At 39.0% G+C, this 123,338-nt stretch overlaps 2 protein-coding genes, 3 long non-coding RNA genes and 1 other non-coding gene across 11 annotated transcripts; 3 read left to right on the top strand and 3 right to left on the bottom strand.

The window, feature by feature from the left end:
* Nucleotides 1-1,671: 1,671 nt before the first annotated feature.
* On the bottom strand, nt 1,672-60,056 carry LOC126964020 (uncharacterized). 4 transcript variants are annotated; one of them, XR_007729297.1, is made up of 5 exons: nt 59,244-60,056; nt 53,944-55,825; nt 46,404-46,467; nt 24,715-24,798; nt 1,672-2,293 (listed from the first exon to the last, which is right to left on the bottom strand). It is a non-coding gene; the product is annotated as an uncharacterized LOC126964020 (long non-coding RNA). The 4 variants fall into 4 exon arrangements; XR_007729298.1 differs by lacking the exon at nt 1,672-2,293 and adding an exon at nt 13,805-13,917; XR_007729300.1 differs by lacking the exon at nt 24,715-24,798.
* Nucleotides 35,047-54,040, top strand: LOC126964022 (uncharacterized). The gene is made up of 3 exons (XR_007729305.1): nt 35,047-35,130; nt 36,331-36,466; nt 53,690-54,040. It is a non-coding gene; the product is annotated as an uncharacterized LOC126964022 (long non-coding RNA).
* On the top strand, nt 56,004-62,758 carry LOC126964021 (uncharacterized). Of its 3 annotated transcripts, none has more exons than XR_007729303.1 (5): nt 56,004-56,059; nt 58,204-58,265; nt 59,469-59,538; nt 61,704-61,842; nt 62,664-62,758. It is a non-coding gene; the product is annotated as an uncharacterized LOC126964021 (long non-coding RNA). The 3 variants fall into 3 exon arrangements; XR_007729302.1 differs by lacking the exon at nt 56,004-56,059 and adding an exon at nt 56,121-56,234 and having other exon boundaries at nt 58,132-58,265; XR_007729301.1 differs by lacking the exons at nt 56,004-56,059; nt 58,204-58,265 and having other exon boundaries at nt 59,441-59,538.
* Nucleotides 62,759-69,171: 6,413 nt separating this feature from the next.
* Nucleotides 69,172-105,341, bottom strand: LOC126964028 (POTE ankyrin domain family member G-like). Its single transcript, XM_050806891.1, has 11 exons — nt 104,380-105,341; nt 99,849-99,963; nt 99,516-99,689; nt 96,548-96,654; nt 95,072-95,209; nt 92,513-92,583; nt 86,630-86,700; nt 85,203-85,247; nt 83,990-84,156; nt 76,556-76,679; nt 69,172-74,877 (listed from the first exon to the last, which is right to left on the bottom strand). The coding sequence occupies exons 1-11, from the start codon at nt 104,898-104,900 to the stop codon at nt 74,656-74,658; spliced, it is 1,755 nt and encodes a 584-aa protein (XP_050662848.1). The 5' UTR covers nt 104,901-105,341; the 3' UTR covers nt 69,172-74,655.
* Nucleotides 93,703-93,809, bottom strand: LOC126929989 (U6 spliceosomal RNA). The gene has a single exon (XR_007717413.1). It is a non-coding gene; the product is annotated as a U6 spliceosomal RNA (small nuclear RNA).
* Nucleotides 105,342-107,903: 2,562 nt separating the features above from the next.
* LOC126964148 (cyclin-dependent kinase 2-associated protein 2-like) lies at nt 107,904-110,547 on the top strand. Its single transcript, XM_050806954.1, has one exon. The coding sequence runs from the start codon at nt 108,922-108,924 to the stop codon at nt 109,249-109,251; it is 330 nt and encodes a 109-aa protein (XP_050662911.1). The 5' UTR covers nt 107,904-108,921; the 3' UTR covers nt 109,252-110,547.
* The last annotated feature ends 12,791 nt before the right edge of the window (nt 110,548-123,338 follow it).

Genomic DNA, 123,338 nt, shown 5'->3' with positions numbered 1-123,338 from the left:
ACACAAGAATAAGCAAGTTAGTTTTACCACATGTAAGGATAACAGTAGGAAAATGGAGAACCTTAGTAATATACTGAATTTAAAATAGGTGTCAGAGTGCCTAGGACATGGAAGGATAGCAGTCAAAAGCAACATAACATAGTGATTAAGAAAACACTGCAGCCAGACTGTTTTTTTGTCTCAGCTCTGCCACTTTCTAATTCCTTGATGTTGGGCAAGTTACTTAGTCTCTCATCCATAAAAGAACGGTAAGATTAGTACCTAATTCAGAGTCAATACTCATATAGACTAGATCCACGCCTTGTATATATTGGTAATTAATTAAAACATGTTAGCATTGCTGTTATGATATAATCAACTGATTAACAATTTTATAGTTAATAGATTTACTTGATAATACCAGCATGGTAGTTATTTCACGGGCTTGCATTGAGTGGTTTAAAGAGATATCGGGCCTTGAGAATCACTCTAACTGCTGCGTGACAACACAATCATTGGCACCCATGAAAATACTTTATTGCATTCCATATAAGTTATCCTGTTTTATTTTCTCCTACATACTAAATTAATAAATGAATGCATAGTAGAAATAAAGCAGTATAATATATAAACACAAACACACATACACATACTGTGTATTGAAACTATTGCACAAATCCACACACTGAAAAATTTAAGTAGATATTGCAGTTCCAACCCCTTTCAATATAGATTTCTGCATTTTCTTTTCTCTATTTGTCATGTAAATTGGTGTATTATAACACACATCGGAAAGCATAACCTAAACTGATTTATGAGGCAAGATAAAACAGGTAGTAGCAATAGAATCTGTATTCTCGTTCTTCATTAGTTTTATTCTTTCAATTATTAAGGAATTGTTAACTGAGTCCTTCAGAGCGCACTGTGCCAAGTGATGAACAAGTGTTCAGAGGTGTTCAAAAGAGCATTATTGTTACAATTATTATTGCTTAGTAAAAACTGGCATTTTTTCTGCAAATAAATCTTTGAAACCAGTATTTTTTAATTAGTAGAAATTAAGTTAAACATAGATAAAAATAGAAATCTATGTAAAATTATAGCTTCTCTGAAAGAAACCATTAATAATGAGAGATTTACTTCCGGAATTCTTGAGTAAATTTAGGTTGACTGGCTTTTTTTTTTTTTTGAGACGGAGTCTCGCTGTGTCACCCAGGCTGGAGTGTAGTGACCGGATCTCGGCTCACTGCAAGCTCTGCCTCCTGGGTTTACGCCATTCTCCTGCCTCAGTCTCCCGAATAGCTGGGACTACAGGCGCCCGCCACCTCGCCCAGCTAGTTCTTTTGTATTTTTTAGTAGAGACGGGGTTTCACCGTGTTAGCCAGGAAGGTCTCGATCTCCTGACCTCGTGATCCGCCCGCCTCGGCCTCTCAAAGTGCTGGGATTACAGGCTTGAGTCACCGCGCCTGGCCTAGGTTGACTGGCTTTCTAACATGGTTGTGGCTTCACTAAAATAAATCTGCACATGGTATCTATAATATGTTAAAATTACTTTTTATTATGAAGAAAGCAGTGCTCATACTTCCAAACCAAATTATGAGAAAAAATAAATAGATAAGCTATCTTTCCAAATAATGTATGCTATAACACATACTAAAGTAGAACACTGTTTCTAAAGCAATACTTATTTGGGATATATACTGTGGACAAACTCCTTACTGAACAAATCTAAAATGTGTGAGTGAAGACATACACTGAAGAAAAAGTGAAAACAGCAATTGTCATAAAACTAGACAGAGTACTTAAACAATTAAAGTTTACATCAGAGGAGAACAAAAGTTAAAATGGGGAGAACAAAATGTTCATTTATGGACTCATAAATCTACTGTAAAATAAGGGTGAAAAGTGGAAACACTGAAATTCAAATGTGTAAGTCTTCTTCCTCTCAATTTTTCTTTCTACATTTAGCAGAAAAACACAGCAGAAGAGTGAAATAGAGGACTCTCTGTAGAACAGAAGGCGTTGACCAATCTGTTGAAATGGGTGGAGGTCGCTGGAAATACCATACCATCTACAGACAGTAAAATAACTGTGTCTATAGACACAATTACTTAAATTGCCTTTGGTTTCTAAGTTTATTTTCTTTAGAGACATATGCAAATTTATAAACACATTGTTTTGAAGGATATAAACGTATCAGGACTAGCAATTGAGGAGTTCTTTGCTGGGTACAATTAATATTCAAAGTTCTCTGTGTCCAGGCAGCCTCAGCGTCACATGAGAGTTTGTTGGAAAAGTGGAATCACAGTTCTTCACCCTAGATGTACAAATAATGCATTTTAACAAGATTCCTGGGCGATTTGTACACAAATCACCATTTAAAAAGGGCTGATCTAGTACATATAGGTTGTTTGACAGATGAAGATGTTCTAAATGCTTTTTATAGTTGCATTTGCAGTGACAGAAGGAAAAAGCTACCGAATGCAGAATAAGTGCAAATAAAACCTATCTTAGCATTTTATCCTCAAAATTCCTGCCATTTTACCTGGAAAAAGTAAGATTCTTATTACAAAGTGAATCACAAAAATTATGTTGTTTCTCTGGAACTTGAAACTCAATATGAAATCATTTGAGGTTCCATTCAAAATTCTAAAACATATGAAACGTAGGATATGTTGCATTATCTAAGAAGTTTCATTAAAATTTGCATAGGCCTAAGTAAAGAAGAGGTTATGGTTTTATGATACATCTAATATAAAATTTTTCTATAAAAGATATTTTAGTAGCTCCTGAAAAAGCAATCTGATCAAGATAGGACACTGAATTAATTACATCTTTATAGTGAATACTAAGAAATCTCCTGTTCTTTCTTCTCTACATTAAGGTATTGTGTATTTGCCATTGACGAAGAAATAGTGAAGTAGCTCAGAGCTCATGTATGTACCATATTTTGTATCTTTATATAGCGAGTATCTAAGAATTCATGTGCATGTAATTTAGAAAGAAATCATATAAAAATAGGGGACAGTCTTGAAAGTGTCAGAATTTTACTCTTACTAAAATATTTTGCATCAAATTATCTGTTAGGAAGGCACCATTTTTTTCCCAAAAAAAATACATCTTGAAATAAAAGTCTAGAAATTTAAAAAATCATATAAAACCAAGAGATCAATATCAAAATATTTGATGTTTATGGAATATATTCCTTTTTGTGAGGGGGCAAATTGTATTAACATTGCATTTTGAAATAAATTAACAGAATAAACATACATAAAGAAAATAAAGCATTAAAGGAAATATGGAGAAAAGCAAAAATGGCTATTTGGGAAACAGATTACTACTATTATTTTATTTATACTTCTCTACTTTTGATAGTCTTTTCAATAAATAAAATACATATAGTACTTGTTAATGAGAAAAATACTTTTAAAATAATAATAGCTGCATTGGTTCTTGATGAAAGCTTATCATCTTAAAGCTATATTAACATTGGAAACCTCAATATATCTGATAAAAATATAAGTATATGCTAATTTTGTGATGTATTATTTCTTTCCTTCTCCTATTAAAAATAATTAACATTGATAAATACAATTAAAGAACATATTCTATAAAATGATTCAAACATCCATAAGGGACACATTTTACATGAGTTGTTTAATCTTTTGATGAAAATAGATGTATTATTTAAGGTGAAACATTGAGATAATGTTCCAGTAAGTATGTTTATACAAGATTATTTTATCTTTTTTGTGTAGTTTTTTTTCTAATTGTATTAGAATTCAAATTTTAGTGGAAATTTGAATACATTGCTATTTAACTGATAATTGATATTATATGAAATATCAATCACATTATAAAATACTTTTATTTATAGGAGCATATTTGATTAAACAAAAGATATCTATTTGTTCTTTATAGTTTTAAAAAAACAATGAAATAATTGGATTTGGGAATATTAATAAGATAATTCAACTTATACTAAATTATATCAAAATGCTCTCTCCCATTTTTAAGTGGTTTAAAACCTCTCAAACTTACAATTTGGGGACTATTTCTTTCTATTATTGATATAGTGATGTTATCTTCTACCATGCCTATGAAGAAATGCGAGCTTATTTACCTAAAAATTAATATAATTCTTCACAAAATGTCTGTGCTATTACACCACTTGTACTTTTATTTTTCTCAAATCTCACCATTGACAATGTTAAGCATTAATTACAACTGAATTTAGCTATCATAAATGGCAATCGCATCCATTGGAAATCACGATTTTCTTCTGATACATTTTTATTTATGAATTTTATTTCCTGAATGTAACTGATTATATTATTTAAACACACAGTATTAATTTAATATCCTAACAATTACTCTACATTATTTTTAAATGCATAAAATGTAGTTTTATAATACTCATCACTAAAGTGTATTTTAAGATAAAAATGGGAAATGGATCACAATAAAGAGCTTTAAATAATTTTATTTAAGCAATATTATGTTTGTGGTTGCTATGTTAAAATGTCATTTTAAAATGGCCACAGAGCAGCGTTAAAATAATATGTCAGAATGTTGATTTTAAGTAGTCTTATAAGTTTGCAAAGTGAAGGATTTTATGTAGAACTAACCTAACCAGGAAGCAAAAGTTTAACTGAAATTTATACATAGGTATAATCAGATATAGTCATTTCTAAGTGACATATAAATTTTGACATCTACAATATGTATTCTACACATTTTATTGACATATACAATATGTAATCTACAAAGGAACAATTAGCAATATGTATACTGATCAACTGCAACAAAAAGCCACAAAGCACTAACCTAGAGGATATTTCTTTTTCCACCTAAATAGGAATTATTAATTAATGAAAGATTTCATGTATTGTTTCATAAGTTATATTCTTTTATTTAAATAATTTAAAATTATACTTACAACAGAGCATTTATGCTTATTGTAGTAATAATTTACACAAATGATTATACACAATAATATCTTCAACCATTATTCAAAAATGGTAATTGTGACATTGTTAATTTTTTCCACAATTTTGCTTTCATTCATTGCAGGCAAGAATTTTCTTAGTCAATGACTAGTGATAAATGGTAAAAATCAACTTTATTACAAGCAAATGTTTATTTTATCACATAGATATTTAAATTAGTAAATCGCACAAGTTCTTTAATGAAAAGTGTTAACTTTATTGAGAAAAATTTAATTGCAGAATGCTTACTACTGTGAATAAGTTTTGCATATGTGTCTATCTACCTGTCTTTTATTGCATCATTAGTTTTAATTGCTTTAATCATATCAAGTTAAATCCATTTGCATATTATCATTGTATAGAGATATATATTTTAGCAAGCAAGTACTTTGAATCACAGACATCTGTAATATACAGTCTGCGGGTGATTCTGAAATAGATTTACATATTTATATAGGGAGCCATATTGGGATCACTGGGATAGTTTCCTGAAATAGAAGAACTAATTTCTGTGAGGATATTAAGAAGACAGCTGTCGTGTAATGCTCCCCAAGTAGTTTAAGGTACATAAACAATATTCTGTAATGAACACTCAGATTAGCATATCAGATGAAAGAGTGGAAATTCATCCTGAATAACTTTTAAAGGAAAGACATTTTGAAAAAATTAAACAAAGTTTTTTCCTCCTTGTTCCATACTATTATGTTGTTTCAATCTAAAGCTTGAAGGTAATCTGCCAGTACAAGTACCTTCTTAAATGTTGTTGAATCCAATTAAAGTTTTCCAGTGAATTTAGAATAAATGTGAGACCACATTATGATAGTAGATGAATAAGAGAATAAGTAAGAAAAGAATGGCACTAATCTTTTAGTAAAAGTGACCCTCCAGGCAAAAAATAAATAAGTGAAAAAAATCTAAAGGTTTAGGTAGCTGACTATGAGTTTGCTTCATTTACCCTTCTTTTTAAATACAATAAAATTCCAGATATAATTAGTAAAGTGTGTATAATAGCATATATATGTTTTGATGCAAGCCGTAAGAAGAACTTTGGGATCATTGGCCATTGAGAAGTGTGATGGAAATTCACTATCACTGATAAAGGATATCCAGGAGCAAACATCAGATGCTAAGGCAATTAGGCAGCAAGACTAGAAGCAGAACAACAGCCGACAGCTAGGCAGTGTGTACACCATACATACAATTTCAGCAAAGGGAGGAAGAGAAGGCTGAAATTCAGTTCTCCCTCCTTTTATCAATCATTATACCCAAACCACAACTGTTTCAATGTAAAAGAGTGATGATTCATTAATTTATTTTCTCAAAAGGCATACATGAATGTATGCAAAGGAGCCTGCAGAGGCAAAGCACAGAAGAAGCATTTTTATTCCAGTTTCACAATAAGCTAAATCACTGCCTAGAAGTTCTTCCTAGAAGCAGAAATGCCTGTGAGTACTGTAAATCCTCCAACTTAAAATATGGCAGAATTATTCTAACAGAAATTAAACATGTACTAAGAGAAACCAAGGAGAATCTGTGTCATTGTGCATGGTCCCATGCTTTGCATGGGTTGACCTCTCTAACTCTAACTACAGCGGTTCCATCAAAACCAAACATATCACACTAGAACTTTGAATTCCAAAAAGACATAGAAAAACTCACTTCAAAAATATTGCTCCACAATTGAAATACTATAATGTGAGGCAAACAAGAGAGAGCCAAATAAAAGTTAAATACTTAGTTCTTCTTTATAAGTAATCACTCAGAATATACCTAAATAATCAAGTGCATTTACGTACTTCTTTTTTACTACAATAAAAATGGAATCTAATGATAACAATTGTTTTATTGTTTTTAAATTACTGATTTGGCATCGTATAAATCTACCTTATTAGTACTTTAAAGTTCACTATCAAGAAAAATAAGTTCACTATCTTGTAATGAAATTCTGTGTATAAAAATGACAGCTGATCATCATTAAAATTACAGCCACCAAGGCCCAAAAAGTTGTAAGGAACATGTTTCGCTGCTGGAAGTTTCCATTCCCAGGACTCTCCAAGCAGAGCAGATGCCAGATGCTCCCATGGCAACAAAACTGAATGCCCTTTGTGGTCACAAATTTTTGATGTGATATTCAGTGAAGGAAAGTTACTTTTTCTTTCTTTTTCTACAATAAATAGAACCAGAAACAGTCATAGAAATAGGAGCTGACTTAACTATTTGCATTATTGAAATATTAAATTCCTAAAATTGCAGACAGTTTAAAGAAGATTAGAGCGTATTTGAAAGCAAACTTTCACATTATAATACAATTTAATTTGGTATATATATAGTGGCAGGATTTTTTTTTTTTTTTAAACCAGAGTATTGCTCTGTTACCCAGGCTGGAGTACAGTGGCACGATCTCAGCTCACTGCAACCTCTGCCTCCTGAGTTCAAGCTATTTTCCTGCCTCGGCTTCCTGAGTAGCTGGGACTACAGGCATGTGCCAGCACGCCCGGCTAATTTTTGTATTTTTAGTAGAGACGGGGTTTCACTGTATTAGCCAGGCTGGTCTTGAACTCCTGACCTCATGACCCACCCGCCTCGGCCTCCCAAAGTGCTGAGATTACAGGTGCCACCACACCCAGACAGGCAAATTGTTTTTTAAATTTACTTAGATATAGGTAACAAGAATTTAGAAGAAGAAACCTGAGGGAGCATATAGGTCAAATACAAGACCTAGATGAGAACACTGTCTGTGAAACGGATCAAGTCAATCCAAGAAGTGATAAGATTAGCCATTAATGTTGCTTTCATTGACAAAAATAATTATCCAATATTCATTGGTATTTGCCAGGGACTGGGGTGAGGGGAATTTGATGAGATGCTATTTAAAGGGTGTAACATTCTAGTTATGCAAGATAAATAAATCCTAGAAATCTACTGTACAACATGGAGCCTATAGATAATAATACTATATTGTGCTCTTAAAAATTTAAGAGGGTTGATCTCATTTTAAGTGTTGTTATCACAATAAAAAATGTAATTATAGTTTTTGGATATATATACATTTTATCTCACTTCATTTTAAAGGTATTTGCACACCAAGCATAATGTCCTTCCTTCAAGAATATAAAACATTAAATGTCAATTTAATTTATATAACATTCATATGTATAAAAGTATATTATGAATATATAAAACTATTTTAAAGGCCAGCTAAACTTCAGAACATATCATTGGTCAGATGCAATATTCTTAATATATTATATATCACATTCTTCGACTAGCTCATTCTGGTTTTGCTAAAGAGCATAACTTTATTTATATCTGTGCCTATAGAAAACTTAGCTTTTCTTTATAAGTAAAGAAAAACTGTCTTTTAAATTATTTCCATGCTAGTGACTGTGCCTACAGATTTTCATTAATATACATCCATCTAGATGAGAGAGTAGTTTATAAGGAAGTAATCAGTTTGTGCATAATTTAAAGACTTACTTAAGTTGAACCAGTGAAAATATATAATCTAATAATCTTTTTCAAATACAAAATGATCCTTAAAATAAGAACAAGAAAAATTGTGCACAACATTTTAGACTAGACTGGGAAAGAAATGACAGTCGTAGAACACCGTTTTCCAAAGGCATTCCCTGAAATGCATACAACCAGTTGTTAACAGAAGAGCAGAATAAAATGCCTCAATGTCAATAGTTATGTTTGATTCCCACATAAAAATCACAAGGATCATAGTGCATATTAGAATTTTAATACTTCTGATGAGCCCTACCATAAAAAGGCTGTTTGACTTTGCGAAATTCAGATATTTTAATGGGCTTGCTTAATTACTAATATCCTTAAGAACTGCGTTCTGTGGAGTAAAGTATAAACCTGAAACATGTTCATTTGTAAAAACACCTTTATCGAGATATAATTCATATGCCATACAACCATCCATTATTTAATCAATAATTTTTAGTATATTCAGAGTTGTACAACCATTGCCATGGTTTTAGAACATTTTCATCACCCTAAAAGACAACCTGTATCCATGAACATTTTCCATTCTCCTTTTCCCCAGCTCTACACAACCACTCTCTACTTTTATTCTCTAAGGATTTGCCTATTTAAGACAATATATATGGAATAATGTTTGCCTATTCAAGAACATACAAATGGAATCATCCAACATGTGGTTATTTATGTGTAGCTTCTTTCATTTAGCATAAAGTTTTCAAAGTTTATCCATGATTCTAGCACGTATCAATTATTCATTTCTTCTTCAGGTAGAATACTTTTCCATTTTATGGGAGTACTATATTTTATTTATGCATTCATCAGTTGATAGCATTTAGGCTGCTTTGACTTTTTGTTATGAATAATACTGCGATGAACATTCATGTATATGCTTTACATTTTATCATTTCCCTTAGCTGCATACCTAAGGGAATTGGTATGCAATTCCAGTGGAGTGCTATATTATATGGCAACTTTATGGTCATCTTTTTGAAGTACTGCCAGACTATTTTCTGAATGGCTGCATCATTTTATATTTCTAACAATATATGAGGGTTTTGATTTCTCTACATCCTAATGCATATTATCTATCCTTTAAATTATTTCCATGCTAGTGACTGTGCAGTGGATTTTTATGGTTCTTTTGATTTGAAGTTCCATAATGATATGATTTGATAATGATATTACTTCCATTATTTGAAGTATAATGATATTGAGAGTTTTTTATATGTTTATCAGCCAATTGTATAAACTTTTTTGAAGAAATCTCTTTACATCCTGCTCCACTTTTTAATTGGGTAATTATTAACTTTCCAATATTTGTATTGTGGTAAAATGTACATAACATAAAATTTACTCTCTTAACTATTTTTAAATGTCCAGTCCACTGTCATTAAATATATTCATACTATTAGGTAACCATTACTGATCACCTTCCATCTCCAAACTTTTTATCTTAGAAAATTGAAACTCTATATTCCTAAAGGTTATACCATTCTGCCTTAAATGTACATTAGCTTACCTTCAATAACACACAAAAAATCCGCTCCTTCAACAACTCCATTCCTGACCCTCCTGGTTGTGGATAACATAAAAGGACTTCTTTATACATTGTATTCCCCAAAACATAAACTAGTAATTCTCTTAAATGCCTTCTCTTTTAAATTATATAGAAACAAATTCTAGAGCAACAAACCAGAGTTAAAAATTACAATAGCTTTTAAGGCCAAACTTGTTGGCTCACACCTGTAACCCCAGAACTTTGGGAGGCAAAAGTAGGAGAACCACTTGCTCCCAGGAGCTCAAGACCAACCTGGGTAACACAATGAGACTCCGTGTCTATAAAATGAAAATAAAACAACACTAACTTTTAGACTAATAACTGTTTTCTTAAAATGTATTAGTTTCTTAAATAATGTAGAGAATAAAAATGTACAGTTACAAGCCCTTGTTATAATATTACTAACATTTATAATTGTCCATATATTTACTTTTACTGAGATTTACATTTCTTCATGTGGATTTGAGTTACTGTCTAGTTTCTTCTCATTTTACCTGCAGAATTTCCCAGAGCATATTTTTCAGGTCAGCTATAGTGGAACAAACTCCTTTAATTAACTGAAAATGTCGTAATTTCTCACTTTTGTAAGACTTTTTTTTTTTTTTTTTAGACGGAGTCTCACTCTGTCGCCCAGGCTGGAGTGCTCACTGCAAGCTCCGCCTCCCAGGTTCACACCATTCTCCTACCTCAGCCCCCCGAGTAGCTGGGACTACATGCCCAGCTAATTTTTTGTATTTTTGGTAGAGACGGGTTAGCCAGGATGGTCTCGATCTCCTGACCTCGTGATCTGCCCACCTCAGCCTCCCAAAGTGCTGGGATTACAGGAGTGAGCCATCGTGCCCGGTCAAGACTTTTTTTTGGATATCAAATTTGGTTGACTGTTTTTTTTTTCCTTGTATTTTGAAGATGTTGGCCCACTGCCTTCTATCCTCCAAAGTTTTTGATGAGAAATCTACTGATAATCTTATTGAAGATCTCTTGTATGTGACAAGTTGTTTCTCTCTTACTGCCTTCAAGATTCTCTCATTGTCTTTGTCTTTCAAATGTATTACAATGTGTCAAGCTGTGGGTCTCTTTGAGTTCATCTTATTTGAAGTTTGTGAAGCATCTTGGATGTTTATATTTATCTTTCATAAAATTTGGAAAATTTCAGTCATTATTTCTTCAGATAGTCTATCTGCCTCTTTCTCTCTTCTCATTCTGGGACTACCTGCATGTGTACTTATTCCTCTTGATGATGTCCCACATGTCCCTTAGGCTTTGTTTACTTCTTCAGTATTCTCTTTTCTTGTTGTTCTTCTATCTCAATAATTTTTATTGTAAAATCTTTCATTTTGCTGATTCTGTCCTATGCCTGCTTGGATCTGTCTTTGGATCCCTCTTTTCAATTAAGAAAAAAAATTTAATTATTGTAACATTCAGCTCCAGAATTTTTTTCAATTATTTTCAGCTTTTTCAAATCTCTTTATTGATAGTTTCATTTTGTCCATGCATCATTTTGTCTTTTTCTACATCTTTCTTTAGTTCTATGAATATCTCTTAACAGTTATTTTAAAGTTTTTATATGGTAAATTAGCCTGCAGGACATTTTCAGAAACAGTTTATGTTGATTGATTGTTTTTCTTTCAATGGTCATAATTTTCTGTCTTGTATTTTTTTAATTATTTTATTTTGGATTTTTATCTATGTATTTATTTAGACACTGGGTTATGAGACTGGCTAATTTTTGTGTTTTTGGTAAAGACGAGGTTTTGCCATGTTTGCCCAGGCTGGTTTCGAACTCCCGGGCTCAAGTGATCTTCCCACCTCAGCCTCCCAAAGTGCTAGAATTACAGGCATGAGCCAGCACGCCTGGCTCTCTCTTGTAAGTCTTGTAATTTTTTTGTTGAGAACTGACATTTGAATCTAATAATGTGGTAACTCTTAAATCTATCTTTCTCTTTCCCCAGAGATTGTTGCTTTCTCTTATTATCTTCATTGTTTTTATTTCTTGATTGTTGTAGGATCTGTCAAATATCAGCCTGTGGTATAAATTTATGCTTCTCAGTTTTTTCTGGGTTCATACCTTTCCTTGAGCATATGTAGTCACATTCTAATTTCCTTCGTATATTCCATTCCTTTTGAATGTCCTAGTCTTTAACATCTGTCTCTGCACCCCCCACAAAAGAGAGAGAGAGAGAGAGAGAGAGAGAGAGAAAAAATGAAGGAAACAAAAATGATGCTGGTTCTTTAAATCCTCAAGAAGTCACTTCAGCCTGGAGGGGGAGAAACTGTAACAGTGATAAAAGGGGCAATAACAACGGCTGCCTACCTTCCTGTACCTCTGTGAGATACATACAGCAGCAGTCAAAGATCAGCGCACAGGACCTCAAGATTTGGAGGAGGGAGACAGAATCTTTTTGGTCATCCTGGCTCCTGTAAGTTGTGTGCAGGTTTCTCCAGGAACAAGTGCACAGCTGCCTGTCACAGGGCTGGGGAACTAATACTGTGCGAAGAGCTTAAATTGACCAAAATTGCATTCTTTTGAAGTTGCAAGTCTTTAATAAATTCCAGAACTCCAAAATAGTTACATCAGACAGAATGATTTTGTCCACGCTATTGTGTAGGTGGGAAGACCGATTCCTCATGCTTCCTACTCTGCTATTTTCCCAGATTCCCCCTGAGGCATTTTATAACATAAAATTTCAGAACACATGAAGATGATGACTATTGCAAAGGTATAGAGGTTATCTTTGGTAGCAGAAACCTATGAGGATACTGTATTAATTCACAAATGTAATATTATTCAATTGAGTCATATAAAATATTCAATGGAAAACTTTAATCTATGTAATATTTGAAGACCAATTTAGTTACTAAACCATTAAGGTATGAAATAGTATCATAACATCTAGAAAAACTGAGAAAATAAGAAAATTACAATTAATAAGAGTTTGGTAAAAAAGAGTTATAGTCTAAATATATGATAGCAACTTATATATCCAAGAATAACTAAATATCAAAAAGAATATTAAATTAATGATAGAAAAAATAGAAATACTCTTTACAATGAAATTCTAAAACCTAAGTGTCATAACACTATAGAACTGTAATGTGAAAAGTGAGCTTTGACTAACCAAAAGCTACACAATAACACCGGTGTGGGGAAAAGGATTTAAACCATCTCCAAATTTTGCTGTTGTCAAACAATGGAATGCAAAATTTAAAGATGATTTTAAAGTTGGTAATGCAATTATAAATTTTATATACAAGATAAAAAATAATACTTTTAAAAGAGAAAAAACAGGAAAATATATATTTAACCAGATATGAAAATATATTTAAGACAAAAATAATTTATACTTAAAAATATACGATGTATTTATCTAAACATAGCAGTATAAAATCTTATGATACTATATATATTATTTAAAATAGTAAAATAAAAATCACTCGTGTGAAAAATGGAAAGATATAAGAATCAAATAGTAAAAAAACTATTAAAACTCATATCTATTAGGATAATCGTAACAGCCTATGGTGAAGTGAATTCAGATCCAATATTAAGTAAAATATAAAAGCAAACAAAACAACAAATATCAGCCTAGAAACTTTATAAAATATTTGATTATATTAAATTGCTTAATGGAGATTTACTTTCAATCACACCAACTGTAGAAATGAGAAAATTAAATATTTAGAAAATGATTTACAACAATTTTCTATTCATCAAAAGATGAAGGGATAAAGTATGGTATATTCATAAAATGGAATACCATTCAGCCACACAAAGAAATGAAGGGTTGATACACGCTACAACTTGGATCAGTCTTTGAGACATTATGCTAAACAAAAAACGCTACTTACAAAAGTTCAAAAATTGTATGAGTCCATTGATAGGAAAGTCCAGAATAGGGTAACCTATGTAGAAATAAAACATATTAGTGAGTGCTTAAGCCTGGGAATAAGAGATTGGATGGGGTAATAACAGAGAGGTGGAGGGTTTATTCTGAGATAATGAAAATATTCTAATAATAACTATCATGATAACTGTACATATCTGTGAGTATATAAAAGACAATTTAATTGTAGTTATTTCCAGAAAATTCAGTTTTATTTATCTTTTCATACATAATTCTTCTTTTAAATACCTTTAAAATTGACAAATAATAGTTGTGTGTATTTGCTGCGTACAAATGTTTGGAATATATTTACATTGGGGAATGGTTACTCTGAAGTTACATATGGGGGTTTTGTGTGTGTGTGTGTGTGTGTGTGTTTGTGTGTATGTGTAGTGAGAGAACTTAAAATCTACTCTCAGAAATGTTTGAGAATACAATATATTGTTATTAACTATAGCATCATCTGGTACAATAGCTCTTTTAAATTTATTACTCCCACCTAACTGAAATTCTGTATATTTTGACTAACCTCTCCTCAAACTTTTCACCGCATATCCCCAAACTCAAGCTCCTGGAAATCATCATTCTACCCTCTGCTTCTATGAGTTCAACATTTTCACACTATGCATATAAGTGAGACTATGTGATATTTGTCTTTCTATGCCTGGCTTATTTCACTTAACATGATGTCCTCCCATCCACTGATGGACACAGTTTGCATTCATATCTTGGCTATTGTGAATAATGCTGCAATAAACATTGGAATGCTGCTATTGCTTCTACATACTGCCCCATTTCCTTTGTATATGTACCCAGTGGTGAGATATTTGGGTCATATGGTAGTTCTATTTTTAATTTTTTTAGGAACTTCCCTGGCTGTACTAATTTGCAATTCTACTAACAGTGTGCAAAGGTTCCCTTTTATCCATATGCTCACTGACGCTTTTTATCTTTTGTCTTTTTAATAACAGCTATTCTAACCAGTGTGAGATAAAATCTCATTTTGGTTTCAATTTCTATTTATCTGATGATTAGCGATATTGAGCATTTTTTCATATAATAGTTCATTGTGTGTATATATATGTGTGTAATATATGTACATATATTAATATATGTAATATTTGAAGACTATTTAATATATGTAAATATCTCAATGTTTAGTTATTGAATCATGTTAACTTCTTCAAATAAACCTCTGTGTGAAAGAAAAGTCTGACCTTTCGATCTTATCAAGACACTAAACAAATGTCCCGCCCCCAACCTGGGCTTTCTTGCCAAAGCACACTTTCCTGATGATGAACCTCCTAATTTTATCATCTTTTGCATTCTGCACAAGCTGACAATTTTCAAAATTATGAAGTTCAGTTTCCCTTTTTTTTTTTTTTTTTGTTATCTCAATGTATCTCCTTTCTTTAGTGTTAACTATAAGCAGCAAAAAGAAGCAAAGCCACTCCTTCAAAATCTTGTGTGGAAATGTCCTCAGTTGTATATCCAACTTTATCCTTTCCCTTCTATAAAGATAATGGCTATAAGGTCATATGAATTGCTGAAGTATTTAAGAAAATATTAGATCATGTTGCTTTCAGAGGACTGGGGAAATCTCCCTGGAAGGAGGCTACATTTAGTTTCTTAACAGAGTTTCCAAAAGACAAATTTCACTCTTTATATTCACCATGTGGAACGTTATCCCTATGAAAGAAATTATCCAATGAGAAAAGGCAGTACAAAATCTATCCCATGTTAGCTGAAACAATCAGTGACTCTACCTCAGCTGTGGAAGGCGTTCTGGTGAGGCTGAATACACTGGGGAGAATACATTCTACTCGATAGTATTTTCCACATGAGGATGTTTTCCAGTCTTTAATGTAGTTTTTTTTTTAATTTTCCTAAATACCGTTAGCACACCTACACTTTTCCATATCAGATTGACTTTGCTATGTGTATTACTAAATTATGTTTCATTTAAATAAGATATTGTATAGTTTATCTGTGTAATCTCAAATGTATGACATAATGCATTGTAAAATATGCTCTCAGTAAATCATTTTTAATAAATGTCAGCAAATGAAATTTTGTGTCATATTTTAATTGAAGTTTCAAAAGCTCATTTGGAGATTTTATTGAAGAAAAAGGCAATTAGGAGTCCACTGAAGACTGTCTGAGCAGAACATTTATATAGTCAGACATAAAATGTAGTAAGATTAACTTGAAAGAGGTTTTTATATTGCAATGGAGCATGAGACAATTCATTATGTTAAAAGACTGTTTCAATAATCCAAGTGGTAGATGTGATGGAGCTAATCATAGGGGGCTGATAGTCATTACAGAAAAGAAGTAAGACATCACTGGGAAATGCTCCATGGAAACAACAACAAAAAATGAATGTTAAAAATTCCATGATCATATGTTGAGAAAAAATAAGGGCTTATTTATTTTTTTAATCTAGAACTATTATGTCTTTTATTTCTTAAAACAAATGGTTAGTAATCATAGCATACAAACTAAATATATGATTTAAAAATGGTTAACAATTTACCTCTGTATTAACAGAAAAGTTGTTTAAATCATTTTTTTAAATTTTTGTGCATAGGCAAACATAAAATCTTCATTGTAGTATTCACTGAATTTCTTAAAACTAACAAAATAGTTAACAAGAAATATTCTTAATCAATACACAAATGATTTAGTTCTATGGAGTTTTAAAGAAATAGCCATCATTGTATTCTTGATATAAAAGTATAAACCTAATGATAATTTCTGTGGCACATGGCTATTTAAGCAGTATTTAAATGTTGTTTATATTCTGCTACTCTTTTATTAGGATAACATTTAACTTGTTTTTTTTGTTTTTTTTTTAGTTGTTGTTGTTTTTTTGAGATGGAGTCTCACTCTGTCACCCGGGCTGGAGTGCAGTGGCGTGATCTGGGCTCACAGTAACCTCCGCCTCCCAAGCTCAAGCGATTCTCGTTCCTCAGCATCCTGAGGAGCTGGGATTACAGGTGCCCGCTACCATGCCCGGTTAATTTTTGAATTTTTAGTAGAGAGGGGATTTCACCATGTTGGCCAACCTGGTTAATCGATAAGTGTGGGCCGGATGCCGTGGCTCACGCCTGTAATCCCAGCAGGTGGATCAGGACGAGGCAGGTGGATCAAGAGGTCAGGAGATTGAGACCATCCTGGCTAACACGGTGAAACCCCGTATCTACTAAAAAGACAAAAAATTAGCCGGGTGCGGTGGCGGGCACCTGTAGTCCCAGCTACTCAGGAGGCTGAGGCAGGAGAATGGCGTGAACCCAAGAGGCGGAGCTTGCAGTGAGCCGAGATCGCGCCACCGCACTCCAGCCTGGGCGACAGAGAGAGACTCCGTCTCAAAGTAAAATAAAAATAAAAATAAAAAAACTCTCAGTGTGATTATCCAAAGAAAATGTTATTGGAAAGACAATTCTTTTCTGTATGTGGTACATTCAATGTTTTCAAAAGGTGTTCATGACTGTTACCTTGAAGTTGGCTATGAATTATCTATAAACTCATTGAAATTATATGTATAAGTTTGAGTATGTATTAATATGTTAATATTTACGCAGGTAATTTTTTAACATTCTTTTACTTTTAAACACCTACAATAGGAGAGTTAAGAATCACCATATTTTAATAATGTATATTCAAAAATAAATATTAGAATTTTAAAAGTTTTTATCATGTACCTTGTCTATTCTAGTCTATGTTATATTAACAAACACAAATTTCACAGAGTATAAATGAGCTCAGTAGTTGCAAATGGAAAGGCATTTGATTCAAATGAAGCATATAATTTAAAAATTAACATCAATACACTGGCAAACTATTCATAAAAATATATACATAATAAAAATGTTTTACTGTTTATTATATAAGTAATCTGAAAGAAGGTAGAAATTAAGTGGGCATAAAAGGCTAGAATTTATGTTGGCATTAAACAGTGAGTGATTGTATGTACTTTTACTGGAAATGACTCATCTCTATTCTTAAGTACAATGTCCTATATACAAGGGACTTGACTTAAATAAAACATAAGTTAAAAATTAACACCAATAGAAAAGCAAACTATTAATAAAAATCTGTATGCATAAGTTTTTTTTAGTGTTTAGTAAAGAAGTGATCTGAGAGAAGGCAGGAATTAAGTGGGCATAAAAGCTTAGAATTATGTTTGCACTAACAATTGAAAAATTGCACATACTTTTGCTGGGAATGACTGATCTTAACTATCAAGAGCTTATTTTTAAATTTCTAAGAATTTTATAAGTTGGTTGTTAAACACGGGCATTATTAAAAATTAATGTATGTATAAAGAAATAAAATGTGTCTAAAGCCAATGTAATAAATACAAGCTATTGCTTTCTCATTATTTTATTAAATTTAACTCTTATCTATGTTCTTGATTTTTTTCTTCAGTTTACTGTATCGATATGGTAGAGAGGCTAACAATTACATATTACTGTTAATCTCTTCCCAATTCAATGTTCAGATACATCGCATAGACAGTGTTATGGGTTGACTATTCCCCCCAAATTTATACATTAAGTTCTAACACCAGTACCTCACAATGTGACCGTATTAGTGATAGGGTCTTTAAAGAATAATTCAAGTTATAATGAGGTTATGAGGGTGAACTCTAATCCAGTATGACTGGTGGTGTCCTTATAAAAATGAAACATCTGGACACAGAGACATGTATAGAGAAAAGATGATGTGAAGACAACTAAAGGAGAAAATGACCATCTACAAGCCCAAAGAGATAGACCAAGAACAGATCTTTCCCTCAGGGTCCTCGGAAGGAATAAACAATGGTTACACCTTGATTTTAGACTTTTAAGACTCAAGAAATGTAAGACAATAAATTTCTGTTTTTCAAGCCACCCAGTTTGTGGTACTTTGTTATGGTAGCTTATATTAGTTCATTCTTGCACTACTATAATGTCATATCTGAGACTGAGCAACTTACAAGGAAAAGAGATTTAATTGGCCCACAGTTCTGCAGGCTGTAAAAGAAACACAGTAGCTTCTGCTTCTGGGGAAGCCTCAAGAAGCTTCCAATCATGGGAGAAGGCAGGAGCAGGAGCAAGAGAGAATAAGGGGTGAGGTGCTGCACACTTTCAAACAACCAGATCTCACAAGAACTTACTCACTATGACAAGAACAGCACTAAGAGAACGGTGCTAAAGCATTCATGAGAAATCCACTCCTGTAATCCAGCCACTTTCCAGCGGGCCTCAACTCCAACACTGGGGTTGACAATTCAATATGACATATTGAAATCATATTCTAGGAAACTAACAGAAGAAACTTGTAATTTGCAGTGTTAGGTTTTACATCGCAGGAATTGGCAAAGGCTGCATATCGTGTCTTTTGTTCCTATATAGTATGTTGGTAAACATTTACCAGCACGCCACTGTGGGTATATGTATATGTGTGTTTCTGTGTATGTCATTTACGAGAACTATGAAACATTTTACTATTGTGGATGACTCCCCTCCACGAAGGCCTGTCATATAAAGCAGCTTTTAATTTTCAAATAATTTGTCTCTGGTTTAATAAACCTTCATGATGCATTTTCATTAAAAATTTTAGTAATACATAATAATTGTACATACTTATCGGGTATATGAGATATTTTGATACAAGCATATGATGTACAGTAATCAAATTTGGGTAACAAGTGGGATATTTGTCACCTCGAATATTTATCATTTGTGTTGGGAACATTCCAACTCTTCTAGCTATTGTGAAATATACAATCAATTGTTAACTGTAATTGCCCTATTTTACAGAATACTAGTTCTTATTCCTTACATAAAATTGCATTTCCATATTCATAAACTAAACCTGTTAATTCCCACTCCCCTCTACGCTTCCTAGCCTCTGGTTACAATGGTTGTATTCACTACCTCCATGACATCAATTATTTTTTCAGCTCCTGAGGAGGAAAAGTTAGGGAAGTGTTCATATACTGTTGGTGGAAATGCAGATGAGTACAACCAACAACAAAAGTTTCTCAAAAAAATAAAAATATAATTGTTATATGATCCAGCAATCCTACTGATGAGTATATATCCAAAAGAAAGGAAATCAGTATATCGAAGAGATATTTGCACACCCCCGTGTTTATTGCAGCATTACTCACAATAACCAAGATATGGAATCAGCCTAAGTGTCCATCAACTGATAAACAGATAATATATATTTTTCAAAACTAGAAAACTACTCTTCCACGAGTAGGTGATTACAGAGGCAGATAAAAATATTGGTCTTGAACTTGTCCAGATTACATAAACGTATGAGATAATAAAAGTGGGGCTATGAACTGATCATTTAGGTTGAATGAGGCAAAAGTATGCAAGTAGCATGTCAATCAGAGAGACGTGGCAACCTCTGACAATCTTAATGTCGAGCATGTCTACGTGTAGAAAGTTATGAGTCATCCTCTGCCTAAAGAGCATTCCTATATAATTGAGAAAAAGTTTCCAACACTGTGTTATTACGGTGCTGGTGAAGAGGGTGCAGGGTGATTCTTGTTATCTACATAATAAAGCTTACTTGGATCATTCTCCTCAACAGCATGGTCAGCCTATGATGACATACGCCTGTTATATGTTGCATGGAAAAACCTTGCTGTGCACCTCAGTGACATCAGAGATATCACAAAATAAAAGTATTTACTAATGAATTTAGTCCTCATTAAATCAGCCTATATTTATCATTTACCTTTATCCCAGCCTACTATCTCAATTTATTAGCCTCACTTTCTCTCTAATTATCCACAGCAAAAAATACATTGTAATGAAATAATGCAATTACTTCTGAAATGAGATTGTAAGATCTGCAAGAGATGAAAGCCTTCTTAGAACTCATGGTAAGTTTCTCAAATCTCACACAAAGCTATTGCCAAGTGAGAATCTGGTAGTATTTGACTAGGAAAGTGTGAAAGAAGTAAACAATGGAAATGCATATGCTTTTATCTCTTCACTAGAGAATGAATTAAATACCAACGGAAATTCGTGAAGTGCTAACTTTTAAATAAATAATACACTTTAAATTTAATGCAAAAGACAAATATGAGATAGATGCTTTTATGTCATTCCTTCTTTAAAAAATCAACACTTGCATGTATTTCTTTTCAGGAAAGATGAAATATAATTTTACTGAAAATAAATGAAATAAAATGTATCGAGGTTTATCTTTCAGGGTAAGAAGACACACTCCCATAAAAATAAAAACTTTCTCTTTTTGATGGATTAAAGTGGTGTTTACCAATTATAAATCTCATAAGGCATTTCACATTAAGTTTGTGCAAAACTAAATTCTTTATTTCTATATGAAGAAAAGTGGTATCATTTCCCAAACGTATCCCTTTCTCTGAATAGTAACTCAATTATGCCAATTGTACAGATTAAAATTTAACTGTATTAGTTGGTCTTTTTTTTTTTACATCCCTCCATGATCAATCTACTAGCAATTTCTCTTGGCTGTGTATTTGAAATAGATACAACTAAGTTCTGAAATGTTTATTCTGTCATTCTATTTCAAGTCGCCATTACTCATCACTCAGAAAATAGTAACAACTTCCAAACTGGTTTCACTGCTTCTACTTTTGCCTGTTTAAATTAGTCTTTACTCATCAGCCAAAGCGATACTTTTAAAACTGAAGTAAGACTTTTCTACTCCTACCCTCCCAATGATTTACATTTCACTCAACAAAACATCAGAAGTCTTCATTATGCAGTATATGGCTCTACAGGATATAGTTACCAGTCACACTTGTTATCATCTCTGACCTCCTCACCTTCCATTTTCATTCATTCACACCCCTTTTCCAACTCTGCCTTCTTTGCACTTCTTGGATTTTTCAAACATACCCATTGTGCATTTTAGGTCTTGCTATTTCTTGTCCTGGAATGTTCTCCCCGTCTCTATATGGGAGTCATTGTTCAATGTCTCATTTTATTTAGCTCTTTGTTCAACTGTCTTTTTGTTTTGTTTTGAGACGGAGTCTCCCTCTGTCACCCAGGCTGGAGTGCAGTGGTGTGATCTCGGCTCACTGCAACCTCCGCCTCCCGGGTTCACGCCATTCTCCTGCCTCAGCCTCCCAAGTAGCTGGGACTACAGGCGCCCGCCACCACGTCCTGTTAATTTTTTGTCTTTTTAGTAGAGACGGTGTTTCACCGTGTTAGCCAGGACGGTCTCGATCTCCTGACCTCGTGATCCGCCCGCCTCGGCCTCCCAAAGTGCTGGGTTACAGGCGTGAGCCACCGAGCCCGGCCAACTGTCTTCTTATCAAAGATGACTTCATTGATTGTTATGACTCAAATAACCGCTCCCCATAAAGTGCCTCTTTCATGATAACACTTCATTTTATTCTTCATGGTTAGCATTATCAACAAGGTATTTATTAACTTGTTTGTTGTCCCTTTTCCAAATATAAGTACCTTTTTTGCTCAACACCATTTAAATCACACCTAGTATTTAGTACACACTCAGTAAACATTTGCCTTCGAAAAAGAATATATTAAAGGCAATGAGTGAGATGGCATGGGCAGGGAGCTTAACCTTACCAGGTGCTAGCAGTCAAAATTTAAGTGTGGGCTATTCAACTTATTGTCCCTAATATGCATACCAACAGTGAGGAATGCTTAGGATTGCTCATAAATCTAGAAATCTGCGAGGCTCTTCAATACATGCCTAACTGTATAAAACGTATTACTGTGGATCTTATTATGAATACAGTCACTGTATGCTTAAGTCAGAACTATGAGATAATCTTGCAGTAGAAATGACAAAATAGTGCTAGCAAAACAACAAAGATGCCATTTATTATTTGCCATAAAACCTATATCGATTTTAGCTTGTTACATATGTTATCTTGTCATGCAATACCCTCTTTAAAATTACCGTAAAATCATACATTTTAAAAATGAGCAAATTGATTTAGAGGAATCCAGAAATATGTTCAAAGTTATGTTCTAATGTGATTAAAAGCCCCGATGTAAACCCTAGACCACTTGACTCTAAAACCTTTACAATGCCATATTTGCCAGCATGACATAAATTTTTTCTCCTCTTTTTAAAAACTACTCTGAACCTTAATTTCAAAGGATTTATGTTCTTTTGGTACATATATCTGGAAGACCAAAAAGCAGTGCAGGTGCTCAATGGTCTTTATTTATATAGAAGAAAGTTTACCTAAGATAAGACTTTAAGGTATTAAGTAAGCACAGGGAAACATTTGCCACTGAAAATAAGCTCGGAGACATTCTTGAAAATATGCTAATATTTATAGTTTGTAAAATCATCCATTTTAGTATACAATGATGGTTTCAGATGTCACAATCAGGAGACAAAAATTTTTGATTATCTAAAACATTTTGCCAGGGCCAAGATCAGGGAAATACCATAAGGTGCAAATAATTTAAAATGCAGTTCCAAATGAATTGCCCGCAACAAATAAAGTGCAGAAGGTTTAGACCATGCTACGTCAGGTTGAGACACATTTTCTTTAGCATCAAAAATACTCCACTGGTTAGAAAATAGGAATGCCTATTACATCCGAGAGAAGTACACATAAACCTTTCCTGTTTAATAACTACCTAGAGAGTGGAACATATCTCATATATGTACATTAACTGCTGGGAACACTTCAGGTGAAAAATTGTATCTTTGTTATAAATTAAAAGCAAGTGAGAGAGAAAGATGTAGAGAGAGAGAGAGAAAGAAAGAAGTAAAAATAACATAAGGTTCTGTGAAAATAACCCACTATAAATGAGTAGGGGAGATTTTCCTTAAGGGAATAAAAAAATCATAGAGAAAATGTGTTAAAATGTTTTTTGTAGATAAATAATAGATAGATAGATATTTAATTATACAGTAAACTCTATGACAAAATCTCTACTATGTTCTAGGGATCAAAAGATAAAACTTAGTTTATGTCCTTCATGATTTTACAAGCGAGTGAAGGAAAGAGGACAAATCAACCTGTAATTGTATTAAGATGTGTTGTATTAATTAACAACTGCTGCATGGTACATTATAAAAATACAGAGAATGGGAAATTTCATGGCAGACTTTTGGTGTCAGCGCATTTTTAAAATGCATAGTTCCCTGGAGACAAAATATTTAATGACAAGGGGAAACAACTGATATGTAGTTGAAAGTGCCTATGTGTTTAAAGAGAATCGGATAAAGTATAATTTGAGGAAACTAAAATTACAGAAGCAGAATAATATTCCTCAAGTATTAGCATTACAGAAACAATTCTGAGAATATGCCAAAATTCAGGGAAGCTGGGAAAAGCATGGTGACAATTAAAATAAAACCCACCAAATGAAGACAGTAGAGAGTACAGATTAAACCTGCTAAAGCTTAGTGAAGACACAGGAAATTTGGGGGAAATATAATTTAAAAAACTATATTCTGAGAAAAGTCAATAGTATAAAAATATTAAAAATAAATCAACATAGCATTTATATCAAGAAAATAAAAAAAGTAAAACAAAATAAACTAAAAATGGATAATATATTCAGGTTATGGATATATTAACTAAAAATAAGTTAACATTAATAAAAAGGGTAAAGAATTATCTAAAAATAGAGTTCCTAGAAATTCATAATGTTAAAGCAAATACATTTGAAAAGCATTCATCTAATAAATGGGCAAAAACTTGGACAGACAGTTGACAAATGAATGCATTCAAATATTTAATAAATATATAAAATTCAACAAAGTCATTTATTAGAGAAAATAATTAGAGCTCAAAAATAAAATAATAGAGATATGATCAACTTACTTTTGATTAAGATGCAAAAGCAATTCAATGGAGAATGGACAGACTGTTCAAGAAATGATGCTGGAATAACAAGATATCTTAATTCTAAAAAATAAATAGAAAAAAAAGATCTTTGGCATATACGTTACAACTTTTACAAAAACTGACTCAAATTAGACCATAGACCTATATGTAAAACCAACAAACTAACTATAAGATTTCTAGAAAGAAAAAAAAACACACAAGAAAACTTGCATGATCTTGGGTTTAGCAATAAATTTACATGATTCATAATTTTTTGAATGACAAATTAGACTTTATCAAAATTAAAAATTTTGTCTGTGGAAGATGTTTAAAACAACAAAATGTGAGCCAAGTCCTCGGTGAATAATTGTAACACACATATCTGACAAAGGACTTATATCTAGGAGATATATAAAGAACCCTTAAAAATTAATAATTAAAAAAATTTTTTTAACAATGATTCATCAAAAAGACGAAACAAGATACTTCATCAAATAATATATATGATGGCAAATAATCACAGAGATAGATGTTCAACATCATTGTTTATCAGCAAAACACAATTTAAAAAAGCAACAAGGTAACCTACAAAATGGTCAGAGAAATGCAAATAGAAGCCACAATGATAGTCTACCACATTCACAATGAAATGGCTAAAATGAAACAAACAAGCAAATAAATAAATAAGTGAATGACAGTGACAAACAGTATTAAATATTTGAAGATGTGGACCATCTAAGATGTTATTCATCGACTGTGGAAGAGTAAATTGGTACAATCACTCATGAAAGCTTGCGAAAGTGTTCCTTAAATTAAATGTACACATATACTATAACCAAGAAATTCTACTCATATATGAACAATCTCACATATGTGTGTGTTTGTGTATGCATTTTTGTCTACCTATCTGTCCTTTGATTTTTCTCTGATACGCATGTGCAGTAATTTCCAAAATAGCATTATTTATAATTTTTCCAAAACTGCAAACACCATGTATTAGTCAGGGCTCTCTAGGGGGACAGAATTAATGGAATAAATATTTACATGAAGGGGAGGTGTCAGGGACCCAGTGAAGGAGGCAGTCTGTCCATTCTCAGATCTCAAACTCAGTGCTGGGAGAACCACTACTCTCTTCAAAGCTGTCAGACAGGGACATTTAAGTCTGCACAAGTTTCTGCTGACTTTTATTCAGCTATGCCCTGCCCGTAGAGGTGGAGTCTACAGAGGCAGGCAGGCCTCCTTGAGCTGAAGTGGGCTCCACCGAGTTTGAGCTTCCAGGGGGCTTTGTTTACCTACTCAAGCCTCAGCAATGGCGGGCACCCCTCCCCCAACCTCGCCGCCACCTTGCAGTTCAATCGCAGACTGCTGCAGTGAGCGAGGCTCCGTGGGCGTGGGACCCTCCAAGCCAGTCGCAGGATATACTCTCCTGGTGTGCCCTTTGCTAAGGCCGTTGGAAAAGCGCAGTATTAGGGTGGGAGTGTCCCGATTTTCCAGGTGGTATCTGTCACGGCTTCCCTTTGCTAGGAAAGGGAATTCCCTGACCGCTTGCACTTCCCGGGTGAGGCAATGCCTCGCCATGCTCCGTGGGCTGCACCCACTTGTCTGGCAAGGCCACGTAAGATGAACCCCTTACCTCAGTTGGAAATGCGGAAATCCCGTCTTCTGTGTCCTTCACACTGGGAGCTGCAGACTGGAGCTGTTCCTATTCAGCCATCTAATCATCCCCTTTTTATATCTAATTTTATTGCACATTTAATAGACCAGAGTATAGTATAAAGATAATTTTTATATCCACGGTGAAACCAAAAGATGTATGACTTGCTGTATTGTAGTATTCAGTTTTTGCACATTCACTTTATTGTGGTGGTCTGTACTGAAATCAGCAATATCTGAGGTACACCTTCACTTTCATGCAGACAAGTTTTGCTCTATTGCTGGCACTGTTGCTTCTAAGAGATGTTGATTAGAAGCCAGGGAAGTTACCTGCTCTTCAAGGTTGGTCACTGTAGCTGTGGCTCTGCAGTGCCATTTAGTAGCTGGTAGCTAAAGACATGCTGCATGCAGTTACCAGGGCAGGAGGCTGGTGCCTGCCTAACAAAGTGAGAAGTTGCTTGAGTTAATGAAGACCTTAGGCATATTCCTAGTGAACTGAAGTACAAGGACACCAGAATACAAAGGGTTGTCTGGAAAGAGGTGACATAAAGTCCAGCACATATTTACAATTTATTTTCTTGACAGAAGCCTAGGGAGAAAAGCCAGCAGTTCTGAGTGCCTGAGATTTGCTTGTTCATTCACTTTGCTCTATTCAGAGTCACTCTGTGATAGGAGTGGAGGGAGGATGGCATAAGAAACTTAGTGATTAGTACTGTTTCTGTCTCTATTGCACAGACAGACCATCAGCTGTCTTGGTCCCTCAGTGAGGACTTCTTCTTATGAGTACCAAGACCCATCCTCTGCAATGCAGCCATCCAGGTAACTCTGTTTGGCCTGCTGGGATCTAGATGGCAAGAAACATATACTATGTGGTGGATATAGCTACCATTGCTGTTTTCTTTTTATCACATGTTTATTTTTCTTCTGTTTTTCTTTTTTATGGTCTCTTGAAGTTATTTCACACTGGTGTAAACTTTTTCACATTAAAATGACTATTAATCTTGTCACTGTCTTCCTTGTTTATTTGCAAAATTTGTCCATTATGTCCATCTGCTATTTAAGCACATCCTCACCTCCTATTTTTTCTTCTTATCTGTTGCTTTCATCTCGGTGACTGTATTTTTGGCTTTCACTTAGCTTCTGATTTTTATATTCCAAATAAATACATTTAATTTGTCAATAAAATGGAATACCCTTTTTAAAATGCTTATATTTATTGTCTATATCCTAAATGCACTAGTTATTCTCAAGGTGCTTTATAAAAATGCTCTCCATGGTGGTGTGAGGATGAGGAAAAAAATGTTTTTTTATAATCATACTAGGAAAGACCACAGATAGGTCGGCAACATAGGCTAGTCAGTAGCTTATTGGATGACTTATAATGGAAGAACCTGCCCAGCGTGGGCCTTGTAAATAAATGTGAGTGCCATTAACCATCTCCATCTGATATTCTAATAAGCAGTACTGGTCTCTTTGTAGAAAAAAAAAATTCTAGTAATTTTGAAGGAAAGACTAGCTATGCCATAAGAGAAATATGAACAAGTTAGTCCCTAACCTGCCACAGACACTAAGATTTTCTCCTACGATTCTAGATCATAATATAATTGAAGTGTATACATGTATTAAATTGACTTAGGCAAGTTTCTTTTCTTTTTCTCTCACTCCCCAACACACACATGCCTAATGATAAGAATATAGTTTTTCATCTTCATCAGGGAATAATTCCAGAAACACTGCAGGTACCAAAATCCATGGATGCTCAAAGTTTTTATATAAAATGATTTTACATAAAATCATCTCTAGATTACTCATCATACTTAATACAATACCTATACATCACCTTATTCATGTGGAGTCAACCTTGCCTTGTACACAGCACAAGACAAATTCAAGTTTTGTTTTTTGGAATTTTGTGGAATTATTATTTTTAAAATATTTTTATATGAGGTTGGTTGGTTGGAAAACCAACTGATGCAGAACCCAAGGATATGGAAGGCCTAATGTACTTGGAATTGGGAGTGGGCTTGTAGACAAAACCTCTCAAAGTGAATGTCAAATTGGTTGTAGCATTTTGTCAGTGTGTGTGCATGAAGGGAAGGGGGAAGAAGTAACTGGGAATATTTTTTTCAATGGAAAATATTACAATAATCAATTTAATTGGCACAATTGTTCAGCAAATAGACCTGGACCTACATTTAAATATATATCATTTATCAGTGTTTTTGTAAACTTTATCAACATGTTATGAGGTAATTTTGAGAATTAGATTGTTGTTTATCAAAATACTGGATAAAAAATAGAAACTGTGAAAAATAGAAGAAATTAGATATTTGGTTGTCACACATAAGGAATTACAGTGTAATTCCATGACTCTGCCCCAGGAAACAAATTGTCCTTATTGCCAGTACTCTATATAATAAATTACTCTCTAAGTACTTAATACATGAAGTTACATTATTCTTTAAATTTTCTAGTCTACAAAATGACAATGAGGGAAGTGAATGTCCTGTTTGGGAAAATATGAAGCAAAATATGATTATAGCTATTGCATAGGCATATCTGATACAAGTGAATTGATGAACATTAAACCTATTACAAAATAACTTCCCCAAGAATCTAACAGCACCTAAATGTTTGTATCTACCTTATTAGGGACATAATAAATATAGAGGCAATATTAAAGATAAGGATAAGAGGAAGAGTATTTGAACAGATGAAAAATGTAGGCTATGTATAGAAATTATATTAAAACTTTGAAAAATATGTAGAAATGGCATTTGTAAGTATTTGATTAATCAAGATATCATAAGTGTAGAGTTTACAAAATAAAATAATAGCACTCATACTACCATTTTACTTTAGCTCTCATGGAGAGCTAAAATATTCATGAGTATCGAGCAGAACAGTAATTGACTGCATGACTGAACTAATAAAAGACTGACATAATCTTTTTGACTTTTTGCTTAAAACATTGCTGATCCTTTGTTTTTTCAGAGGCAAGAAAACTTTTCTTTTGAGATATTAACAGCTTTTAGTAATTTAGTATACTCCTATGAACAAAATTTGGAGCATATTTTTTTCTCTCTAATTTCTCCAGAATTTGGAAGCTGTTTGTGAGTATTCTTAATTTATGGCAATATAGTTATTTGCATGAGTGCAATAAGAATCTGTTTTCATCTGTAACAGGACACAATTGGAGAAACTAGTAATTTTACCAAGGTTTTGACAGGAATGGTGTGCTTTCCCTATGGTGCCAATAAAGCACTTGGAAAAACTGACCTCATATTGTGTGTCCACAGTCCCTATATAAGGTTTCTGACCAGTGGTAAGTAATGAATGCCACGTTCTGACAGGCTCAGAAGCCCCAGGTTTATTTTGGAACCTCAACAGTAGAGGAAATTCACCCAACACATAGCTATTTGATGGCACAAATCCACGGCTGGGCTCAGCTTTAAAAAAGTCTTATCTGAGATTCCTAGTATGGAGCAAAGTTCCATCAAAGCAATTTGAAAGCTTATGTAAAAATAATTATTCTTGATTCATTGTATATAAATCATTAGGCTTATGTAAAAATAATTATTCTTGATTCATTGTATATAAATCATTAGGCCAAGTATAATAAAGCAAATCAGTCAAAAACGGGAAACTGAAGAGAAAAAAAAGTCTCAAAAACTACAGTATATCTGTTGTTAGATTATAGGCTTGCCCAGTGTTTTTCCATTTTCATTATTTTCTACAGTTTGGACAAAATTCTAATTTTTCTTGGTTACAAGTCTGCAAAATGATGTTGTCCATTTTTTTTCCTTTTTTTTTTTTTTCCATTTTTTTCTAATTTGGAGTCACCAAAACTAAGGTGTGCTTTCATAAAACCCTGCGAACTGAAGCTAAACAACTTAAATTTCAGAAGAAAACAACAGCAACCTATTTATATACATAAGCCACTTTCACACTGCCTACTAATGTATGAACGTCAGAGTAATGTGGTCTATATGCATTTTCCAGGATTGTTCTTTTGTTTGTTGTTGCTTTTCTCCCTTCCTCTCTCAATTTTCTCTTCACAGGACATGAGAATTCACAACCTGCTAAAAATGAGCTTTCTTAATAACTCAGGAATTACCCATCTGGGAATAAACTATGCTAGCCATGAAAGATCAGACAAAATCTGAGACCAGAGACTCATTTTCTTTTAAAATGCTTTCTCCAAAAGATTTTTTAAAAAGAAAAGTGGAGAAATGTGAAAGAAAAATAAATCTCGTGGCCCCCGAAGCACAAAACTAAGGGGAAAAGTCAAGCTGATAACTGTTTAGGGCCAACCTGCGTCCCATTCTACTCAAAATCACTCCTCTGCCCACGGAGATAAATGCGTATCTGATTACCTCTTCTGGAGAAACTAACCAGAAACTCAAAAGAATGTAACCATTTGTCTCCCATCTACCTATGACCTGGAAGACCCCTCTCCCTTCAAGTCTTCCCACCTCTGCTTTGAGTTGCCCCGCCTTCGCAGACCCAACCAGTGTTCATCTTACATATGTTGATGGATATCTCATGTCTCTAAAATGTACAAAATCAAACTGTGCTCTGACAACCCTGCGCACATGTCTTCAGAAACTTCTCAGGCTGTTTCACAGGCATGCATCCTCAGCCTTGGAAAAAGAAACTTTCTAGGCCGGGCGCGGTGGCTCACGCCTGTAATCCCAGCACTTTGGGAGGCCGAGTCGGGGGAGTCACAAGGTCAGGAGATAGAGAGCATCCTGGCTAATACGGTGAAACCCCGTCTCTACTAAAAATACAAAAAAATTAGCCGGGCGTGGTGGCGGGCACCTGTAGTCCCAGCTACTCAGGAAGCCGAGGCAGAAGAATGGCCTGAACCCGGGAGGCAGAGCTTGCAGTGAACCGAGATCGCGCCACTGCACTCCAGCCTGGACGACAGAGTGAGACTCCTCTCAATAATAATAATAATAATAATAATATTAATAAACAACTTTCTGAATAAGACCTGTCTCAGATATCTGGGGTTCACAAGTGTATTCAGCTCCTTATTCCATTCCTCTCAAAAGAGATGCAATACTACTATCTTAACAATCCTCAAAGAGCTTACCATTCTCAAATACCAATAGATGAAATTTCGCTTTACTACAAAGCCCTCCAATCATCAGCAGCTCTCCAACATGCTTAAGTTCACTTCTTGCTATACAACTTTGCCCTATTTCTTCTCTCAATAGAAAGCAAGTCCTCATTTATCTAATCTGGGCAATTGCTCCCTCAGTATCCCTTCATATTTCTCATATCTTCACAGCCTTTATTGTACTGTTTTTCTATTGAGTTTATTAAAATGCTCATATCTGTACCCCATACAAAAATTCTCCGTTTCTAGTGCAACACTCACTAAAACACTTCTTTCTCCCTTGGGTTTTGATTTTTAGAAGACTTTTTATACTTCACATGTCTCCATTTTCTTATCTGCAATTTTTAGGTTTATTGTTTGTTTGTTTGTTTGCTTGCTTTTGAGACAGAGTCTCATTCTGTCGCCCAGGCTAGAGTGCAGTGGCGGGATCTCTGTTCGCTGCAAGCTCCGCCTCCCCGGTTCAGGCCATTCTTCTGCCTCAGCTTCCTGAGTAGCTGGGACTACAGGCGCCCGCCACCATGCTTGGCTAATTTTTTGTATTTTTAGTAGAGACAGAGTTTCACTGTGCTTGCCGGGGTGGTCTCGATCTCCTGACCTTGTTATCCGCCCGCCTTGGCCTCCCAAAGTGCTGGGATTACAGGCCTGAGCCACCACACCTGGCCTGCAATTAATTTTTAACAGTCTGTAATTTAATTTTGCCCTAGCACAATTCAATAAATGTCAACTGTTTATTTTGGCAAACCATAGGAACATTCCCTGCAGACTTTCTATTCTAAAGTGTTTCACCTCACTATTCAAGACTAGTGTTCCTCATCTTCTCCCAAGACTATAGAGTAAAATTTTTAATCATATTTCTGCTTGATGGGTGCTGACGAGTTGATGGGTGCAGCACAGCAACATGGCACAAGTATACATATGTAACAAACCTGCACGTTATGCACATGTACCCTAGAACTTAAAGTATAATAATAAAAAATAATTTAAAAAAAAAGAAAAAAGAATATTTGGAAAGGAAAAAAAAAAAAGAAACTCTCCTTTCTACAACATGTGCCTAGATGAAATTCTAATCGGCTACATCCAACCCCTTCCTGATAATTCTACTTAGGCTAACACAATCACCTCAAATCTAGAAAGTCTGATAGGGATATTCTTGCATCCCCCATGACATTTTGTTTGTTAATACTTTAGTCAGTGTCAACTTATGTATGAGCCCACCTTACAGAATTGTCTAAGTCAGAATTATATGAAAATTTTTCCTGTCCTTCCATAGATCATTGCCAAGTCTTGCCACTTCTACATTTTAGTATTTAGTCTGCCTTGCTCTTTGCCTTTTATTTCTACTATCACTCAAAATAATACCATTCTCACTAGTCTACCATTACTCTAGGCCAGGCCCTCTCAAACTTCTTCCCATTTGAATGTTAACATGATTAAAAAGTTTCTTTTTTTCTTTCCTGCCTTTTTAATTTATCCCCATTTCATACAAACTAAAGTCTGTAAACTCGAATGCAATATGTGAGGTTTTTTTATTGCATCCCATATTCTTCTCTATTCTCAGTTATATCCATAGATTGCCTTACACTTTTTCACAAACATCACAGAACTTCTGGATTTTCTTGGATGTACCACGTGATTTCAAAACTTCTTACTGTTTCATATTCTCTTCTTTGCCTATAATAATTTTATTCTCATTAACACCCCCCCTCAATCTTGACCTCTGCTTTCTTTGAAAATTTGTCATCTTTGAAGCCCAGATAAGGTGCTAACTTCTTAGAAAAATGTTTTCTACTTAATTCATGTCACAATAGAGAGTTCATTTTTCTCTACCGCTATAGTTAGTAAATGCTTCTATCTTTTATATGCTATGCCACATAACAAACTACCATTAATAATTTTGATTTTATCACAGTTACAATCTTATTTAAGATCAAGATTATTTGGTTTTATATCTGCCCTGTATGACTAAGCTGGTGTCTAGAATAGAGTCAGGATAAATTTATACTTAACAATTGAATTGATAAATACCTTTTTTTCTCTTCTATAAACTACAATTTTAAATATTTACAACAAGTAGGGGAAAAAAGTATAAATACATATATGAAAATGGTTTTAATGCCTTAGTCCAGGCCACTTTATTTGGTTTAATGAGAAAGTGTTATAAGTAGGTATTGGAATTATATAGTTAAATATATACACATATGTGTGTGTGTGTGTAAATGTAATGTTCATATAATATAATTTAAATAAGTATGATTTATAATTTGAGATCTAAAAACTGTTACAACTCTAATATACCAATTTTTCTGATAATGGCAATATATTTAAAATATTTTCTTTTGCAAATTTCTTATCATGCACTATAATTATCAGTGATTGGTTTGAAACTACCTAATACATAATTACAGCTTTGATTTTATGGTTGAAGAAAAATGTATGCATTTACAATATGTATGTTTTATAGAAAATTGGAATTAAAAGTTAATCATTCTGAATACATTCCCGGCCTTAACTACAGCATTTTTAATTAACCCTCAACTGATATCGCATATTTTTCTCAGAATAACAAGCATTTATTTGATATATTTAAGGCAATTTTTAATCATTATTTTACTGTCAATTATAACACAAACTTAGGTTCTATTCAGAATTTTTCTCTTTTGTAAAAAGTTTACTTGGGAAATATTAACAGACTAAACATAACAGCGACAACAGAAAAATCAACCTGAACAATTCCCGTCTCCATTTCTTTAGGCATAGGTTCTATTTTATTTGTTATTACAATTTTCAAGGCAATTAATTATCTAAATTTATTTTAGTTTTATGATATTAGTTAAAAAGACATATCTTTATATAAGATTTGCAGCCTTTCCTTGAACATCACACTGAGATATTTTTATTAAAGTAAATAGATGAGAAAAACATTATGAATTCATGCTTGTCGTATATAATCTGGAAAAAGTAAATTCTTCAGGGACTCTCACTTTTGACTATAAAAGAAGGCATGCTTGCTACCAAATTTTTTCCTCTTATTAGACAGAAAAAATAAACAGAAAGATTTTATAGCACAATCATTGGAACAAATTGAGGATAGTATGAATATAAATATATTATGTCTAGATTAATTTTGAGCTTGCTAATTTTTTTCCTCAGCTTTCACTTGCCCTTTCACTTCATAAACAATTCTTTTTCAAAGATCAAGGGCAGCTCCCTTTTTCTTGTATGGTCTCAGCCTCATTAACAGATTTTACAGGAGAGTTCCAGATTTCTGAATCAGAATAACAGTTACTTATAAACTGCTTCTTATGTCTGGGCAATTGTTTCTATTATCCCATGTTTCTCTTCCTGTTTTCAGGAAGGTTGAACCAGAACTGGTTAATATATTACTTTACATAGCAAAAGGACTTTGCCTACGTGATGAAATTGAGGATCTTGGGATGGTGAGTATCCTGGATAATCTGAGTGGAGTGAGGAGAGGAAGGGGTCTCTAGCCCAAGAATGCAAGCAGCCTCCAGAAGGTGGAAAAGGCAAGGGAACACATTCCCCGGGCAGAGATTACAGAAAGAATCAACGATGCACGCACCTTGATTGTAGCCCAACAAGACTGATGTTGTACTTCTGACCTCAACAACAGGGAGGTAATAAATATGTGGATTAATTTTTCCCTGAGACAGAGTCTCACTCGGTTGTCCAGGCTGGAGCACAGCAGCACAATCACAGCTCGCTACAGCTTCAACCGCCTGCATTCAAGTGATACCCTGACATCAGCTGCCTGCTGCAGCTGGCTTATTTTTAATATTTTCTAGAGTCAGGGTCTCACTATGTTTCCCAAGGCTGGTCTAAAACTTATAGACTCCAGTGATTCTCCTGCCTTAACCCCCTAAAGTGCTGGGATTACAAGCGTGAGCCATTATGTCCAGCCTGTTTTCTTAAGCCACTAGGTATGTGGTAATTTGTTACAGCAGCAATAAGAAATGAATACATAAAGTTTATTCACAGTCAAGTTTCAGGATTATACTAGGTCACTGTTCTTCCAGCAAACCTGACTATGAGCTTTATTTTCTATACAGAAAATGATTGCCAGAGATGATGCCCCCAAACTTGGGATTTCATAAGCTATAGTTATCTTCTATTTTCTATTAGGAATATAAAAACATGCTGTATTAGGGTACTTTAGAGGGACAGGACTAATAGGAAAGATGTATATGCAAAAAAGAGTTTATTAAGGAGTATGACTCACACAGTCACAAGGTGAAGTCCCACAATAGGCCATCTGCAAGCTGAAGAGGAAGGAAGCCAGTCTGAGTCCCAAAACCTCAGAAGTAGGGAAGCCAATAGTGCAGCCTTCAGTCTGTGGCCGCAGGGAAACCACTGGCGCAAGTCCCAGAGTCCGAAAGCTGAAGAATATGGAGTCCAATATTCAAGGGCAGGAAGCATCCAGGAGGTGAGAAAGATGAAGGCTGGAAGACTCAGCAAGCCTGGTTCTTCCAGCTTCTTCTGCCCGCTTTATGCCAGATAGAGGGTGGTTCTGCCTCCCCTAGTCCACTGACTCAAATGTTAGCCTCCTTTAGTGACATCCTCACAGATACATCCAGGAACAATAATTTGCATTTTTCAATCCTATCAAGTAGACACTCATTAATAACCACCACACATATCAAACAACTGCAAGTTTCTATGGTATAAGCAAGTTAAAAAGATTGAATAAAAAATCTCAGGCTTTTGATTCCTTGCTATGCTTTAAGTTTGTTGAATTAAATATTAGAATTGAAAATGCCAAACTTTCTGGTAATATCTTACCTGTTAAAAGCTAATCAAGTCCATCTCTCCTTAAATAGGAAAAACATTGTCCTAAAATGGATTACTTCAGATCCTGCAAGAAGCAATTGCTAAGGAAGAATTTCAAAAATCTGCCAAAATGTATTAGAAGAAATACCTATGAGGGCAAATGAAGAGGTTGGAAGAAAAGTTTGGGTGAGTCTTCAGAGCATGATACAATTCTAACCCAGTGAAGGAGAGGAAAAAAGAAGATTGGATGAAAGCATTAGACCTCTCTAAGTTTGTCAAGGATACTAGGGACTTCTTGAGCAAAAGACTTGTGGCTCCTAGGAAGCCCACTGAACTTATCTTGACTTTCACACAAAGACAATTATGGATTTCCATATGCAGTAGTCAGGCTTTTGTTTTATTATATTCACTCTATTTGGATGTTTGCAAGCCATCTTCATGTGGCATGGCTAGAAAACAAACCAGATCTCTTGAGGCAGGTTTTCAAATGTGTCAATTGGAACTGCATAAATGATTAATGCTGCCATATACAGCATTTAATTTAACCCATCCTTCCGTGGAACAAACATTAGAGAAAGTGGCAAAGTTTAATAAAATTGTATTGGACTTGAAGTAGGAAATTCTGAACTTTCTATTTTGAATAATATTGTCCCCCAGAATCGCAAAGTGTGAATGCCTTTTGTTTCAGAGGTCTAGCCCTAAATGGTTTAGTCAATTACATCATGCATTCTAAAACAAGTCCTGGTGCATTTGTGATGGTACTACATATAATTGTGTTTTTAATTTAACTATCATATATGTCTACTTTTCTCTTAAGAGTCTATATTTTACAGAGGCCCTCCATACATATAAGGGCTTTTATGATAGTCTATCCACTAAATTTCAAACATAAGTTAAGGAACAGTTTTGCTTTTATTTTTTATTATTGTTATTATATTTTAAGGCTAGTCAAGTGAAGCAGTGGGAGTGCAGAAGGAAATGCTTTAATTTTTATATGTTGGTGTTACAGGCTGTATGTGACAGGCTATATATTTGTAGGCTGAATGTTAGAAACAAAGTGAAATATTTATTTCATATTTCATTAGATGTAGGAATGATGATTACTTCAAGGGATTGTCACTAGACTGAAAGCACCACATCACCAATCACTTGGAAACAATATTTTGCCTATGTGTTCTGTTACGTTGACAAAAACTTTTATTGTGGCAATATACCTCACAATTGAAATATGTGAAAAATATACAGAAAAAAAGACAATATTTGTTATCAAGGGATATTTAGGCCTGAGCTGCAGGATGCAAATATTTAAAACATACACTTTTTAAAAATTGGATTTAAAAAGTAAATTGAAGCAGAGCATTTAGAAAAAGACATAATATCTACTATAAAAGTCCTGGGTTAGAAAAGTTAAAATACTAAATGAGAAAATAATGCTTCTTGGGTAGTTTAAAATCGAATATGAGGCAAAAAATTACTCATAATTTTTTGTAAGATTAAGAACATGTATACAGTTTCTTTGATATAAAATGAAATAAATGTCTGGAAATAACTTTAATAGAATAGGGAAACAAGGGTAAAGGAGAGGTGTATGCAGAATAAAGTGAACATATTATTCTAACAATGAAAGGGACAGAATTGAATGATTGCCCTTGGAGACAAGGGATTTTGGTGTCTAAGTTAATGACAAATCTTTTGTTTGCAAGTTAAAAAATGTACCTTAAACCTGGTGAAGGAATAAAGGGTGCTGGAGGGGATGATTCTTTGTACTAAACTGGTTTTATGACTAATGAATTAATCATAAGTTCAAATGATTTTATGGAGGCCCTTTCTTTTTTATTTGATATTTCTGGACTGTTTTTCTCTTTGTATTTGCTCCATTTTTAACTGTTTGAACAATTTTTCCCTGCAAAGTTTAGGAAACACTGTAACCACATGCTCCAGCATGATGTGATCCCTGAAAGCATTTGCAGCTGGGGGAGGAGGCAAAGGGGCTTCTCTTTCAACAAATGCATATTAATCTCGATGAAAACTCAAAAGTTTAAACATGGTCCTCCTTGAGTCATGTGACTACCCCAGGACCAGTCATTGCACCAGACATAGGAGATAGTCTCAAAAGCCAGGCTGGAGTCAAGGTTCTCTGGTGGAGTTTCCACTTTAGAAATGGGTTTTGTCAGGCTTTGTGTTTTCGTGTTACAGACATGATAGCCATATATCTATCTATTCCACTTCCAGTGGAGATGAAAACCTAACGCATATGCCCACTCAATGGATTTTACATGAATCTTCATAGCAGCTTTACTTGCAACAGCCAAAACCTGAAAACAGTCCAAATGTCCATAGACAGGTGAATTTGTGACTGATAAACTTACTATGGTATATGTATATAATGAAATAATACTCCCTAGTAAGAACAGAACAATTGATAGATGTAGCAACATGAATAAATCTCCAAAATAGTGATGCTGAGTGATGAAAAAGTATACCCACCCTATGATTTCATGTATTTGGAAATAAAAACTCACAGGGACTGCAGGTGGATCAGTGGTTGCCTGTGGATGGGATGGGGATAGGCAGGCAAAAGTGAGTAGAAAAATACAAGAAAGTGAGTAGAAAAACACAAATAAAGGTAATGGATATGCTTTTTATTTGAATATGTTGTTGGTTTTATAGAGCTACAAATACCAAGAATAATCAAAAGGTACAATTGAAGTATGTGCAGTTTATTGCATGTAAATAAACCTTTTAAAAATTAACTGATACAAATTGACTTACATGACCAGAAATCTGTTGAAAACTCTCGTGTTTTCTCCCCTATTTTTATTCTTGCATGCCCTTACAGACTGTGTGCACACATTTCTCATCTTACTGTTCTTTTATGTCTACATTTCTCCAAGTCAATATACCTATTACCATAATTTCTTGGTTTCTCTTTAGTTCATTAGTAACTATGAGTAATGTATTGAAATGTTAAAGATATGTTCATGCATTCAGAATCCTCTGCTCTCTGATCCACATAATAGTGAATTAAGCTGTCAACAATTACACAGAATATTGCTCCTTTGTTTGTTTGTTTTTTGATGAAGTCTCGCTTGGTTACCCAGGCTAGAATGCAATGGCACATTCTGGGCTCACTGCAATCTCCACCTCCCGGGTTCAAGCAATTTTCCTGCCTCAGCCTCCTGAGCAGCTGGGATTACAGGCATCTGCCATCATCCTCAACTAATTTTTGTGTTTTTATTAGAGACAGTGTTTCACCACGTTGGCTAGGCCAGTCTTGAACCCATGACCTCATGTGATCTGCCCACCTGGGCCTCCCAAAGAGCTGGGATTACAGGCATAAGCCACCATGCCCAGCCAGAATATTGCTACTTTTGCAAATAGCTACAATTAACCCTGATCTGGACACCTTGAGTTGATCATAGCTTTGTAAAAGAGGATAGCATTGTAAAACTATAAAAGTAGACTAATAATAAATAACATAGAATGCTTTCAGTATAAGAAATAACACTATCCTAAGCAAAAATAAATAAATAAATAAATAAAGCTGGAGGAATTATATTATCTGACTTCATATTATCCTACAGAATTATAGTAACCAAAAGAATATGGTACTGGCATAAAAACAGACCCATAGATCAATGGAACAGAATAGAGAACCCAGTAACAAATCTACATAGCTACAGTGAACTCATTTTTGACAAAGGTGCCAAGAACATACACTGGTGGTAAATGGTGTTGAAAAAACTGGATATCCATATGAGGAGGAATGAAAACAGACTAGTATCTCTCATAATATATGAAAGTAAAATCAAAGTTGATTAAAACTCCAACAATAAAACTAGTACAAAAAAAGTTTGAGGAAAATCTCCAGGACATTGGTCTGGGCAAAAATATCTTGAGCAATACCCCACAAGCACAGGCAATCAAAACAAAAATGGACAAATGGATCACACTAAGTTAAAAAGCTTCTGCACAGAAAATGATACAATCAACAAAATTAAGAGACAATCCACAGAATGGGAGAAAATATTTGCAAACTACTCTTCTGACAAGGGATTAACAATCAGAATATATGAAAAGCTCCAACAACTTTTTAAGAAACAATCTAATAACCTGATTTTAAAAAAGGTGCAAAAGATTTGAACAGATATTTCTCAAAAGAAGACCTACAAATGGCAAACAAGTATAAGAAACGGAGCTCTGTATCACTGATCATCAGAGAAATGCAAATCAAAACTACAATGAGATATCATCTCACCACAGTTTAAATGACTTGCACGCAAAAGACAGGAAATAACAAATGCTAGCAAGGATGCAGAGAAAAGGGAGCCCTTGTCCACTGCTGCTGGGAATGTAAGTTTGTAAAACCACTGAGGTGAACAGTTTGGAGGTTTCTCAATAAACTAAAAGTTGAGCTACCATATGATCTAGCAATCCCACTGTTGGGTGAATACCAAAACTAAAGGTAATCAGTATGTCAAATACATATCTGCACTCCCATATTTGTTGCAGCACTGATTACAAAGCTAAAATTTGGAAGAAACCTTAGCGCCCATCAACAGAGGAATGGATAAAGAAAATGTAGTACATATATACAATGGAGGACTATTCAGTCATAACAAAGAATAAGTTCCAGTCATTCTCAGTACCATTGATGGAACATTATAGATCATTATGTTAAGTGAAATAAGCCAGGCACAGAAAGACAAATGTCACATGTTCTCACTTATTTGTGGAATCTAAAATCAGAACAGACTCATGAACATAGAGAGTATAAGGATGGTTATCAGAGGCTTGGAAGGGTAGTTGGGGCTGTTGGTAGGAAGGGGGGGATGGTCAATGGGTATAAAAATAGAGAGTTAATAAGACCTATTAAGATAGCACAATAGGTTGACTCTATTCAATAAAAATTTAATTGTACATTTTGAAATAACTAAGACTGTAATTGAATATTTTATAACTTGAAGGATAAATGCTTGAGGGGAGGGATACCCCATTCCCCATGATGTGCTTATTTCACATTGCAGGCCATATCCAAACATCTCATGGACCCCACAGATACATACACATACTATGTACCCACAATATTTTTAAACAATCAACTACAATTTTTTAAATGGCACCTACCTTTTGTTACCTTCAACCGTTGTAAAATATATTCTATTATTTATTATTAGCCCTGTCTAAAAACAAATTTTAAAAACACTATTTAAAACCAAATAAATGGACTAGGAGAAACTTGCATGAAAATGACAGAAATTGCTGCTACTTCTTCTAATTATTGAGATGGTATTTCTATATTTGTGAAATTACCTGTGATAGAAAATTGAATTGTTTCCAACATTATTTTTCATAGTTAATCATGTTATATTGCTACTTTTTAAAAAGTAGCCTGTAAAATATTACCAACCTATTTTAAAGTCTACTTGCCAAGCTATTACACTATTCTTAAAAAAAAGTAATTTCTTTAATTACCTAATTTCCTCAAGAAATGTCCTAATTTTCTCAAGCAATTATCTGATTTTCTCAAGCAATTGATATTATCAAGTTGCGCTGTTAACTGCTGAGAATCATAGTCTGCATATGAGATAAATCATCTGTCAGTCCTTTAAAGAAGACTTTATGAGCCATAGAGATAGTAGTCCAATCTGTATCACTGACTTTAAATAGTGGATAATTGACACTCCATGTTGCCTGTAAGCCTATTTCACAGCAGCTGAGTGATCTTATATGTGCCTCTTGGAGCGCCATTTTCCTTATAATCCTTAGAGGAATTCAGATTGAGTTCTGTGTCAGTGGAAATTGTCAGAATTATATCATTGTGCTTTGAATCTAGTTTCACTTTTCCAAAAGCCTACACAGATTTCAGATGTTTAGAAAATAGCTCTTGTTTTCCTTCCGGGTAATCTTTTTCATGTCATCACTCTTGTCAGCATCTGCATTGGGCACATTTCCTAGGACCTCCCTTCTTCCACCAAAACAAAATCGATATAGCGCAGCAAGCCAGGGAAAGTCTACTTTGATTGACTTATGGCCGTAGTCACCCAGCAGTTCCTTCAGATGTGGCTTCCCAGGTCAGCCACTGAGCCCAGGCGCTGTCCTCCTGCCTGCAGAAGTGGCTCTGTGAGCCCTTTGAGGAGAAAATGGGGGACTTTGTGCTTCAGCCCGAGAGAACAGGGTGGAGATAGAGGAGCCCCTGAGGGACCTCAGGTTAACTGAAAACATGAGAGGACACAAGCGTGGGACCAAGTCTCTCACTAAACCATAAAGAACTCTCACCAAGCCGACTGGACACTCAGTCTGCGCGCCTGCCTTTGCCTTGACCATGTGCAGAAATTCCTGGGGCAGGACTGGGTCACCCCAGTGTTCTTATTTCTAGTCATTCCGAGGTTACTCCGCAGCAAAACAACAGAGGCTTGCGGACACAGTGGAGCATCCTGCAGTAGGGATCCGAAGCCGTGGAATCTCCAAACGGCCATTTGACCGCCTTCCAGAAGCTCCAGCTCATGCTGGACGTCGCCCAGAAAGCCCAGACCGTCTTTGGCAAGACCTGCCAGAGACCAGGAACTCGGTCAGGGCGCGCGGCCTGAGATCACATCAGCTCTGGGGAGCCTTCCTGGCCTTCTGCTTCTTCCTCGGCCGCCTTAAGGGGTTCGCCTCGCCCTGTGTCTCCCTGCTGGTGGCGCGGTGGCGCTCCTGGATGTCACCTCCAGGTGTTTTGAGACTGCGGCAGGCACCCGGGGACCGGCACCTGTGGATTGGACTCCCCACGCTGGGCTCAGGGACCTCCAGCGCCCCGCGCTGTGGACCGAAGGCGACCTCAACCTGGAGCTGCTGCCAGCGCGCAGGCCCCAGGGAGGCCCAGGATGCTGCCTCCAGGCCCCAAGAAGGGCAGTTTCAGAAAGTCTTTGGTCTGATGGAAGGAGGCGGGGCCGAGAACGGCTGGCGCTGCTGCCTGGTAAGCCAGGACCAAGAGGCCCAAGGCCTCCATCAGGAACCAGGTGCTTCTGCAAATCTGGGACTTCAAGGAGGAGTAAGGGCATCAAGCTGGCGGACACCAGGAACACCCAGAGGTCCCCGGTCTTGTCTGTCCTTCCCCGCTCAGGAGCGAGTATGGCCGCAGGGACGCCATCCGCCCACAAACCGATGGCGTTTGCTGCCATGGTGCACGGAGATGCGGTCCCCGAAGCCACTTTCGGCCAGGACACCGGGATCACCTCAGCCACAGCATCCCGCGCTGACGCTCAGTATTGACTTTCCCCGCACGTTGCTGGATTTTTTCCTTTTTAAAAGAATTTTGCAGTGGGAGAACAAAAAAGAGCATCCTCAGAGCTTTTGCGAAAATTCTCCTGGACCTGTGGTTCTATGGTGTTCACCTCTGCGTTTCACTGACCACTAATTGGCCAGAGCTCCTAAGGCCTATAAGGGTCTCCCTGCCCCACCCGGTGCTTTAGACACCTCTGATGGACCCCCGTGGCTCAGGAGGATAAAAGTCCTCAGGGGCCTGCTGCCGGGAGGACGTGCAGACATGAGGCTCCCCGCTCCCTCCTTCCTGCCTCCATTCCAGACTGGAAAGAGAGACCTGGCCCTCCACCTCACAGGCCCTCATGACCTTGGGACCCACACTTTAGAGGCCACGCGCGTTTCCACTGCCAAAGCAATGACACAGGAGATGGAAATTCTTTTGCCTTCACTATCTGCCTAAGTAATTTCTCTATTAGAGCCCAGAGTCATGGGGCCCACACAGCCAGGTGACACATGAAAGTGTGGCAACGATGTGGTGGTGTGTCCATGTGGCAGCGTGGTGGTGTGTCTGTGTGGCAGTGTGTCCGCATTTCTGTGTGGTGGTGTGTCCGTGTGGCAGAGTGTCTGTGTGGTGCTGTGTCCATGTCGTGGTGTGTTCATATATCTGCGTGGTGATGTCTCCGTGTGACAGTGTGTTTATGTATCCGTGTGACAATGTGTCTGTGTGTCCTTGTGTCCATGTGGCAGTGTCTGTGTGGTGGTGTCTGACAGTGTGGAGGTGTGTCCATGTCACAGTGTGGCGGTGTGTCTGTGTGTGTGGCAGTGTCCATGTGGCAGTGTGTCTGTTCGTGTGAGAGTGATGGTGTGTCCCTGTGACAGTGTGGTAATGTCTCTGTGTGTCTGTGTGTCCCTGTGGTAGTGTGGTCGTGTGTCCTTATGGTGATGTCTCCGTGTGTCTGTGTCCGTGTGACAGTGTGGTGCTGTGCCCGTGTGGTGACTTCTCCGTGCACATGGTCTGTCCGTCCATGTGACAGTGTGGCAGTGTGTCCGTGTCGTAATGTCTCCGTGTGACTGTACATGTGACAGTGTGGTGGTGTGTCTGTGTGTCCGTATGGTGATATCTCCATGTGTCTGTGTGTGTGTTTGTCCATGTGGCCATGTGGCAGTGTGCCCATGTGGTTGTGTCTTCGTGTGGCAGTGTGCCAAGGTAACAGTGTAGCGGTGTTCCTTCCTCAGCATGCAGAGCTGGCACCTTGCCCTCTCAGCCCAGGACGCCCCAGAAGGCCCCAGCTTGGCGGGCAGGAGGTGGTTCCTGTGGAGGGAGGTGCAGGGAGCCCCTACAACTGAGTTTGTGGGGTCCCCTGCATTGGGTGGGAGTGAGGAGAAAAGCACCCGGGCAGCCAGGACAAGCCTGGGCCTGCCCTAAGGAGGTGACCTGCTCTGGGCCTGCATTTCCTGGGCCGAGTACTCCAGCTCAGTCATCTTGTCCTGAGTCCTTTGTGGAACTTGGAGATTGCTGAGATTTGAAGAAGGGAAGGTCATCTTTGTTGCGGAAAGCCTGATGTGTTTCTCTATTGCTGTCACTTTTCAGCCTCACTGCTGGTGAAACATCAAACATGGGACACCTTCTGCCAAGAAAACTCCTGGAAGTAAATGTGGGGACTGGCAGTATCCAACCAGAGGAGTCACACGCGGATTTCTGTTTGTTTGGAGATCTGAGTTTTTCCCTGTGGGTGGCGGAAGCGGAGCAGCTCTGCGGCGGGAAGGAAGGTGGGTTCTGTGCTACAGGAAGGTCCTGGCCTGGGGCGGAGGCGCCAGAGGGGATGGGCGGTCAGGGGCTGTGCAGGCCACCGGGCAGTGTGCATTCCCCCGGCTGGTCGCCCAGGAGGAGGACAGGTCCCGGCCTGGCGGGATCAGAGGCAGGGAGGCTGCGGTCCGCGAACCAGGCGTGATGGCTGGCAGAGCCTAGGCCATGGTGGAGGGGGACTCCCGGCCACCTGCTGTGCATCCTCATGACCAGGACACACGCCGGCCTCTGGAGGCCAGGCAGACCAAGCGAGGGGCGCCAGGCAAGGCTTGGGGTTCCCGCAGCGGGAGGTGGGTCCCTGGACCCTGGTGTCCTGCTGCTGTCCCGAACATGGGCCGCCTTCCCTCAGGCGCGCCCCTCCAGTGTCGCCTATCTGCGACCTCAGCACAGCTCCTGGCTGGTGGGAGGATGGGGCGGAGGCCTCAGGGCCCAGCTGGGTCTGCAGTTTCTGCCACTGGTGGAGGCACTGGGGCGAGCTCAAGCTGTGCCCAGGCAGGAAACTCTCCGACCTTGCCAGCTTCGCGCCAGCTTTGGTGACTCTCTCCAGCTCAACTTCAACACCTTTCAACAGTTCTGTGTTCTCTATTATCACAAGAATTCTTTCTGTATTTGCTATCCTTTATCAAATAAGAATTTAAAGATGCATGTGGAGTGATATCACAGTTGAAACATTAAAAATATATAATTTCAAGTGTTGTTTAATTTTAATTTTCTAAGAAGTAAAATTATGACTCTAGTGCAAATATAAGATAAACACGTTTCAACAGTGTTATTCAACTCAGTAAGCAATGAGGGTTCCAGTAATAGGTTCAAATCATTGCAAGGAACATTAAAGTAGCTTTACAGCCAATGTTAAGGTCAGATCGTTGGTTAGTTACAATACTGGTTAGTATCCAACATAGTCAGAAGCTGTCATCTTTGTGAGTTATCTCTTCCATGGCACAGAAATTATGCGTTTCTCTACTGTACAAAACATTTCTCTTTTCTACTACTTCTGCACATAAAAATATTGCTAGTCACAAAAGACCAGGATTGCACTGAAAAAAAAAAAATCTGAGTACTATCTCTCACCTGTATTCATACTTCTTTTCTTCCTTTATGAAATATCTTTCAACTGCATTTTCTATCTGAAGGTCTGTGGAGAGAGAGAGTAAAATGAATAGAAGCATAGTAAGTTAATATTTTGATAACATTTACAGCTTTATTCATGTCTAATGAACATAAAACACACTACCAATATTTAAAGTGTAATGAGATGAATTTGATATATACATGTGCCCATTAAACAATCACCATGAAGAGTTCAGTGAGCATATCCAATACTCTCAAAGCTTCTCAGTTCCCCCTTGGTAATGCACGCTCATACCTCTCAGGTGTGAAGTACTGAGCTACACACACACACACACACACACACACACACACACAAATACACACACACACACATGCAGATACACACTGGGATATCTAATTGTTTCAGAAGCATTTGTTGAAAATGTTATGTCCATGAATGCTCTAAGAACTTTATTAAAAATTAGCTGAAAGCTGATATACATGTGTATATCTATATTTGCACTACATCATCTTAAGTACTGTAACTTGATAAGTCTTGAAACCAGGTGCTGTTAATTCTCCAGCAGCACCTGGTTTCAAAGTAATTGTTTCAAAGTAATTTGCCTTTATAGGTCCTCTACCCATTGACATACATTTCAGAATTTTAGTTTCCCAATTTCTAAAATAAGGAATACAGTTGTAATTTGATTGGAATTGTTATAGATCAATGTGGGAGGAGTAGACATTTTAACCGTATTGAGATTTATGACTCATACATTCCATTGACTGAGGTCTCTTATTTATTTTAACAATATTTTGTAGTTTCGTAGTTTTCAAATGTTTCTCTGTTTTGAAGGTTTATCCCTAAGTACTACACGCTTTGATATTTGCAATAATATCAAAATTATGGTAATATTAATGTAAATGTTTTATTTTTTCCTCTGGTAATTGTCAGGTAGCTTTAAATCATAATTTAATTGTATGATACAACGGGGTTTTGAGAAACATATACATATTGTATACATACATTTTTTTTCAGTTTGGCAGATTGACTCCACTATCATATCATAATTTAAAATTGCACTAATTACCACCAGCCTGCTCTCAAGGACAATACATGAAAATATGTATCATGTTTCAGTTATTAAGCATCATGAAACTCTCACATTGCACTTACTTTTGGAAACCTGGAATAAAACAATAATGTAAATATCAGCTCACAGGCGACATATGGGTGCATGTGACAATTTTCTAAATATCGACCTTTCGCTATTTAATTCTATGTTTATGTTGTCAATTTTTTCCCTCCTCTTGAAACTCTCTTACACTGCTTATTAAATTTTGGTTCAATTCTCTCCCTACTTTTTCCCTAATCTACTTTCTAATATTTTACTGATGTTGTGCTCCTTTTCATTTGGACACTTTAAAAAAGCTGTGTAATTTCTCCTTTGTATTAAAATGCAAATCCATATCCAAAATAAATAAGCGCAGGGACCAAACAGATGTTTGCGCAGCGTGTCCATGAGCAATATTATCCACAATAATCAAAGGGAGGGAGCAGCCCATGTGAATATTGATGGATGAGTAGTTAAAAAAATGTGGTATATACGGCAACATCATAATATTCAGCCTTAAAATATATTCTGAACATGCTATGAAATAGATGAAACTTGAAGATATGCCAAGTGAAATAAGCCAGTTCGAGAAATTCAAACATTCTATATCATGCCATGTCTGTGAGTTACTTAGTGAAATTTGTAGAGACAGAAAGTAGAATGGTGATTGCTATGGGGAGGGGGAGGGAGAGGAATGGGAAGTTGGTGTTCAATGAGTACTGAGTTTTAGTTGGAGAAGAAGACAAGTTTTGGAGGTCTATGGTGGTGACTGTTGCACAACAGCGCAAATATACTTAATGCCACAAAATCGTGCACTTAAAGTGATTAAAAAGGTAAATCTTATGTTCTGTATATCTTTCCAGAATTATAAACCTGCAATCACAGTATAGAAATAGAACATGTTATATAGCTTTAGGTGATGATATTTTACACATTTGCACATAATTAGAATTTCAAAGCCTTAATTTCAGATAAAGTAGTCTAGGACATAACAATATTGATGTAAGAAAGCCATAGGCAATGTTTATTTTAAATCAGATTTACTGGAAAAATTTTATTGAATGGTCACTTTTCTTTGCCAATATTACCGTATTCTTATTTCTAGTAATAGAAGTGTGAAAATGCATCAAGGAAACTTAAATTGCATTCTCATACTAACTGCATACAATAATTCTGAAAACAGCGGAAGTTATATTTATCCCCCATAAATAAAACATGAGTAGCAAAACAAAACAAAAATTAATAGGAGACAATTCAAATAATGGCGACCTGTTATTCCTATCTAGTTAAGTACTATTCTTTTCTAAGAGGAATTTGATATCTCAAATATATTATCTGAGATGTCTATATTATATTTTGAGATGCTATACAAACCAAGTCAATGACATGGAATTTTACAAATCAAGAAGCTTATTCTGGGGCCATTTCTTTTGAAGTTTTCTCTGAACTACTAAAGAAGCATTAATGATCCATAAATTATATTATCTACATTTACAGCATTTAAAATGTTTTCAGCATGAAATATTAGCTACAGAGTAAGCTAAATAAATTAAACATGGAATGAAGATTTGTCCTTAAATATAATTTACAAGAAGACTTTGATATTTGTTTTTCACAAGTAAAGCATTCTTATAAAGTGTCATAACCTTTTAGGGGAACCTCTGGGAAAAATGGAGGAACTCTGAAGCTACACTCTCCCTAACCTCTCTTTACAGGGAGCTCCTGCAGCTCCTACAGAAATGAGTGGCTGAGATTCTTGATTGCATGGCAGAACTTCTCATCCCAACTCTTTCCCTTTTTAGTGTCTCTGTATCAGTATAAAAGTTCCGTAAACTGTAGTTCCTTATTTTAATCCCAAAGTACAGTAACAATATATTTCATCCTAGGGTTGGCAGTTTCTGTGAACTGTTTTTGCTTAATTCTCAAAACTCTATCTACAGGATTCCAAAGAGCCTAAAAAGTAAAATATTTTAAAAAGGGGAAAGAGACAAAGGGAAAGAAAATAAAATCAATAGCCCATTCTGTCACTGTTATTAAACACCAGAATACCTTTTTGTTAATCTAATTAAAATTAGTGACATCATTTAGCATTTATGTCTTGAACAAAAGTTTGGAATCCTGAAAAAGAAATTTAATTTGCTAATAAATATATTTGAGTTGAATTGAAATCCTTATATATTACTTCAAATAAGAACACAAGATGAATTATGATATAGAAAATTCTATCTCTCATTGTCCAAAATCTAATAGTTAAATTGAACTTATTGAATAATATTATTTGCCAGGCATGTGGCTTACATCTGGAATCCCAATACTTTGGGAGGCAAAGGCAGGTGGATTGTTTGAGCTGAGGAGTTGCAGACCAGGTTCAGCAGTATGGTGAAACCCAATCTTGAAAAAAAAAAAAAAAAAAGCCAGGTGTGGTGGCTTTCCTGTAGTCCCAGATACTCAGGAGGATGAGGTGGGAGGATCATGTAAGCCTGGGGAAGCTGGGGCTGCAGTGCACCATGATTGTGCCACTGCACTCCAGCTTGGGCAACAGATTGAGACCCTGTCTCAAAGAAAGAAAGAGAAAGAGAACAAAAGAACAAGAGAAAGAAAGCAAGAAAGCAGGAAGGAAGGAGGGAGGGAAGGAAGGAATGAAGGAAGGGAGGGAGGGAGGGAGGGAGGAAGGAAGGAAGGAAGGAAGGAAGGAAGGAAGGAAGGAAGGAAGGAGAAAGAAAAGAAAGAAGGAACGAAAAATAATGTTCTTGGTGCCAATAATCTTTGTGAAATTATACATGGAATTTTGCTTTAATGAAATAGATTTAACTAAGTTGGGACATGATTTAAGTGTACTGACCCTAGCAATCAGAGACCTCCGAATCCCCACAATGACTTGACAGTTACATTTGACAAGAATTGATTCTCCTATCATACATACAGCATAGTCAGAATTTCAGAACTCCAACTTTCCCTATGCTATTTGTGCACATTGCTTAACATCTCTAAGACTCGATATTTTTACTCTTAAAATACTACTAATAATAGTACCTAGTTTTTATGATATAACGTGTATCAAAAGCATTATACTTTCAGGCAGATAGCAATTTCTCAGTAAATATTTGCTAATGTTTTAGTACAAACAGGAAAATTAAATTATGATATTTATGACACTGTTGATTCTCTTTCTAGAAATATTTAATTGTTTCTAAAACTTGTTTTCAAGTAGAGCAGTATTTTGTGTTCAAATTGAAAATACTATATGTTCATACTTTTTTTTAAAAAGTACTGCTTGAATATTTTCATTAAAACAATTCCTAAATGAGCTTGAGCAAGGAGGACAGGAGAGATCAGTAAAATAAGGCTTTGTGGCATAGGAGACATTTGGTGGAGAGCTTTCAGCTCAAATATGATTTGAAAAAAAAAAAAAAGAGAATTTTTATAACAAATGTAAAGGCAGGATTTACCCTGATGAGCTTGTGAAGAAAATACAGAGTCTAACGTAATCCAAAAGAGACTAATCAGTCAAAGTAGTTTTGAAGGAAATATCTTGAAGAGAGAGAACATAAAATGAAGATCAGTATGTAATTATTTTAATAATCTACCCATGAGATAGAAAGCACTGGGTTTTTTGAATTGATCACAAAGGGAAAATAGTTTCAAGAACCATTCTTTGTTCAGCCTAAAGCAGATTTTACATTTTGAAACAATGACATTTTGTGCTAAGTAGATAATATCCACATTCGTGTGTATATGAACAATTCTGTTCTCAATAAAAACACTTTATTCACACAAGTGATGATTATCTGCATTTGATTTAGTGCAGAAAGGCCAAAGGGGGACTCATAAAATTTTAGAGTTGCAAGCAGCTTAACTGGAAAATCATGAGCATATTCAACTCATCATGACTGAAATAAGAAAACAAAGCAAAAAGTAAATAAGAAAAAAATTGACTACATTAACATTTGCTTCTCTCCTAAGAATCAAAACCCTTAATTTGCTGTGGCAAAAAAGCATCTGGGTCCACCAAGCCATGCAAAAGTCTACTGTTTCTGGGAGATAAGAAGAAACGAAACACATCAGCTTTCAGAGAAGGTTAAGAAACCTCTCACACCCTACTCCACCCCACCTGAGACCAGGCAAAGGATCACTGCTTCTGGGGGATGGATGGAGGAAAAATACTTCCCCATCAGGAAAGGAACAAGGATTGTTTCGGGGTCCAGGATTTTGCACTAATGCAGAGTCGTGCTACTGTGGTAAAGGGTTGGAAAATCTCCATCCAGCGACCACAGACAAAGGTGCATTGTTCCTATGGAAGGAGAAAGAAAAGAGTTTGCCCTTATTGTGGGTTTGAAAACTTTCAATGATATAAATCAAAGGTTTTCTTCCACTGAGGTGGGAGGAGGCAAGGTATTATTTCTTCCTTAAAAACCAACACAGATAAGTGATAGTTTGACTCCCACTGGAACAAGAGTCGCAAAGTGCTAAAAATATCCCTTCTCTGAGAGTCCAATGATGAAACTGGCTCCAAAATAACATGAATCATCCCTCTGCCCCCAACCTGAACTTTCTGCTTAGTCACACACACAAGAAATGATGTTCTACAGTTAGAGAGGAACAAGAAAGTGGAGAGAGACCCTCTCTGTGACATAGGTGGTAAGGACTACCGGAAGGTAACTGTGGAACAGGAGCATTGGCATATGCACTGCAGAGCCTAAGGCCCCACACAAGGCACATGGTATGGCAAACCAGCCTTTGTTCCTGCCCACACTAATAGCATGACACAAACCAAAATGAAACAGAAACATAAAACAATCTTGACATAAGTAATTATCTCATGAGCTACTGTTTTTGTACATCTGATGACTTGCATCTTTTAGAAATTGGGAGACACATAAAAGCAAGTTAGAAATTTGAGTTATGAGTTATAATATTTTCAAAAGATAAAAAGTCAACAGAATCAAATTCAGAGATAATTCAGATGTTGGAACTAAATGCAAGTAATTTAAAATAATAATGATCAAAATGTTAAAGGATCTAGTTTAAAAAAAAGACATGCATGGAAAAATGAGGAATTTCAGCAGAGATGGGAACAGTAAAAGGCAAAAGCTAGAAATAAGTGAAAGCTTGAGAACAGAGATGAAGAATTACATCTGCAAGCTGATTAGCAGACTGGTCATCAGAGTTAAGAAAGAAGCAGTAAATTTTATATTAGGCCAACACAAATTATTTGAATGGCAGCACAAAGGGAGGAAAGAGAAAAACAAAATAAACCAATGAACCAAGCAAATAAAATACTCCGGTGAGTCCAAGAATTCTTTGGTAATATGAAATTAACTAAAATACAATTAATTGGAATTCCAGAAGGAGATTAAAAACAGAGTGAGAGAGAAGAAAAATTTGAAAAAGGTGACTGAGGACCACAAGTAACCTCAAAAAGCTCCAAGAAAGATTAATAAAAAATTTAAAGAATGCTAGAATAATCACACTAGTCTAACTGATGAAAACCAACGATTAGCAGAAATCTTGAATTCAGTCACAGAAAAATAGGAACATTGTGTACAGAGATAAACAGAAACAAACATTATAGTGAACTGCTTGTCAGCAACTCTACAAGTCACAAACCAATGATACAAAATTTTTAAATAACTGAAAAAAAGTCAGTCACCAATCTTATATCCATTAATTATATAACTAAAATAACAATGAAATGAAGGTATTTTCAGATTAACACTGGAAGAGTCCCTTGATAACAGGTCTGCACTAAAATAAATGTCAAAACGATTTCTTGAGGCAAAAGGAATATGGAAGCAGATGAATGTTGAAACTACACAAAGAAATAAAGAGTGCCAGGGAAGATATAAAGATATGTAGCCCAATTATTTTACATTGCTCTAAAGATCATGGATTGTCTAAATTTTTTTTTTTAAAAAGAGTAACTTCACATCATGGAATTCATAATATGTGAGACTATAATGCATGACATAAATAGTGTAAAGGAGGGAGGAAACAGAAATATACAATTTAAGGTTTTTATACCATAGTTGATATAATACAAACTATAGGTTACTGTAATAAGCTAGAATAGGTATTGAAATCTCTAGAGAAACAATGAACATTTTTAAAAGATTATATGTGCATTAATGTTTTCATAGAACTTCTAGCTTTTATTTATTTGATTTTATTTATTTATTTATTTTTGAGATGCAGTCTCGACCTGGAGTGCAATGGCATGATCTCAGCTCACTACAACCTCTGCCTCCCAGGTTCCAATGATTCGCCTGCCTCAGACTCCTGAGTAGCTGGGATTACAGGTGCATAGTGTGTACATATTTTTTTCCATTCTGTAGGCTGTCTGTTCAATCCCTTGATAGTTTCTCATGCTGTGCAGAAGAAGCTATTTAGTTTAATTAAATCACACTTGTCAGTTTTCATTTTTCTGGCAATTGCTTTTGAGTACTTACCCACAAATTCATTGCGAAGTGCAATGTCCAGAAGCATATTTCCTAGATTTTCTTCCAGGATTTTTGTAGTCAGAGGATGTAATCTTATGCCAATGGGTCTTATCAATCAAATGACTCCACAGTGAGAATCATTACTCTGAAAAATCAATTTTGTTATAATGATGGAAATTTAAATATTTGAAAGTAAAAATAGATGCCACCTTTTTGCTAGAATTCTACAAGGCAAATTGCTATAAGAGAGGCAGAGGAAATATATATATATATCCAAAATATAATTTGCAGTGAAATAAATGGAAGCACATTATAAATAAACTTACTTGATTTTATAAACTAACCTGTAAAGGGATTTCTACTCATTTTTCTATTGCCTGCATTGCCCTTTCTTCTAGATCCAATTTATAATTTTGTACATCACCAATTTGTCTTCACCTGTGTGATCTTTCCATAAGGATCTTAAGATTTAATATTTCTTCTTCCAACATATTTTATCCTCCTCAAATTTTTTATATTCCTATTGTACTTTTTTCATAGATAGTAACTCCCATTGAATAACTTGATTTTATTTAGTCAAATAGACATATTTTGAAGATACAGCTCCCAGCTGTGTTGTAAGATCATCAAACTACATTAATAAAATAATACAGCTTGATAATGAAGGAGGCTGAGAATAATCTCATACAAAACCAGTAACAAATTTTGAAATACATTTACTTGCAATAAAATGTTATCTATAACATACATTCTTTAAATGTTAACCCTTAAGTTACTCAGAAATTCAAGAACAAAGTAAAAGCCACCATGAGTAACAATCATATATTCTTTACTATCGTCTTTGCCACAGAACTTCTGCACTTGATCTTTCTTTTATTTTTCTGATAATTTGTGTTTGTTCCTCCCTAAATGGCTCCAAGTTAACTCTTATTAGAAAGTTTCAAACCCCCTTCTCTCATCATCATGCCCCAAAATTTGTCAAAAAAAAAAAAGTCTCAGAGGTATTATATTGAGTTATTTAGGCCAAAGTCAACAAATGGATCTTAGAATAAGACTTTGAAAATAATGTACTACTCTATGCTAGGCATGGTGGCTCATGCCTGTAATCCCAGCACTTTAGGAGGCTGTGGCAGAAAGATGACGTGAGGCCGGGAATTTGAGACCAGCCAGAGCAACATAGTGATACCATACTCTCAACAACAACAACAACAACAACAACAACAAAAAAAACCCTGCATTTAAAAAACTAGCCAGGCATGGTGCCTTATGCTTGCAGCTCCAACTACTTGGGAGACCAAGGCAAAAGGATGGATTGGACTCAGAGTTCATGGCAGTGGTGAATTATGACAAAATTACTGCACTTCTGCCTGGATGAGAGACAAAGACCATATCTCAAAAAAACACAAAACAATCATATAAATAAGGATTCTAATGCCATAAGCCTTTCCCTAGGCTGTAAATGTTTTATGCTAATTTGAATTGCATTTTAAAACATAAAGTCCTCCTCAAGATGGCTTGTGGAGGCAACCAAGAAGCCCACAGTGCCATACAAGCCCTGAGACATGGACTGGAGCCCTAAAGCAAGCACACACCCTGCCACTGAGCCTGCTGCTCATTTCCTCTGTCTGGCTCCATTTGCAGCACAGTTGTTGCACTGAGGCTTGTGCATACCTGGCAAGGTGAAGCTGGATCAAAGAGCAATGAGCCAAATCTGCAAGGGTGTGCCAGGAGCCGGTGGACCAGCACACCAACCTCACTCGCTGCCATTCAGGGTACATCATTTCTTCTATCCTAGAGGTAGGGCCTCAGTGCCATTGGCTTTTCCTTAGGCCTCTGCTCCAGCAGCCATCAGGTGGCAGGCACTCAGGCTGTGGGAACCTGACCATCCCTGCTTCCTTCAGTGGGTGAGGTTGGTGACTGGTCCAACTGCTACATGCACACCCTTGCCAAGGTGGCAGGTTGCTCTTTGAACCAGCTTGGCTTTGCCTGTCATGAACAGGCCCCAGCTACCCATGTACTGCTCTGAGTGAGCTTGTCCTGCCTGAGGCCAAATTCTAAGTCTGGAAAGGGCCAGAGAAAGCCTAGACCCCTGGATTGCAATCCTGGCTGCTTTCTTCACTTGAACGTAAAGTTCTCCTTCAGACGGCCTGTGGTCTGCCTCTTGGCAATGAAGAAGCCCGCAGTGCCATCTGAGCCCTGGGGAATTGACTGGAGCCCTAAAGGCAGCGCACACCCTGCTCCTGAGCCTGCTGCTCCTTTCCTCTATATGGCTCCATTTGTAACACAATTGTTGCACTGAGGTATGTGCATGCCAGGCAAGGCCAAGCTGGCTCAAAGAGCAACCAGCCAACTCTGCAAGGGTGTGCCAGGAGCAGGTGGATCAGCCACCAACCTCACTCGCTGCTGGTCAAGGTACGTAATTTCTTCTACCCTAGTGGCAAGGCCTCAGTGTCATCTGCTTTTCCTCGGGCCTCTGCTCCATCAGCCATCAGGTGGCAGACACTCAGTCTGTTGGAATCTGGCCATCCCTGCTTCCTTCAGTAGGTGAGGTTGCTGGCTGGTCCACCGGTTCCAGGTGCACCATTGCAGTGGTGGCTGGTTGTTCTTTGAGCCAGCTTGGCCTTGCCTGGCATGCACAGGCCCCAGCTACTGAAATGCTGCTCTGAGTGAGCTTGTCCTGCCTTGGGCCAAATTCTAAGTCTGGTCAAGGCCACTGAAGGCCAAGTCCCCTGGGTGGTAATCCTGGCTGCTTTCTGTTTTGGAACATGAAGCTCTTCTCAGGAAGGCCTGTGGTCTGCCTCTTTTAAAACCAGAAGCCGCAGTGCCATACGAGCCCTGAGGCATGGACTGGAGCCCCAAAGGCAGTGCACACCCTACTCCTGAGCCTGCTGCTCCATTCTTCTGTGTGGCTCCATTTGTAACACAGTTGTTGCACTGAGGCTTGTGCATGAGGGGCAAGGCCAAGCTGACTCTAAGAGCAACCAGCCACTTCTCCAAGGGTGTGCCAGGAGCTGGTGAACCAGCCACCAACCCCACTGACTGCCGGTCATGGTACATCAGTTCCTCTACCCTGGAGGTAGGGCCCCAATGTCTTCCGATTTTCCTCAGGCCTCAGCTCCATCAGCCATCAGGTGGCAGACAGTCCGGCTGTTGGAACCTGGCCATCCCTACTTCCTTGAGTGGGTGAGGTAGATGGCTACTGCAACTGATCCAGGTGCACCCTTGGAGAGGTGACAGGTTGCTCTTTGAGCCAGCTTGGTTTTCCCTGGAATGCACAGACCCCAGGCGCCAACATGCTGCTCTGAGTGAGCTGGTCCTGCCTTGGGCCAAATTCTAAGTCTGGTCAAGGCCACTGAAGGCTGAGTCCCCTGGGTGGAAATCCTGGCTGCTTTCTGCACTTGACCATAAAGTCCTCCTCAAGACGGCCTGTGGTCTGCCTCTTGGCAACAAAGAAGCCCGCAGTGCCATCTGAGCCCTGAGGAATTGACTGGAGCCCTAAAGGCAGCGCACACCCTGCTCCTGAGCCTCCTGCTCCTTTTCTCTATATGGCTCCATTTGTAAGACAATTGTTTCACTGAGGCTTGTGCATGCCAGGCAAGGCCAAGCTGGCTCAAAGAGCAACCAGCCAACTCTGCAAGGGTGTGCCAGGAACCAGCCACCAACCTCACTCACTGTTGTACTTCATTTCTTCTAAGGGCAAGGCCTCAGTGTCATCTGCTTTTCCTCAGGCCTCTGCTCCATCAGCCATCAGGTGGCAGCCACTCAGTCTGTTGGAATCTGGCCATCCCTGCTTCCTTGAGTGGGTGAGGTTGGTGGCTGCTCCACCTGCTCCAGGGGCACCCTTGCAGAGGTGGCTGGTTGCTCTTTGAGCCAGCTTGGCCTTGCCTGGCATGCACAGATGCAGGTACCAAAGCTGCTCTAAGTGAGCTTGTCCTGCCTGAGGCCAAATTCTAAGTCTAACCAGGGCCACAGGAGGCCTAGGCCCTTGGGTGATAATCCTGGCTGCTTTCTGCACTTGAACATAAAGTCCTCCTCAAGATGCCTGTGGTCTCCCTATTTGCAACCAAGAAGCCCGCAGTGCCATCTGAGCCCTGAGGAATTGACTGGAGCCCTAAAGGCAGCGCACACCCTGCTCCTGAGCCTGCTGCTCTCCTCTCCACTATATGGCTCCATTTGTAAGACAATTGTTGCACTGAGGCTTGTGCATGCCAGGCAAGGCCAAGCTGGCTCAAAGAGCAACCAGCCACCTCTGCAAGGGTGTGCCAGGAGCCAGTGGACCAGCCACCAACCTCACTCACTGCCGCTCATGGTACATCAGTTCTACCCTAGAGGTAGGGCCCCAGTGCCATCTGCTTTTCCTCAGGCCTCTGCTCCATCAGCCATCAGGTGGCAGCCACTCAGGCTGTTTGAAACTGGCCATCCCTGCTTCCTTGAGTGGGTGAGGTTGGTGGCTGCTCCATCTGCTCCAAGTGAGCTTGTCCTGCCTGAGGCCTGGTTGCTCTAGAACCAGGTACCAAAGTGAGCCACCAGGGCCTTGCAGAGGCCTAGGCCCCTGGGTGGAAATCCTGGCTGCTTTCTGCACTTGAATATAAAGTCCTCCTCAAGATGGCCTGTGGTCTGCCTCTTGGAAATGAAGGAGCCCGCAGTGCCAACTCAGCACTGAGGAATTGACTGGAGCCCTAAAGGCAGCCCACACGCTGCTCCTGAGCCTGCTGCTTTTTTTTCAATATGGCTCCATTTGTAAGACAATTGTTGCACTGAGGCTTGTTCATGACAGGCAAGGCCAAGCTGGCTCAAATAGCAACCAGCCACCTCTGCAAAAGTGTGCCAGGAGCAGATGGACCAGCCACCAACCTCACTTGCTGCCAGACATGGTAAATCCTTTCTTGTATCCTAAAGGTAGGGCCACAGTGTCAACTGCTTTTCCTCATCACTCTGCTACATCAGCCATCAGGCAGCAGCCACTCAGGCTGTTGGAATCTGGCCATCCCTGTTTTCTTGAGAGAGTGAAGTTGGTTGCTGAACCGCCTGCTCAAGGCGCACCCTTGCAGAGGTGACTGGTTGCTCTTTGCGCCAGCCTGGACTTGCCTGGCATGCACAGGCCCAGAAACATGACACTGCTCCTCTGAGTGCTTGTCCTGCCTGGGGCCAAATTCTAAGTCTGACCAGGGCCACAGAAGGCCTAAGCCCCTGGGTGGAAATCCTGGCTGCTTTCTGCACTTGAACATAAAGTCCTTCTCAAGATGGCCTGTGGTCTCCGTATTTGCAACAAGAAGCTCGCAGTGCCATCTGAGCCCTGAGGAATTGACTGGAGCCCTAAAGGCAGTGCACACCCTGCTCCTGAGCCTGCTACTCCTTTCCTCTATATGACTCCATTTGCAAGACAATTGTTGCACTGGGGTTTGTGCATGCCAGGCAAGGCCAAGCTGGCTCAAAGAGCAACCAGCCACCTCTACAAGGGTATGCCAGGAGCCGGTGGAGCAGCCACCAACTTCACTCACTGCCACTCATGGTACATCAGTTCTACCCTAGAGGTAGGGCCCCAGTGCCATCTGCTTTTCCTCAGGCCTCTGCTCCTTCAGCCATCAGGTGGCAGTCACTCAGGTCTGTTGGAATCTGGCCATCCCTGCTTCCTTGAGTGGGTGAGGTTGGTGGCTGCTCCACCTGCTCCAGGGGCACCCTTGCAGAGGTGGCTGGTTGCTCTTTGAGCCAGCTTGGCCTTGCCTGGCATGCACAGACCACAGGTACCAAAGTGCTGCTCTGAGTGAGCTTGTCCTGCCTGAGGCCAAATTCTAAGTCTGGCCAGGGCCACAGAAGGCCTAGGCCCCTGGGTGGAAATCCTTTCTGCTTTGTGCACTTGGATACAAAGTCCTCCACAAGATGGCCTGTGGTCTGCCTCTTGGCAATGAAGAAGCCCACAGTGCCATCTGAGCACTGAGGAATTGACTGGAGCCCTAAAGTCAGCGCATACCCTGCTCCTGAGCCTGTGCTCCTCTTCTCTATATGGCTCCATTTGTAAGACAATTGTAGCACTGAGGCTTGTGCATGCCAGGCAAGGCCAAGCTGGCTCAAAGAGCAACCAGCCACCTCTGCAAGAGTGTGCCAGGAGCAGGTAGACCAGCCACCAACCTCACTCACTGCCGCTCCTGTACCTCATTTCTTCTACCCTAGAGGTAAGGCCTCAGTGCCATCTGTTTTTCCTCAAGCCTCTGCTAAATCAGTCATCAGGTGGCAGTCACTCAGGCTGTTGGGATCCGGCCATCCCTACTTCCTTGAGTGGGTGAGGTTGGTGGCTGGTGCAACTACTCCAGGCGCACCCTTGCAGAGGTGGCTGGTTGCTCTTTGAGCCAGCATGGCCTTGCATTGCATGCACATGCCCCAGCTGCTCCAAGTGATCTTGTCCTGCCTGGGGCCAAATTTTAAATCTGCCCAGGGCCACAGAAGGCAGAGTCCTCAAGCCTCTGCTCCATCAGCACCTGCTCCGGGCGCACCCTTGCAGAGGTGGGTGGATGCTCTTTGAGCCAGCTTGGCCTTGCCTGGCATGCACAGACCGTAGGTACCAACGTGCTGCTCTGAGTCAGCTTGTCCTGCCTGTGGCCATATTCACAGTCTGGTCAGGGCCACAGAATTCCTAGTCCCCTGGATTGCTATCCTGGCTGCTTTCTGCACTTGAACATAAAGTCCTCCTCAAAATGGCCTGTGGACTGCCTCTTGGCAACAAAGAAGCCCACAGTGCCATCTGAGCCCTGAGGAATTGACTGGAGTCTTAAAGGCAGCACACACCCTGCTCTACAGCTTGCTGCTCATTTCCTCTAAATGGCTCCATTTGTAAGACAGTTGTTGCACTGAGGCTTGTGCATGCCTGGCAAGGACAAGCTGGCTCAAAAGCAACCAGCCAACTCTACAAGGGTGTGCCAGGAGCTCAGGCCTCTGCTCCATCAGCCATCAGGTGGCAGCCACTCAGTCTGTTGAAATCTGGCCTTCCCTGCTTTCTTGAGTGGGTGCGGTTGGTGTCTGCTCCACTGCTCCAGGCGCTCCCTTGCAGAGGTGGCTGGTTGCTCTTTGAGCCAGCTTGGACTTCCCTGGCAGGCACAGGCACAAGAATCCAACACTCATGTGAGCTTGTCCTGCATGGGGCCAAATTCTAAGTCTGGCCATCCCTGCTTCCTTCAGTGGGTGAGGTTGAAGGCTGGTCCAACTGCGACAGGAGCACCATTGCAGAGGTGGCAGGTTGCCCTTTGAGCCAGCTTGGCCTTGCCTGGCATGCACAGACTCCAGGTACTGACATGCTGCTCCGAGTGAGCTTGACCTGCCTTGGGCCAAATTCTAAGTCTGGCCAGGGCCACAGAAGGCCGAGTCTCTTGGGTATAAATCCTGGCTGCTTTCTGCACTTGAACATAAAGTCCTCCTTAAGACGGCCTGTAGTCTGCCTCTTGGCAACAAAGAAGTGCCATCTGAGCCCTGAGGAATTGACTGGAACCCTAAAGGCAGTGCAAACCCCGCTCCTGAGCCTGCTGCTCATTTCCTCTATGTGGCTCCATGTGTAAGACAGTTGTTGCACTGAGGCTTGTGCATACCAGGCAAGGCCAAGCTGGGTCAAAGAGTAACCAGCCACCTCTGCAAGGCTGTGCCAGGAGACAGTGGATGAGCAACCAACCTCATTCACTGCTGCTCATGATACATCAGTTCTACCCTAGATGTAGGGCCCCAGTGCCATCTGCTTTTCCTCAGGCCTCTGCTCCATCAGCCATCAGGTGGCAGCCACACAGTCTGTTGGAATCTGGCCATCCCTGCTTCCTTGAGTGAGTGAGGTTGGTGGCTGCTCCACCTGCTCCAGGGGCACCCTTGCAGAGGTGGCTGGTTGCTCTTTGAGCCAACTTGGCCTTGCCTGGCATGCACAGACCTCAGGTACCAAAGTGCTGCTCTGAGTGAGCTTGTCCTGCCTGAGGCCAAATTCTAAGTCTGGCCAGGGCCACAGAAGGCCTAGGCCCCTGGGTGGAAATCCTGGCTGCTTTCTGCACTTGAACATAAAGTCCTCCTCAAGACGGCCTGTGGTCTGCCTCTTGGCAATGAAGAAGCCCGCAGTGCCATCTGAGCCCTGAGGAATTGACTGGAGCCCTAAAGGCAGCCCACACCCTGCTCCTGAGCCTGCTGCTCTTTTCCTCAATATAGGACTCCATTTGTAAGACAATTGTTGCACTGAGGCTTGTGCATGCCAGGCAAGGCCAAGCTGGCTCAAAGAGCAACCAGCCACCTCTGCAAGAGTGTGCCAGGAGCCGGTGGACCAGCCACCAACCTCACTCGCTATCGCTCATGTGTACATCATTTCCTCTACCCTAGAGTTAAGGCCTCAGTGTCATCTGCTTTTCCTCAGGCCTCTGCTCCATCAGCCATCAGGTGGCAGCCTGTCCGGCTTTTGGGACCTGGCCGTCCCTGCTTCCCTGAGTGGGTGAGGTTTGGCTGGCTGCTCCACCTGCTCTGAGGCGCACCGTTGCAGAGGTGGCTGGTTGCTCTTTGAGCCACCATGGCCTTGCCTGGCATGCACATGCCCAGCAGACACTGCTGCATGTGAGCTTGTCCTGCTGGGGCCAATTTTTAAGTCTGCCAGGGCCACAGAAGGCAGTGACCTCAGGCTGGTCCATCAGCACCTGCTCCAGGGCGCACCCTTGCAGAGGTGGCTGGTTGCTCTTTGAGCCAGCTTGGCCTTGCCTGGCATGCACAGACCCCAGGTGCCGATTTGCTGCTCTGAGTGAGCTTGTCCTGCCTGTGGCCACATTCAAAGTCTGGCCAGGGCCACAGAATGCCTAGTCCCTGGATTGCAATCCTGGCTGCTTTCTGCACTTGAACATAAAGTCCTCCTCAAGACAGCCTGTGGTCTGCCTCTTGGCAACGAAGAAGCCCTGCAGTACCATCTGAGCCCTGAGGAATTGACTGGTGTTTTAAAGGCAGCACACACCCTGCTCCTGAGCCTGCTGCTCATTTCCTCTATATGGCTCCATTTGTAAGACAATTATTGCACTGAGGCTTGTGCAGGGCAGGCAAGGCCAAGCTGGCTCTAAGAGCAACCAACCACTTCTGCAAGGGTGTGCCAGGAGCCAGTAGACCAGCCACCAACCTCACTCGATGCTGCTCAGGGTACACCATTTCTTCTACCCTAGAGGTAGGGCCCCACTGCCATCTGCTTTTCCTCAGGACTCTGCTCCTCAGCCATCAAGTGGCAGACAGTCCGGCTTTTGGGACCTGGCCATCCCCACTTCCTTGAGTGGGTGAGGTTGTCAGCTGGTCCAACTGCTCTGGGCCACTCTTGCAGAGGTGGCTGGTTGCTCTTTGAGCCAAGTGGCCTTTCATGTGCCCCAGCTGCTCGAGTGATCTTGTGCTGCCTGGGGCCAAATTTTAAATCTGCCCAGGGCCACAGAAGCAGTGCGCCCATGGGTTGCACCTGCTCCAGCTCACTTTTGCAGAGATGGCTGGCTGCTCTTTGAGTCAGCTTGGCCTTGCCTGGCATGCACAGACCCCAGCTACCAACATTCTGCTCCGAGTCAGCTTGTCCTGCCTTGGGCCAAATTCTAAGTCTGGCTAGGGCCACAGAAGACCAAGTGCCTTGGGTTCAAATCCTGGCTGCTTTCTGCACTTGAACATAAAGTGTTCCTCAAGATGGCCTGTGGTCTCCCTATTTGCAACCAAGAAGCCCGCAGTGACATCTGTGCCATGAGGAATTGACTGGAACCCTAAAGGCAGCGCACACCCTGCTCCTGAGCCTGCTGCTCATTTCCTCTATAAGGCTCCATTTGTAAGACAATTGTTGCACTGAGGCTTGTGCATGCCAGGCAAGGCCAAGCTGGCTCAAAGGGCAACCAGCCACCTCTGCAAGGGTGCGCCAGGAGCCGGTGGACCAGCCACCAATCTCACTCGCTGCCGGTCAGGGTACATAACTTCTTCTACCTGAGAAGTAAGGCCTCAGTGCCATCTGCTTTTCCTCGGGCCTCTGCTCCATCAGCCATCAGGCGGCAGCCACTCAGGCTGTTGGAATCTGGCCATCCCTGCTTCCTTCAGTAGGTGAGGTTGGTGGCTGGTCCACTGGTTCCAGGTGCACCCTTGCAGAGGTGGTTGGTTGCCCTTTGAGCCAGCTTGGCCTTGCCTGGCATGCACAGACCCCAGCTACTGACATTCTGCTCTGAGTGAGCTAGTCCTGCATGGGGCCAAATTTGTAAGTCTGGCCAGGGCCACAGAAAGCCGAGTCCCCTGGGTGGAAATCCTGGCAGCTTTCTTCACTTCAACATAAAGTCCTCCTCAAGAGGGCCTGCGGTCTCCCTATTTGCAATCAAGAAGCCTGCAGTGCCATCTGAGCCCTGAGGAATTGACTGGAGCCCTAAAGGCAGCCCACACCCTGCTCCTGAGCTTGCTACTCAGTTTGCTCTATATGGCTCCATTTGTAAGCCAATTGTTGCACTGAGGTTTGTGCATACCAGGCAAGGCCAAGCTGGCTCAAAGAGTAACCAGCCACCTCTGCAAGGCTGTGCCAGGAGACAGTGGACGAGCAACCAACCTCATTCACTGCTGCTCATGATACATCAGTTCTACCCTAGATGTAGGGCCCCAGTGCCATCTGCTTTTCCTCAGGCCTCTGCTCCATCAGCCATCAGGTGGCAGCCACACAGTCTGTTGGAATCTGGCCATCCCTGCTTCCTTGAGTGAGTGAGGTTGGTGGCTGCTCCACCTGCTCCAGGGGCACCCTTGCAGAGGTGGCTGGTTGCTCTTTGAGCCAACTTGGCCTTGCCTGGCATGCACAGACCTCAGGTACCCAGTGCTGCTCTGAGTGAGTTTGTCCTGCCTGAGGCCAAATTCTGAGCCTGGCCAGGGCCACAGAAGGCCTAGGCCCCTGGGCGCAAATCCTGGCTGCTTTCTGCACTTGAACATAAAGTCCTCCTCAAGACGGCCTCTGGTCTGCCTCTTGGCAATGAAGAAACCCGCAGTGCCATCTGAGCCCTGAGGAATTGACTGGAGCCTAAAGGCAGCCTACACGTGGCTCCTGAGCCTGCTGCTCTTTTCCTCAATATGACGCCATTTGTAAGACAATTGTAGCACTGAGGCTTGTGCATGCCAGGCAAGGCCAAGCTGGCTCAAAGAGCAACCAGCCACCTCTGCAAGAGTGCCTCTGGAGCAGTTGGAGCAGCCACCAACTTCACTCGCTATCGCTCATGGTACATCAGTTCTACCCTAGAGGTAGGGCCCCAGTGCCATCTACTTTTGCTCAGGCCTCTGCTCCATCAGCCATCAGGTGGCAGCCACTCAGTATGTTGGAATCTGGCCATCCGTGCTTCCTTGAGTGGGTGAGATTGGTGGCTGCTCCACCTGCTCTCAGCGCACCCTTGCAGAGGTGGCTGGCTGCTCTTTGAGCCAGCTTGGCCTTGCCTGGCATGCACAAGCCCCAGAAACAGACACTGCTGCATGTGAGCTTGTCCTGCGTGGGGCCAATTTCTAAGTCTGGCCATCCCTCCTTCCTTAAATGCGTGACGTTGAAGGCTGGTCCAACTGCTACAGGCGCACCCTTGCAGAGGTGGCTGGTTGCTCTTTGAGTCAGCTTGGCCTCGCTTGGCAATGCACAGACCCCAGCTACGGACATTCTGTTCCAAGTGAGCTTGTCCTGCCTTGGGCCAAATTCTAAGTCTGGCTAGGGCCACAGAAGACCAAGTCCCTTGGGTTCAAATCCTGGCTGCTTTCTGCACTTGAACATAAAGTCCTCCTCAAGATGGCCTGTGGTCTCCCTTTGCAACCAAGAAGCCCGCAGTGCCATCTGAGCCCTGAGGAATTGACTGGACCCTAAAGGCAGCGCACACCCTGCTCCTGAGCCTGCTGCTCATTTCCTCTATATGGCTCCATTTGTAAGACAATTGTTGCACTGAGGCTTGTGCATGCCAGGCAAGGCCAAGCTGGCTCAAAGAGCAACCAGCCACCTCTGCAAGTATGCCAGGAGCCGGTGGACCAGCCACCAACCTCACTCAATGCCGCTCATGGTACATCAGTTCTACCCTAGAAGTAGGGCCCCAGTGCCATCTGCTTTTCCTCAGGCCTCTGCTCCTTCAGCCATCAGGTGGCAGCCACTCAGTCTGTTGAAACTGGCCATCCCTGCTTCCTTGAGTGGGTGAGGTTGGTGGCTGCTCCACCTGCTCTGGGCGCACCCTTGCAGAGGTGGCTGGTTGCTCTTTGAGCCAGCTTGGCCTTGCCTGGCATGCACAGACTCCAGGTATCGACATTCTGCTCCGAGTGAACTTGTCCTGCTTGGGTCCAAATTCTACCCCTGGCCAGGGCCACAGAAACCCTAGGCCCCTGGGTGGAAATCCTGGCTGCTTTCTGAACTTGAGAAGAAAGTCCTCCTCAAGACAGCCTGTGGTCTCTCTCTTGGCAACAAAGAAGCCCACAGTGCCATATGAGCCCTGAGGAATTGACTGGATCCCTAAAGGCAGCGCACACCCTGCTCCTGAGCCTGCTGCTCCTTTCCTCTATGTGGCTCCATGTGTAAGACAGTTGTTGCACTGAGGCTTGTGCATGCCAGGCAAGGCCAAGCTGGCTCAAAAAGCAACCAACCACCTCTGCAAGGGTGTGCCAGGAGCTGGTGGACCAGCCACCAACCTCACTCTCTGCCGCTCATGGTACATCAGTTCTACCCTAGAGGTAGGGCCCCAGTGCCATCTGCTTCTCCTCAGGCCTCAGCTCCATCAGCCATCAGGTGGCAGCCAGTCTGGCTGTTGAAACCATCTCTGCTTCCTTGAGTGGGTGAGGTCAGTGGCTGTTCCACCTGTTCCAGCCACACCTTTGCAGACGTGGCTGCTTGCTCCTGGAGCCAGCTTGACCTTGCCTGGCATGCATAGACCCCAGCTACCACCATGCTGCTCTGAGTGAGCTTGTCCTGCCTGGGGCCAAATTCTAAATCTGGCCAGGGGCACAGAAGGCCGAGTCCACTGGGTGGAAATCCTGGCTGCTTTCTGCACTTCAACCTAAAGTCCTCCTCAAGATGGCCTGTGGTCTCCCTCTTGGCAACCAAGAAGCCCACAGTGCCATATGAGCCCTGAGGGATGGACTGGAGCCCCAAAGGCAGCTCACACCATGCTCCTGAGCCTGCTGCTCTTTTTCTCTGTGCGGCTCCATTTGAAGCACAGTTGTTTCACTGAGGCTTGTGCATGCCAGTCAAGGCCAAGCTGGGTCAAAGAGAAGCCAGCCATGTCTGCAGGGATCCACCTGGAGCAGGTGGACCACTCGCCAACCTGACCCACTCCGGGAAGCAGGGAATGCGTGTTTGTACCATGCATTTCACTGCAAGTACCTTTCTCTGCAGTTGGTGACCTAGGTTTTCTTCTATAGGTTTTTTATGGTTTTAGGTTTTGCATTTAACTCTTTAATCCATCTTAATATAATTTTTGTATTAAGTGTAAGGGAATGGCCCAGTTTCAGTTTTCTGCATACGGCTAGCCAGTTTTCCCAACACCATTTATTGATAGGGAATCCTTTCCCCATTGCTTGTTTTTGTCAGGTTTGTTAAAGATCAGACAGTTTTAGTTGCATGGTGTCAGGTCTCTGTTCTGTTCCATTGGTCCATAAATCTGGATGATATGGCTACTACGCTCTTTTGGTTAGCCTTGTAGAATAGTTTGAAGTCAGGTAATGTGATGATCACTTTGTGCTTTTTGCTTAGGATGTGTGGGCTCTTTGCTGGTTCCATATGAAAATTTAAAGCAGTTTTTCTAATTCTTTGAAGAAAGTCAGTGGTAGCGTGATGGGAATAGCACTGAATCTATAAATTACTTTAGGTGGTATGGCACTGCACAGAAATGTCCTTGAGTAGGGCAATACCATTCAGGACATAGGCATGGACAAAGTCTTCATCACTAGAACACCAAAAGCAATGGCAACCAAAGCCAAAATTTGCAAATGGGATTTAAGTAAACTACAGTGTCTGCAGAGCAAAAGAAACAATCATCAGAGTGAACAGCAACCCACAGGATGAGAGAAATTTATTGCAATCTCTCCATCTGACCAAGGGCTAATATACATAATTACAAAGAACTTAAACAAATTTACAAGAGAAAAACAAAGTACCCCATCAAAAAAGTGGGGGATATCAACAGACACTTCCCAAAGAAGACATTTATGCAACCAACAAACATGTGAAGCAAAGCACAACTGGTCGTTAGAGAAATGGAAAGCAAAATCACAATGAGATACAATCTCATGCCAGTTGGAATGGCCATCAAAAAAATCGGGAAACAATAGATGTTGGAGAGGATGTGGAGAAAGAGGAACACTTTTACACTGTTGGTTATAAATTAGTTCAACAATTGTGGAAGACAGTTTGATTCCTCAAGGATCTATAACTAGAAATAGCATTTGACCCAGCAATCCCATTACTGGGTATATCCCCCAAAAATATAAATCATTCTAATATAAAGACACATGCACACATATGTTTATTGAGGCACTGTTGACAACAGCACAGACTGGAACCAACCCAAATGCCCATCAAGGATAGACCCAGATAAAGAAAATGTGGCATATATGCACCATGGTGTACTATGCAGCCACAATAATGGATGAGTTCATATCCTTTGCAGGGACATGGATGAAGCTGGAAACCATCTCAGCAAACTAACACAAAAACAGAAAACCAAACATCACGCCTTCTCACTCATAAGTGGGAGTTGAACAATGGGAACACATGGACACAGGAAGGGGAACACCACACACCAGGGCCTGTCAGGGTGGGGAGCTAGGAGAGGGATAGCATTACCAGAAATTCATAATGTAGATCACGGACTGATGGATGCAGCAAGCCAGCATGGCATGTGTATACCCATAAAACAATCCTGCATGTTCTGCACATACACCACAGAACTTAAAGTATAATTTTAAAAAAGGAAATTTGCTTTTAAGTAAACTTTTAATCATAGAACTTTAAAAAAAAAATCCTTTTGAATCTTTTACTACCACCTCATAGCTTGGACAAACTGCTGATATTTTAAAAGTAACACAAACATCAAACAGAAAGAACTAGACTTAGGAACCAAACTCAGGTTTCTGTAGTTAACAGGCAGAATCTTAACACTGGGTCACCAAGACTACTCCTTCAGCCTGGCCTTGGCCAGCAAAAGATGGCCTTGTTATGTAGATGAGCCCACTTATGTAAAAAAAAAAAAAAAAAAAAAAAAAAAAAATTTCTGATAACTGGATTTTTTTTTTTTTCACTTTTGCAGTCACAGGACTTTTAGCCAATTCAGATGCCTTGCTCCCCACAATTTGGAACATTCCCTTGGATTTGACCAAGTCAGGAAGAGATGGGAGAAAAGTGAAACAACAACAATAAAACCCCAAACACAAACAAACACAAAGAATTGAGCAAAACAAACAAATGCACCATTTATATGATTACTGAGTGTTCTCATGGTAAGGAGAAATTAAAAGTAGCTGGTGGATAATCTTAAATTTTAGTCATTAAAAAAAATTTTAAGACAAAAGTCTAATTCAGTTACTTACCTGGAAATAAGGCTCAGGCTGGTGATCGTTCTCTGCCATCTGAGAAGCTGGAAAAAACTGACACTCACCTTTCCTGTCAGAAGCAAGCCGAAACTCAGGAAAGGAGGTGCCTGCTCTCCATCGCCATGGAAGCAGGAAAACTTGCCTTCGTTGTTGGAAATGAGTAAAACTTCAGAAAAGGACTTGTACAGCAAAATCAACTTTAGATCTCAACCAAATTTTGGGAGATCAGGAACTCTCTGCAGGGGAGAAGCTCCCCAACCTCAGCAAATTATCCTATTGGTTTGGGCAATAAAGATAGCCCAGGTTGGTATCAATCAATAATGAGATTTATCAAAGGTCAGGACCACCTTTGTAATCTCTTTCTTTTTTTTTTTTTCTTTGAGACGGAGTCTCGCTCAGTCACCCAGGCTGGAGTGCAGTGGCGCGATCCCAGCTCACTGCAAGCTCCGACTCCCAGGTTCATGCCATTCTCCTGCCTCAGCCTCCCGAGTAGCTGGGACTACAGGCACCCGCCACCGTGCCCGGCTAATTTTTTGTATTTTTAGTAGAGACGGGGTTTCACCGTCTTAGCCAGGATGGTCTCGATCTCCTGACCTCGAGATCTGCCCGCCTCGGCCTCCCAAAGTGCTGGGATTACAGGCGTGAGCCACCGCGCCCGGCCCTCTGTCTTTTTTTATCTTTATTGCTATAGTCCGTTTGGTCAGGAACTAGGAGTGCAACACTTGCTTTTTTCTGTTTTCCATTTGCTTGAAATATTTTTCTCCATTCTTTTATTTTGAGCTTATGTATGGCACTGCATGCAAGATGGGTTTCTTGAAGACAGCATACTCAAATGGGTCTTGGTTCTTTATCCAGCTTGCCCCCGTGTCTTTCAATTGGAGCATTTAGCCCATTTCCATTTAAGGTTAATCATGGTATGTGTGGATTTGATCCTGTCGTCATGCTGTCAGCTGGTTATTTTGCAGACTTGTGTATGTGGTTGGTTTTTGGCATCACTGGACTGTGTACTTCAGTGCGTTTTTGTACTGGATGGTGATGGTTTTTTCTTTCCATATTTAGTGCTTCCTTCAGGAGCTCTTGTAAGATAGATCTGGTGATAATGAATTCCCTCAGCATTTGTTTGTCTGAAAAGGATCTTATTTCTCCTTCACTTATGATGCTTCATTTTGCTGGACATGAAATTCTGGGTTGAAATTTCTTTTAAGAAGTTGAATTTCATCTTTTCTGGTTTGTCGGGTTTCAGCTGAGAGGTCTGCTAAGTCTGATGGAATTCCCTTTGTAGGTGACCTTGCCTTTCTCCCCAGCTGCCTTTAAAGTATTTTTTTTTTTTCATTTTGACCTTGGAAAATCTGATGATTATGTGTCTTGGGGATGATCTTCTCATGGCATATCTTACTGAGGTTCTCTGGATTTCCTGAATTTGAATGTTGGCTGTCTGGTTAGGTTGGGGATATTCTCATGAATGATATTCTGAAGTACGTTTTCCAAGTTGGTTCCATTCTCCTCATCCCTTTCAGGTACATTAATTCGTCACAGATTTGGTCATTTATATCATCCCATATTTCTCGGATATTTTGTTCATTGCTTTTCATTCTTTTTTTTTCCCCATTCTTGTCTGCCTGTTTTATTTCAGAAAGCCAGTTTTCAAGATCTGAGATTCTTTCCTCTGCTTCGTCTGTTCTGCTGGGTGGTTTTGCACATGAGATGGAGCTGGTGAGACCTCTGCCGTCCTTAGTCTGTTTGCCTCTCCCAGGACTCCAGCTTGGGCACACTTGCTTACAGGGCACTCTCGGGTGCCCACACACACTACAATAATTTTCATAATGCCATCACACACAATCACCATGTGACTGCATTATGAAAATTCTTGTAGTAGTGTTTACAGCTCTATCAGGTCTATTTATTTTTCTTTATACTGGCTATTTTGTCTGTCATCTCCTACAGTGTTGTACAATGATTTTTAGCTTCCTTGTATTGGATGACAACGTACTTCTTTCACTCAGTGAACTTTATTCCTACCCATATCCTGAACTCTGCTTGTATCATTTCAGACATCTCAGCCTCAGCCCAGTTCTGAACACTTGCTGGAGAGCTGATGCAGTCATTTGGAGGGAAGGAGGCATGCTGACTTTCTGAGTTCTCAGTGTCCTTGCACAGATCCTTTCTCATCTTTATGGGCTTATCCTCCTTCAGTCGTTGAGGTTGCTGACCTTTGGACAGGATATTTTTCTTTTATTATATCTGATGACCTTGAGGATTTGATTGTGGTGTAAGGCGGACTCAGCCAACTGGTTTTGTTTTTGGAGGATTTTAGGGGGCCAACATGCAGCTCCCAATTCCTGAACTGTGTGCTTTAACTCTGGGGAACGTGTATTGGGCCCCATCTTTGTTCTCTGGCTCCTTGAGGTGTGAAGTCCACTGCACTGAGGGGATCCAAGTGCGGCAGCTGCAGCGGAATGCTAGCAGATGCAGAAGTCCCTGCTCACTGTGGGCGTTCAGCAGGTGGTGGAGGCACAAGAGCTGGGGTGTGGGCCAGGGGGCCCCTGCTGACTCTGTGTGCTGTTACACTGGAGGCAGTGCTGGTTTGGGGTGGACTGCTGGCCAGTGCACCTCTGGGTGCCTTCTCTGAGCCCCCCCTCCCCCAAAGCAACAGTGGTCGCTCAGGATATAAGAAGGTCCCTTTTTCTCTGCACAGCATTACCTCAAGGGTGAGATGTTGGCAGGGATGGGGTTTTTGGCTCTGTTCCAACCACAGCTTCGTCTTCAGTGGCAGTTGGTGTGGGTTGGGGTGTGTGCTGCACTCCCATGTGCTGTCAGGGCAAGTACAGAAAAACCCACCTGTGTAAACACACACAGCAAAGGGATGTGAGAAGTTTCCATATAAAGGGCTGCAGTATGGAGAGGTGATGTGCAGGCTGGTGCATGGCTGTAGGGGCCACCTTGCTGCAGCTCTCCACTAATCAGGCACGGTCCACTGGTACAGAAGCTATGGTGTGTGCACCCGAGAGTGTCCTGTAAGCAGGTATGGCCTGGCTGGGGTCCTGGGAGAGGCAAGCTGACTAAGGGGTGCTGAGGTCAGACCAGCCTCACCTGATGTGCAAAACTGCCTAGCAGAGATCAGGTCTCAGAGAACTCTCTCAAAAGTGAACCCCCAGCACAGCACAACTGCTCTACACAAACATGGCCAGACTTCTTTTTTAAGCAACTCCCCTTTTTAAAGAAGTAACTCTTAGACCTGATCTGTGCTGGGCAATCTTGCACATGAGACAGGGCTGGTCTGACCGCAGCACTCCTTAAGTGCTGGGATAAAGTGTCTCATAAGAGCAAGCAGAGCTAGAGAGATAGCTGTCCCTGCCCTCTGGGCTGCATATCATCTGACTTGTTGCTCTACAACTTTCCTTGTCTCCTGGAGGCTCCACCCGAGAGAGATGTAAGTTAGCAGTTACTTAATGTAATCACCCCAGGATGGAGGGTCTGTGCTGTGAGCCCAAGCCAGGGTTCCCTGTCTGGTGATGAGCAGTGCAGGGTGTGTTGTACCCATGGGAGATGGACTGGTGTGTTCCTTGGGTCAACTGCAGCTTGTTGGAGGTGTCGATATGGCACTTAGGGTCTTTGCTCCCTTGATATTCTGAGGGAAGCAAGGGCAGTTCCACTGCAGAGGCAGCGGCAGAGAGGATTTCAGTTGCTCCTGGAAGCTCAGTCCAGGGAATTGCCAAGTTGCTACAGGCTTGATAGTTCCAGTGGGGGGCTGGCTGGAGACCCAGGCCAGGAGGGCCTGCCCATCGAGGAGATATGGAAATGGGCGCCCACATAACAGTCTGGCCACTTTTCTGTGGGGCTGCTGTGGTATGCTGGGGGTCCACTCCAGTCCCCAATTGCCTCCTATTTTCCAGTGCCTGAAAGTATCAGCAGTGAAGTCTGCAAAAAGGCAAAGATGATAGCCTGCCCCTTCCTCTGGGAGCTCTGCACCTCGGAGGTATGAACCGGTTGCCAATCTGTACACACCTGTAGGATGTGGCTGGAGGCAAGTTGAGAAGTCTTGAACAGTCAGGAGGAACAGGAACAGGGACTTGCTTAAAAAAGAAGTCTGGTCACGTTTTTGTAGAGTGCCTGTGCTGTGCTGGGGGTTCACTTCAGCCCCTGGTCGCCTCAGACACTCTGAAACTCAAAGGCTCAAATGGCTAAGTTGTCGAAACAGCAAAGATGACAGTCTGGTCCTTCTCCTGGAGCTCTGACTCAGGGAGGCCTGAAACCTCTGTCAGCCAGAGAACAGCAGTGAAGGTGGCTGGAGACCCTGGTTGAAAGGCTCCACCCAGTGATTAGAAATGTGGTTCGGAGACTGACTTAAACAAGAGTCTGGCCATGTTTTTGGAGGGTGGCTGTGCTGCACTGAGACACCACTTCCACCCCTGGTCAGCTTGGGCTCTCCAAAGCCCATGGGCCAGAACAGCTAGGTGCCCAAACAGCAAAGGTGGTGGCCCTCCCCTCTCTCTGGGAACTCTGTCCCAGGAAGGTTTCAAATCTCCGTTGGCCAGGGAACACTGGTGGGGGTAGCTGGAGGCCTCAGGTGGGAGGTCCTGTCCAGTGATGAGGAACAGGATCAGGGCCTGCTTACAGAAGCAGTCTGGCCATGATTTGGTAAAGCAGCTGTGCCATGCCACAGGATCTCTTCTGCCCTTGATGGGTTTGTAGTCTCCAAAGCCCACACACTAGAATGACTAAGTTGCCTGAACAGGAAAGATGGGGGCCTGCCCCATCTTGTCTCTCAGAATTTATCCTGTGTGATGCAGCTTAATGTTTAGGCTGTTAATTTTACTGTCAGCATTAGAGTTGTTCAGAAAGAATCTCACTGTTATCTTTTAGGTTAGATATATGAGAATTCATTTTTTCCTGTAAATAAACCTGTTCATGTTTGTTCTCTGTAAAGAAGTCTCTTTCATCTATTTGACATTGATCACAGTCATGTAGGGCAGTAGTCAGTCTAAAACGACATGATAGGATTTCCATTTCCAGTGTTTCCTAGCTGTGTCTTACATTCTGCAGTTCAGAACTGAGCATTCTCAGCGGTCAAAATGCTAAGCTGTCCACTCTACTGAAATACTGATTTTTGCTAATGCTTCCTCATTCAATTTTACAGCCTTTAGAAGTGTATCATTTTTCTCAGTTGTCAAAATGCTAAGCTGTCCACTGTACTTAAATACTGATTTTTGTTAATGTTTCCTCCCTCAATTTTACAGCCTTTAGAAGTTTATCATTCTTTGCTTTCACACTTTCAATTTCCTCCAAAAGTTTCTTTTCCCTTAGCTGGCTCTGCTGTTTTATTTTGTCTACTTCCAGTTTCAGCATGGCAATTTCTTCCTGCAACATGCGATTTTCATGCAAGAGATCTTTTTCTTTCTTATTGGTAAGAGAAACCTAAGTAAACAAAGGGAACTTTTAGTTAGCACTCAAGAGAATGACATATCATGATTTCTTCTGAAATTAAAGAATGACATTTATATTTGTATAATGAAAGAATTCCATAGTGGATATTTAACTGGAAAAAAGTTGGACAAAACTTCAAATCTAAAAATGTGTAAATTCCAAAAAGTTGAAATACTTATTTAAAGACCATGAAAAATAAGTCACTAGAGGATTTTTAGAATTTCAGAATTGGAAAAGCCTTTCTCTGAATTATAAAAAAACCAGATGCATAAAATATAAGATTAATATGCTTGAGTATATTTTTTAAATTGGGTTTATACTCTGATATCTAACCTATCAACCACACCATTGTAAGAACCTTAGCTATGCATATATTTGGACAGAAGCAATTTCTTAAAGTTCTTTAAGTTCCTTTTTCTGAAGAAAGTTTTATCAATATACTGCTTTTCTAATATTTTTACAGTCAGTTATAAGAATTGCATTTATTCATAACTGTTTAAGCATTGTACCCTTCCACAATGTACACATCGGCATCTAAGCATTGCACTTCTACAAACAACACTGAACTCATTTAAGATCACGATTCTTAAAAGGAGAGTCAAAAAATATATGCAGCCAGGAGCAGTGGCTCACACCTGTAATCCCAGCACTTTGGGAGGCTGAGGTGGGCGGAGATCATGAGGTCAGGAGTTTGAGACCAGTCTGGCCAACATAGTGAAACCCTGTCTCTAGTAAAAATACAAAAAATCAGCTGGATGTGGTGGTGTGCACCTGTAAACCCAGCTACTCAGGAGGCTGAGGCAGGAGAATCGTGTGAACTTGGGAGGCAGAGGTTGCATTGAGCTGAGATCGTGCCATTGCACTCCAGCATGGGCAACTTCATAAAATCACGGTTACTTTTGTGGTGTAAATATATTAATACAACAGAAGCCTTATATTTCAAAATACAAATGGTAAATAAGATACAACTTACAATGTTTTTCTTAGAAATTGTGAGATTATTTGCCATTGCAATAACTTTTCTTTCCTCTTTATAACGTTTGAAATAGTAATAAGTGTGAAATAAGGAAAATACACTGAAATATTTCTCTGGGAACAAAATGCTTATCAATAAATTATCACTAAATGTATATCATGGCACGCCATTGTATTCAAAACTCTTTGCATTGAAATGAGAAACTTCTTGGAGCAAACTGTTACTCTCCTCAAAAGTAAGGATAATGACATCCACAATATGGCCTCTGACCCAGCTATATATTTCCTACTTTCCTATCAGTGAAAATAACAAACTGATTTCTCTATCAATATTTTAAAAAGATGAACTAATGTCCAAAAACTAGAAAATCTGTTGTTAGTAGCAAAACTTATTTTTGATATTGGAAAAATCATCAATTCTTATGAAAAATATGAAATGCTTCTCCTTTGGATTGAGGCCATTGTGAGGATCACTACTTGACTGTTGCAGTCAAATGTAGCTGAATTAAGAACATGGTTTTATCCTGTATGTACAGGATATTATAAAGGATATATGGAGTGTCTGTGTATATATATACACACATATGTGTGTATATATATGTTTTAAAAATCCTTTATCCTTTCCAAAATACATAAAGTTATTTTTTAAACAAATACATATATTAAAACATTTGAAAATGACTAAAGAAAATACCTCAGAATTTATTTCCTTTTCAGCCACTTCCATCTGCTCTTGTTTATTAGTCACAATCTCTTCTTGTGACATTCCAGCGATCTGTTCTTCCAAAACTTGCTTCTGGGTATCATTTTGTTCATCACTAGAAGAAATTTTGATTTTCATGAAATACTGGAGGTATCCCTAAAATGATCTACAGGGCAAGATGGTGCCATCAGATGTCATTCACACAATGTATATCTGCACATTAATCCAAGACAAGGCAAAAGGATCTCACATCCGTTAACCCAGCTCTCCCCAACCATGTTGGCACCAGGGACTGGTTTTGTGGAAGGTAATTTTTCTGTGGACCTGAGTTGAGGGATGGTTGCAGGATGATTCAAGCACATAACATTCATTGTGCACATTATTTCTATTATTACTTATATATAATGAAATAATTATATAACTCACCATAATGTAGAATCACTGGGAGCCTTAGCTTGTTTTCCTGCAACTAGATGGTCCCATCTGGGGGTGACAGGAGATGGTGACAGATCATAAAGGATTAGATTCTCATAAGGAGTGAACAACCTAGATCCCCTGTGTAAGCAGCTTACAAGAGGGTTTGAGTCACACTCCTATGACAATCTAATGCCACCACCGATTTGACAGGAAGAGGAGCTCAGGCAGTAATGTGAGTGACAGAGAGTGGCTTTAAACAGATGAAGCTTTGCTTGCTCACCTGCCACTAGCCTCCTGCTGTGTGGCCCAGGTCCCAACAGGCCAGGGACTGGTACTGGGTCCATGGCCTGGGGATTGGGAAGCCAGCCCTGTGTTAACCCATACTTTTTATCTTTATTTTTTGGAAACACTTTCCACTTATATTCTTGATTCCTCTGTATTTTATAAACAACTTAGAAATTCCTTTTGGAACAAGACAGGGTCTAATATTGTGTTTTTAACATACAACTTTGAATTAATTTTATCTGTGTATGCGACAGAGATGTGAAATAAACTAATCCTTAATCACTTTCAATTTTACTTTTATTTCATGCATATTAAGAATAAAACTGGGAAGTCCTAGGCAGAGCAACTGGGCCAGAGAAATAAAGGACATCCAAATTGGAAAAAAGAAAATCAAACTATCTCTTCATCAATTATATGATCTTATCCCTAGAAAACCCTAAAGACTCCTACAAAACACTCTTAGACTTGATAAATAAATTCAGTAAAGTCTCAGAGACTACAAAATGTACAAATACCAATGAGTAGTACCACTATACACCACCTACAGCCAAGCTGTGCATCACAACAAGAACCCAGTCCCTTTGACAATGGCTGCAAAAGAGTAAAATACCTAGGAAAATACTTAACGAAGCAGGTGAGTCAGCTATAAAAGGATAACTAGAAAACACCACTGAAGAAAATCAGAGATGACACAAATAAATGAAAATACATCCTATGCTCCTGGACTGAAAGCATTAATATTGTGAAAATGATCATAGTGCCCAAAGCAGTCTACAGATCCAATACAGTTTCTATCCAAGTACCAATGTCATTCTTCACAGAGTTATTTTAAAAAGCTGCCATTCATGTAGAACCACAAAAGAGCCCGAATAGCAATGCACACACAGAACAAAAGGAACAAACATGTTGGCATCACATGACCTGAAAACTGTAATTATTTTTAATGAGGTAAAATGTATAAGAATATCACTGTTACTGTACAGAGAAGACAGTGAACAAGAAAAGAAAAGGAATTTAAAAAGAGAATATCACTGCCATATACATATATTAACTGACAGACTAAAATCTCCTACTGGAGATTATGTTAAGACTTGAGCAAAAGCTTCTAGAAATACTAAAAACAGAAACAAGACAAATAATTTTAAGGAATAAATTTTACAGAGAAATATGTATTTTAAAAAAAGAAAACAGATCTTCCTGAGAGCTATTATTAACCAATTCATCTTGACCAAAATTTTAAAATGAGGTGTAAAATTCTGCAATATAAAATAGATTCATTTTGACCATAGTTAATTGAAGGCAACTTTTAAACCAAAAATGTTCAGTTAAAGTTGAGTCTAACTTAGGAAAGAAATGACCTGTACCAATGGTAACAAGAAGCCACCCAGAGCCAGTTTGAAATCTAGTTAACCAATCAATGACCACTGGTCTTGCTCACCAACCACTACAGATGTGAGCAGCTTGCTTCTGAAATACAGCCAAGTAGCAGTACCTGCTCCATCAGAAGAGCCAGTGCCTGACCAGTATTCTTCTTACTATAGGAAGCAAAAAAATTCCAACTCTGTCTTTTTATTTCAAATACCAAAGGTTCATAATCCCTTGAAAAGAATTTGTAAGTCCATTAAATGTGCCACCCCAATTTTTAAAAAAATAAAAAGTGAGTGGCTGGGTGCAGTGGCTCACGCCTGTAATCCTAGCACTTTGAAGGGCCGAAGTGGGTGGATCACCTGAGGTAAAGAGTGTGAGGCCAGCCTGTCCAACATGGTGAAACCCTGTCTCTACTAAAAATACAGAAATTAGCCAGGCGTGGTGGCATGCCCCTGTAATCCCAGCTCCTCATGAGGCTAAGGCAGGAGAAATACATGAACCCAGGAGGCGGAGGGTGCAGTGAACTGAGACCCCACCACTGCACTCCAGCCTGGGCGACAGAGTGAGACTCCATCTCAAAAATCAAATCAAATCAAATACTAGTAAAGTTTGCAAGTCCTCTGACTCAGTTTACCATAATTACAATTATGATTACTAGTAAAAGAATAAATAATGAATAACCACAATATTGGGCTTTTCACCCTAAATAAAAAAAATAGTATAAAGAATGTAGCTTATTATAAAGAGCCAAAACAATTTTTTAAATGCATATAATTAGCAGGCAAAACTATTAGAGTGAACCACGTCAAACTTTTTAAAAGTGAGAATCAATCAAACAATATACCCAGGATAAACTCCATTCACTCATTTAATAAGGATTTATTAGGTAGCTACATCCAGTATGCTAGGCCTTTTTCTAGGCAGTGTGGATATGGTAGTGAAAAATAAAATCCCTATGCATGAGAGTGAGGTAAACACACAATAATAATGGACACAGAAGACAAAATATACAGTACATTAGAGGAGAAAAACTAAAGCAGGAAAATGAAATGTTTACGTGTTTGATGGGGAGGGTGGTGGGAAAGTTGAGATGGTCAGAAAAGTCTCTGCTGACAAAGGGGATTTTTTTTTTTTCTAATACAAAAAACCTTTTATTTGTATATCAAAGACTCTAAGAAATGATGACATAAGGTAAACAGTGTTGATGTCAAGATACAAATGGGTTTGAAGTTAGAGATGATAAGTCACTTTGTTTCATTGAACCTTCCCTTGGTTGCATTAGAGAGCCTCCCTGGTACACTCCGAATCTTAAACATGATGCGTCCAGGTAGTACATGGTTCTTCCTCAGAAAGTGGTTGTTCCATAATGTGTTTCTTTTCACCCTTTTTCTACTTCTTAGTAGAAAGGAGGTTTTATTTTTTTTAAATTATTATTATTATACTTTAAGTTCTAGGGCACATGTGCATAACGTGCAGGTTTGTTACATATGTATACTTGTGCCATGTTGCTGTGCTGCACCCATCAACTCATCAGCACCCATCAACTCGTCATTTACATCAGGTATAACTCCCAATGCAATCCCTCCCCCCTCCCCCTCCCCATGATAGGCCCCGGTGTGTGATGTTCCCCTTCCGAGTTTGTGTCCTTTGTAGGGACATGGATGCAGCTGGAAACCATCATTCTTAGCAAACTATCACAAGAACAGAAAACCAAACACCGCATGTTCTCACTCATAGGTGGGAACTGAACAATGAGATCACTTGTACTCGGGAAAGGAGGTTTTAAATAAAGAACTGAAGGAATGGAAAGAGTAAGCTAGGAGGATATCTGGGGAAAAAGCATTCCAGACACAGGGAACTGCCAAGTACAGAGGTGTGCTTGGAGTCTTTAAGCACTAGGGGTAGATAAGGGATGGCAAGAATTTCAGTGAGGCTGAAGCAGAGCAAGGGAGATAATTAGGAGGAACTTTGACACATACTCAGAGTGAAATGGGAGGCAATCAGAAGGGCTGGGGCACAGGACTGACACAATTTGACTTATATTTTAAGTACAACCACTGAGTTAAGAATTGATGAAAAGGGAAGTTTTTAAAAGCCAGAACTATCAATTGTCAGTCTATGACACTCATGTAGACTGCAGATGAGGGTGGCTCAGATGTAGAAGATATGACTGGCTTCTGGACATATTCTTCAGGTAGACCTGACAAGATTTACTGAGAGATTAGATGTGAGGTGTCAGAGAGAGAGAGAGATGAGTCAAGAATGACACTGAGATTTTTGGCAGAGCAACTGGAAGAGTTGCCCTTACACAAAGTAGGAACGACTACATGAGGTGTAGATTTCAGGAAGGCCATCAGTAGCCCAATTTTGGGTCTGACAAGTGTGTGATACCCAATAGCTAACCAAATAGAGATGTCAAGTAGGCAGGCTGATATGGAAATCTGGAATTAGGGAGAGAGATCTGAGCGAGAGACATACATTTTGAAATCGCTAGCATATACATAGTAGAAAAAGTCACGAGGGGCTGGGTGCAGTGGCTCATGCCTGTAATCTCAACACTTTGTGAGGCCAAGGCAGACAGATCACCTGAGGTCAGGAGTTTGAGACCAGGCTGGACAACATGGGGAAATGCTGTCTCTACTAAAAGGCTGAGCATGGTGGCATGAACCTGTAATGCCAGCTACTCAGGAGGCTGAAGCAGGAGAATCACTTGAACCCAGGAGGCAGAGGTTGCAGTGAGCCGAGATCACACCACTGAACTCTAGCCTGGGTGACAGAGTGAAACTCTGTCTCAAAAAAAGAAAAAGTAATGAGAGAGAAGATTGAGGACTGAGCCCTGGGAAAAAAATAATGTCAAAATGGAGAAAGATGACGAGGAGAAAGCAAAACAGATCATGATGAATGGACTAGAAAGGCAGGAGGAAAAGCCTGAGGGAGTGAGGTCCTGAAAGCCAAGTTGAAGACGCTGTTAGAGAGGAGATGTCCTCCATTGGCTCAAATACTGTTGACAGACTAAATAAAATGAAGTGTAAGAGAAATGCCTAGATTTATTACAGAAAAAAATTAGTGATAATCTTGAGGAAAAACAATGTTGGAGGAGTGCTGAAACTGAAGACTTACTGGTGTGAGATTAAGAGTGAATGAAAAGAAAATTGGGTTCATGAGTGTAGACAGTTCTTTTAAGGACACCATACTTAGAAGTCATGACTGAGAATGTTGTCATTTTCTTCCACAGTCATGGAAAAGTAATAGACAATTAGTTTTAAATTTTATATAACAGGTGTAGTCTTCAAATTTTACATAACAATTATATATTTTAAAGATTATAAAATTATACACATGTGGCATTAAAAATGCCAGACTGAGGTGTTAAATTCTTAAAACTATAGAACTAAAAGTTGCCTTGAACATTTCTAGATTCCATAAGCTGAATATCACTTTGTTCATGCTTACACGTAAAGACCAAGAAACACTAAACGTTTCAAGGAGAGTATTTCTTGCTTGATAAAAATCAGCCAATTCTAGAACAGTTGATACTCATCAAATATACAAAGTAATTGATCACAGTAAATTACTGAGTTCTATCAACAGGAATAAAGTGGTAGAAATGCTGAAAATAATCTTATTTTATAAATGAAATTTTAAAAATTATATGAAGTCACTGTGGAAAACTATGGTGTGGTGAATACTGAAATATATCCTTTTCTCAAAGGAAGGATAATGTCACACATGCAGGACACTTTTATGAGTAAGAGTTACTGCATTCGCAGCACCTTCCTTTTAGCACAAGGTCAGCACATTAGCACCTGTGGGCCAAATCCAGCCCACTGCCTGTTTTTGTAAGTCAAGTATCTTGGAATGCAGCCATGCTTATTCACTCTACAGTCCACAGAGTCAATTAGCTGGGTGTGATGCTGCACATCTGTGGTCCCAGCTAGTAGAGAGGCTGAGGTGAGAGGATCACTAGAACCTAGAAAGTTGAGGCTGCAGTGAGCCATGATCATACAACTGCACTCCAGCCTGGGCAACAGAGACCTTGTCTCAAATACTCAAATATATATATATATATATACACACACATATATATATATATATAGAGAGAGAGAGTTTGCAAACCCTAAAATATTTACTAACTGGTTCTTTGCAGAAAAATCTGGCCAACTCCTGGTTTAGTAGATGAAAGATCCTTTGATATATTTTAATAAAAGTTTTACCCAATATACTGAAACATTTATATTAAATATAGATCCCTATGTACAATCCCTTGACAATATTCAGATTGAAGATCCAATATTTCAGCACTCAGGCACTGACAACAAAAATTTAATAACTAGCAATCAAGGTAGAGTGTAAATGTAGCATGTAGCTTCCATTTGCAACACAGCAGATATTACAAGAATTCTAACAAAATTATCTTAAGATGTGTTATCTAAAACTAAAGGCTTTAAATACATTTTAATTGTGAAATAATCAGTTTACTCTATAACCTCATTTGTAAAAAAAATGGTTGCATACTACATTATTTTCTGGGAATGAAAATTGAGTTATTTCCTATTGGTAAGGATTTACTTTTGATAATGATAATTTCCTACTGAAAAGGATTCACCTTTTTGATATAATGATGCTGTAATAAATGTCCTTATACATAAGTATATATGTAACAAATCTATATAAATATCCTTAACATACATATATATCCTTACTATGTTATATATGTGTGTGTGAATATGCTACTAAATTAATGTTTGAAATGTGTTCACCAACAGTGTGCGAAATGTCTTTTTCAATGAGACCATTTCCTTTGCAGCAACACAGATCAAGCTGGAGACCATTATCCTGAACAAACCAATGCAGGAACAGAAAATCAAATGCCACATATTCTTGCTCATTAGTGGGAACTAAACAATGAGAACTCATGGACACAAAGAGGAGAGTAACAGACACCAGGGTCTACTTGAGAGTGGAGCGTGGCAGGAGGGAGATGACCAAAAAACTGCCTTTTGGGTCTTTTGCTTATTATGTGGCTGATGAAATAATCTGTAGCCCAAACCTCCATGATACAGTTTACCTATGTAACAAACCAGCACATGTACCCCTGAAGCTAAAATAAAAGTTAACTAAAAAGAAAAGAAAATGCCTTTCCCCTCAAATTTGCCAATACTGGTTATTTCTCAAATAAATTTATGACTAGAAAAAATGGTAACTCGTTTTTTGCTGATTATCATTTTTCTGATTACCAGGTGAGGCTGAATATCCTAGCAAAAGTACAAAATTTGTTAATCATGAATATTAGCCAAATTAGGATTAGTTTGACAGCACATGGTTGTCTCCTGTTAAATGTTGCCATAGGCTTACCTGTGATACTCTTCATTCTCAGTGTCAGGAAATTGCTGACTTTCCGGTGTTCTGCTCTTGCTTTGTGGATTTAATCCATCATCACCATTGCCAGCAGTGGCATCATTAGTCAGGTTTTCTGGTAATCTCACATGATTACTTCCGTGCTTCTTCATTACTTCTTCAACCTTGAGTGGAAGTTTGATATTAAGGATGGTTATCACTTTATTGAATAAAAAGAACCTTTTTAATTGATTTTATCAATTGACTCAGTGTATCATTATTTTAGTCATTAAAAATATTTCACGCTTAAGTTTGATCATATATACATAACTATTACCATATAATTTTAAGATGCAATTATCATATCATTAGTGTATCATTGAAATATTTGTAAAGTTTGCTTTATTTCTGTTTGACTGAATAAAATAGAATTTTCCAAAATTCAAAAAGGGCCCTCCTTCATTTTGTGCTTTTATTCCCAACCACTCTTCAGAATCTTATATATGTATTTACCCCATTTGACTCATGGGAACACACAAATGAAAAGACAAAGACGCAAAATGTGTCCTCTTCTGTCTTTACCACCTAGATCTTACATTAAGCAGTTAGATTTAGAGGATGAGACACTGTGGGGCTTCAGGAATAGAAAGGAAGATTGCCCTTTTCTGCACTGAGATTTTCTTCTCCCCCACTGCCTTTGACCATTCTTTTTTCATTTGGTTCCTGGGTTATCAAAAACATGATGGTTCTCACTGAAACATGGGAACCAAAGTTTGCCACAACACAAGGAGCAGAGTGAAACTGCTGAGGTAGGAGCATGGAATCCCAGAAAATGAGATGCTCCCCAAATTTCACATTCAATAGTCATACAATTTTCTAGCTGGAAGATACACAGAATAAGAAATTATCTTCTTTAGCCACATTATCTATTGATAATCAGACTAAAACCAAAAAAGATAAAACGATTGATCCAAAGCTCCTAAAGTGGCATGACCTAGCATTTTACAGCACCATTCAGGATTATTTGAGAATAATGAAAGAGTATCTCTAGGGTTTGTATCTCTTTAAACCTCAATGTACAGAATTCGTTCTGAGTTAAATATTAAATTTTTCACTGATGATTTATGCTACTTACATGATAGGATCATGTATGCCTACACTTAGTACACTTTGTTAAACAACATAATGTAAAAATTGAATTCAACAGAAACATTTGAATATAAAGGTATACCTCTCTATCACAATCCTTGTTTATTTCTTGTTCTTGAGATATTTCCTGTAAATGCAAAAATAGAAGGTTAATTAGCTTGTTGTATTTCTGTGATGTCTCCTCTCTTGGAATGCATGTTTTAAAAATAATTTTATTTTAAGCAATCAAGTATGGACAAAGAAAAATTAGAAAATAACTAAAATTAAAATTTAACTGTCAAAATAGTTAAATAAATAAATAATTAATTAAAATTAAAAATTAAAATTTTAATCTACATTCAGCTACTGCCACATCACTGGCTTCTGACTAACATGTGAAAAATATTTCACCTTAATCAAAGGGAGAAGAAAAACATGAACCAGCAAACTTAACTTTGTCACCATTTGTTTGGACTAAACTTAATTTGTTCTGTGTTAAATCTACCAAAAATGCATCAGCAGATGATTTGTAGTGTTGCAAAATCTTCCTCACTTGAAAAGAGTTTACCTCACCAAACCCTAACCAGTGAGCCTCTACAGATTACTAACTGGATTGTAGGCACGCTTTCAATTATTAGGAGCTGAAATCAACACCAAACAGAAAGAAATGTAAATTCTTAAATGTTAATTGAAATTACATGTTGTAATATGATAGTGTTATGTATCTAGATGATCTCCTTTAGTCCAGTTCTAATATATTCTAACGTGTACTAATTACAGTGGATAAAAATTTTAATAATCTGTACTGATTTTCTGCGACTGAAGTAAGTTCGAATGTTATTGTGTTTCTGTACTAATACCAAAGGTCCCACTCTGCAAGATATGATTCTTGTAATAGGCATTTGGGTTGCTTTTATGACCTGGTTCCCTCCCTGAAGAGAAATGCTGAGGTCAGTGAAAGACCACAAGGCAGAATATATCTTTCACCTTGCTATCAGTGACTGCAATATAAAACTGCAGATTTTCAAGCGCTGGCCATGATTACTCTTTAACCATGAATCCAGGTCAGGGACCATCAGTGTTACATTGTTCATAATTCTATTGCTTAATAATATAATCCAATAATTGATGTTACTTTCTTTATCATGTCAGGGTGTTGTAAAAATAAAAGAACAAAGTTCTGGAATTTCTTTTGCCTCTATTCCAAAAGGAAAGATTACCTATAAGCTAATCAAAAAGGTAGATAAGAATATTTCAAATAAGAATATTGTAAAATAAGAGTACTTTAAATTTTATAGTGGTTATGTTTTTAAGTTAAATTTCAAATGCTAAATTAGAATCTATTGATTCTTCTGTTAATGAGATTGCGAATTTATTAAATTTTAAGATTCTATTAAAAAGTTCTTAGAAACAAGAATCTATTGATTCTCAAAACCTAGTCTGAAAGGTAATTTCCTTTGAACTATCTAATATTACTAAAGCAAAGAAAATAACATTAAATCAAAAATTTAAATTTAAAATTCTCCATGCCTCTGGCTGGCTATTTTCACTGCCTTTAAGCCTTTGTGACTCTTCCTCTGATGTCAGCTTTAAGTCTTGTTCTGTTGAGAAATCCATATATTCAGTTAAAATGAACCACTTAGAACAGTTAAAAACTATTGCCTTTATAAAAATAGATTTAAGACAACATTTTATTTTATCTTATAAATTGAGTGTTTAGTGTTTCATGAAATAGTTACTTAGGAAATCATTCTCTAAGACTTCAACAAACCACTTGGGGAGACACCTGATAAGATTCACTCACAAATTCATCCACCCAACATAAATGAACAAAACCACCAGAAACACAACTTTAAAATACAGTAGAAACATATAAGGTAACACAGTGTGTTGTTCTCCACTTCTTAATCATGAAGCAGAAAATGTAATGAGAAGGAAATTTAGTTTTAAAGAGAAACAAGTTTTCCTGCACTTAGCTACTCTGACTCTAAGGATAGTAACAGGCAGGGCCCAGGTAAGGTCATGTTGACCCTGTCCGAGAAGCCAGAGCCCACAGGTATGGGTCCAGACATCCCAGAGCAAGGTTAAGAAAACAAACTCCTTTACCATCCTCCCTTCCCCGCAGCATTTACTCATAGCTATTTTTACAAATGCATATATTTTGCAAGTTTCTGTTTTCCTTCAATGTAGTTGCAAAGTCACAAGCTATGCTGAGGTTGCAAAACTGTCACTATATGATTAACCACCTTTGTTCTGCTTCTGTAAGCTTGCCTTTATAAGCCAAGCTCTGCCTTTGTTCAGGACTCAGTTGTTGGAAGCAAATCTGCTGAGCTGCTGTGCACCTAAATAAAATCCTCCTGTTTCACCCACTGGGTCTCTCCTACCTCCTGTTTTCTGCAACAATAGTACCTTATAAATGATTTGCAAAATTACTACTAATGCCTTTATTAGTGTACAATGTCTTCCTAATATCTAAAATGTTTCCCTCCACTATTCTGACAAATTTATTTTCTTTTCTTTTTTTTCTTCTTTTTTTTTTGTTTTGAGCCAGGGTCTTTCTCTGTCACCAGGCTGGAGTGCAGTGGCACAATCTCAGCTCACTGCAACCTCTGACTCCCTGGTTCAAGCGATTCTCCTGTCTCAGTCTCCCAAGAAGCTGGGATTACAGGCATTCACCATCATGCCCAGCTAGTTTTCATTTTTTTAGTAGAGATGGTGTTTCACGATTGGCCAGGATGATCCTGATCTTTTGACCTTATGATCCACCTCTTTAGGCCCCCAAAAATGCTGGGATTCCAGGTGTCAGCCACCACAACAAGCCTTATTTTCATCTTTTAAGAGCGATGCTGTGTGAAGTCTTCCTTGATTCTGCATGTCTTTCCCTAGATAAAAAGGTACCTCCTTCCTTGAGGCTGCCTTCGTACTTCACTGATTTTTCTACTGCATCTTTACCACCTGAACTGTACATTATTCCCCCACATGTCTGTCCCCTCTGCTCCAAGACTGCAGGGGACAGTCTTGCACATCATATTTGTAAAAACAGTCTTTATTTTACTCAGAAATTTCTTATTGAGTCCTGCTACATACATGCTAGGCATTAGGGTTTAAAAACAATGAAAATAAAGCATATCACAGATGGCTTTTCTAGAACACATGCCCAAGCAGAGACTGAAATATTGAGGCTAGCCAGATTAAAAGCGGTAGAGGGCAGGAAAGGGTAACAGCATTCCACACAGCAGCAAGAGCAGGAGTGAGGCCTGAAAGAGTGAACGAGTGAGTAGGACATTACCAGCAGCTCAGTAATGCCAGAGAAAGGGCGCACAGGAAAAAGGGCTAAAGATGAAGAGTGGGGCAGAAGTCAGATTATGAAAGCCTTATGTGTAATTTTAAGATGCTTGGACATTAATGTTCAAGAGTGATCCCTGGTCCTATCTGCATTTAGATAAAGATCATTTTAATGCCAAAACCAATATTCCTAGTGAGCTGTTATTCCTTAAGACAAGGTGACAGATAGTTCATGTGGACACAGCTGAGCTGTTACTATGTAGCAAATTCTCAATAATTCTCATGAACACTTGGAAAGTCAATTCTATAATAATCAAAGAAATTACAATAAATCACTTAATATTTGGTTTGGGAAGGTGCTTTCTAAAGTTATAGTGCATATGAATATAACTCATAGTTGTGGATTCAGAGCTGTGACAATAAAGCAATGAAACCATGATGTGTTTGAGTCAGTGATCTTTAGATTTCTACCTAGTCTTCCTACCCAGTCTGTAAATCCTAAGTATAATCCTGGTACTCACTCTCAAGTTTACATTAATTACTAGCCTATACAAAAAACACTCTTTCTCTTACTTCTTTTTGTTATTTATATGTTGCTTTGCTTAAAGAAAGAACACAAAAATGCCCTGCTAAAGGGATTCTGTTTGGTTGCAGGCGTCAAGAGGGGAAAAACAGAAAGCATATTTTGCAGAAAATGGTATTTTAGAAGTCAGAACTATGACATGAAGTCAAGCAGGGCACTCTAGGACTGAATTTGCTGTGCTTCTTTGATACACTCCTTGCTCTCTTTCTTTTCTGGCAGCCATGACTCACACAGGTCATGGAGACTATCATTCCCTAAGAGGAACATAACTCTGATATTCATCTTTATCTACTAGGATCATGTGTCCCAATTCTGTGTTCTGTGGATGCTGACTTTCGGTCACTGATGGTGATACACATGGACATTTTCATCAACTTTCAGATTCTTGGGTCTTTGACAAGTCTTGTTACTGAGAGTCAAACTAGTAGGATGTGAGTTATAAATGCTGGTTATCCAATTACCTACTCAAAATATCCTACATGAATATTCCATTAAACATGCATAGGAAAAAAATGGTCATTCCTGCTGACCTGCAGCTCTTTGCTCTTCTGTATTCACCAGAAAATTTCCTACTCCTTCTTCATGTCCAGGTTAAATACTAGTGTACCACCTGGAAACCTGGAAACCATCTGACATTTCTCTCGGTCCCCCAAGCCTTTCTCATTCAATTATCACTAAATCATATTAATTATACCTCTCTTCTGCCTCTGCTTTATATTCCCACTGCCACTGGGAACATAAACTTTACAAAATGGCTCTTATTTAAAAGAAAACCGCCAGCTATTAATGTTAGCTCTTACATGAAATAAAAAGTAAGCAAAACAAATAAAAAAGGCATAACACCATAAAAACAAAGGCCAACATATTAAAATGAGTAACTGAGATTCCTAACTTTATTTCACCACGGATGGGTGAAAACCTTATAATACATTGATACTAGTCCAAGGATGTGTGACAAGCAAACTATAGCTGACTACTGCAAAAGTTTCCTTTGTCTCCTGGTTTCTTTACAAGGTTATATTCCATCAATCCCAGCAAACTATAGGCCACAGTCCAAATCCAATCTGCCTCATGGCTTTGTAAATAAAGTTTTATAGGAGCTCAGTCAGGCCTGTTTGCTTACAAAGAATCATGGTGGCTTTCACACTACAACAGCAGACAACAGCAGGGGTAAGTAGATATGACGGAGACCACAGAGTCTCAAATATTTCTCACCTGGTCCTTTACAGAAAAAGCTTGCTAACCCATTTTACACCATAACCAGAATGCCTTAATACTCAAATTTAATCTTGTGACTCCCCTGCTCCCATGTCTCCAATGAGCCCCTGCAGCAAACATTGTCGGCTCCCTACCAATAGCCATTCCTTATTCTTTCTTGCAGAAGAAACACAAGTCTATTGGGATATTTATTATCCCAATCTCCCTCCTCAGCCTCAGAAAGAGAAACATTAATTCTAAGCTAATCACATATTTGCATTCCCAGTACCTGGTTTGGGAATGAGCAGGTAGTGTAACACAGCCAATGAAATATTACAGGAAGCCCCTTGTGTGCTTCTAAGTTTTCTGCCTGTTTAGAAGAAACAGGTGAAGAAAAGAAGCCCTTGAGATGTTGTGTTTTGAGAACAAGATGTTTGGAGCTGTTGCAGATTAGCCAACCATGAAAGGAGACATGAATAAAACACTGTCAACAGCACAGAAAGAGGGACAAGAGGGATCCCTAGGATATCACTTAACAAACAAAACAACTCTGGTTCCTACTGTTTTCGCCACTGCTCATCAGTATTTGCAGTCCAAAGCATTCTACCTGGTAAGCTTCTCATGGCCCACAGGATAAGACCTGCTCATTTCTGTAGTATTAAAAAGTCTGTCATAAACTTGCCTTAGCTAAGTATTCACCTCATTCCCAACCTCTGGTATCTCACACTTTTGGTGCTAGCAAAAGTGAACTGCTCAGAAACCCTGCAAAGTTCACTCAAACATCTTGTCTTTTGCACTTGCTGCTCTTCCTGCCAAACAGGCAATCTCCTTAGATGTTCCTTCTGGCCAACACACAATCTTGTTGCATGTTCCTTCTGCCAAACATTATTCTTCTGCTTCTTTACCTAGAAAAATTCTTTTCACTCTGCATGCTTCCCTTGAATCATACCTACTTTTTTTTTTTTCAAAACTTTCATTCCTCATCACATATGTCTGGCACATAATCAATATATAATAAATTATAATTATAAGATTCCAGTGGGCATCTAGCACACAGTAAGCACTGAATGAAGTAGTAAAATTTTAAAAAATGACAATGATAATAACAAGCTCCTGTCTGTATTTTTAATTGTTTGTGTTTCATAGTGTTAGACAAGTGGTTAGTATCTAAAAGACATTTGATAGTTATTTGTTAAGTGGACAAGTGAAAACATAAATAGAAATGTTTTCTTTGTAAATTCTGTTGAAAAAGCACAGAAATGAAATGGAGACAGCTCTATTATGAACACCTTAAGGATCAAAACTACATCTATTTCATCTTTGTCTCCTGAAACTAATAAAACCTAACTTACAAAAGCTCTTTGATAAATAGGTGGCTAAATTAAAGTTGTCCTCACACCGTTTCGGTTATACAATGTATTAGGTGTCCACAACCAGGTAGCATACTAGCATTTTTGTTATTGTGAAACATTTTTCTACTTTTATTATAATCTCCTGAGCCTAGAGTTGGGCAATTTGTATATTTATTTTGACAATCTTTTAGCAAATGGTAGCACAGCATCTTGTTCTAACAAAATTACTGTTATCATGACAATTAACCAATTAACCTTGTTCCAACAAAGTAAATGTGTCTCTTTCCAACTTCAAATGAGGAGGAATGAAGTCAGTAATAGTGAGACCTTGTGGGGACAAGCATATGTAACATGACTTGTGCTTCAGCGTTCTTTTGTGATCAAAAATTCCTTACTGTTACTTTTTTATCTATGGTAGGACCACCCAGAGCAGGGGTCCACAACTCCCAGTCTACAGACTTGTACCAGTCCATGGATTATTAGGAACCGCACCACACAGGAGGAGGGGAGCAGCAGGCAAGCCAGGGAGGCTTCACCTGTACTTACAGCCAGCCCCATGGCTTGTACTACCGCCTAAATTCTGCCTCCAGTCAGATCAGTGATAGCATTAGATACTCATTGGAGCATGAACCCTGTTGTGAACTGCCCATCTGAGGAATGTAGGTTGTGTGCTTCGTATGAGAATCTAATGCCTGATGATCTGTCACTGTCTCACATTGCTCTGCCCCCAGATGAGACCATCTGGTTGCAGAAAAATAAGCTCAGAGCTTCCACGGATTCTACATGATGGTAAGTTGTATAATTATTTCATTATATATTACAATGTAATCATAATATAAATAAAGTAGCACAATAAATGTAACATGATTGAATAATCCTGAAACCATCCCCACCTTCCCCCAGCCCATGGAAAGATTGTCTTCCACAAAACCGGTCCCTGGTGCCAGAGAGGTTGGGGACAACTGAACTAATGGAATTCACTATCACAAGTCTTACCTGGATTGCTGTTTTCAGAAGAGATTGTTAGCATCTGTTTTTCTTTGTAGTCAGAAAGTAATTGGCAAATTCTATATATAAAAATGTAATAAACCAAATTAATATTTTAATACTGATATAAAAAACTTAGCAAATGTAAAATTCTTAGAGTATTTCAAACAATATCATAATATCAGAACTTAACAGTATTATCCCATCCACTTATGAGTACATTCTATAAACTTCTCTTGAAGCTTCTAATTAAAGAAGGAAAAAATGTAAGGTGAAATGCTCACAAATCGAGAGCAGTATGATCCAGCAAATTAGCTTGCATTAGCATGACATAATAGAAAGCGTTCCAACTCTGCTTAGCAAAGTCCTGGCTCCATAATGAACAGCTATTTGTTCTTGGACAACTTGCTTCTCTTAGGCTCAATGTCTTCTTCTACAAAGTGAGGGCTTTGCTGCCTTATTTCACTAGGCTGTTATAATGATTTAACAAGATAACATTTTTTAAATGCTCAGAGAAATAGTAAAGCAATGGAATAATCTGTTCCTAAACTTCATGACTGAAATTATCTCGGAATCCCAAATAAAACCCAGTGTGTATTTTGTTCATAGATTCTAATATGCAAATGTAGTTTTCAGAAAATGTTATTAAGTCCTAATTCTACTTCTTAGTTGTTCTGCTCCTTATGGCTTATAATTCAGGACATCCCAACTATGTCATAGTTTGTAACTAAATTTACTCATAATATCTCATTAAAGTAGCTAATGTGATTGTCCACTATTACAGAGTTGACCAATCACACCAAGGGCAGAAAAACCAATAGATGTTAAGACCTGGCTTGAACCAATGATCCTTCTCTACTGACTCCAACTCTGAGCCAGCATATGTTTGTTAAGATAATGCTTTATATTGATGTTCAATTGCAGCTGACATGGAGACCAAAACTCTACCTTTATTTTTTTTTTAGTTTCCATGAAGAAGTTGCAAGTTGACATTCTCTAATTTTTGACATACATACTAACAACATATTTTGCACTGAACATGTTATTCAGCTCCAAGTCATCTCATAGACCATCTTACATGACTATTTTTTTAGTGCAAATCACAATTTCATTATTTTGGTGGCACCCATGTTGCTTTGATTCACACTGTTTCCTTAGAGCTAGTCAGCAAATAATCAAATAACCTTCCATTGACTGCCCAAAATATAGAACACTTCAAAAATTTGTGCTGCTTCCTTACGCAGAAGCCATGCTAACTTTCTCTGTATTGTTCCCATTTTAGGATATGTGCTGCGGAAGCAAGCACAAAGCCCTACTTTTACACATGATTAGTGATGAGTCATGGACAGGGCTTGGCTCTGTTAAGTCCAACTAACCTACTTGAGACTCTGAGAATTCTCTTCAATGGCTTCCTGTGAGGTAGAATTTAAAAATATTTTAAAATCTTGAGCTACAGATGAAAGCAGCTTGGACGATTTTCATTATCGTGTAAAACAAATCACTCAAGGGGCCCACCACAACTGGGAGCCACTGCTCAGGGAAGATTCATATGGAACTTTCTACTGCCTAAGGTTCTCTACAGGATATACAGGTGCCTCACAGTACAGATCTGGTAGCAAAGAAGAAACAAACACTGATCTCTTTCTGCCATATTATTTGAACCCCTCTGACCCTTTAGAACAAGCCCAATTAATATCTGCCAGAGAAAAGACCAACAACGGCCTCAAAGGATCTCGTACCATGAAGGTCTCAGCTAACTCTTGGCTAAGACGAGGGTTCCACATTAGGTTCTGAATATGGGGGGAAGGGTCAATTTGCTCACTTTGTCTGCGGATAAAGGCAGGATGCTCAGCGGTCAGAGCAGGGTGCTGGTGCTTTGGGAACAATGGCTGAGCAAATAAGCATGGGTATGGGAACATACAAACGTTGTAACTTCAAAGTCACTGTATGACTTGCCATGAAGACTTGAGGACTCTGAATCAGTAAGGGCATCTTTGTGTCAAAGATCAACCATTACCAGGCAGCAGGACCATTTGAGTGGCAACAATGCAGCAACAGGAGCAAGTGAAACATCAGAATGACTGGAATGTCCTTTTTTTCCCTCCTCCTTCTGACTTGATAAAAGGGACTGTCTTCCTTGGATTTAGTGAATCCCTTCAGTTATTGAAAAACTCAAGGAGTATGTAGGAGATAATACCCAGAAGACAGTCCAAGGCTTTCTGTTAAACTGGACATTTCAAGACCCAAATAACTAATCAGAAAAATCAAAGATATGACACTATTCTTTAATCCCATGCATAGGTGTTATACTTGGATGAAATGAACGATGTTGGGATCTCTAAGTATCAAGGTCTAAAAGTCCTGAGATAAAGAATCCTGCACCCATTGGTACCTCTAACTTGTCTTGCTTTTTGTCTGATTTCTGGCTGATGAAGGGGACTAACTGACTGCCACTCTAAAACTACCTGAACCACACTATGACATGTCACCTCATATGTAAGATGCGATTGTTATAATTACTTTAATCCTCAATTTAGCATTAACTAGCCTTTTAATGTAAACACTTACACATTATGATGACTAGAAACAGCATAGTGTCTGGCCATCTGTCCAGATAGATCTTTAGAAGAGACGTCAATATTTTGCTCGAGTAGAAGGCTGACTATACTTGCTGATCCACAACGTACAGCAAGTATCAGAGCACTTCTAAAATGACAGAGATATTTCTCCCTTAGGAACTGTAATAAACTTATTTTAAAAGCTAATTTGATATACTTTATCAACTTAACATCTTGCCTGTCCATGCAGAATTAAAGATTTACATGCACTAAAACACATAAGCGTCTTGGGTGCTTAAGTGTTCATCTTTGTAAAATACCAACAAGGTTTAAAGGAAGGGACAACAAGGAAACCTCTTATCTCAGTGGGGTATTGCGTAGTAGAAGAAGGGTATTGCGTATTAAAGTCCTTTAATGGGCAAGAAACAATGCTAGTGTCACTTATCTGAAGTGGACAAAGGTTTAAGTGAAGATTTCCTTACAGCTTCCCTAGACTGATATGCTGTAATAGAAAATCAGCTAGGGGGTAAGATAAATAAGGGCTCTCTGCTTGCTGAAAGCAGTAATATTAATAATAATGGTAAGAATAGTAGTCATAGGAGTTTCAGTTAATGATGCCAATAAGCATGTGCTAGGCACTGAATTAAATGCCATATATATCTTCCTTACTTATGCACAGCCAACTTTGAAGGATGTATTCTCCTACTTTTCATATATGACAACATGTGTGGTGGTAAATAAGATTCCCAAGGTCACACACCTAGCAAGTAAGAAAGCTAGGGATTAAACCCAGTCTTGTGTGAATCCAAAGCCTAGCTCTTTTCTCTTTATCACCCACCTACGGCTTGCCTTCATTAAAGGAAAAGTGTATCCACTTAAAACTATCTTCACTCCCTCTCTCCATACCAATTAAAAATAAAAACATCAAAATACACTGGCAATAAAAAAGGAAAAAGGCTGTGAACCCATAGTGTGTGGGAATAGCAATTAATTGTCATGTAGGGATAAGCTAACATTAATATTCTTCAAACAAGGCAACTTAAAGTAGAGTCATTGAAAAGACAAAAGGATTCTCAACTCCTATTTATGTTCCATACAGCATATTTATCAGAAAAGCATAGAAGACACAGAGGTTAAAAACTACTAGAAAGCGTTAAGAAGTTCAATACTGAGTCATAAAGTAAACTAAAAGTTAAAGTTTACATTTCATAAAATTAATATGAAATCCCTTTAGCTAACAATATCAGGTAACCAAAATGTCATACAACAAATAACATCAGTCAATACAATAAGAGAAGATGAATCCTACTAAAACTGTTCTTCATGTTGCCCAGTCCAAATAATTGTTTTTCTGCTTAACTGATTTGTGTTGATACTGATCACTATGTCCCAATAAGTATAATTTAATCTTATTAATTTATTATTTATGACTTGAGTGACTGCTATCAATCTAGAACAACACACAGATTAAAAGAAATAACTATACCTTCCACATCTGTCACGTGCATTTAAATTAGCTTTTTTCTTGATTAAAAATTTCACCACTTGCTGTTTTTGTCCACGTACGCCAAGCAAAAGTGGTGTGAGGCCATGCTGTAAAACAATATGAAATAAAAACAATATGTAATTCAAACAATTATGTATTTCTCAGCTGAACTGGAAACTTTATATAAGATCCCATGGACTTACACTCATAGAAAGTAAATCAAATGTAGCTGCTTCCATCTCACTCTTCTGTGCTTTCCCACATTCTGCTGCTTCCCTTGGAAACACCCCTTCGCTGCCTGACCACATCAACTCTGATCATCTCAAAAACTCACTTTCAACATTTACTGCTTCCAAGACTCTTTGCTTCTAACCCAGCATTTGGCATGGCACTTTTGGATGATGATTTTTTTTCCATTTAAACAAAGAGCTTCTTGAGGGCAGGGGATGTATCTTTTATCTCTATATTATCCAACCCTAAGACAAAATTCTTGTGTATAAAGCAAGAATTTGAATGTAAAATATTTCTTTAGTTTCACATGTTTTACCAAAAGTTCAAGCTCCAATGTGCAATAAAAATTGCTATTAATACTCATACTGCCCCTTTTAAGAATTTTTGTTTTTATTCATTTAAAATCTATTTGTATTTAATTTTTCCAGATTGTTAACTAAATAGGTAATCAGTTCACAGGATTACTGAAACTAACAGAATTCCTGTCTGTATTCTTAATAACTCCATGGATTTTAGTGTTTAAACCTGCCATCCTGATTATGTCAAACCTCTGCAAACTTAAGAGACATAATGGATAGTCCATAATACAGCTTCAATTGACAGAAAAAGTTTAGAATTTGCTATAATTCTAATTGAGAAAACTGCTCTTAGCAATGACTTACTGACCTAAGCACTTGAATAACTGAACAAAGAGACACAAAATTCTGAGAGGGCCATTCTCTACTTAATGAAAGACTACTCACTGCAAATTTCTAAAGACCTTCTGATTGGCAGGGAATAACTGAAGGTATAAAGGAAAAGGTATTATTCCGTAAGCTGATAGATAGTGCCAATAATATTCATTTTAATGTCTCAACCACTGATAAAAGTCAGACTCAGGCAGGAATGGTCGCTCACACCTGTAATCCTAGCATTTTGGGAGGCTGAGGTGGGTGATTCGCTTGAGCCCAGGAGTTCAAGATCAGTCTGGGAAACATGGCAAAAACCTCATCTCTACTAAAAAAAAAAAAATACAAAAACTGAGATTGGAGGACGACCTGAGCTTGGGGAGGTCAAGGGTGTGGTAAGCTGTGATCACACCACTGCACCACAGCCTGGGGAACAGATTGAGACCCCATCTCAAAAACAAACAAACAAAAAAAGTTAGATTAATGTTATTGGAAAAGAAAGATTTAAAGGAATTAGCACATATCCAACTCCAACTCTTCTAGAAATATCTTACGTTTCTGAGATATAAGAATTTACATATTACACTTATGTATTCAGTGTTTCTTAAGCAGGAGTGTATCCAGATTTTGAGAAATTTGTTGTTGTTGTTGTCATTGTTAGAGAGAGGGTCTCATGTTGACCAGGCTAGACTTGAACTCCTGAGCTCAAGCAATCCTCCCACCTCAGCCTCCCTAGCAGCTGGGACTACAGCCATGCACCACCATGCCTGGCTTCAAGGAAACATTTTTAAACATATATATCCAGGCTTTATTAGACTTACTCTATCAAAATCTTCAGGGGAAAGCCTAGACTTGTCGACTATTTAAAAATTTTCCTGAGGTAACTGGAATGCACAACTCTAGCTGGAAGCTAGTGCAATAGACGATTACTTCAGTCTCATCTCTCATCCACATAACCAATTCCCTTTATCATTTGAGGATTTGGCCAAAAAGAGGAAAGAGTAGGAGAGAGACTCGTTTGCTGAAAATACCACATAATTTTCCCCGGTAAGAGTAAAACAAGGTCTAGTAAACTCAAAATCCAACCTGATCTCGTTCCTTATAAGCCCCTTGTCTCCCACCTTCCCATCAAGACATGCTAGGGTTGAAAGCAGAGTTGAGACTCTAATTGGCCATTTTTACCAGAATAGGACACTAAGTCAGTTAATAACTTGTCGTTCCCTCTGCTCAAGGGTTTCCCACAACATTACCACCTATTCACTGCCTATCTGGATCCTCAGAGCCCTCCTGAAATTGATCTCTAGGCATTTTTCAACCCATTAACTCCCTCTCCCAAACTGAAAACTGTCATTTTCTAAAATTTAAAAGAACCTTGTCTCACCATACAAAGGAAACAAATGAATGAACAGCAACAACCACACTCACACACACACACACGCATGCAGAGACATACACACACACAAAACCTCTTCACAGTCTTTTCCCTCCATTACCTAATTTCCAAATTGGCCTTGATATTTCTGATTGCTGTCTTTTTCCCTTTCCGCTTCTGCCTCACAAGCAATCAGAAATATCTTAAGCCTTGCCACTGAGAGATACATCACCTCATATCTATTACCGTTTTGGTTTGGTTTTTTTTTTTTTTTTTTTTTTTTTTTGGAACTTGCCAAAGTAGCAGGATTACCATTCACCGAAATATGTTTAAGTTTTCTTGGAGTTTTAATGTGAAACCTATTTCCAGGGCAAATTTTGTCATTTTACATTCATTAGGGGGAAAAAAAAAAAAACCTGGCAGGGAAAAACTGAAAAAAAAAAAAGTATTACCTTTTGCAAATTCAGTGTTTTAAAAAAAATATTAACCACAAGTGCATTAAAAAAAAACTGTAACCTCTAATGCTTCTTTAAAAGTAGCAATATTTAAAACAAAGTCTTAGATAATTAAGTCATTTCAAAATATTTTCATTCAGGTTATGCTTGAGCTTCCAAATATGGAAAACTGGCCCTTACCCAGGTCAACGTTAAAATGAATGCATTTCAGTATTTTGAAGATAAAATTGGTAGATCTATACCTTATTTTTTGATTCAATATCAGCACCATATAAGAGCAGTGCTTTTGCCATTAATTTATCTTCATTGTAGATAGCATAGTGTAGAGCAGTATTTCCATACTCATCTGGAATATTTGGATCAGTGCCATGTTCCAGCAACATTAATGCACATTCATCTTCTTGGCATTGTACAGCCTGTCAGTATTAGACCAAAAATAAATTATAAGTCCTGGGAATTAAAAACAACATTCCACAGCTTTCACCAACTAGTTCTATTTAAATGAGAAAACTCATTTTTATGCTATGTATTGAAATCAAAGCCATCTCATGCTGATATAGTTGACTACTGCATACCTTGATCAGAGCTGTCCTCTTTTTGTTGTCAAGGACATCAAGTTGACATCGTCTGTCCAGCAGGAGTTTTACTATTTCTGAATTCCCATTGGCAGAGGCCAGATGTAGAGCAGTCCTATGAGAGTGAGAAGACTTTTTAGGAAATTGTAGTGCACTATCTACAGCTACATCAATGATTCATGCAATTGCAAACACTGAATAGCCTGCTATTGCTCTGCCTTCAAAACAAACTTAATTTCCCTTTGAAGAAAGCACACTACTTATTACCTCATGACTCACTGTATGAATGAAAGAGCAGCCTATTTGAACAGGAAGAGCAGAGCCCTTGGATGGCATTCAACGTGGGCTGGAATCCTACTTGAAGCTCTGATGCTTCCCAGCTGTTGCTTACCCTTTTTGGCTCTCAATTTCCTCATCAATAAAATGGGAATGAAAAGAGTAGATTTCTCAGAGGAAACCACAGTAATGCTTAAATAAGACTCTACACAAAAGATATAGAATAGTTCCTAACACAAATAACAGCTCAGTAATTGTAAGATATTATAATTTTTACTAATACCACTAAAGACAACATTTGAATTCAGTGAGATAATACAATTATACCTACACTTTCAGGTATGTTTTAAAGATTACAGGTAACGATGTATTTTAGTGATTCTAAGATGATCATTGTCTCTATGTTTTACCATTTCTCACACTGAAATACCACTTATAATTCATGATTTACTATAACTATAATTGGCAGGATTTAAATAATTCTCTTATTGAGACATACAATAAAGGGGCATCATACAGTCCTTGGTGCCTTACATTAAGTAGAATATGTTACAATATAACAGGTCTGGGGCGGTTCCAGTCAGATGACTAGCATTTAGATAAATGTTAGTTCTTAAAAGAACTATGGAATAAGAGGGCTGAGGTGAAAACACAAACAAATTTTAAAAATAATCTATTTCTTACTTTGGTTTTCAAAAACTTTAAGGCGAAGAAAACTTGAAATTCAAATGAATGGCATGGGCTCATTTTTATCAATACTTAAGATTTATACAATGTATGTACATCAGATATTTCCAATCATTCATATTAGGATTTAAGACTGTTATAATTCTTCTCCTTTTAAAATGGATTTATGAAACTATTTGTGGAGCTTTTTTTCAACGTTTACTTTTAGGGGTACAGGTGCAGGATGTGCAGGTTTGTTACATAGGTAAAAATGTGTCAAGGGGGTTGGTTGTACAAATTATTTCATTACTCAGGTGTTAAGCCCAGTACCCATTAGTTCTATTTCTTGCTTCTTTCCCTCCTCCCACCCTCCACCCTCTGATAGGCCCCAGTGTGTGTCACTTCCCTCTAGGTGTCTGTGTGTTCTCATCATTTAGCTCCCACCTATAAGTGAGACCGTGTGGTACTTGGTTTTCTGTTCCTGTATCAGTTTGCTAAGGATAATGGCCTTCAACACCATCCATGTCCCTGCAAAGGACATGCTCTCGTTCTTTCTTTTATGACTGCATAGTATTCCATGCAATTTGTGTACCACATTTTGGTTCTTAAAAGTACTAAAACAGTCTTTACCCAAGACTTATACATTTTCAGAAGGGTAGTTGAGGGTTATCTTTTACTATTGTCTACCTTCAGAAATGCTTTTGTTTGAAAGGAGGGAGGAAAAGTTTCAATTGAGATTACCTCCTCATGCCCCAATTTTAAATCTCTCAACTTGCTTGGGAGCAGCAGGTAAATATTAAGTTTTCAAAGACGGAAGGATCCTGAGAGATGGTAGAATATGCCTTCCACATAATAGGTGTCTGGCTTATGTTTGATGACTAAACGGATTGAAAGAATGCATAAACACAGCTTAGGAGTTCAATATTTTTAAAGAATGCTCCTGTTGAGCAGAGCAATACATTTACAATAGTAATGATCATTTATATTTGCTATTTTAGTTTTCATAAATATATAACTAAACTAAAATAATTCATACCTTTTACACATGTTTATATATATAATGAAAATATAATTTTATAATAAAATGTATATACAATAAAATCTACAGGAACAGGTAAACAGAAACCCTCTACTTCTCAAGAGGGTAAAAGTTCACAGAAGATAGCTATCCACAGGAATAAAAATAAATAATAAAATGTGAGAAATTATTTGTATCTATGCAAGTAGCACATTCCTTCTCTTTCCAGGGATTATTTCATTACTAATGAAACTTAACTAAAACTTTTCAGATATTCATTGCAGAAATCACAGATAAGAGAAAGGGAAGAACTTCACTTACAAATCCCCAGAAATAAGTTTGATTATGTTTTCTACATATTTTCAGGTAACACAAGAGCAGATTCTGTTTGTGTATGTGTATAACAAACTGATTTTTTCCTCACTTGATATAGCAAAGTACATCTTTGCATGTCAACATATCTCTGTATCTACTGACACCTTCAATGGTTACATATTATTTCATCCTATGGATGCACTGAAATTTTTGCATAAAATCTTTATGTGAGCTCTTCTTAATACACTGCTATTTTAAGCAATACTAAGAAAAACATATGTGTCTATTTCATATAGATATTTCAGTATAATAGAGTTGATAGGTAAAAGGCATATACATTTTTAACATGTGGTTCTTATCATCAAAGTGTGTTAGAAAAGTTGCAGCGGCTTAAACTTTCAGCAACTACATAAGTACCACTGTTCTTCACCCTCACAAACTTTGTGGATAGAAGACAGTATTTCATTCCTTTATTTATTTATTTTTATTTTTATTTATTTATTTATTTATTTATTTATTTTTGAGATGAAGTCTCATTCCATCACCCAGGCTGGAGTGTAGTGGTGCAATCTCAGCTCACTGCAACCTCCACCTCCCTGGTTCAAGCAATTCTCCTGCCTCAGCCTCCTGAGTAGCTGGGATTACAGGTGCATGCCACCATGCCTGGCTAATTTTTTGTATTTTTTAGTAGAGACGGGGTTTCACCATGCTGGCCAGGCTAGTCTCAAATTCTTGACCTCGTAATCCACCTGCCTTGGCCTCCCAAAGTGCTGGGATTACAGGCGTGAGCCACCGCAGCCGGCCTTTCATTCCTCTTCTAACTTAAATAGAAAACAGTATTTCATTCCTCTTCTAAATTAAATTCCTTCCTTATCTTACCAGGAACACTACGTTTTCCTATGTGCACAGGTCACTGGTAGATATGCAAAAAAGTACCTTGCCCAATCTCAAATTCAGCTTATTTTATTATATCTGCACATATATGCTTGGTTCAGTGGCTCAGGCTTGTAATCTCAGCACTTTGGGAGGCTGAGGCGGCTGGATCACAAGGATAGGAGTTCAAGACTAGCCTGGCCAAGATGGTGAAATCCTGTCTCTATTGAAAATACAAAAAATTAGCTGGGTGTGGTGGCGGGCACCTGTAATCCTAGCTACTCAATAGGCTGAGGCAGAGAATTGCTCGAACCCGGGAGGCGGAGGTTGTAGTGAGCTGATATTGCGCCACTGCACTCCAGCCTGGGCAACAGAGTGAGATTCTGTCCCAGAAAAATAAATAAATAAATAAATAGTTGCATATATAAATAGGCTTTTGTGTTTTCTTCTGGTGCTTTTCTCCTTTTGTATATTTAAAATTTTTAATCTATACTCCAGGAAATTACTTTTGTGACATAAAAATCTAGCTAGTTTTCTCCAAACAGCATGCATTTCATTTATTAATGATTAATCTTGCTTTATCAATATGAAACATCACCATTATCAAGTGCTAAATTCTTACATATATTTGGGTATTTCTGGATTTCCTATTCTGTTCTATTCATTGATATATTTTCAGCTGTTAGTAAACAATTTGTGGAAATAGCACATTCACATTTTGATATCTGGAAAAGCAAGTCTTTTTCCATTCTGTTACAAAAAATTAATTTATTACAGCAATAAAATACAGGATGTGCAGTTTAAAAATGCTAAAACTTTGCTATTTTTATTTGGCTTATGTAAAAGTGATAAACACAGCAAAAGCTCACATCTTAAGAAAAATGAATCTTCCTATTCAAGGACACGAACCATCTTCCCATTTCAGTTTCCTTGTAAGGTTCCTCAGTAAAGGACATATTTACATAGGGTACATTGATACAAAATCCATATTGGATTTTAATTGAAAAATATTTAGCCCAGAAGTTGATACATTATGGGACTTAGTTCTCAATATACACCTTTCTATAATGTATAGAACATTGTTTTAAAATATGTACATTAAAAATAATCTGCTGCATGGATTTAATTTTGCGAGTTAAGTCACTTTAAAACAGTCTATTAGTGTTCTGTGAGGGAAATTATAATCGGATTGGAAATCAGCTAAAGTTTTGTTTCTGTGTTGCTGTTCGTAAAGGGCCTGTGCCCTGACCTCTCTGAGGTTTCCACACCCAGGGTGGTGTGAGGCCTGCGGAGGAAGAGAAAGCCAGGACCCCTACCCAGTCAGGAGGGTATGTCCCCATCATCCCCCCACGTCCCGCCTCCTCCCAGCCCAGGCCCGGTTACCTCTTTTGCTTGTCCGTCTTGTTCACGTCAGTGTCCCTGAGCATGACGATGAGATCCTTTCTGGGGACTTTACCCCACCAGGCAGCTCTGTGGAGCTTGTCCAGATCTTCTCCACGTACGTGGTACCTGGGCTCCATGAAGGCGCTGTCGTCGTAGTCTTCCCAAGCTTCCACGTTGCTCTCCCCGTTCCCCTTGCAGCGGGGGAAGCAGTGGCAGCACCACTTGGCCATCTTGCTCCTGTGCGTCTTCATAGCGGAGTCGTCCTGGTCTCCAGAAGGGCCCACGTTGCTCTCGCCACTCCCCCTGCAGCAGGGGAAGCAGTGGGGGCACCACTTGGCCATCTTGCTCCTAAGTGTCTTCATAGCGGAGTCGTCCTGGTCTCCAGAAGTGCCCACGTTGCTCTTGCCGCTCCCCCTGCAGCAGGGGAAGCAGTGGCAGCACCACTTGCCCATCTTGCTCCTGAGACCAAATGGCTTCTTCACAGCGGAGGCAGCGGGTATTGAAGAAACCTCAGCCACCATCTGCTTTGAACAGCCAGGGGAGGCCGGTAGTAGCGAGCAGATCGCCTCTACCAACCAGTTTCACCAACTAGCAGGAAACTCTGGGTTTCCGATCTGTTTGAAGAGAAAGGTCAATCCCAGCCAAAACCTGCCAACCCCAGCACTGGAGCCCGGCCCACCCCACCCAGGGAAAATCCACACCCACCCGGGGAAAGCCCACGCCCACCCGGGGTGACCCCACGCCCTCCCCAGGAAGGGCCAACCCCCGCCTCCCACCGCCCAAAGGAAACACCCAACCCAGCCAAGGGAATGCCAAGCCCAGCAGAGAAAATGTCAAGCCCAGCAAAGGAATGCGAGGGAGGAAACGCCAATCCAAGCGAGAAACACTGGGCAAAGCGATTAACGCCCAGCCAAGCGAGGAACGCGGAGCCAAGCCAGGAACGCAGAGCCAGGCCTAGCCGTTACAGGCAAGCCAAGCCGTTATGCGCGTGCGCGTGCGGTGTGCGCGCCTCAGTCCGTCATTGCACGTGGCACAGACAGTGGCCAATGTATGCAACCTGCGCACAAGTCTTGGTGCCACGAATATCAGTGACAGCCTTGCGTTCCCGACAAACTTCGTGGGAATTGGCCGAGCCTTCAGGCCATCGAGGAGAGGCCTCTGGTTGGAAAAAGCCTCTTGAAGCAGGACTGGAGCTAGAGCGCCTGGAACTGGAGGATGCTGACAGGCTCCTCTGAGGAAAGCCCACAAGGCACTCGTGGCGGTGCTGTTGCCAGTGGCCACAGCTGCAGCTCAGAGCTCGGGCTTCTTTCTTATATTTGTTTTGATTTTATTTTGCTACTATTTTCTACTTTCTTGATGTGATAGCTGAAATTTTTATTTGAGAAATTTCTACTTTTCCATTATACACATTTAGTGAAATACATTTTACTGTCAGCACTGGCTTTACCTGTGTTAAATCAACTTTGATGTGTTGTATTTTTATTCACTTTAATATATTTAATTGTTTCCCTTGAGATGTTTCCCTTAAGAGTGTGCTTGCTGTTTAGCGCTGTTCACAATAGCAAAGACATAGAATCAATCCAAATGTCCATCAGTGATAGACTGGATGAAGAAAATGCGGTACACATACAACATGGAATACTATGCAGCCATAAAAAAGAATGAGATCATGTCCTTTGTAGGGACATGGATGGAACAGGAAGCCATTATCCTCAGGAAACTAATGCAGAAACAGAAAGCGAAACACCTAATGTTCTCACTTATAAGTAGGACCTGAACAATGAGAACACATGGACACAGGGTAGGAAACAACACACAATGGGGCCCCTGGATTGAGGAGGGAGAGGAAGAGCATCAGGAAAAATAGTTAATGCATGCTAGGTTTAATGCCGAGGCGATGGGTTGATAGGTACCGCAAACCAGCATGGCACAAATTTACCTATGTAACAAACCTGCACATCCTGCACATGTACCCCAGAACTTAAAATAAAATAAATAAAAATGAAAAAAAAAAACCCAACAAAACTAAAATGTGTGCTGCTTATCTTTCAAGTATTTAAGATTTTGCTATTATCTTACTTTTTTATTTTTAATTGGATGCCGTTTTGGCTGGAAGATACATTCTACATGATTTCAGTTCTTTTAAAACTCTAATGTTTGTTAAAATCCAGGATACAGACAATCTTGGTTTATGTTCTGTGGGTACCTAAATGTTCTGCTGTATTCTGATGCTAGGGTGTGGAGGAGCAGGGGGGTTTTTTTGTTTTGTTTTGTTTTTGTTTTGTTTTGTTTTGTTTTGTTTTGTTTTTGTTTTGTTTTGTTTTGTTGAGGCAGAGTCTCGCTTATTTTTTCCAGGGTGGAATGCAATGCCCTGATCTCAGCTCACTGTAACCTTCGCCTCCCGGATTCAAGCGATTCTCCTGCCTCCACCTCCCAAGTAGCTGGGATTACAGGCACCCGCCACCACACCCGGCAAATTCTAGTGTTTTTAGTAGAGGCAGGGTTTTGCCATATTGGCCAGGCTGGTCTCCAACTCTTGACTTCAGGTGATCCACCCGCCTTGGCCTCCCAAAGTGGTGGGATTACAGGCGTGAGCCTCCACGCCCAGCCAAGGGTGGAGTACTTTATAAATGCCAGTGAGTGGCAGCCGCCAACCTCAGTAGCTGCTGACGCTGCTAGCGTCTGGGGCAGAGGGCGGCCAGAGCCGGGACTCAGGCTCCGTGCCACCTGCGCTTGCGGCGCAAACCTGGACGCTGTCCTCCAGCGGCCTACACCGGCGGGCACAGCAAAGCTGGGACTCATGTGTGAAGGAAGGAAAAAAATCCAACGAGTAACCCAGCACTGTTCTTTCCAGATCCATCCCGCTGGCCCTCTTGTTTCCCACGTTTTTGAAAACTGGCCACTCTGACCTCAGATCCCTAAATCGGCAGCCACTGAGACCCGGCTCTCAGAAGCCAAAGCCCTGGCACCTTCCAGGCTGAGCGGGACGAGGTTAAGGCAGGCTGGAGGCTGGTCCAGGAAAGCTGAGGGCTGACCATGGGGGTTCGTGCAGAGGCCACCACTGGGGCCGCTACACGTGACATGGGATTTGGGCCATTGGGTAGAAGGCATGGAGATGGGGCACTGCCAGCGGAGCCAGGGAGGAAAGAGAACACTCTCCAAATTGTCTTCCAGGGTTTCCATGAGCATTTTATTAACTCAGAATCTGTCAGGAATAATACTAGGGAGTTACCTTTCCCTGAAGATGGCTCTTGTCAGAGTAGTGAGATAGGCTTGGGGGGGGGGGGGGGGGGAGGAAGAGGAATGGGAGGCTCAGTTTATAAATATTAAGATCAGCAATGGTGTGCCGCAGGCAGGAGCAGAGCAGAGGGAGCCTGGAGATTTGGGTGGCTGCAGTTGGTAAGTGGTTGCAATCCAGAGGATGGGACTGAGGTCCTCCCTTGTCATGTTAGCATCCCGTTTCCTGGGGTGCAGGTCTGACATCCTGCAGGTGGTCATTTCACTCATTCTCTTCTATCACCCCAGACTCAGCTTCACACTCCAGGGCTGCACACCACCAGCCACCGTCATGTTAACCCCTTCCCAGGTCAATGTGTCCCTCATCTGGAGCCCAATCTGCTGGACAGCCTGGGACCGTCCATTTTCGGGGTGGGGGGGCAACCTGGTGGCCATCGTGCTGCTGTGCAAGTTGCGCAAGGCGCAGAAGGAGACCGCCTTCTACACACTGGTATGCGGCTGGCCGCCACCGACCTGTTGTTCACTTTGCTGGTGAGCCAGGTGACCATCGCCACGTACATGAAGGGCGGGTGACCTGGGGCCAGCCCCTGTGCCAGTACAGCATGTTCATCCTGCTCTTCTTCAGCCAGCCCGGCCTCAGCATCATCTGCACCCTGATATCTATACAGGTAATTTGTGTTCGACATTCTCAGAGGAGTTTCATAAGCTTTATGTTTTATCTGGGTTATAAACAGAGTCCTCAAATGCATAAAAAAGAAATCATGCCAGGATTGAATTTCAACAGGAATAAGTTTATTTTACCTATTCAAAATTAAAATACTTCTGTTTTGTTTGAAAATGTGTTTTTGTTAAAGATACGTTTTTGAAAAAAATTTAGGTAAATATTTAATAATGTCCCCTTTTCTATCCCAAGAAGTAATTTCATAGTTTATTTAAATTTTTTAACAAAAATGTAGCATACATTTTTTTAAAAAATAATTGCATATTTTAACTCAATATACCCAAAATACTGTGTCAACATGTAATCATTGTAAAAATTACTAGAGATAGTTTGCATTATTTTCTCATATGAAATCTTTGAAATCCGTTGTGTATTTTACATTTTAGTACATCTCAACTCAAATGTGAAATTTTCATCGAGAATATCTGAACTGTATTTAGATTAATAAAAATTGCAGTTAAAAAGTTCAACACAGATTTAGTAGGGGGCGTGCAGCCAGCTTGCAAATCAGATCTCGGCTGAGCGGCCAGGCAGCCAACCCCGGAGGAGCGGCCTGCTGGCTCCGCAGCGCCCAGGAGTTGAGGATGTCCTACAAACCCATCACATCTGCCCCCAGCAGCACCCCACGCTCCAGCATCCCCGGGCCAGGCACCCCGGTCTCTACAGGAAGCGTCCCGTCCCTGTCGGGCTCAGTGCCAGGAGCCGCTGCCCCTTTCAGACCGCCGTTTAACGACTTTGGACCGCCTTCCATCGGCTGCGTGCAGGTCCTGAAACCACCTGGCGCCCAGGGCTCCCAGAGCACCCACACGGAACTGCTGTCGGTCACAGGGGAGATGGGCAAAGGGATCCGGACCACCTTTGCTGGCAGCAAGAGCACCACGGAGCACCTGAAGAGAGGGATCATCCATCCCTAGTCAGAGTGCCTGGCAGAGACAGGGCGGAACCCACGCACTTAACAGGAAGCTCCTAAGCCTCTGTGTCTGGACTTTTCCCGGCCACTCCAGAGCACCTGCTTCTCCCTGGCCCTCATCCCTAGTTGCACTAATCATCCTGGGCTTCCTGTCCTGTGTCCCTTGATGGTGCCCTCCAGGAACCAAGGGGCGGCTCTCACTCCAGGTGGCAGCACTAAGGATCCTCCCTTCCACCCACCCCCACCCCCCGCCAACGCAACAAGAGTTAGCAGCGAGGTCCCCGTGAGTCCCACCCATGACCTGCCCACAGTGTTGCCCACTGGAACTTTCTGTGGCCCCCACCACTCAGCCCTTCCCAGCACTTCTCCCTCGTGCCCCGAGCCCCCTTCTCCCTCAGCACGGGCTCAGGCCTCAGGCCTGACACTTCCCTGCCTTGTGTCTTTTGCTAAATATGATCTTTCTATATTAATAAAAGATGATTTGGAGTTGTGCTCTCTAAAAAAAGTTTAATATAAAAGAGAAATAAAAGGAAATTTAGCAAAGGAATATATCGATGAATATTTAAATACTTAGATGACATTACTACCAGATATAATGAGATCATCAGATATTTCATTTACTTATGATTAATGTTTGTATTTATTTTTTATTTATTTTATTTTATTTACGTATTTACTTTTAGTATACTTTAAGTTCTAGGGTACATGTGCACAACGTGCAGGTTTGTTACATATGTACACATATGCCCTGTTGGTTTGCTGCACCCATTAACTCCTCATTTACATTAGGTATTTCTCCTAATGCTATCCCTCTCCACCCCCCCACCCCATGACAGGCCGCGGTGTGTGATGTTCCCCGCCCTGTGTCCAAGTGTTGTCATTGTTTAATTCCCACCTGTGAGTGAGAACATGCAGTGTTTGGTTTTCTGACCTTGTGATAGTTTAAACAAACTAGCAAGATCAGAAGTCACTTTATAAGACAAATAATGAAAAATAAAGTATTACTGACATTGGTAACAGAATAAAAGTTAGAGTTAGACAAAGTATTAACAAATAAGCTTATTTATTTATAAGAGAAGGGAAAATATTTAAAAGGATTAAATGATGTCTTGTCAACATGAAGAAAAACTGTATTATATATACTTCATTCATTAACTTATTATTGTGTTTCCTTGTATAATTTTCACTCGGTTTTGTCAGTTTTACTACTTGCTTCATTATTTCAAAAACTACATCTTCATAGACCATTTCAGCTTTTGCTGTGTGGTCAGAATTATAAAACCCAGTTTCAAAATTTCAACTGAACGTTGTCAACATTTTTCTTTGGGCTTTTTATTAAAAAAAAAAAAACCCAAGTAATTGTGTGTGTGTGTATTTTAGCATTATCATGAATGTAATAACAATAAAATCAAACAGAAGCAAATGGATAAGCAATATGTTGGACTAGCATCTCAAGTATGAAAATGGCATTGCCAACAGTGATATGATTTTTTTCAAAATGGTCAACTTTTTAAAGTATAATCTTATTTTAACCTAAAATCTTACTATCGGAAAGTGCAGTGTACATTAAAATGTTCTGAAATGCCTTTATTCACATTTATTAAATGGACGTACTCATTCAGTCATCTACAAATTGGTTTTTCACTTCTGTAATTGTCTTATAGAATGTTCAGAAGTTATGCAGAATGTCAGATAATTTTCTATTGAATATGATCGTTTTATCATTGCAAGACATCAAACATCCCTGTTTCCTACCAAATAAATGTACAATAGCGATAAATGTAAAGATGTTTTCCAAAAAGGACACATTTTCGAGTTATAAAACAAGGATTTTAAAACTTGAATTGTTACAGTGAATATGTCTTAATATAGGCTACAGTCACTTTAGATAAAAAAATACCTCATGTCTATTTTCAGTATTACTTAAAGGTGTTTATGTAGTGGCAATTTTTTTTTTTTTTTTTTTTTTTGCCTAGAGGCAGATATTTTTCCACATGGCTATTTGTGGTACGAAACTGTATTTAAATGCATGTACACATATAAAAGCTGCCACTGTGGCTGTAAACTATTAAAAGTTATAAAGATTTAAAAAATAAAAAATATTTGTTTTTCTATGAAGTGTCTTTATTCAAGTCCAAATTTAGAGTTTTAAATGCTTGAAATGAATAAAAGTGAGTGTTTCACATATTTCAGTCGGAATGGCCTTTGTCCTAGTTTTATTAGTGAAGCAGCAGACTGCATTTTTTTCGCTCTCACACACCTTCAAAAGCTGGACAGAAAAATTTGATAAAACTTCTAGGACATTATGTGATGAAACACATTAAACACTGAAGGAGAAATACAACCTCACTGTTTATAAAAAACATATAAGAAGGAATCCTGCATACATATATCTATCAGTTTCAGATTTTCAAAAAATATTTGCCTTAAAATGGGCTTCATTAGAATATGTGTTCTCCCACAAAGCCAAGGAAAGTATGTTAGACACAGGATCTGGAAGTCTACATGTGTGATGTAACTTCATTGAATACATTTCACGAATAAGGCAGAAATGTATCCGTGTGACCCAAAATATTCTCTAAATTTTCTCAAAGCAATGCGGTCACATCTGTTTTCTTTTACCATGACTAGTGTTCATTCCATGCGTTTGAACATTACCTCACGCATTTGTAGCCTCCTATCTCTGTGATTAATTATGGCTAACATTCTCAGCAGTCAAACATCTTGCAAGTGACAGCTTGAAAAGGCCTACCAGCATGATGTTCACTCTGCCACCTGACTAGCTCGTCTTCCATCTACACATTGCAGTATTTAGAAGAGCGCTTTAGTATTGTAAATTTGATCCAACATGTGTTCAACGAGATGAAATCTTCAATATTGCACTACCTGTGAATCGGGAGAATGTTAATTTGCTTCTGTAGTTTTAAGTGTATTCTCAGAGGTAGATGAAGCCATATTATATCATTGGATTCAAGAAGTAAAGTAAATAGAAGAAAAAAAGATGTTATTTTAGTTTGGTTATGTTTGTATCTTAAGTTTTCTTTTCCAGATATATGAGAGCCTACTAAACACACTGAATAAAATGTGGTAGCCTTGGGTTAAATATCATACTTTATATTTTGTTTATTAATTCCAGGATAGAGCAGAAAAATATGCTCTCTTACATAATATAAAAATGATATGGGGGGGCCGGGCGTGGTGGCTCAAGCCTGTAATCCCAGCACTTTGGGAGGCCGAGACGGGCGGATCACGAGGTCAGGAGATCGAGACCATCCTGGCGAACACGGTGAAACCCCGTCTCTACTAAAAAAAATACAAAAAAACTAGCCGGGCGAGGTGGCGGGCGCCTGTAGTCCCAGCTACTCGGGGGCTGAGGCAAGAAGTAAAAAAGCTTGCAACTGAGAGCCACTGCACTCCAGCCCGGGCTACAGAGCAAGACTCCGCCTCAAAAAAAAAAAAAAAAAAAAAAAAAATTATGGGGGAAAGAAGTAAAAAATTAACTTAGAGACATCATTAATTAATTTCTTTTATAAATGAAACACTAAATAATTTCTATTTGTTTTGGCAAATAGAGAATATATTTAGAATCAATGCTTTACTACTTGGAAAGTGGAGTAAAAATTTTAAATGTATTATTCAGATTGTATTATTACTATGCACTACAGATCACATACATTGGTCTTTTCTTCGTATTACACGTTAATTAATGGAAAACGTCCCTTCGAGGGCTATTTAATAGGAATAGTAAAGTATCTGGAATTTCTGAAATAATAAAAGTGACCTAAATCACCGTGTTTGGTAAATTCACAACATCCAAATGGCAGGAGGGGAGTGGTGGAGGTAGGGAGGGGAATGCTCATGTTCTCATTATTCCCAAACGGATTCTTACAAGTCTTCTCACTCGGCACATGGACGCATCTCAGTAATACACAATGTCTTAGATAGGCATAACTGTCTGCACTTTTTAACAAGGTACATTTCCACATTATTATTCCTTGCCACCTCAATATCAGATATTTTCTCATGTCATCTTTTACTTCTGAAGAGCTGAATAATTGATCCATAAACTGAATCCATAGCTGCATATCTGTGGATTTTTTAAATTATGTGAAAATTTTGTATATGCTTTTTTTCTGGGGAAAGTATCAGAACCTGGTGATTGTAACAAAAAAAATCACTCGTGTTAATATTTAAGTCTTAATTAATTTGGGAAAATCTGCACACACCTTAAGGTCAGATATTATTTTGTACCCTACATATAAAAACTTCTTTTTTTTTTTTTTTTTTGAGATGGAGTCTCACTCTGTTGCCCAGGTTGGAGTGCAATGGAGTGATCTCTGCTCACTGCAAACTCCGCCTCCCATAACATTAATGATCACTGATCAAAGATCACCATAACAAATATAATAATAATGAAATATTTAAAAAATTGTGAGGATTATACCAAAATGTGAAACCAAGACACAAAGTGAGCACAGGCTGTTTATTAAATGGTACCAATAGACTTGTTTCACCTGGGTTGTCACAAACATTTCATTTGTAAATAAAAGAATAAAAGGCCATATCTGTGAATAAAGAGAAGTGCAATAAAACATGTTTGTATTAATTTGGTTAACTTTATTCCAACTTAATGTAAACTAGTTTATTTTTATTTATTTTTTTTTATTTATTTATTTATTTATTTATTTATTTATTTATTGAGACGGAGTCTGGATCTTGCCCAGGCTGGAGTGCAGTGGCGCATCTCGGCTCACCGCAAGCTCTGCCTCTGGTGTTCACACCATTCTCCTGCCTCAGCCTCCCGAGTTGCTGGGACCACAGGCGCCTGCCACCATGCCCAGCTAATTTTTTGTATTTTTTAGTAGAGACAGGGTTTCACCGTGTTAGCCAGGATGGTCTTGATCTGACCTCGTGATCCTCCCATCTCGGCCTCCCAAAGTGCTGGGATTACAGGCATGAGCCACCGCTCCTGGCCGTAAACTAGTTTTAAAACAGTTTATAAAACTCTAAAATGAACCCGGCAAATTTAGAGCAATAATAAAATGATTTAAATTAGAGAAGTCTTTTTTAAAAAGGATAAATAACAAATGTCTCATTGGATTTATTAAAGTTGTTTCAAGTTCAGCTCTGAGGTTCTTAGAAACTAAAGTAAAAAGTATGACCAGTTTCTGAAGTCAAGACAAAATCATACAATCTTTAACTTAGAAAATTATCTTCTGTGTTGTGTCCTAAGCATGAAACAAATGTAAGGACTTGCCCTGACACTCTGTAAGTCGTTCCACTCCCATACGCACTGCAGAAATGTTTCCTGGCAAGAACAGCAAGTCAGAAGCCTTTTCAGCACAATAAGGAGGGACATGCTACATATAAAAAAATAGATGAGGAGGGAAAATAGCACCTTAGAGAAGTAAGAAGTCTCAAAAGAGACATGTATAAGGAGAGCAGTTGCAATTATAAAGAGCAAAAATATGGAATGATGAAAAAAGATACTTTAAAGAAAGTTTTCCTCAGTACTTTGCAATGCTCTTGCCACCTTCTGAAGAAAGCTGGCTCCTCCTGGAAACAGGGTATTTGGACCCAGGCTTTGGAATGGAGTGACCATCTGCATCGAACTACCTTAAACTCAACTTTGTGAGCATAGGGTAAGAATAATTGGGTTAAATAAAAGTCACTTTTAATCTAAAATGTCGTTCATTAGTTTGACCAACTTTCTTTACCACTGGCCACTTGATCCTTGTCTTGTTTGACCAGGGTTGTCAAACAAGGTTTTTCGTTTCCTTCTTTGAAGGAAAGAGTCAGTGTTTCTTCCATTCCAATGCATCCACTTCAGGAATTTTTGATAAAATGGGCAATGAATGGGCAGCAGAAGAAGTTACAGGCTGCTAATAAAATGCTAAATAATAAACCTTGGAAATTCTAAAATCGTTGCAGGAAGACCTTGCTTATTTTGTAACTATTATGTATTATCATATGTATACTTAACTCTTTGAATGTGTTAGTTTGTGTTCAAAGTATACCTTAATTTTATATATATATTTAAATTACATAAGATAAATAAAGCCACTAACAATTTTTTAAACATTTTTCTTATATTTCCTTTCAGTATTTTTATATGCATGCATCAGTACTCAGTAATATTGCTGAATGCATGTTTATATTGACAAAGCCTCTCCCCTTGTGCAAACTCTAGTCAGGATCCTCTAGGCCTCCTCTAGGCCTCAGTCTTCAGTGTTCTTCCTAGTCTGGCCCACATCTCTCAGGTTTAGGAAGAAACTTGCAAAGAATCCCCCACTCTCAATACTGATCACCTTTGATATCTGATCAAATTTGTTATCTCCCACCACCCTCCAGATGATTTCTGACCAGCTTGGCCTGTCTTCAGTAAGAATCCTGTTAGATCTGTTTAATCCAAATCCCCTTTGCCCCTGATGTTTCCTCTTAGTATGCCCAGTTGAACAAATTTTCAAACATTAAAAAAATCTTAGACAAAATTAAGTTCAGATAGATTCTAGAACGCTTACATTCAGCTCTTGGCTTTCTGAACACCTGGCATATCCTCTTTAAATGGTCTCAATACAAGTAAATACAAAATGAATAGAAGTAGACATTAGAAATGGGGAAAATGGAGAAATACAGGAATGAACAGAAGTTTCTATTTCAGGTAATTAGATAAATGTTAAGATGTTTATAATTAACTTTTGTTAATTAGTTTTAGCCCCTTGAACCTTTGAGAACATTTTATTACTATATTTATCGAACGTTATATTTTTTATTTTAACATAGAATGGTATTTTCACTCAAATCTCTTGAAACATATTTATAGTTAATAGTTAAATTTTATTTAATATCGATTGTTTCTTTTTATTAGTATTTTCTTTTAAAAATAATTTTGGCCGGGCACAGTGGTTTACACCTGTAATCCTAGCACTTTGGGAGGCCAAGGTGGGCAGATGACTTGAAGTCGGGAGTTCGGGACCAGCCTGACCGACATGGAGACAACCCGACTCTACTAAAAATACAAAAATTAGCCAGGCGAGGTGGTGTATGCCTGTAATCCCAGCTACTCGGGAGGCTGAGGCAGGAGAATCGCATGAACCTGGGAGGCAGAGATTGCCATGAGCCGAGATCGCACCATTGCACTCCAGCCAGGGCAACAAGAGCAAAACTTCATCTCAAAATAATAATAATTATTAGTAGTAGCATTTTAATTTTATTTAAATATATTTGTTCCATACCTTCATAATGCGTTACCTCAAATGAATTTATTATATAACTGGAGCTCAAATTTAAGTTTATTTATAAAATATGATTATAATTCAGCCTTATTGATTTGAAAAGATTATAAAAGAAAGTCAGAGGAAAAAGATTTTATACCTTCTATAAATACAACATTTTCCCAAGGTCATGTGCATACATCATGTCTAATGTCGACCATTGATATCCTCAATGCAAGTACCATATGCCATATGGAACATGTGGACTCTGTTTTTGTGGCTCCAGAGCAACTTGAGATTTCTATTTCATTTTTTCTGCATGCCTTTAAAATCATAAATACTTAATAAATTATAAAGAAATAATACTAAAGTATATTTTATACCTCATGAAATGAGGTAGATTTGGTTAGTTTAGACACTGAAAATTTTATAATTTTATGTTAGACAAATATTGTTTATACTTATTTTCTTCCTAGCTTTGGAGTTAATTTTATGTTTTATCTGAAAAGACAAAGCCTTGACCATATGGATTGTTTTAGCTAATGAAATATGAAGGAAAATTATGTGTGCCACCTTTGGGCATACAAACTTTAAGAACTGAAATTTCTTATCCTTTCAGCTTGTGTCCCAGATTAAAGAATATATGGAGCAAATTAACATATATATTAATACAGAGATGTATAACTTATATCACTTACACTGCAATAGAATGTTATTTTCACTTATAGGTAGCTTAATAAGGGTAAGACAAAGGAATTGAAGCTCTTCAATCTGCTATTGGAGTGCATCTTCATAAGCCTATCTAAGAACATACATATTTGATTTAGAAGTATGAGAAGTCTGACATGTTATTGGAATACAAACTCCACTGGGGTGGAATCTGATTACTTTGCACTCTGCAGTGTCTCAACTCTTCATAAATATGTAGCCCAATTGAATCTTTATTAAGTCACTGAGATTTTGAGATTCTTTTTCTAGCAAAACCTAAGTTATTGTGAATTATAATCCTGTTTATGTGCTGTCTTCTCAAATTTTTCTCATGAGTTCAGCTTTTTTTCTATGTTTTACTTACCTAATTTATCAATGAATATTAACTATGATACGTGCCCAGTCTTAATTACCCTAAGAAAAAACCTCTGCTGTTAAGGCTAAAGGAACCAATGGCGAGGGCACCCCAAGTCTCCACTGAAAAGCAGAAATATGCACCTCTGAGTCATAATAGTTATTAACTGACGATTTTATTTCGGCTGTCTAAATCTCATTCTCACATTTTGATAATTTATATGTTTTACATTTAGAAAGGATTGTAATTAGCTACCAAGTGAAAGATGTTAAAATATTCTGCATTATATACAGTCATTTTAAAAATCATCCTGTAGCCTTATGAATTAGGTATACTACATCTATTAAATGCATTTTACAAATGAGGACACTGACTCTGCTGGTTCCTTTTTTTCTTCCATGAGAATATTATGCTCTACCCTGTCATAATGCTCATCACAACTGCACTAAATTATTCAAATCTTTTTTTTTTCCTGCCAGAGTATGAGCTCCAATTGGACAGATTCTGACAATGTAAGTGTTACTGTTCGCTGCATGAATAAATGGATTGGGAATTCAACCAATTTGCCAAATGTGCACAAATTTTTAAGTGGTATATAATGGGTTTTCCACTAAGCCTGTCTGAGTCAATCCTCCTTGTACATTGCCTACCTTTAATACTCTATGTGCCTGAGGATTATATATTAATGTACTGACCATGCTTTCATAAGGGAGTTAAATATCAGGCCACCTCTTTCCCTGCGTATTATCCATCTAAACTGAAATGGATAGGCTCTACCTCCTGAATGACTCAGAACAGATAAGCTCTCAGTCTTTTAATACTTCCATTTTTTTTAATGGACATGTGACTTCTATCTTTTATATTTGGGCACATTTTACAAATGTATTCATGTCATTTCATTGGTATCTTAAGGTTACATAAAAACTATCAATGAGTATGTACTTCTTGATTTAAAAAATTCTTAGCCCAAGTAAATTTATTTTAAAGGAGAACTTTAGACATGCAAAAACTATCAGAGTAGAGCTTCAAAATTATCCTAAAAGCATACAAGTAAAAGTACATATTTTATTTTGCTCTGTTTCTGTTTTGTTTCTTCTATTATCATGTCTCATATATGAAAGAATACAACCTAATGGATTGAATTTAGAATATCAGTTTTTTATGTAAAACCTCTGATTTTTAATCACTATCACTAAGTCTTTTTGTATTTGCAATTTACAAGTTTTTACATAAATAAATAGCACTTATTTTGTCATTTGGACTTGCAAATTCTAACCTAGAATGACAGCTTCTTTAGTCCTGAGCATTATATTATTGGTAGAGGCTTTATATAAGGTCTAATTATATTTACCTTTATTCCAAATCCCAAATCCAACTGTAAAATATATATTAATATAGAGAAACTAACACACATCACTTATACAATATCATTAGAAAGATATTTTTATTTATAATAGATTAATAAGAGATAAGACAGAGGCCTTCAGACTCTGCAATCTGCCTTTGAACTGTATTATCATAAACCCATGTAGGAACATGTGTATTTAATTCAGAGGTATGCCAAGTCTAACACACTTTGAAATACAAAATTCACTGGGTGGGGATTTGATGAATTAACTCTCCACAGTGTCACTCCCAAAAAGATATAAAACATAGGTGCTCAATAAATATTTATTAAAAGAAGAAACAAAGTCGGTGTCTACTTAAGAAAGTTATTGATGTAGCTAGCAAGTAGATTGCCCTGGAGAGAGAAGGAAAAAAATGTTTTCAAGAGAGTGAGATTAACAAAGATTTATTTTTAAAAGTTGAGAAGAAGAATTTAAAATTCAAGAAGTAATATCTGCTGTGCAATTGAAGTTGAGGTGCAAGTAGAAAGATGAGGCTGAAACAATAACATTTAAATGCCCCCTTGTAAGTGAATGTCATGGGTGTGGTCTGGAGGCAAGAACAAAGGGTCATGAGTTATACTGGGGTAGCCAGACATGGAAAAACCTCAAAGAGGCAAACGTAAGCCAAACCACAGAATACTGCAAAATGCTGAAGATCGTATTAAAAATTCTACAGATGGAAAGGCATAATTAGAATTCAATTGAAAGTCAGGGTAAGCCCTCAGGATAAAGATGATGCAGTTATGAGAACAGACCAGAAAAAAATGAGACCTGCCTAGTGTAAATGGCAAAAATAGTGGGGTTTGGCACAGTATATTTTGGCATACTAATTTTCCCTTAGTGGTTGTCAAATCAGTACTGCTCAGACATCAAGGGCTAGATCATGAACTGTTTTGTGTCCCAGTTATCATATTTAAACTTTATCTGAAACACTATATGGAGCTGTTGTATAATTTTTAGCTGAAGACTGACATAGTTATTTTGTGTTTTGTAAAAGTCACTCTGACATCTGTACAGAATACATAATTGAAAATGGTCATAAACTTGAAGAACAGAATATAGGTTTTACTGGAGTAATGTTAGACCTATTTTTAATGAACAAGAACATTGTTAAGCAACAGATGAATAAATAAAAATTAACTAATAAATACAAGAAATTCTGCTATGGAAATTAAATCAAATATTATTAATGCAAACAATTTTGTTGTGTATTTAAAAGCAGTAATTCATATAATGAACTTGTTATATCTTTGTCTTACCCTAACCCCAGCTCTAATTACAAGTTTCTTTCAAAGTGTATACAAAATTAGCATTATGAAAAGTGGTCTGAGTACTTATTAGGAATTTATCCCACAGATATTTAAAGCCTTGTACTATAAATGTATTTCCAGCCTATACTGAAATAATTGAAGTGACAAGGACTCCAAAACCTCCAGGAATCGACCAATTAAATCTTGAAAATTAAGGAGGTTTTTCTTGTATTAGCATGGGCATATCATTCTTTTCCTTTTCCTCATTGTTTCAGTTCTTCTGCTACGGTTCAAAAATGTTGCTTGACAGATGAAATGTGCTGTTAATTACTTTGAATATTTATTTTATTTATTTATTTATTTATTTTTGAGACAGAGTCTCCCTCTGTTGCCCAGGCTGCAGTGCAGTGGCGCGATCTCGGCTCACCGCAAGCTCCGCCTCCCGGGTTAACATCATTCTCCTGCCTCAGCCTCCTGAGTAGCTGGGACTACAGGCACCCACCACCACGCCCGACTAATTGTATTTTTTAGTAGAGACAGGGTTTCACCAGGTTAGCCAGGATGGTCTAGATCTCCTGACCTCGTGATCCGCCCGCCTCGGCCTCCCAAAGTGCTGGGATTACAGGCCTGAGCCACCGCGCCCGGCCTATTTATTTTATTTTTTAAAAGCCTGCTGTTAAATAACCCTTAGGGGGGCCTATATATTTAAAAATTTCTGTGATAATTATCAGTCACAATTTGTAATCGTAACAGAGGGAATGATGAAGGTAAGAGGCAAAAAGTGTTTATTTCTGGTCTCTATGAGTGACAAGTGGTAAAATTTTCTTAAGGAACTTTGTAGTCAAGAAATAGCTGTCCTTGCTATTCTCATAAAATCTTATATAAAGGTTTATCATATCTCCTTCAAAATTTTAAGAGAATGTCATATTATAACATGTTTCATTCAGACAAGAAACTGGTATAATGTAGTATCCTCGAGCTAAATTCAGAATATGGCTTCCACTTTTCAAAGGTAATTTTTTTTTTTTTTTTTTTTTTGAGACGGAGTCTCGCTCTGTTGCCCAGGCTGGAGTTCAGTGGCCGGATCTCAGCTAACTGCAAGCTCCGCCTCCCAGGTTCACGCCATTCTCCTGCCTCAGCCTCCCTAGTAGCTGGGACTACAGGCGCCGGCAACCGCGCCCGGCTAGTTTTTTGTATTTTTTAGTAGAGACGGGGTTTCACCGTGTTAGCCAGGATGGTCTCAATCTCCTGACCTCGTGATCTACCCGTCTCGGCCTCCCAAAGTGCTGGGATTACAGGCTTCAGCAAAGTTAATATTTTATTACCTCTTTTCCTTTTCATAAACAAAACAGTAAAAACATTTTCACCCCGATGTGATTTGGATGCTTGTTCCTCCAAATTGCATGTTGAAATGTAATCAGCAATGTTGGAGGTGGGGCCTGGTTGAAGGTGTTAGGATCACGGGGGTGGATCTTTCATGAATGGCTTGGTGCCATCTTCATGGTAATGAGGGAGATTTTCCTCTGAGTTCACAGGACATCTGGTCATTTAAGAGTCTGGGAACTTTTTCCTGTCTCTCTTGCTTCTGCTCAGGGCTTGTGATGTGCTGGATCCCTCTTTACCTTCTTCCATGATTAAGCTTCCTGAGGTCCTCAACCAGAAGTGGATGCTGCCACCACGCAGCACATGCCATTACAATGCCAGAGTGAAGAAGCCTTGGCAGCTTCCACCTAGATGCTAGAGAATGTATAGGAAAGTCTGGGTGACCAATTACAAGCTGGAGCCCCACACAGAGTTCCAACTAGTGTACTTCCTAGTGGAACTGTGGGAACAGGGCGACTGCCTTCCAGATCCCCACATGGTACAGCCACCAGCATCTTGAAACTAAAGGCAAGAAATTAAAGAAAAATAAAATTAAAAAGAAAGAGAAAGAAGTTTTCCTTTTTTAGGCTGACTTGTACCAGAGGCAGCAACAGGCACAGCCAAGAACCAGGAAACGTCTTGATAATATTATCTGATGTGCTCTGGAGACTCTCCCAGCACTCCCTCAACACAGGGAGAAGAAAAACAAATTTTCCTTTGTTTTATGGAATGAGTTTGTAGACTCCTGTTCTCTGTAACTAGTGACTTCGAGTATTCTGTTTTATCTAAGAAGTACAACGAAGGTCATGAGAAGCCTGAGTGGGCCTGGACTACACAGCTGCCTGGGCACCATAGTGAAGGTTACAAGATAAACCAGTGCAAGGAACTTTAGAGCAAAATCTAAATAACAGACATCTGTGTTGCTTGGCAATGGTCATGTGCAATCCTGAGTTTGTCCTGCCTCTGTATCCCTGCTTTCACACCACCATAAACTTGCTTTAAGCTAGCCCGCCCCTTTGGTGAAGTGTGTATAAAGTCAAGTGCTGTCTTTGTTCTGGGCCCAGTCTTTGGAGTGAGTCTGCTGGGCCTGAGTGCACTCAATAAAGATCCTCCTGTTTTAACCTGAGGTATCTCTCTCATCCTCCTGAATCCTGCAACAAAACCTCAGAATGGAAAAGGTATCTCTCTCATCCTCCTGAATCCTGCAACAAAACCTCAGAATAGGCAACAGAACTAGAATTTCAACCCGTGACTGCAGCCATGGAGGCTACCAAATCATGGGAGAGAGCTTCACAAGGCCTTGTGTGTTCACCCCTGGCACCAGTGTGCCCTGGATGTGGGACATGGGGTCAAGGGATTATTTTGAAGCTTTACAATTTAATGTCTTTCTATCTGGCTTTTGGAATTCCATGGGGATTTTTGCCTCTTTCTTTTTGCCAGTTTCTCTCTTTTGGAATGGGAATATTTACCCAATGACTGTGCTACTCTTGTATCTTAGAAATAAATAATTTATTTTTGATCTTATATGCTCACAAGTGGACGGAACTTGTCTTGAGTCTCAAATGAGACTGGACTTTTTGAGTTGATGCTAGAATGAGGCTAGACATTTTTTGACTATTGGAAGGATAATTTTATTTTGCAATGTGAAAAGAACATGACATTTGAGGAGCCAGGGATGGAATGATATGGATTTTATGTTACTTTCCTCAAAATCTCATTAAAATGTAATCGCCAGTGTTGGAGGTGGGGCCTGGTGGGAGCTTCAGGATTATGGGTGTGGATCCCTCACAAATGGCTTGGTGGCATCCTCATGG

Source organism: Macaca thibetana, chromosome 10, assembly GCF_024542745.1.
Source record: "Macaca thibetana thibetana isolate TM-01 chromosome 10, ASM2454274v1, whole genome shotgun sequence".
Lineage (NCBI taxonomy): Eukaryota > Metazoa > Chordata > Mammalia > Primates > Cercopithecidae > Macaca > Macaca thibetana.
This window is presented reverse-complemented; position numbering and strand designations above follow the sequence as displayed.

What these genes read in the sequence shown, in the direction of transcription:
- LOC126964148 (XM_050806954.1), top strand. Translation starts at nt 108,922, where the DNA reads ATGTCCTACAAACCCATCACATCTGCCCCCAGCAGCACCCCACGCTCC.
- LOC126964028 (XM_050806891.1), bottom strand. Translation starts at nt 104,900, where the DNA reads ATGGTGGCTGAGGTTTCTTCAATACCCGCTGCCTCCGCTGTGAAGAAG. An exon ending in AAGACGGACAAGCAAAAGAG is followed by an intron (nt 99,964 to 104,379) that starts GTAACCGGGCCT and finishes TCACTCTCATAG; the next exon opens with GACTGCTCTACATCTGGCCT. An exon ending in ACAAGGATTGTGATAGAGAG is followed by an intron (nt 84,157 to 85,202) that starts GTATACCTTTAT and finishes CTTCCACTCAAG; the next exon opens with GTTGAAGAAGTAATGAAGAA.